This window comes from Oncorhynchus masou, chromosome 27 (assembly GCF_036934945.1).
Source record: "Oncorhynchus masou masou isolate Uvic2021 chromosome 27, UVic_Omas_1.1, whole genome shotgun sequence".
Taxonomy (NCBI): domain Eukaryota; kingdom Metazoa; phylum Chordata; class Actinopteri; order Salmoniformes; family Salmonidae; genus Oncorhynchus; species Oncorhynchus masou.
The window spans coordinates 27,987,686-28,131,864 of record NC_088238.1 but is presented as its reverse complement, the minus strand read 5'-3'; the positions used below and the strand labels follow the sequence as shown (position 1 = coordinate 28,131,864).

General features: G+C 44.5%; 4 protein-coding genes across 8 annotated transcripts; all 4 read left to right on the top strand.

Moving 5' to 3' along the window:
- The first annotated feature begins 34,373 nt into the window (after positions 1 to 34,373).
- On the top strand, positions 34,374 to 42,337 carry LOC135515945 (uncharacterized). Its single transcript, XM_064939827.1, has 3 exons — positions 34,374 to 39,651; positions 39,834 to 39,899; positions 40,643 to 42,337. Exons 1-3 carry the CDS (start codon positions 34,455 to 34,457, stop codon positions 40,816 to 40,818), a joined length of 5,439 nt encoding a protein of 1,812 aa, XP_064795899.1. The 5' UTR covers positions 34,374 to 34,454; the 3' UTR covers positions 40,819 to 42,337.
- Positions 42,338 to 43,046: 709 nt separating this feature from the next.
- LOC135515944 (DENN domain-containing protein 5B-like) lies at positions 43,047 to 113,890 on the top strand. 4 transcript variants are annotated; one of them, XM_064939824.1, is made up of 21 exons: positions 43,047 to 43,395; positions 81,317 to 81,426; positions 85,697 to 86,375; positions 90,954 to 91,141; positions 93,305 to 93,874; positions 96,043 to 96,274; positions 97,843 to 97,993; positions 98,272 to 98,362; positions 101,041 to 101,172; positions 101,376 to 101,528; positions 102,668 to 102,749; positions 103,014 to 103,095; positions 103,260 to 103,388; positions 105,093 to 105,214; positions 106,015 to 106,160; positions 106,952 to 106,993; positions 107,740 to 108,046; positions 108,147 to 108,229; positions 109,825 to 109,951; positions 110,525 to 110,699; positions 110,905 to 113,890. In XM_064939824.1, the coding sequence occupies exons 1-21, from the start codon at positions 43,287 to 43,289 to the stop codon at positions 111,086 to 111,088; spliced, it is 3,894 nt and encodes a 1,297-aa protein (XP_064795896.1). In that variant the 5' UTR covers positions 43,047 to 43,286; the 3' UTR covers positions 111,089 to 113,890. The 4 variants fall into 4 exon arrangements, with proteins under 4 accessions (XP_064795896.1, XP_064795895.1, XP_064795898.1 ...); XM_064939823.1 differs by having other exon boundaries at positions 98,269 to 98,362; XM_064939826.1 differs by lacking the exon at positions 106,952 to 106,993.
- Positions 113,891 to 114,635: 745 nt separating this feature from the next.
- LOC135515943 (SIN3-HDAC complex-associated factor-like) lies at positions 114,636 to 125,645 on the top strand. 2 transcript variants are annotated; one of them, XM_064939822.1, is made up of 6 exons: positions 114,636 to 114,763; positions 122,652 to 122,779; positions 123,367 to 123,466; positions 123,719 to 123,836; positions 124,066 to 124,216; positions 124,703 to 125,645. In XM_064939822.1, exons 2-6 carry the CDS (start codon positions 122,652 to 122,654, stop codon positions 124,890 to 124,892), a joined length of 687 nt encoding a protein of 228 aa, XP_064795894.1. In that variant the 5' UTR covers positions 114,636 to 114,763; the 3' UTR covers positions 124,893 to 125,645. The 2 variants fall into 2 exon arrangements, with proteins under 2 accessions (XP_064795894.1, XP_064795893.1); XM_064939821.1 differs by having other exon boundaries at positions 123,719 to 123,902.
- Positions 125,646 to 133,287: 7,642 nt separating this feature from the next.
- LOC135515324 (caprin-2-like) lies at positions 133,288 to 139,431 on the top strand. The gene is made up of 20 exons (XM_064939005.1): positions 133,288 to 133,516; positions 133,645 to 133,707; positions 133,806 to 133,892; positions 134,471 to 134,706; positions 134,854 to 134,936; positions 135,085 to 135,222; positions 135,338 to 135,378; positions 135,519 to 135,752; positions 135,903 to 135,941; positions 136,022 to 136,150; positions 136,346 to 136,430; positions 136,523 to 136,575; positions 136,704 to 136,832; positions 136,946 to 137,065; positions 137,167 to 137,313; positions 137,441 to 137,591; positions 137,868 to 138,044; positions 138,289 to 138,329; positions 138,449 to 138,515; positions 138,621 to 139,431. Exons 1-20 carry the CDS (start codon positions 133,295 to 133,297, stop codon positions 139,199 to 139,201), a joined length of 2,823 nt encoding a protein of 940 aa, XP_064795077.1. The 5' UTR covers positions 133,288 to 133,294; the 3' UTR covers positions 139,202 to 139,431.
- Positions 139,432 to 144,179: the final 4,748 nt, after the last annotated feature.

Genomic DNA, 144,179 nt, shown 5'->3' with positions numbered 1-144,179 from the left:
ACGAGCTCGGCGACGAAGATCAAACCGTCGCTCTATGCGAATAGCGAGAGCTATTAAGGAGTCCAGACTGGAAGGAACCTCCCGGGAGAGGATCTCATCCTTAACCTCGACGTGGAGACCCTCCAGAAAACGAGCGAGCAAAGCCGGCTCGTTCCAGTCACTAGAGGCAGCGAGAGTGCGAAACTCAATAGAATAATCCGTTATGGATCTATTCCACTGACATAGGGAAGACAGGGCCCTGGAAGCCTCCTCGCCAAAAACAGAACGGTCAAAAACCCGTATCATCTCCTCCTTAAAGTCCTGATACTGGTTAATACACTCAGCCCTCGCCTCCCAGACTGCCGTGCCCCACTCACGCGCCCGTCCGGTAAGGAGAGAAATGACGTAGGCGATGCGGGCTGCGCTCCTGGAGTAAGTGTTGGGCTGGAGAGAGAACACCACATCACACTGAGTGAGGAATGAGCGGCACTCAGTGGGCTCCCCAGAGTAACACGGCGGGTTGTTGATCCTGGGCTCCGGAGACTCGGAAACCCTGGAAGTGGGCGGTGGATCGAGGTGGAGTTGGTGAACCCGTCTTGTGAGGTCGGAGACTTGGACGGCCAGGGTCTCAACGGCATGTTGAGCAGCAGACAATTCCTCCTCGTGTCTGCCTAGCATCGCTCCCTGGATCTCGACGGCGGAGTGAAAAGGGTCCGGAGCCGCTGGGTCCATTCTTGGTCTGATTCTTCTGTTATGAACTTGAGTGAAGACCCAAACGCGGTTTTAACAGAAAACAGAGTTCTTTAATAAAAAACAGGAATGGCATAAATCCTCTTCCAACGTAGTCAATGGAACAAAAGAACGTAGTATAATGCAGGTTGCACCTGCCATGCAGACTCCGACAGGACAGGACAAGGTGGAAGCAAACGAGACGACAGCTTGCTTCTGGCATCAAAAAACACAAACAAGAATCAGACACTGAAAGTAGCAGGAACAGAGAAAGAAATAGAGACCTAATCAGAGGGGGAAGAGAGAACAGGTGGGGAAAGAGAGAATGAGCTAGTTAGGAGAAATGTAGAACAGCTGAGGGATGAGAGACAGAGAAGGTAACCTAAAAAGACCAGCAGAGAGAGAGAATGAAGAGAAAGGACAGGAACAGACATAACAAGACATGACAGTACCCCCCCCCCCCACTCACCGAGCGCCTCCTGGCGCACTCGAGGAGGAAACCTGGCGGCAACGGAGGAAATCATCGATCAGCGAACGGTCCAGCACGTCCCGAGAGGGAACCCAACTCCTCTCCTCAGGACCGTACCCCTCCCAATCCACTAGGTACTGATGACCACGGCCCCGAGGGCGCATGTCCAAAATCTTACGAACCCTGTAGATGGGTGCGCCCTCGACAAGGATGGGGGGGAGGGACGAGCGGGGCGCGAAGAACGGGCTTAACACAGGAGACATGGAAGACCGGGTGAACGCGACGAAGATAGCGCGGGAGAAGAAGTCGCACTGCGACAGGATTAATGACCTGGGAAATACGGAACGGACCAATGAACCGCGGGGCCAACTTGCGAGAAGCTGTCTTAAGGGGAAGGTTCTGAGTGGAGAGCCATACTCTCTGACCGCAACAATATCTAGGACTCTTGGTCCTACGCTTATTAGCGGCCCTCACAGTCTGCGCCTATTACGGCAAAGTGCCGACCTGACCCCCTTCCAGGTGCGCTCGCAACGCTGGACAAAAGCCTGAGCGGAGGGACGCAGGACTCGGCGAGCTGAGATGAGAACAGCGGAGGCTGGTACCCGAGGCTACACTGAAAAGGGGATAGACCGGTAGCAGACGAGGGAAGCGAGTTGTGGGCGTACTCTGCCCAGGGGAGCTGTTCTGACCAAGACGCAGGGTTACGAAAAGAAAGACTGCGTAAAATGCGACCAACAGTCTGATTGGCCCGTTCGGCTTGACCGTTAGACTGGGGATGAAAGCCGGACGAGAGACTGACGGAAGCCCCAATCAAACGGCAAAACTCCCTCCAAAATTGAGACGTGAACTGCGGGCCTCTGTCGGAAACGACGTCAGACGGAAGGCCATGAATTCGGAAAACATTCTCGATAATGATCTGAGCCGTCTCCTTAGCAGAAGGGAGCTTATCGAGAGGAATGAAATGAGCCGCCTTAGAGAATCTATCGACAACCGTAAGAATAACTGTCTTCCCCGCTGATGAAGGCAGTCCGGTGATAAAATCTAAAGCGATGTGAGACCACGGTCGAGAGGGAATGGGAAGCGGTCTGAGACGGCCGGCAGGAGGAGAGTTCCCAGATTTAGTCTGCGCGCAGACCGAACAAGCGGCGACAAATCGACGCGCGTCACGTTCCCGAGTGGGCCACCAGAAACGCTGGCGAATGGAAGCGAGCGTACCCCGAACGCCGGGGTGGCCGGCTAACTTGGCAGAGTGGGCCCACTGAAGAACGGCCGGACGAGTAGGAACGGGAACGAACAGAAGGTTCCTAGGGCAAGCTCGCGGCGACGGAGTGTGAGCGAGTGCTTGCTTTACCTGCCTCTCAATTCCCCAGACAGTCAACCCGACAACACGCCCCTCAGGGAGAATCCCATCGGGGTCGGTGGAGACCTCAGAAGAACTGAAGAGACGAGATAAAGCATCAGGTTTGGTGTTTTTGAGCCCGGACGATAAGAAATAACAAACTCGAAACGAGCGAAAAACAGAGCCCAACGAGCCTGACGCGCATTAAGTCGTTTGGCTGAACGGATGTACTCAAGGTTCCTATGGTCAGTCCAAACGACAAAAGGAACGGTCGCCCCCTCCAACCACTGTCGCCATTCGCCTAGGGCTAAGCGGATGGCGAGCAGTTCGCGATTACCAACATCATAGTTACGTTCTGACGGCGATAAGCGATGAGAAAAAACGCGCAAGGATGGACCTTGCCGTCAGAGAGAGAGCGCTGAGAAAGAATGGCTCCCACGCCCCACCTCTGACGCGTCAACCTCAACAACAAACTGTCTAGAGATGTCAGGTGTAACAAGAATAGGTGCGGATGTAAAACGATTCTTAAGAAGATCAAAAGCTCCCTGGGCGGAAACGGACCACTTAAAGCACGTCTTAACAGAAGTAAGGGCTGTGAGAGGAGCTGCCACCTGACCGAAATTACGGATGAAACGACGGTAGAAATTAGCGAAGCCCAGAAAGCGCTGCAGCTCGACGCGTGACTTAGGAACGGGCCAATCAATGACAGCCTGGACCTTAGCGGGATCCATCTTAATGCCCTCAGCGGAAATAACGGAACCGAGAAAAGGAACAGAGGCGGCATGAAAAGTGCACTTCTCAGCCTTCACATAAAGACAGTTCTCCAAAAGGCGCTGGAGGACGCGTCGCACGTGCTGAACATGAATCGAGAGAGACGGTGAAAAAATCAGGATATCATCCATGTAAACAAAAACAAAAATGTTCAGCATGTCTCTCAGGACGTCGTTAACTAGTGCCTGAAAGACAGCTGGAGCGTTAACGAGGCCGAAAGGAAGAACCCGGTATTCAAAGTGCCCTAACGGAGTGTTAAACGCCGTCTTCCACTCGTCCCCCTCCCTGATGCGCACGAGATGGTAGGCGTTACGAAGGTCCAATTTGGTGAAAAACCTGGCTCCCTGCAGGATCTCGAAGGCTGAAGACATAAGAGGAAGCGGATAACGATTCTTAACTGTTATGTCATTCAGCCCTCGATAATCCACGCATGGGCGCAGGGACCCGTCCTTCTTCTGAACAAAAAAGAACCCCGCGCCGGCGGGGGAGGAGGAGGAGACTATGGTACCGGCGTCGAGCGAAACCGACAAATAATCCTCGAGAGCCTTACGTTCGGGAGCCGACAGAGAGTATAATCTACCCCGGGGGGGAGTAGTTCCCGGAAGGAGATCAATACTACAGTCATACGACCGGTGTGGAGGGAGAGAAGTGGCCTTGGAACGACTGAACACCGTGCGCAGATCGTGATACTCCTCCGGCACCCCTGTCAAATCGCCAGGCTCCTCCTGTGAAGAAGACAGAGGAAACAGGAGGGATAGCAGACATTAAACAGGTTACATGACAAGAAACATTCCAGGATAGGATAGTATTACTAGACCAATTAATAGAAGGGTTATGGCGCACTAGCCAGGGATGACCCAAAACAACAGGTGTAAAAGGTGAACGAAAAATTAAAAAAGAAATGGTTTCGCTATGATTACCAGAGACAGTGAGGGTTAAAGGCAGCGTCTCACGCTGAATCTTGGGGAGAGAACTACCATCTAAAGCGAACAAGGCCCTGGGCTCCCCTAACTGTCTGAGAGGAATGTCATGTTCCCGAGCCCAGGTCTCGTCCATAAAACAGCCCTCCGCCCCAGAGTCTATCAAGGCACTGCAGGAAGCAGATGAACCGGGCCAGCGGAGATGGACCGGAAAGGTAGTGCGTGATCCAGAAGGAGAGGCCTGAGTAGTTGCGCTCACCAGTAGCCCTCCTCTTACTGATGAGCTCTGGCCCTTTACTGGACATGAGGTGACAAAATGACCAGCGGAGCCGCAGTAGAGACAGAGGCGATTGGTGATTCTCCGTTCCCTCTCCTTGGCCGAGATGCGAATACCCCCAGCTGCATAGGCTCAGCATCCGAGCCGGCGGGGAGGGTGGCAGTGATGCGGCAGGTGGCAGTGATGTGGAGAGGGGAGCAACGGAGAACGTGAGCTCCTTTCCACGAGCTCGGCGACGAAGATCAAACCGTCGCTCTATGCGAATAGCGAGAGCTATTAAGGAGTCCAGACTGGAAGGAACCTCCCGGGAGAGGATCTCATCCTTAACCTCGACGTGGAGACCCTCCAGAAAACGAGCGAGCAAAGCCGGCTCGTTCCAGTCACTAGAGGCAGCGAGAGTGCGAAACTCAATAGAATAATCCGTTATGGATCTATTCCCCTGACATAGGGAAGACAGGGCCCTGGAAGCCTCCTCGCCAAAAACAGAACGGTCAAAAACCCGTATCATCTCCTCCTTAAAGTCCTGATACTGGTTAATACACTCAGCCCTCGCCTCCCAGACTGCCGTGCCCCACTCACGCGCCCGTCCGGTAAGGAGAGAAATGACGTAGGCGATGCGGGCTGCGCTCCTGGAGTAAGTGTTGGGCTGGAGAGAGAACACCACATCACACTGAGTGAGGAATGAGCGGCACTCAGTGGGCTCCCCAGAGTAACACGGCGGGTTGTTGATCCTGGGCTCCGGAGACTCGGAAACCCTGGAAGTGGGCGGTGGATCGAGGTGGAGTTGGTGAACCCGTCTTGTGAGGTCGGAGACTTGGACGGCCAGGGTCTCAACGGCATGTTGAGCAGCAGACAATTCCTCCTCGTGTCTGCCTAGCATCGCTCCCTGGATCTCGACGGCGGAGTGAAAAGGGTCCGGAGCCGCTGGGTCCATTCTTGGTCTGATTCTTCTGTTATGAACTTGAGTGAAGACCCAAACGCGGATTTTAACAGAAAACAGAGTTCTTTAATAAAAAACAGGAATGGCATAAATCCTCTTCCAACGTAGTCAATGGAACAAAAGAACGTAGTATAATGCAGGTTGCACCTGCCATGCAGACTCCGACAGGACAGGACAAGGTGGAAGCAAACGAGACGACAGCTTGCTTCTGGCATCAAAAAACACAAACAAGAATCAGACACTGAAAGTAGCAGGAACAGAGAAAGAAATAGAGACCTAATCAGAGGGGGAAGAGAGAACAGGTGGGGAAAGAGAGAATGAGCTAGTTAGGAGAAATGTAGAACAGCTGAGGGATGAGAGACAGAGAAGGTAACCTAAAAAGACCAGCAGAGAGAGAGAATGAAGAGAAAGGACAGGAACAGACATAACAAGACATGACATCTAGATTTTGTTTCGATGACTGTAAGCAAACTGGAAAGACTGAAGAGACTATAAATGTAGGTTCAATATCATTTCTACAGTATTGATTTGGCTTTTAGTCATTTTAAATGTCAAATGAGTTTTTCCCTGAATGTTTATTATTCTTTTTTTACATTCAAACCTCCTGCGGTACGGTTGGAAGGGGCTCACGGGATGGATCTGGGCCACAGGCTGTAGATTTGACACGCTGGTCTGGGCTGATACACACTGATCTCTCTCTCTCACACACACACACGCACACACGCACACACACACACCCAGAGTAAAGTAGGTAGGCCCAGAGTAGGGGTGGTAAGGGGAGTGGGGACTGTCATGGAAATACTTCTTAAAAATATCTCTTAGACACCGGAGCTTGTGAATTCAAAATACAGTGGGGCAAAAACGTATTTAGTCGGCCACCAATTGTGCAAGTTCTCCCACTTAAAAAGATGAGAATTTGCCATAATTTGCAAATAAATTCATTAAAACTCCTACAATGTGATTTTCTGGATTTTTTTTCTCATTTTGTCTGTTATAGTTGAAGTGTACCTATGATGAAAATTACAGGCCTCATCTTTTTAAGTGGGAGAACTTGCACAATTGGTGGCTGACAAAATACTTTTTTGCCCCACTGTACATAAGCCGAGTGGTCCATGGAGCAACTGCCGGTCCCAGACTCTGAGATCTCTTTATATACAGTTATAACTTGACACATCATACATAGTCACTCCACTCTACGTAAATCACCACCATCTTTTGGCATTCTGCCACTATTGTTTCCTAATCTTACTTCTAGTCTGTCTACGCCCAACTTTACTTGGTTTCCCTTCCTCTTATTGACACATACTCTAAGGCGTAGATTTTATTGGTGGCGTGACCATAGCAAATGGTACAAAAATAATAGACATACACACATAATGCAGGTGTACGTCTGAGGAAAATTATACGATTATGTAGTGGCTTCCCTTAAGCCCATAATCAAATCAACCGTATTTATATAGCCCTTCTTCCATCAGCTGATATCTCAAAGTGCTGTACAGAAACCCTGCCTAGAACATGGCCAAGATGTTAAAATGTTCATAAATGACCAGCATGGTCAAATAATAATAATCACAGTAGTTGTCGAGGGTGCAACAGGTCAGCACCTCAGGAGTAAATGTCAGTTGGCTTTTCATAGCCGATCATCGATAGTATCTCTACCTCTCCTGCTGTCTCTAGAGAGTTGAAAACAGCAGGTCTGGGACAGGTAGCACGTCCGGTGAACAGGTCAGGGTTCCATAGCCGCAGGTAGAACAGTTGAAACTGGAGCAGCAGCATGGCCAGGTGGACTGGGGACAGCAAAGAGTCATCATACCAGGTAGTCCTGAGGCATGAGCCTAGGGCACAGGTCCTCCGAGAGAGAGAAAGAGAGAATTAGAGAGAGCATACTTAAATTCACACAGGACACTGGATAAGACAGGAGAAATACTCCAGATATAACAGACTGAACCTAGCCCCCCGACACATAAACTACTGCAGCATAAATACTGGAGGCTGAGACAGGAGGGGTCAGGAGACACTGTGGCCGGGAACGTTTTTCATCCAAAAATGAAATTGCGCCCCTAGAGTTTCAACAGGTTAACATTATACCGATTATGGTTGTTACGAATCCCTTTTGGCCCGACAGTCTAGGGGGATGGTAATGAGACTCGTAACATAACTCATGCAAATTATTATTGTGACAAAGGAAAAGTGTGAACGAAATAAGCACGACAACTGAAATCTACCGTCAAACTCTAGGTTTATTTATAAAACACACGGTAATGGGGGAGCAGGAAAAGGGGCTGGGCTGGACCCAAGGAAAGAAACAATAAGTATTCAAAAACACCCCTAAGCTAGACTAGCCTACTTTAACAACAGCTAACTAACTAACCAAAAATACAGTGGGTGGTCCGCCCAGTTCTAACTAGTGTATTTAACAAAGTTCACCTACGGGTAGTGTATGCCCATGGGCGACTTGTCTTGGTTTCCCCCTTTTCCACCAGCAATCAAACACAAACACCATAACCAAAAACAATACTCACAGGTGATGACAAAGTGCTATGAGGTGCTTAAACAAAAGAGAGGTTACGACACAAAGCGAGAGTGAAACACAGAGACCTACAGACATGGCATTTACAGAGAGATTGAGCTGAGCTGGGCTGGGCTCTAGAACAAACAAATGGGGTTTTTAAACCATGGGGAAGGAACTGTGATAGGTCAGGAAATAGGAGGAGGTGTGTCTTCTGATTGATGATTGGTTGTTGACTGATTGGGGAGTGATGATTTTCACCTGTGAGGGGAGAAAGAGAGAAAAGAAACACACACACAGGATACACACACACAGGATAACTGTATCCGTAACAATGGTAAAAGTGATAAGTGGTGGAATTCTGAACATTATAGCAAACGTTTAAGAAACTTATGACTGAGTTTTGTTAGGATTGGATATTCTTCCAACTAGAAGACACGACTGATTACATGTTATTCTTATAGCAGTTGCTGTAGGGACCATAATTTGTCATTATGTATACCTATATCAATGGCAGGAGGCAAGGTATTTGAGACTGAATCTTTACATAGGGCTGTTATTTAAATATTACAAATCCGTGATCTTGCTATAAGAAGAGAGTCTGTTGTCAGGAAATAACCCATGTGTTAGTGTGTATGTCCTCGGGAAAAAAACAGCACATAAGAGGCCAGATGGAAGGGCATGGGCTGAATTCTGGAGACTGAGTGTACACAAAGATACACCAGGCTGGAGGTATACCATACAGCACCTGCAATGGTAAAGATCGCTATGGCTCTCTTCGGTGGGTGAATAATTCTCACAAAAAGTAAGGTCCAGCTGAATAATGGGTGAGCTTGAAAACACCATGACAGAGGAACCAAGTTAGAGAGAAAGACTAGATTCCACTGTAGACATACTGGGTTTGGTTTGGGAGCTACTTGTTTTATTTGTTAATGCATCATGATGTGAAAAAGGATAGATGTTAGGGTATTTGTACTCTAGACAACATTTTGAAGGCATTGATGTGACAGCATATACAGTGTTAAATTACTTCAAAAAGAGAAATTATTGATTAAGGATATGCATATGCTTATCAGTTGAAATGGAGCAGATGGAAACAAAATTGTAAAAAATAAAATAAAAATGACATGATTTGGGAACACCTCTCAGAACCTGGGGCCGAAAGAGGAAGACTGGGTAAAAGCAAGAGGAAGCTTATTAGAGCTTTTATTTTTGTGGAGTCCAGCAGAAAAGCATCCTGGAGGCATAGAGTCAGGTGAAGAGAGAGTGGGAATTGTCATGGTCTCAGATTTCGGTATTCGTGAATATATTTATGCATAACACATAACATTGTCAATACTGTTATGTTTTGTACTTTGCTTTCCAAGTCGTATGTTTAGGAACCTGAACCAGGACGAGAGGTTCCACGTCTGATGATCCAAAGGGACCAGAGGGGCCTTGTCCAGGTGATACCAGGAGATCTGGTCTACATTCGAGTGTTCCGGAGAAAGTGGGATCAGCCAAGGAGAGAAGGACCCTACGAAGTGGCCAGAGCAACAAGAACGACCGTCCAAGTGAAAGGAAGTCAGACGTGGTACCATCTGAACCACTGCACCAGAATCCCATCAGAAACAAGGAGACAACCGCACAGCGATAAGAACACGAGGATGCTGATTCAACAGGCGGGAGCCCGGAAGGAGCAAGAGCAGCAGAGGAGATTGAGACGCCGGGGAGGAGCTAAGGAACCAGCTGACCAAGTGGAAGCCAGGATACGACAAATGCACTGTCTGCTGCACCCAGAAAAGGACGAAGGAGAGACAACACTGGAGAAAAAGCCTGCAAACAATCAATATTCTCTCCTGTGGGGCCTGAGAGTCCAGGGTTGGGGGAGAATAACATGCCTGCTACTCCTAATGACATACCTGTTGAGGCAGACCTCCCTGACAGAAGCACTCCACAGTGGGACCCCGAAATACCACCTACAGAATGGGAACAACTCTTCCCTGAAATCAATGCCTATCCAGATGGAATCCCAGTCCAGTCAGAGGAGGGAACTCCAGGGGAAGGCGGAGAAGAAAGAGTCTCGCAGGCTGAAGAAGAGGAGGATTTCCCCACAATTGACTTTTCAGCTCTTGAATGATCCCCGTAACAGACAATTGAAGTTAGAACAATAAAAGAATAATGACATTGCCATTACAAAAGCAACAGTAAACACTGGTACAGGAACAACAGACTCACGCACAATTAAGCAGTATGGTGAAAACAGGAAGAGAAGAGAGGAACCCGCTGAACAATCTAAGAAGACTGACAAGGTTAGCATTCCTGTTCCACCTCAAATCATAACAGAAACAGGAGAACAGAAGTCAATCTCAATCAAGAGGATCAAACATCTGCCTGAGACTGCATTCTGTGGATGGACACATCATCAGACAAAGGGAGAAGTCATCTGGGACCCAAAAGGATGTGACCTGACGGTAACCAAAAAAAAAAGAAGATGAGTGGTTGCTTACCTTGAATAAGATCGAACATGTTAAAGGTGAAGAATTTATAGTTGAAATAGCAAGAACAAGGTTAACTGAAGGAAGTAGTGTAACTGTTATTAGAATTGGTCCTACGCCAATTCCTGAACAGGAGGAGCCTGTGACAACCAGAACAACGACAACAACAGTGGCAGCTGTTACAAAGACTACGGTAGTCACCACTAGGCTAATGTCTACTGCTCTTACCAAGCAGTCCACTGTACCCACAAAGAAACCTGAAGCCTCAGGGTCAGGAGGGTTTTTTACTGACATTTGGAACTTTCTAGCAAACTCTAACAATCTACCTCGAGAAAAGGACATTGCGATTCCAACTGAGACTGTAACTCCAACTGATACTTTAACCCTAGAACTGTACAAGGACAAATCATTGAAGATATTAGTAAAAAATGAATGGTATAAATGGGCTCAATATACAGCATTAAAATTAAAACTGACAAATTGCTTATTATGTGCACCCTCTCTGCTGACAGAATTAGTGGTGGTACCTAATCCTTATGATTATAGGGACTGGGCTGACTTTAATAAGAACTTTTGTCATTTGAGTAGATCAGAAAGGCCTTATTGTCCAGCTGAATGTTTGTCATATTTGGGTAATCCGTCCTATCAAAGATATTACAACAAGCTGGCTGGGGAAAATGGTGTCAAGAATTGGATATATGGGTAGAACCACAAACGTTAGAGGCCCCATATAAATATCAAATAGATTAATTGCACCGTATGAAGAACAGACTATGGTAGTGGCAGATTTCTTCTGGGTATGTGGAGGGCAAAGGTTAAGGGCAACATTACCAAATGGATGGACAGGCCTTTGTACAAGAGTTGGGTTGATTCAACAGATAAGTGTCACTGAATGGGATCCTGGTGAGTCTAAGCAAAATACAAAAAATAGAGTAAGGAGGGAATATAAATCTGACCCCAAGGTCTATTTAGATGCAATAGGACAACCTAGAGGAGTTCCTAATGAGTACAAAGCAAGAGATGAGATTAAGTCAGGATTTGAATCAATATTCCTGTGGATAACACCTAATAAGAACTTAAAGTGGATTAATTCTATTTACTATAACCAACAAAGATTCATTAATTATACTGACTCTGCATTGACAGCTTTGGGAGAACAGGTAGAGGCAACCAGTAGAATGACATGGCAGAATAGACAAGCTCTCAATTGGCTCTTAGCAGAAAAATGAGGTGTTTGTGTCATGTTTGGAGATGAATGTGGCACCTTTATTCCCAATAACACTGCACCTAATGGATCTTTCTTTATTGCTATGGCAAAATTTAAAGGATTAAGAGCAGAAGTAAAGGCTAATGCTGGGGTTGATGCCCATGTTTGGGATTGGTTGGACCTGACTTTGGGAAAGTGGGGTGCTATGGTTATTAGAATGGCTATCATGCTGGGAGGGGGCTTACTGGCACTGGGTATTGTGTTTTGTTGTGTTTTGTCATTGGTAAAATCTTTAGTGGTTCAGACAACAATCAAACAAATGTCGGCACAAAAAGTTAATCCGTCTGAGGTAATTAATCCTGTACCTGGAAGCCCTGGCCATTATACCAATAAGTATGGAATGCCTTGCAATGCTGTCGGAGGACCTCCAGACTGTTCCTTTGGTAATCCTAATTGTCTATATGGGGTTACTCCAGGGGGTGGTTATGCTTGCCATGGGTTGTGTGACATATTCATATTCATTTCATCTTCTATTTGTATGTATATAGTTTATGTTCATTTTGCCTTCATCCTTCTTGGTGTTCTTTAAAGTGTTTTCATGTGAGACTGTTCAGTCTCAGAGGGGGAATTATGTTGGAGCAAACCATTGAAGAAAGCTCAGCATTGCATGTAGATAGGTTTGGCTGCTAGGCTGAAGTAGCAAGGACATGCACATTAAGAGAAGATGATATCCAGGCCATATGACACCCAGACCATACTCTATTTTTGTAGGAATACATTAACCAAGACCATACGTGCATTCATGACAGCTGAACGTGCTGTGGTCAGCAGGGTACAGGAAGAAAGATGTAGGCAAGATAACTGATGACTAACACGTAAAACATAGGCATGCAGTACATACATTATTTTTAGAACATGGAAAGAGTTCTGCCATCGTTGTAACCAAAAGCAGATACTAAGGGGGAGTAACTTTATTTACATATGTGATGTACCCCAATACTATGTATGTATAAAAGCAGAGCCAGTGTTAAGAAGTGGCGGCTATTCCGCGGATCAGCACGGCTTTTAATAACTTGTATTAAAGTCTACATTGAATTCAAAAAGTTCTTCTGAGAGTATTATATTTCTATAGACAGTATTATATTTCTGTAACAATTATCTACGACACCTGTCACCAAGAAGTTAAGTCATGTACCAGTCTCCATTTTTTACCATCGACTTTGAGAACAGGCAGCAAAGGTGTATTGCAAAGGCTTGGCATCTCTATCAATACACCTGCCCTGAGCAATCCTTCAATTGTTGAACGTATCCCTTCTTCAGCTTCAGGCTTCATACGATATTGGGCTTTCCAAGGAAGTTTAGCATCAGGTTTTAACTTTGATGTTAACAGGATTTGCTGAGTTCACCAACCCAACATCTGTATCATGTTGTGACTCTGGCGGATCCTGGCTGACTGGCGGCTCTGGCGGATCCTGGCTGACTGGCAGATCCTGGCTGACTGGCAACTCTGGCGGCTCTGGACAGACGGGAGACTCTGGTGGCTCTGGACAGACGGGAGACTCTGGCGGCTCTGGACAGATGGGAGACTCTGGCGGCTCTGGACAGACGGGAGACTCTGGCGGCTCTGGACAGATGGGAGACTCTGGCGGCTCTGGACAGATGGCTGCGCTGGCGGATCCTGGCTGACTGGCAACTCTGGCGGCTTTGGACAGACGGGAGACTCTGGCGGCTCTGGACAGACGGGAGACTCTGGCGGCTCTGGACAGACGGGAGACTCTGGCGGCTCTGGACAGACGGGAGACTCTGGCGGCTCTGGACAGACGGGAGACTCTGGCGGCTCTGGACAGACGGGAGACTCTGGCGGCTCTGGACAGACGGGAGACTCTGGCGGCTCTGGACAGACGGGAGACTCCGGCGGCTCTGGACAGATGGGAGACTCCGGCGGCGCCGGACAGGCGGGAGACTCCGGCTGCGCTGGAGAGGAGTAAGGCTCTAGCAGCGTTGGACAGGCGAGGTGCACTGTAGGCCTGGTGCGTGGTGCCGGCACTGGTGGTACTGGGCCGAGGACACGCACCTCAGGGCGAGTGCGGGGAGCTTCCACCGGAGGGCTGATGCGTGGAGGTGCTACTGGATAGACCGGACCGTGCAGGCACACTGGAGCTCTTGAGCATCGAGCCTGCCCAACCTTCCCTGGTTGAATGCTCCCGGTCGCCCTGCCAGTGCGGCAAGGTGGAATAGCCCGCATTGGGCTGTGCAGGCGAACCGGGGACACCATGCGCAAGGCTGGTGCCATGTACGCCGGCCCAAGGAGACGCACTAGAGACCAGATGCGTAGAGCCGGCTTCATGGCACTTGGCTCGATGCCCACTCTCGCCCCCTGGTAAGCACAGGAAGTTGGCGCAGGTCTCCTACCTGGCTTTGCCATACTCCCTGTGTGCCCCCCTCCCAATAATTTTTTGGGGCTGACTCTCGGGCTTCCATCCACGCCGCCGTGCTGCCTCCTCATACCAGCGCCTCTCCGCCTTCGCTGCCTCCAGCTCTTCTTTGGGGCGGCGATGTTCTCCTGGCTGTGCCCAGGGGCCTTTACCGTCCAATTCGTCCTCCAATGTCCATTCCTCTTTGCGCTGCTCCTGCTGCCGCTTCTCCTGCTGCACCTTGGGGCGGCTACACTCCCTTGGTTAGCCCAGGTTCCTCTCCCGTCGTGGATTTCCTCCCATGTCCAAGAGTCCTGTGTCTTTGGCCGCTGTTGCTGCTGTCCATTACCACGCCGCTTGGTCCTGTTGTGGTGGGTGATTCTGTAACGGCTTTCTTCCTGGGAAGGAGAGGAGGACCAAAATGCAGCGTAGTTATTTATAAACATCTTTAATGAAAGATGAAGACGTGAACACTATACAAAATAAGAAAACGAGGAAAAACTGAAACAGTCCAAACTGGTGCAAAACACAGAGACAGGAACAATCACCCACAAGATACCTAAAAAAATATGGCTGCCTAAATATGGTTCCCAATCAGAGACAACGATAAACACCTGCCTCTGATTGAGAACCACTCCAGGCAACCATAGACTTACCTAGAACACTCAACTGAACACAACCCCATAGACTACAAAACCCCTAGACAAAACAAGACACATAAATTACCCATGTCACACCCTGGCCTAACCAACATAATAAAGAAAATACAGAATTCTAAGATCAGGGCGTGACACTAGTGATACATTACATCAAGATGGCAAGATGCAGTAGATGGTATAGCGTACAGTATATACATATGAGATGAGTAATGCAGGATATGAAAACATTATATGAAGTGGCATTGTTTAAAGTGGCTAGTGATACATTACTTCAGGATGGCAAGATGCAGTAGATGGTATAGCGTACAGTATATACATATGAGATGTGTAATGCAGGGTATGAAAACATTATATGAAGTATGGGAGAATGATGTACATATATGGAGGAACATAATACTGTAACACAAGAGAAAGATACACTTCTAGAGTGCATTTGCCATTCTGGTAAAATGCATTGTCTATTGTATAGGACAGGAGACCAGAGGAGGCCATGAGAGTATGGAACAGCTGAGCACGCTAAAAACAGAGGAGACATATAGTCTGCTGACCCTAGATAACACACAAACAGAAGAACACATTAAGCTGAGTGCAAGGATAAAGCAAGGGTCTTGTCACCATTGTAATCTGACGGAAAGCAGATATGGGCGTTATTGGGCTGAACAAGCAGGATGCACAGATTGGGATGTAACTTCGTTTGCATGTGGGATGGACTCATATGTTGTATGTGTATAAATCAGAGCGAGTGCTCTGAAAAGGGGGTGTGTTCCGCGGACCACTCCGGCTTGCAATACGTTGTATTAAAAGTCTATTATTGAATTGACAGGTTCTTGTAAGCGTTATATTTGAACCGATTTTCCACGACAGAAGTGGCATTGTTTAAAGTGGCTAGTGATACATTACTTCAAGATGGCAAGATGCAGTAGATGGTATAGCGTACAGTATATACATATGAGATGAGTAATGTAGGGTATGAGAACATTATATAAAGTGGCATTGTTTAAAGTGGCTAGTGATTGTTAATGTAATTTCATAATTCCAATTTGTTTTCATTAATTGAATTCTCTTAATCTATTCTATGAGAATTTGTAAGATTCTCATTTGCATAAAATAGACAGAGACCAGTCTAATCAAAAATGAGATAATAGTATTTATTCTCGGAGCGCGTTCCCATGAAACCAAGAACAACAGTTTATATACAAAATATGACGTTATAGGTTATTTATTCTCCTTCCTCCTATCGACAAGGACAGAACGGGTTCAATAGTTTATTCCAACCCACTAGCTCGCTCACTCCAGACACACACTTATCTAGATTAACTTCTGGAATCTTCACCTTCATCCATCACTATTTAGAAGACAGTTCCTGATAATGGAAAACCCAGGAAAATCCTCTCTGCCTTATCTAAACATCCCAGAGCTAAGTTAGGTTAACAACCCTTTTTGCTTACTTAAAAACCCACTTTGCTTACTTAAAAACCCACAATTCCAGTCCTCTCCAACCTGGCTGGAATGGTATTTATTTTATTTAATTACCCCCTGTTTCATGCTCCACATGAAACAGTGGACCATTTCAGTTTGTCCGTGATGTGTACACCAAGGAACTTAAAACTCTCCACCCTCTCCACTACTGTCAGGTCGATGTGGATAGGGGGGTGCTCCTTCTGCTGTTTCCTGAAGTCCACGATCATCTCCTTTGTTTTGTTGACATTAAGCGTGAGGTTATTTTCCTGACACCACACTCCAAGGGCCGTCATCTCCTCCCTGTAGGCTGTCTCATCCAGCTGTCATAAATGTACTTATGGCCTTGGCTAATGCACTCATGTTCGTTTAGCTTAATTGAATCTTGGGAATGTTACCCTACTCAGAAATAGCAAATGTACTGGGTGTCACCTTCTCGTCCTCTGGCCAATGTACTTATGTCCTTGCTACTTCAGCCTAGCAGCTGCACCTATTTATATTTATTACATTAGCTCCCACATGGGGAGAACCGGTTGAAAGTTTCTGTCGGCTAAATGATCGACATCGGTTGAGCATTCCTACAGCATTTCCCTCCAGAAGCCATGAGAAAGTTGTCCAGCTGTAATGCACACATAATGCAGGTGTATTGTGTGAGGGTCATTATAATATTATTTAGGGCCTTCCTTTGAACCCATAATAGTTCTGTTTACTACTCTAAGATTTCACAATACATGTATTGGATAATTACCATAGAACAAGATAGAGGTTGGGAAGGTGATCTCGAAGGCAAGTTTTCGACGATCCTTCACGAAACAATGGAGGAGGTTGACCACTGCACTTCCTGCTGGAGAAGACCGCTGATCAGGCAGTCTCTGTCTCACACACACACTTAAGCCCTTCCCTCCTACATATTTGTAACAGGGAGAGAGAGTGAAGTAAGCGCCTTGCACTGTCCTGCTCTGTGGCTTCTCTCTGTCTCGATCCTTCTCCAACTTCCAAGGAACACTGGTTTCTTTTGTACATTTTCTGATTGGTATTAAACCTCATGGAAATGTTGAATGAACTGGCAGTGTGGTGTGTTGCTATTCATTTGTATGAAGAGACATTTTTTATTTATTTAACTTGTTCAAGTTAGTTAACAACAAATGCTTAATTACAATGATGGCCAACCAAAATGCAAAAGACCTCCTGCGGGGACTGGGGCTGGGATTATTATTATTATTTTTAAAAATGTAAAATAAATAACTTATAAATATAGGACAAAACACACATCACAACAAGAGAGACAGCACGACACTACATAAAGAGAGACAGAAGACAACAACATAGCAAGACAGAAACACATGACAACACAGCATGGTAGCAACACATCATGACAACACAGCATGGTAGCAACACATCATGACAACAACATGGTAGCAGCACAAAACATGGTACAAACATTATTGGGCTCAGACAACAGCACAAAGGGCAATAAGGTAGAGACAACAATACATCAAGCAAAGCAGCCACAACTGTCGTTCAAAAGCCGTTCATGTAAATATGTGTGATTGATACAGACTGATGGGTTGCAGTGTTGTAGAAAAAAAAATAGTTATTGTCGTCGAAAAAACTGTTAAGCATTCACCCGGGGTTTATTCAGTCATGACCTGCGCAGGGAAACCTTTTCTGGACACCTCTATTTTAGCTTATATCGGCAGGGAACATCTGGTTTGGATCAGTATTCTCTTTTCTGCAGAGTCTTCTTGGTAAGCTTATCTATTATATATTGTCACGTTTCATACTCCCCTTCCTCAAATCCTGATTTGACTGGTTCTAGTTCAACTTGGATAATAGCTAGCACACAGTACAGTTGTTACATTTACATTACATTTAAGTCATTTAGCAGACGCTCTTATCCAGAGCGACTTACAAATTGGTGAATTCACCTTCTGACATCAGTGGAACAGCCACTTTACAATAGTGCATCTAAATCATTTAAGGGGGGAGAAGGATTGCTTTATCCTATCCTAGGTATTCCTTGAAGAGGTGGGGTTTCAGGTGTCTCCGGAAGGTGGTGATTGACTCAGTTGTCTAACACAATTGTCATTACGCTTATTTATTTTCCTTCTGTGAGCATATCTTACATTGATCAACTCCAGAAATCGATGTATATGTAGATAGTGTAGGACCACACTCGCGTGTCTAGAGACAAATATGTGTATTAGTTTCCCTTTCGACAATGTCCTGCGGAGTCAACATGTTGTTGTCAATGGATGGAATTTCACTATTGAATATGCTTTCTAAATATCTGTAGAGTCAAGAAAAGGTCACGTTTTCGATCTATAGATAATCATTCCTTCCATATTACTAAGCATTGGTGCAGTAATACATGACACAACGAAACAACTGGCTATTTGTTTGAGCTTGCTCAGCGGTCAAATTATAGCAGGAAGAAAAAAAGTATAAATTATAGCTAGAACAAAACCTAAAAGCGCAGAGAAATTAGAACGTATTTATGATCATTAATAATTTGTCCTGTAATATTGGTTTTAGTTTTTTGTTATTTGCTTCAATGAAAATAAGGGTTAGAAGATATTGTTAATCAGTTGAAGGAACGGAGAAAACTCTGGGGGCGTGGAACTTGAATCTACTCGAACCAGCCACGCTCGCTCACCAGATGCACATTTGGAGAAGTTCAAACAGAAGAAAGGAGTGTTTTTGGTAGTAATGCGCCATAACGTTGGATACCAACCGCTGATAAATCCCACAGACGAATAGTGTAGTTGTTGATTGCTAAATCTCGATTGGGAATATGCATGTTTACCGTTGATCTCCGGTATGTGTGAGGAGAGGAGCGGCGCAGGCTTTCTGTAAGTATCCTGTGTCTATATTCTCTTAGGAAAATCCAATGGTTGACAATGAACAACAATGCTGTCTATGTTGATCAGTCGTTTATATTTGTGAAACAAAAGCATCTGATTTAACGTTACGCAAAGTTATTAATTCTCCAGGAGTTATCCAAGTAATATGGAGGACCGTTTAAATGTGTTTGCTCGTCACTTTGTAACACATCTTATGGCAGCAATCGGCAGTAGAAACAATAACGATGTGAATCCCTAACACTGTTTCTGTAAAAAGCTGAGGGTTGGGGCTGGAGAAATGTAACCACTCTAAAATTGATATATAGCGCTATGGACTGACCATCCATCATATAAAAAGTATAGTTTTAACCAGGGGCGAAAATATGATATCAACTTTGGAGGGGACAATTACATTACTTTTCTCAAGAGCAAGTGCTGTAACACATAGCCTACTTTGTAATATGTTACATGTATATTGAGGAACCATAATTACTACTACTGGATAATTGATAGGTACAGTAGTTAACTGAAGGGTTGTCCCAACTTGTTCAAATGTTTAAATCATTATAATAATAATAATACTAATAATAGTTATAGCAGTGTTCCTTATCAGTCCAATATGTATGCAGGTATTTGTATTTACGATACACAATACCAAGAAAGGCCAGTAGGTGGCAATGGTACTGTACACTGTATGAGTGCAGTTTCCGTAAATACAATGAACATGGTGTTATCTCCTCTAAAACACTTCATTGAGAACCATCACAAAGTCTCCGTGTTGACTTGACCTTTTTATTTAACTTTTTCTGATACATTCATATAGTCATTAAATATGTGCCACTGGCCTGACTATTACAATATCTTTACAAGAACAAAATACTCAAAATCATTACAATTCTAAAAGCGAAATAACTACTTCAAAAAATAACCCAAACAAATTATCCTTCAAAAATACTTATTTATTGTTTAGTCAGTGTCTCAACTCTTCAAACAGCAGCTATGGACAAGAATGTCACCCAAAGTATGCAATTTTAAATAACAAACAAATAATTAGTGTACTGTCATGTACTAAAAACTGAAAACTACAAAAAAAGAACATATACTATACACCAGGGGTTCTCAAACAGGGGTCCCTGGTGTAATTGCAAGGGGTCCGTTAAATAAAAAAGTGTAAAAACCGTATTCAGCACAAGGATTCCAGTAACTTTACAGATAATAGAGGGGGTGGAGGTCCCTGAGGACCACTCAAAAACTTTGCCCGCCTTGCCTCAAAATACACAGGGGATCCAGTACCCAAAAAAGGTTGAGAACCACTGCTATACACACTACTGAACAAAATAACCTAACATATGTTTGCAGGTTTCAATGGATCCAACAAATTGCTGGCAGATATTTTCCCTCGGGACGATCCTGCCTTTATGTACATTAGACAACTACGCCGTTCAGTCTCTCTTGGCCCCTGCAGGCCCCTAGCCAAGTCTTTAACCTGTGGAGTGCACTGAAACTCCTCTCAGCCTCACATGAAGGCACTGGCACCACAAACAAAATTCTGATCAGCACCTCAACTTGGTCAACCAACCCCTGCACCCCCACTGAAAGCCTTCTGATGCCTCTCCACTGCTGCTTCAGTGGTATTTGTTGCGAAAGAGAGGCAACTGCACTGAAAGATAATCTATGTTTAGCTCAGGGTACTGATCTAGAGACTCATCCAACTCCCCCGTGAGAAGCGCTCTTTCCAACTTTTGCAGGACATTTAGACTGTCCTGGTCAAAGCGGCCGCCAAACTGAACCTCCACACCATCCAACATTTAAAAAATGCTGCCCTATAGTGATCCACTGCTTTGCCAGCAAAACATATTGAGTGTGTCTCAGGGGATTTAATCAATGTTGTTGCTTTCTCATACAGTGCAAGTTAGCTTTTGTCATTTCTGCTGTTCACCACACGTGCTGGATAACTGGACACTGATTAGATTTAGCTGGTGTGCTGTTACAGTTCCACAGTGGCGGTGGATTTGGCTGTTTTGATGTGCTGTGAATTTTACAATGGCTTTTCTCCAGTTCCTAAATCCTGCACTAATGAAGGCAGCATCTGCTCTTTGGCCAACAGATGGCTGGCATGAAAACCCTTGACAACAGTGAAAACACAACACCCTTTTATTGATGGATTATAAGGTAGCCAGGGGAAATCGCGAAACCATCTCTCTTGAAATGTCAACACTCTGTTGGCAAGAGTTTGCAGTCCCCTAAATTGTGGACGTGGCTGATATGGTTTTGTGCCATCACTGAGGTAACTGGACAATGCTGTGCCACTGTCCCCTATACTGGTGCTGTTGGCATCAAGGTTGACACCTGGTCCTGCCGTGGCTGTGACACTGTCCTCTGAAGTTACACCACCCTCACTGACTCAGTCTGTCTCCTAGAAAATAAATAAGGTGTTTGCCGTACTCCTAACTACCAGTACCAAAACTACACAATTCATCACAACAGCAACACCATTGCCTTAAACTGGTGACTGAACTAAGATTTGTTTAAGTTGAGAGTGGGGGTATCCATGGCATTTTCCAATTATGTCCCTATTTTACAAGTCTAAAAAAGAGAACCTTTCATAATATTGCCAAAAAAAATACTTACCTGAGACTCCCTGTCCCTGCCCATCTGTTCCCAGCTTTGCTCTCTGTGTGCCATCTGTTGCCTGCTCTGCCTAATGACATCATTGTGAAACATATCCATTAGCATTTCACTTATTTCTTATGCCGGGGCGGCAGAGTAGCCTAGTGATTAGAGCGTTGGACTAGTAAGCGAAAGGTTGCACGTTCGAATCCCCGAGCTGACAAGGTACAAATCTGTTGTTCTGCCCCTGAACAGGCAGTTAACCCACTGTTCCTAGGCCGTCATTGAAAACAAGAATTTGTTCTTAACTGACTTGCCTAGTAAAATAAAAAAAAATAAAGGTAAAATAAACTAGTCTTTGAGATATTAGGCTACTAGCATTCTTACTTTGCATTTTGGTGTACTGAAAAATACACAGATGTCTGTCTTTTATCTGCCATTTTTCTACCTGGCTGGCTACACACACACAAACACAGTGTGCAGGTTATTTACAGTAGGGGATGGACTTCTATTATTTTCTATATGGGCTTCAGCTAGCAAATGTGAAACGGATTGCAGTGACAAGGGTTGACAGCTGTATGAGTTCACCATTTACACAACGTATGCTGCAACCTTTTGTAATTTTAATTTAGTTTGTTTTATATTGGCTTCCAACATTAGCTGAATTTGCAGAGCTAGCGAGCACAAATTCAGTTTCTGTGGTGTTTGCTATAATCTTTGCTATCGTCAGTTTACTCCAAGATCGGCACACATGTGCTTCAAAGTCCCCTACCAACAATTTAGCTTTTGCAACGAGACCATTAAATATATTTAAGACAATGGAAGAAGAGTGTAGTTCTGTTCATTTTAAGGAAGGAAGCAAAATTATGTGGATATATTGAAGCAACATCTCAAGACATCAGTCATGAATTTAAAGCTTGGTCGCAAATGGGTCTTCTAAATGGACAATGACCCAAAGCATACTTCTAAAGTTGTGGCAAAAGGGCTTAAGAACAACAAAGTCAAGATATTGGAGTGGCCATCAAAAAGCCCTGAGCTCAATCCCATAGAAAACTGGTGGGCAGAACTGAAAAAGTGTGTGTGAGCAAGGAGGCCTACACTCCTGACTCAGTTACACCAGCTCTGTCAGGAGGAACGGGCCAAAATTCACCCAACTTATTGTGGGAAGCTTGTAGAAGGCTACCCAAAATGTTTGACCCAAGTTAAACATTTTAAAAGGCAATGCTACCAAATACTAATTGAGTGTATGTAAACTTCTGATCCACTGGGAATGTGATGAAAGGAATAAAAGCTTAAATAAAATCACTCTACTATTATTCTAACATTTCACATTCTTAAAATATATTAATGATCCTAACTGACCTAAAACAGGGAATTTTTACTAGGATTAACATGTCAGAAATTGTGAAAACCTGAGTTTAAATGTATTTGACTAAGGTGTATGTAAACTTCAGACTTCAACTGTATATATTGAGTTAATAAATCCGCAAACAAACATGATCTCTTTTTGCTTTCTTGTGCCGTGATTGGCTCAGTGTTCTGTCACTCATGGGGACACTATATATATATATTTATTTATTTATTTATAATATATGGGGTAGGCAAGTCAGTTAAGAACAAATTCTTATTTACAATGACGGCCTACCCCGGCCAAACCTGGACGATGCTGGGCTAATTGTGCACCACCCTATGGGACTCCCAATCACAGCCGGAAGTGATGCAGCATGGATTTGAACCAGGGACTCCAGTGATGCCTCTTGCACTGACATGCAGTAACTTAGACCGCTGTGACACTCGGGAGCCCCAACACAACTTTCGAAATACAGCTGTATGATGCATTTAGCATAATATGATGCCAAATCAAACTTCATTTGCCACATGTGCTGAATACAACAAGTGTAGACTTTACCGTGAAATGCTTACTTACAAGCCCTTAACCAGTTCAAGAAGAAGAAAATATTTATGAATTGTTCAGCAGTCTAATGGCTTGGGTTAGAAGCAGTTGAGGAGCCTTTTAGTCCTAGACTTGGTGCTCCGGTAATGCTTGCCGTGCGGAAGCAGAGAAAACAGTCTATAACTTGGGTGACTGGAGTCTCTGACAATTGTATGGGCTTTCCTCTGACACCGGCTATTATATAGGTCCTGGATGGCAAGAAGCTTGGCCCCAGTGATGTACTGATGTACTGGGCCGTTCGCACAACCCTCTGTAGCGCCTTATGGTCAGATGCCAAGCAGTTTTGAGAATCTGGGGGCCCATGCCAAATCTTTTCAGTCTCCTGAGGGGGGAAAAGGTTTTGTCGTGCCCTCTTCACGACTGTTTTGGTATGTTTGGACTAGAGGTCGACCGATTTATGATTTTTCAACGCCGATACTGATACCGATTATTGAAGGACCGAAAAAAGCCGATGCCGATTTAAAAAATTTATATTTTTTTGTTTTTTTTGTAATAGTGACAATTACAACAATACTGAATGAACAGTAACTTAATATAAAATCAATTTAGCCTCAAATAAATAATGAAACATGTTCAATTTGGTTTAAATAATGCAAAAACAAAGTGTTGGAGAAGAAAGAAAAAATGCTATATGTGCCATGTAAAAAAAGCTAACGTTTAAGTTCCTTGCTCAGAACATGAGAACATACGAAAGCTGGTAGTTCCTTTTAACATGAGTCTTCAATATTCCCAGGTAAGAAGTTTTAGGTTGTAGTTATTATAGGAATTATAGGACATTTTCCCTCTATACCATTTGTATTTCATATACCTTTGACTATTGGATGTTCTTATAGGTACTTTAGAATTGCAAGTGTAACGGTATAGCTTCCGTCCCTCTCCTCGCCCCTACCTGGGCTTGAACCAGGAACACATCAACAACACATCAACAACTCGAAACAGCCTTACCCATGCAGAGCAAGGGGAACAACCACTCCAATGCTAAGAGCGAGTGATGTTTGAAACGCTATTAGCGCGCACCCCACTAACTAGCTAGCCATTCACATCGGTTACACCAGCCTCATCTCGGGAGTTGATGGGCATGAAGTCATAAACAGCGCAATACTTGAAGCACAGCAAAGGACTGCTGGCAAAACACACAAAAGTGCTGTTTGAATGAATGCTCACGAGCTTGCTGGTGCCTATCATTGCTCAATCAGACTGCTCTATCAAATCATAGACTTAGTTATAACATAATAACACACAGAAATACGAGCCTTAGGTCATTAATATGGTTGAATCCGGAAACTATCATCTCAAAAAGAAGACGTTTATTCTTTCAGTGAAATACGGAACCGTTCTGTATTTTATCTAACGGTTGCATCCATAAGTCTAAATATTCCTGTTACATTGCACAACCTTGTTATGTCATAATAAATTCTGGCAAGTTAGGCGGCCCAAACTGTTCCATATACCCTGACTCTGCGTGCAATGAACGCAAGAGGAGTGACACAATTTTACCTGGTTAATATTGCCTGCTAACCTGGATTTCTTTTAGCCAAATATGCAGGTTTAAAAATATATACTTCTGTGTAAGAAAAGCATTGATGTTTATGGTTAGGTACGCATTGGAGCAAGGACAGTCCTTTTTTGCGAATATGCATCGTATCAATTATATGCAACGCAGGACACGCTAGATAAACTAGTAATATCATCAACCATGTGTAGTTGACTAGTGATTCTGATTGATTGTTTTTTATAAGACAAGCTTAATGCTAGCTAGCAACTTACCTTGGCTTCTTATTGCATTCGCGTAACAGGCAGTCTCCTCGTAGGGTGCAATGTAATCAGGTGTTTAGAGCGTTGGACTAGTTAATGTCGTGGAGAATCGTTTCAAAATATAACACTTACAAGAACTTGTGAATTCAATATAGGCTTTTAATACAAACATATCAGAAGCCTAGATGGTCCGCGGAACACACACCTTTCTAGAGCACTGACTCTGTATTTATACACATACAACATATGAGTCCATCCCACATGCAAATGAAGTTACTTCCCTCAAGTCCATCTGCCACCATTATCTTTCAATCTGTGCTTCCTGCTTGTTCACGCCCAATAACGCCCATATCTGCTTTTAGTTAAGTTATAATGGTGGCAGGACCTCCTTAATGTCCCCAAAATAATACATGCCCATCTTACCCTTATGTTTAGCTTGGTGTGTTCTTTGGTATGTCTGTCCTTATTAGGACTCTTAGACTATGTGTCTCTTCTAACATTCCTTCGGCATCTTCATGTCCTAAAAATAATATATGTACTATGTCTATAGTCCATCAGTTAGTCATTTGGCTGACACCCTCCTTTGTGTGTCCCTCTGACCTCGGTATGTCCAGCTGTCCTATGCACTCATGGCCTTGCTTTGGTTTCCTGTCCTCTACAATAGACAATGCATTTTACCTTAAACATTTATGCATTTTATGGCTTTGGCCATTATGTCTGTTATTTCTTGGTTTCATGTTTTTACCAGAATGGCAAATGCACTCTAAGTGTGTCCTCTTCCTCTTGTGGTCTAATGTGCACCTTTGCTCTACAGTATTATGTTTGTCCCTATATGTACCGCTTGCTCCCACATTAACTGTAAGGTTGCAAGATTGAATCCCTGAGCTGACAAGGTAAAAATCTGTCGTTCTGCCCCTGAACAAGGCAGTTAACGCACTGTTCCTAGGCCATCATTGAAAATAAGAATGTGTTCTTTAACTGACTTGCCTGTTTAAATAAAGATTAAATAAAGGTGTAAAAAAATGGCCAAATCGGTGTCCAAAAATACAGATTTCCGATTGTTATTATAACTTTAAATCGGCCCTAATTAATCGGCCATTCCGATTAATCGATCGACCTCTAGTTTGGACCATGATAGTTTGTTGGTGATGTGGACACCAAGGACCTTGAAACTATCAATTCGCTCCTCTACAGCCCATGTTCGGGGCCTGTTTGGCCCACCTGTTCCTGTAGTCCATGATCAGCTCCTTTGTCTTGCTCACATTGAGGGAGAGGTTGTTGTCCTGGCACCACACTGCCAGGTCTCTGACCTCCTCCCTATAGTCCGTCTCATCGTTGTCGGTGATCAGGGGTAAAGTACACACCCCTGAGGGGCCCCAGTGTTAAGGATCAGCGTGGCAGACATATTGTTACCTACTCTTACCATCGATGAACAGCATTCTCACATAGTTGTTCCTTTTGTCCAGGTGAGAAAGGGTGATGTGGATTGCATCATCTGTGGATTTGTTGGGGCGGTATGCGAATTGGAGTGGGTCTAGGGTGTCCAGCAGGATGCTGTTGATGTGAGCCATGACCAGCTTTTCAAAGCACTTCATGGCTACTGATGTGAGTGCCACGGGGCTGTAATCATTGAGGCAGGTTACCTTCGCTTGCTTGGGCACAGGGACTATGGTGGTCTGCTTGAAATATGCTGGTATTACAGACTTGGTCAGGGAGAGGTTGAAAATGTCAGTGAAGACACTTGACAGTTCGTCCGCCCATGCTTTGAGTACACGTCCTGATAATCTGTCTGGCCCCGCGGCTTTGTGAATGTTGACCTGTTTAAAAGTTTTTTTCACATTGGATACGGAGTCATCCAGAACAGCTGGTGCTCTCGTGCATGCTTCAGTGTTGCTTGCCTCGAAGCGAGCATAAAAGGCATTTGGCTCATCTGGTAGGCTCATGTCACTGGGCAGCTCGCGTCTGGGTTTCCCTTTGTAGTCCGTAATAGTTTTTCAAGCCCTGCCACATCCAGCGAGCGTCAGTAGGATTCAATCTTAATCCTGTATTGACGCTTTGCTTGTTTGATGGTTCGTCTGAGGACATAGTGTGATTTTTTTTTTTTTTGTGTCTTGATTATTCTCCCGCTCCTCTAGGCTTTAGCTCGATGCGGATGTTGCTGTAATCCATGGCTTCTGGTTGGGATATGTACGTACAGTCACTGTGGGGACTAAGTCATCTATGCACTTATTGATGAAGCCAATAACTGATGTGGTGTATTCCTCAATGCCATTGGATGAATCCCGGGATATATTCCAGTCTGTGCTAGCAAAACAGTCCTGTAGTGTAGCATCCGCATCTGACCACTTCAGTATTGAGCGAGGCACTAGTACTTCCTGCTTTAATTTTGGCTTGTAAGCAGGAATCAGGAGGATATAATGGTGGTCAGATTTTCCAAATGGAGCTTTGTATGTATCTCTGTGTGTGGAGTAAAGGTGGTCTAGGATTTTTTTCCCTGGTTGTACATGTGACATGCTGGTAAAAATTTGGTAAAACTGATTTAAGTTTCCCTGCATTAAGTCCCCGGCCACTAGGAGCGCCGCTTCTGTGTGAGCATTTTCTTCTTTGCATATGGCCTTTATAGAGTTTGTTGAGAGCGGTCTTAGTGCCAGCTTCGCATTGTGGTAAATAGACTGCTACGAATAATATAGATGAGAATAGTGTGGTCGACAACTTATCATAAGGTACTCTACCTCGGGCGAGCAATACCTCGAGACTTCTTTAATATTCGACATCGCGCACCAGCTGTTATTGACAAAAACACTCACACCCCCACCCCTCGTCTTACCAGAGGTCACGTCTCTGTTCTGCCGGTGCATGGAAAATCCCGCCAGCTCTATATTGTCAGTTTCTTCGTTCAGCCACGTCTTGATGAAACACAGGATGTTACAGTTTTTAATGTCCCGTTGGTAGGATAGTCTTAATAATAGGTCATCAATGTTATTTTCTAACGATTGCACTTTAGCAAGGAGAATGTAAGGCATTGGGAGTTTACTCGCTCGCCTCTGGCTTCTTAGAAGGGTTCCCGAGGTGTGTCCTCTTTTCCTGCGTCTTTTCTTCACGCCAAAGGTGTGGATCTGGGTCTGTTCCAGTTAAAGCAGGATATCCTTCTCGTCGGACTTGTTAAAGGAAAACGTTTCTTCCAGTACTTGGTTATTTTCGGGCATATTATACAGTAGCAGCAACATTGTGTACACAATAAGTTAAAAGAATAAGTTCCACAAAACGCCCCAAATAATTACAAAATTGTACAATTGGTTGGGAGAATGTAAAACATCAGCCATGTTCTTCGGCTCCATCTTGTCATTTATGTAAAAAAAAAAGCATCCTATTGGCTGCATGGCATGGTGGAACAATATGATGGAATATGCAGAATGGTTTGCCTGTCAGTCTCAAGGTTCTCCTCTCCAGAGCAGATGGCATTTATACCTAGACAGGAAACCCAGTTTCTACATCCTACATCCTACATCCTAAACCCCCTGTGACTCCACACCACTGGATTACCTCATCCCTCATCAGTCAGTCCATCTCACAGTTCCAATCAGTGTTTCCTGCTTATGACTACTAATGTTATTGTCCTCTAAATGTTTTTCTTTACTGTAACACCAGTGTTACACTAGTGTATACATCCTGATGTTATACTAGGGAAATTGTGTTTCCATAGTTAGGGCTGATAGTGAGTACTTCAACAAGAATCAACAACCTCTAAATAATTAAGACAGTTGCTTTTGTGGGAGTAAATGAGACACATAGATAACACATAGATGTATAGGACAGCTGAACATTAAAAACAGACCACACGAAGAGAAGGCGACACATACAGTGCCTTGCGAAAGTATTCGGCCCCCTTGAACTTTGCGACCTTTTGCCACATTTCAGGCTTCAAACATAAAGATATAAAACTGTATTTTTTTGTGAAGAATCAACAACAAGTGGGACACAATCATGAAGTGGAACGACATTTATTGGATATTTCAAACTTTTTTAACAAATCAAAAACTGAAAAAATGGGCGTGCAAACTTATTCAGCCCCTTTACTTTCAGTGCAGCAAACTCTCTCCAGAAGTTCAGTGAGGATCTCTGAATGATCCAATGTTGACCTAAATGACTAATGATGATAAATACAATCCACCTGTGTGTAATCAAGTCTCCGTATAAATGCACCTGCACTGTGATAGTCTCAGAGGTCCGTTAAAAGCTCAGAGAGCATCATGAAGAACAAGCAACACACCAGGCAGGTCCGAGATACTGTTGTGAAGAAGTTTAAAGCCGGATTTGGATACAAAAATATTTCCCAAGCTTTAAACATCCCAAGGAGCACTGTGCAAGCGATAATATTGAAATGGAAGGAGTATCAGACCACTGCAAATCTACCAAGACCTGGCCGTCCCTCTAAACTTTCAGCTCATACAAGGAGAAGACTGATCAGAGAGGCCCATGATCACTCTGGATGAACTGCAGAGATCTACAGCTGAGGTGGGAGACTCTGTCCATAGGACAACAATCAGTCGTATATTGCACAAATCTGGCCATTTTGGAAGAGTGGCAAGAAGAAAGCAATTTCTTAAAGATATCCATAAAAAGTGTCGTTTAAAGTTTGCCACAAGCCACCTGGGAGACACACCAAACATGTGGAAGAAGGTGCTCTGGTCAGATGAAACCAAAATTGAACATTTTGGCAACAATGCAAAACGTTATGTTTGGCGTAAAAGCAACACAGCGCATCACCCTGAACACACCATACCCACTGTCAAACATGGTGGTGGCAGCATCATTGTTTGGGCCTGCTTTTCTTCAGCAGGGACAGGGAAGATGGTTAAAATTGATGGGAAGATGGATGGAGCCAAATACAGGACCATTCTGGAGGAAAACCTGGTGGAGTCTGCAAAAGACCTGAGACTGGGACGGAGATTTGTCTTCCAACAAGACAATGATCCAAAACATAAAGCAAAATCTACAATGGAATGGTTCAAAAATAAACATATCCAGGTGTTAGAATGGCCAAGTCAAAGTCCAGACCTGAATCCAATCGAGAATCTGTGGAAAGAACTGAAAACTGCTGTTCACAAATGCTCTCCATCCAACCTCACTGAGCTCGAGCTGTTTTGCAAGGAGGTATGGGAAAAAATGTCAGTCTCTCGATGTGCAAAACTGATAGAGACATACCCCAAGCGACTTACAGCTGTAATCGCAGCAAAAGGTGGTGCTACAAAGTATTAACTTAAGGGGGCTGAATAATTTTGCACGCCCAATTTTTCAGTTTTTGATTTGTTAAAAGAGTTTGAAATATCCAATAAATGTCGTTCCACTTCATGCTTGTGTCCCACTTGTTGTTAATTCTTCACAAAAAAATACAGTTTTATATCTTTATGTTTGAAGCCTGAAATGTGGAAAAAGGTCGCAAAGTTTAAGGGGGCCGAATACTTTCGCAAGGCACTGTAGGCGCCTAGGACAACTGGACACACTAAAGATAGAGGAGACACGTAGTCTGCTGATCCTAATAAGGACACACATACCAAAGAACGCATTGAACTAAATACAGGGCCAAAGCATAGGCCTACAGTATAGATGGATGTATATTATTTTTAGGACAAGCAAGGTCTTGCCACTATTATAATCTAACTGAAAGCAGATATGGGCGTTATTGGGCGTGAACAAGCAGGAAGCCTGAACTAAAAAGATAATGATGTCAGGAGAATTAGGGGAAGTATGTTTATTTGCATATGGGTTGGACCCATATGCTATATGTGGATAAATACAGGAGCCGGGGCTCTGGGAAGCGGTGTGTGTTCCGCGGACCATTCCGGCAAAGTCTATTTGATTTCACAAGTTCTTGTAAGCGTTATATTTGAACCGATTTTCCACAACACTTTGTGAGAAGGTGTTCACCTTCGAAGGTGCACACCCATGTTCTCATTTAGCCATTGTTATGTAAATGCTGGCTGGAAAGTACCAGTGGCCTAACCTTGGCTCTAAGTCGGAGCAGGTTCACTGGAGGCATGGCCCAGCGAGACACGGGTGCCATCTTGTGTAGACGGATAGAGAAAAGTCAGAGCCTTTTGGATAAAACAACACTGGGGTAAAACCTCAATGGAAATGCGCCATTGTCCTTTTTTCAGGCCTATCGCCAGGCTATCAGACTGTTGAGCAGCCATCACTAACCGTCTACCAAGTGATGCTCACTCACACAAAACACACACGCTATCAAACACACACTAACACACACACGACCAATGCTGTTGTCCCATTTTATAGATACATTAAACCACTGGACACTTCCCGTTTCACCTTGTGTATTTAAATACTGTTATTCTTGATAAGAGAATTATGTTTTCCAGGTACATAAGCCAATTTAATTATATTACTCTCAGTCTGCAGACCAGAATGTGTAAGATCCTGGTCGAATGAAACAGACGGAGGCCCAGCTAAATAGTCAAAAAGGTTTATTCACGGAATGTTCCAAAGTCAAGAATACAAAACAATTAATTTTATACTGATTTCTCACGCCCACACATACGCACACACATTCACACAAACATACGCGCACACATACACACAAACATACGCACGCACATGTCCTGCTACGCACACACTGTCTGTCTCACTACCCAGCCGACAGAGATAGTGACTTTGTCCTTGAGACGTACTCCCCGTTCGCTCCCAAATTTCTAGTCAGTTCGGCACCAAGCTCAGACAGTCTGTGTTTAAAATACCATAAAGACATATTGTTTTACCCTAATTCTGACTAGGACTACACATTTATTGATTATGATTTTATACATTTTAATCAATTCCATACAATTATATGTTTCAGGGCGGAATATTCTAATCATTCAATTAACAGGCAATTCTCACCTATCAATTCTCGATATGGCTCATTCTAACATCTCTACCACTTTACATCACATTTTAGTTACACTGTTTATACTGTTAGGTTCTGAACAAACAGACTACAAACTCAAATGGAAGACTAGAAAAAGCTCAAAGCAAGTTTAATCACCCACTGGGTCAAACAGCTGCAAAAGACAAGGTATGATTACACAAGAGCAAGTATTTATACCCTCCTACTAGGCGGAGTCAACTCCTTGCACATCTAGACAGCCAATACATCTCTGTTGCTAGTCAGGAACTTAATTGGTTCTTCTCCCTGGTGTCGTCATGGCCCTGCCTGATGCTAGAACCTTTGTGGGCGTGGAAGGATATATGTGTGTGGGAAAAGACCGTTTCTTCTCACTTCATCTGTTTACTTGACCTCGGGCCGAGTTCCTCGCTCCTCCCTGTCCTGTCTTTATCAGTGACTAAAACCAGATTGTTTTCCTTTGCCGTTCTCCTTAGGAGCGTTCATATTCAACAATAGTTTACGTTCTGTAACAAATGGTATCTGCACTCGTCTCACTCATTAACGTTCCATACACCATGTTCCTATTACCCCCTTCATTGACCCCAACCTTCCTTATACATCCAAAGTAATCAATAAGATATGGTAACATCAATAAGTATATTTTAAGCTAGAATCAAACAATACACAGTTATTTATATGCTGGGGTAGCAGGTAGTCGAGTGTTGGGCCAGAAACTGAAAGGTCGCTGGTTTGAATCACCGAGCCAACTGGGTGAAAAATCTGTCCCTTGAGCAAGGCAGTTAACCCTAATTTCTGTTAACCCTAAGTCTTTCTGGATAAGAGTGTCTGCTAAAAGGCAAATATAATGTATTCTTGCCATAGCTCGCTCTAATATTGAATTCTTATTATATCTTGTGTAAATTCATCCGGTGTATATATACATATAGATTACATTTAGACTGCTGTTACAGTCCTGTTTGGGTTGTTAATTGGATTCATTACGACATGATTTTATGTTGTCGTTTTTTAAATACTTGTTTGACATTTTACTGCATTCTCAGGAGCTAGTAACAAGCATTTCGCTGCACCCGCTATAACAATCTAAACTGTGTACGTGACCAATAAACTTTGATTAGAATTTATTATTTTTTTCTGTGCAGTCCAGAGGGTTATACTACAAAGCAAGAAAAAATGAGTTAGTCAGCTAACTTGCCTAAATATTATTTAACTTTCTTTTTTAGAAAGCTACGCTTGAAATGGGCATGGTCGACAAACGAAAAACCATATCTAAGTTTAGCTTTTTTTATTTTTTATTTTAATTTTTTATTTTAAATGAACCAGAAAATCAATAGTTGTATCTGGTTGCTTATTGAAGTTAGCTGGCTTAATTAATCGTAACTGTAGTATTCCACTCTGGTCCAACCTGAGATTGGGCTCCCGAGTGGCGAAGTGGTCTAAGACACTGCATCTCAGTGCAGTACCTGGTTCGAGTCCGGGCTGCATCACATCCGGCCGTGATTGGGAGTAGCATAAGGCGGCGCACAATTGGCCCAGTGTCATCGGGATTTGGCCTGGGTAGACTCATTGTAAATAAGAATTTGTCCTTAACTGACTTGCCTAGTTAAATAAAGGTCAAATAAAAAAACAATGGGCCAGTAGCTTAAAACCTGGTGTGACTCGAGAGAAGTTGTCTACATAGCTAGGAATGAAGCCTCTGTTGTTATGTTAACTGTTTAACATTCACCTCAAAGTTGCATCTCTGCATCACCTCAAGGTTGGAGACAGTTGTTGTGTGGTCAATTGTCATAATATTGATTTCTCAGGTTTCATCCTGAGAAAGGGCATTGGATATCAACAATGCCATATTATACACCAAATAGATGTGGAGGGTCAACTTGACCTGAGGTGGAACTCTCCTCCTGCCCAGGCTGCAATTTGTGGGCACAGGCTCCTCCTAATATGAGTGTGTACAATGTTGATGGTGTCAGTTGGTTGTGAATTGTGCTCAGCTCTCTAAATTTCAACCCATAATGTCTGAACTGGCAGTCACATGTCCTAGACATGTTTCAGAGATGCAGTGTATGTTAGAAAAATCAACACCTTGGTTGATGGATAACCATTGCAGAGTTTTCACAACTGTTTCTCTCTCTCTCTTTTTTCTTCTCTAGAATTAAACTCTTCAATTCAACTTTTGAGGATGGTGCCCCATAATGCTTGAAATGCTACTCAGCTCAATGTGATGGGACAGATAGAGCTGACACAACATGTATAACGCTTGTGAAAATGCCAGATCAAGAGAATGGAGCGACGGTGACGGATACAGCTGCCATAGTATGGCTCACTGGGAAAGTGATCCCCCAGCTGGAGAAAGACAGTACCTCACCCAACAGGAAAGGGAACACCAGTGGCTGAACCGTGAGGATGAAGCTGCCATACGGGCCCACTACAACTCCCATCGGCAAAACTCTCAAATGGACTTCCGTGGACATCCGACACAAGAGACCCAGCCGCCGCCTCTGTATCATCAGGACCATTACAGAAGTCAGAACATTAGGCCCAATCTCTATGGACCCTTGAGAGAACAGGCACCTCCTAATGTAACCGTACACTGCAGTGGAGCGATAACAGGAACGTGGGCTAACCATGAACCCCACTTCCCCAGCAATTACTTTTTACCCCCACTCAATGTCGAAAGAGGGCATGAGGATATTTCCCATCACCATAACACCGACCAGGATTATCTGGTTGGTCGTGGAGTGAATCATAACAATCTCCATTACTTGGAAAGCAAATGGCAGATGTTCGATCCCACCCATTCCAATGGCCATGCTAGAGGACATTGCAATGTACATTCAAGGGGACATTCTACTGAATGCTCAAGGGGATGTTCTACGGGTGGTTCCCGTGGAAATTCTAGGGGTGGTTCTAGTGTATGTTCTTGGGGTGGTTCCTGTGGTCGGTCTAGTGGACGTTCGAGGGGTGGTTCCAGGGGTCGGTATAGTGGACGTTCGAGGGGTGGGTCTAGTGGACGTTCTAGGGCCCATTCCAAAGCAGCCAGCCATGGTGTACTAGGATCTAGTGTTCCTTCCCAAGCTATAACACAAAAAACAGATAATCTTCATGGCAATGTTGCTCTGGTTTCTCACACCCAGACCTCTGCCACCACTGACCAGCAATATGCTCCCTCTCCTCCCAAACCTCTCACTGAGACACTTCAGGAAAAACCTCCTCATAAACATAAGATCTCACTCAATGAAATACAGGACTGGCTCCACAGTGTTTTAAGATCTAAAAATGGACCCGTAAATGGGAACAACTCAACACAAGACCCCTCCCAGGCACAACAATTCAGCACAGAGAAGATTGATATTTTACAAGCAGGCAAAAGGCACCTACATAGTAACACCAAAGACAACCAGGCGAGGCCCCCTGAGAGGTTTATTCCTGAGGACTCCACTATACGGCTGGAGATTAAGTCCACCCCCAGGTGCATGACCCTGACGGCAGTCGCCACCACTCCGCCCCCCGTGGCTATTGTCCCTCCAATGGGTCCACAGCAGTCCCCAGAGCCAATGGAGACAGAGAATACAGGCAATGAGCTGCCATTTAAGATTTTACGGGCCTGGTCCATCAACGAACAACAAGTGGAAAGCCTGTGGGAAAGAGCTAAAGATGATGCAAGTTCTCTATCTGTCCGAAATGAGCCGGTTCAAGTTGAGAGTTTTATGGAGTATGATAAGCCTGTAGATGCATCTGCAACAAGTTCACTGGCATCTACTGGAGAGGACAATGATGAGGTCCTTCAGGTCATCACACAGACGGACAAGAGTTCACCTTCACCATTTGTCCACACCATCCCTCAGGCAACGGACATTGTACGCACCGGAGGTACCCAAGCAATCGTGGAAGTTAGCTCCAACGGCGCAGATGAGAGATCTCTTGTTTTGTCCACAATTGCTGAAGTTCAGTTCAAGTTACGTACGCTGCAGCAACTGGTTAGTTATCGGGAGAATGAAGCAACAATCACAGAGGCAAAGGATGGTTGTCTGGAAGCCATATTGGAGCAGTATTGGGGCGGGGAAGCCTCTAACCTGGTAGAAGCTTTAAAAGATAAAAGGGATAAGGAAATCATGCAAGATGTGTCTGCCTGGGCCGCAGAGGATGAGGAAGCAGTGGTTCTCTTTGCAGTCAGTGGTATATCACTGGGGGAAGTGGTCGAGAAGTTTCCCATTCAAGCGCATGTTGACAGCTCTTCCCAAGTGGGTTACAGGTCATCCTGGTTAAATGTCAACGAGAAGCTGAATGACATTGACAAAGAATCTGGAAGAGCTTGGTCTCTCTGGTTCATACCAGATAAAGCAGAGGAGAGTTCCAAAGTTGTTGGGGGAGTCAAAATGGATGACACCTTCCACAGCAAGATGGAGACTGTGGAATTTCCTGCACGACAACCTGTTGAAACAACAGACTCAGACCTCACAACAAACATAGAACTCATGATGGTTGCAGACTCCTCAACAGACACAGACCTCCCAACAGATGCAGACTCTGAGACCGAACCCCTTTCCCCGATGATTTTGACCGTCCTCACACCAGAGGATGCTGTGAAACTGCTTGCTGAAACAGAGGCATCAGGCGCAGACCTCACAACAGACTCAAACTGCCCAACAAATGCAGACCTCAAAACGGTCACAGACCTCACAACCGACTTGGACACAGACCCCCTTTCCCCAATGCATTTGACCGTTCTGACATCTGAGGATGCCATGAGACTGTTTTGCCAGATCGAAAATGGCTCTGACCTCCAACTCGGGTCACATGAACCATGCTCTGAAGACAAAAACAAGACAAAGACAAAGCAACCAGAGAATATAGAAAGTGGCAGCTTCGATAAGTCCTGCTACTGTCCTTGTGTTATTGAAACGGACAATGGGTTTGAAAGTGGCCTATGCACCAGTTGTCAAAGGGAGAAAGGACTGCAGCAAGGTACAAGATGCTTAACAATCGCTCAATGCTTTACCCTGTCAGATACAAGCGACATCCATGTGTCATACATTTCAGATCAGGTGACAGAAGAGGTCCCTAAGGACTCTGGGGGGAAGGCGACTGTGGACAATCAATGCAGGGACAAGAAGCAGATACAATCAACTGAAGAAGAGGGTGATGACAATCAATCCTCTGACAATGAGACAGAGGGAGAAATGGAGCAATGTACAGGCGTCATACCGATCACTGACTTTTTTTTCTGGTCAGATACAATTGAGGATTCAGATCAGGAGACAGAGGAGAACCCTAATGAACAACATGCTCAGATTGAGGCTCATGCTTCTAATGTTAAAAGGACAGAGCCTGAAACTGATGCCAAAGCACCCTGTGAGTCAGCCCAAGAACATACTACCCAAAGCAAAGTCAGTCCTGGTTCTGAGGATAGGGAAATGCCGCAAGAGAAGGACCAAGACTGTAGGACGAGTACATTACCAATTCCCAAGTTTGAAAACCCTTCTAAGTTAAGAGCTAACATCATAGCAGACAAGTGGTGTTCACCTGTAGAGGACTGTGGTTCACCTGCAGAGAAGTATGACAAAGTTGCTGACTTTGTCACTCAATACAAAACCTGCAACTCAAAGAAAAAAGTAAAAGAAAAAATGGAAAAGGAGGAAACCCTCCATCCAACATCATTTGACAGACAAAAGCCCAAGAAACGCCATGGGAGAACAGAGAGAGGACAGTCACCATCCCAACCCCCTAAGAGCTCTGGGGTGAAAGCAACTTTGAATCATCAACGCAGGGACAAGAAGCCACATGCGTCACACAAGAGGAGACATTTGACTGAGAGCGATGAAAGTCGATGCAAAGACAAGAAGAGGGGATCATCAACTGAGAAAGAGCGTGAGGGCAGTCAATCCAGGGACAATAAGCCACCGAAGAGGAGACATTCAACTGAGAAAGAGAGTGAGGACAATCAAAGGAGAGACAAGAAGGGGAAACTTTCAATGGAAAAACTGGGTGAGGCCAGTCAATCTAGGGACAAGACGTCACAGAAGAGGAAAAATTCAACTAAAACTAAAAGCAGGAACACCAAAGAAATAAAGTGCCAGTTGGTGGAAAGCGAGAGCGACAGAGGCAGTAAGAACTCACCGCCGTGCCCTGGGGTGAAAACCCTCCATGTCCTGGGATCCTCATCTCCCACTGTTCCTCTCAAACTCTCCCTAAACATCTGCAAAAAGCCTTCCACAAATGGCTCACCCTCAAAACATAGTGAGGAAGTCCCCAAAAGGCCAAAGACTAAAACCCCATACAAAACTAGCAGACACCACTCCCCTGCAATGTCAGTGTCTCCTGTTGTCAAAGAGAGGCAGAGGAACGGTGTGAAACACAAGCAACAAATTCAACCCATGAAAGTCAGATTGAAAAAGCTGTCCTTACCCAAACATCTTGTCAGGAAAGGTTCCCCACCAAGGCAGAAGAGGGTGGAGGATAGAGGAGACCCTCTGAGTTTAGGGGTAATGGTCTCTAAGAATACTGACCTGTGCAAGAAACTAAAACGTAAGGCAGACAGCGACTTGACATCCCAACAGATGTTGTCAAAGATTCCGAAGGTGTTGAATAGGAATGAGACAAGAAAGTTGTCAAAAAGCGAGCGTGAGCGCGACTCGCTGCCCCGCAAGCCAAAGCTGCCAAGAATTCTGAAGCTTCTAAGAACTCCAGAGGTTTCAAAGGATGGGAATGAGAGAGAGAACAGAGAAGAGACATCTCCCAGTGCTTCACCTGAATCACAAATGCTGAACAAACCTGCAAGAGTGGCACACAAGCCCAAACCTTGTATCAAGCCTGCCAGTCCCAATGGTTATAGCCCAGGTAGTCATGCTTGCTCTAATCCGGCTAGGATATCACAGCAACATGGCAATGGACATTTTGGGGCAAAAGTTACTGTGAGGCAGCAGGTGTTCTCAGATTGGAAGAGCAGCTTTGTCCCGACTCCAACCCCCCAGACTCGTAGACGATCAGGGTGTCCTCCAGAGGCCAGTCCCAGGTGCAACTCGGAGACCAGGATCATTCGACCCATTCTAAAACGTGTCGATTCTCTGCCAAAACCCAAGCGGAATGTCAGCTTTCCTTTGAATCCAATGAACGTGCACTACTTCAATCCCAGTGAATATGAAAATCACGTAATGTTCAACAGGTCTTACACAGATCCGGAAGATGCACAGCCTTCTGACGATGAAGAGGAAGATGCTTCTGTGAACTGCCAGAATCTGAAGGAACAGTCCCCTCTTAGGGAAGAGAAGCGGCAAGATATAGGGGAGCTGAAGCCTGGACCAAGCGCTGCATGTGAAAAGAGCTTCAAAAGGAAGCGGGAAATGCAGGAGCCTGCTGCCATTTTGATGAAGAAGAGCAATGTTCAGGCAAAGCATTTGACAAAGTCTCTCCATCATGAACCTCCAAAAGACTCCAGACACTCGGGTAAGGACACCAATCACAAGCCACTGGCAAAAGAAAATGGCATGTATTCCCTCAAAGTTTTTGTGTAATATGTATAGCTAGCATTGGAATTGAAAACAACCACACAGAATAACACACTACAAGTCAGTAGTTAGATGCATTTGATTGGATTTCCAGTTATTGACAAGTTCTTCTGGTTACAGCAACAAAAACTGGAGTTGGTTACAAGTGGTCAGAGAAGCAGAGGAAGAGGCCAAATGAAACTGAAGGTACGTCACAGGCTATGCCAGCCTCACATGGTAGGCTACTTTTACAATTGCACCAATCATTTCCCAGTATTTCAAACAGAGTTGAATATGTATTTTTACTTTTAGAAAAGTGTCAGACGTAGACCGTTTCATGTTGTGTTCTGATTGGGAATCATCTAGATGAAAGGGTATTATGTTATTTATATGAGCTGGGTAGTGAACTCAAATGTATTATGCAATTGTACACAGGCCTGTGAGCCTGGTTCAATATGACCTAAGTAAAATTGGGAGTTAAAGTGATAAGGGTGGACAGACAGGTGTATTTTGAAACTCTCACAGAATGGGACTTAATTCATTACCATATGTAATTGATAAGGGTAATTCCATTTTATTTCAATCACATTTTGACCACACCCCTTTTGATTTGAACAGAACATCCCGTACATATTTGCCCATGGTAAAAGATGTGAGAAAGTGACTTTTTGGACCAGAATGCCAAAACATTCAGGAGAACTTGTTGGGTAACTGAAACCCATGTAAGTGTGACTTGTGTTGACTGGGTTGGAATATGTTCTAGCCACGTTTTTAAATATATGCTGAGGCAGTGTTCCCAGGATCCTGTGTACATTGAACAGACTTTTGAACTGAAAAGTTGCCTTACTGATCCTTCATCTCCACTTGGAAAGCCACTTGCTGGGGGACGGCTACTTCCTACAGTGCTAATGTGAATATTTATCACCTGCTTTCTTATGCTTGCCTCTTAGGTACCTCTCTGAATGCAAGCCTCCCTCACGGTCACCATCCAGGATCCTCTCAGAATGTAAGCCCCCATCGTGGTTACCATTCATCCTCCAGCCAAGGGAGAAGGGTTGAGCCAACGGCTAGTCACCATAGTTCTCCTGTGGGCGACTGGAACGAGCGGTGGTCAGGAGATTTGTAAGCATATCAGTCGGCCCTGACAGGATACACGAGACGGGAACAGTAGTTGATGGCAACTGGCAAAGACAATACTTTTACCTCAAACCTGACATTATTCATATGCTGTTCTTTTAAAAAAAAACTTGAAACATTAGAGACTGCCATATTTAGGCTACATTATGCAGTTTACTTTTCTACATGTTTTTATCTGTTTTTAAATGAATAGACATAGACATCTGATTTCTCTCCCTATAATAGGTTCGGTTAGCTGTGGTTGAAACAGTCAGAAGTATGTTTTATACAGTATACCATGTGTTACTGTTACTCTTGACACCTAAGGGTGATTGGTGTTCGGTTTCTCGTACTCTTATAGTATTGTTTGCCTACATTTGTTAGAGCGTCATAGTGATTGAATCATCATAGTGATGGTATTGTACATTGTATTAAGTTTGTTTAGTCTTTTTTGTATTGACTATTTGTTTTATTGCAGCCAGAACCAAAGCTTAAGGGGAGAAACCAGAGCTTATTGTTTTATGAGATTCTGCTGTCTCATACACAAAGAAATGTCAATTGTAACATGTTTTTTTTAACACTGGTGATCAAATGAATCATAGATATCCGTCGTCAAATGATTTTTGGAGCCATTGTCACTTTGTTTGATGTAGTTCCTTGTGCTGGGTTTATAGTGGCGCCACCAGAGGGAAGCAAAGTACAATGTTAATGTTCCTTTCATTTCAGTCACTCGCTTGTGCAAGGCTTCTCCCTTCTCCTATGTGTTGAGACTTGAGAGACTCGCATAGGTGAATGGATCAGAACAGATAAGAATCTTCAGTCATATTTTCTGTTTCTACACAACACTTATTGTGCATTTATTGAAGAAAGCCAAGCGGAAACCGCTGCCTACAAGGACCAAGGGTGGTGGAGGCCTGTTGAGAATGTATAGAATATATAAGGCATGAGGGTGTGTGGTATATGGCCGCATTGTGTTATGCCTAAGGACAGCTCTTAGCTGTGGTATATAAAATACAAATCCTTTATTTAACTAGGCAAGTCATTTAAGAACAAATTCTTATTTACAATGACAGCCTACACCGACCAAACCTGGGCCAATTGTGCACCGCCCTATGGGACTCCCAATCACGGCCAGTTGTGATACAGCATGGATTCGAACCAGGGTGTCTGTAGTGACACCTCCAGCACTGAGATGCAGTGCCTTAGACCGCTGCGCCATTCAGGAGCCACAAAATTGGCCATATACCACAAACCCCCGAGGTGCCTTATTGCAATTATAAACTCGTTACCTAAGTAATTAGAGCAGTACAAATAACTGTTTTGTCATACCTGTGATATATGGTCTGATATAACAGCCCATCAACATTCAGCCCATCAACAGCCCATCAACATTCAGCCCATCAACAGCCCATCAACATTCAGCCCATCAACAGCCCATCAACATTCAGCCCATCAACAGCCCATCAACATTCAGGGCTCAATCCACCCAGTTTATAATAAAATATCTCTTCACGAGTTGAAAAGTCCTACACTTACATACTTGATGTCAGCTTGCTTTTGTTTCTGTTTTCCTCGACCCCAGTTTTTTTACTTAATAGGCTACAGGATTCTGTACATGGCTGACCTTGCCTGGGGGATCGTAGGGTTCAAATCCAGCCAGTATTCAGCCAATGTTATGGTAGCCTTTCTCTTCTTTTCTCCTCCCTGTTCTCCCCTTTCATTTCTCACACTCTGTGACAGGAAGACAGGTTCTCAGCAAGGGGTCAAAATATCACACTGTCCTCTTGACTGGCTGTAAATGAGCTGTGTGTGTTTTGATGTCAGCTGCACAGGTGTCAGAGGAGAGGCACTGGGCTGTGGAGGAAAGGGCCCTTCCCAGCACAGTGCTAAAACTCTCATGGTCATTAACCTCACCTCGCCAGTCATTAACCTGAGGAAGTCCATTGTGTTTGTTGCATGGGATAGGAATATTGGGGAAATAACAGGCTTAATACGGTATGTTAGGCCCATCTCATGAGATAATGTCCATTTTATAAATAATTGAATTAACCTTAATCAATTCTGAGAAAATTAAACATAGACTGCAGAATATTGATTAACATGTAGACAACATACAGTGCACATTATCCACCTATTGTATGCATCAGATTTGATTTGAATGTCCCGCCCTGTCACGCGTCGAGCCTCCACCCTCGCGAGGCATGGAAGCAAGCACTCACACACTCCGAGCTCGCTCATCCCATTCGGTTCGATCAGTATTGTCTGTGCGACCGAGAACCAGCAAGTGTTCTCTTCGATATTTCAATCAATTTAAATATATATTTGACGAAGAGTAAACTAATTTAATCTTGCGTCGGAGCACTATTATTCTGCCATTTACAAAGATTTTGGGATAGTTTTAAAACCAGATGAATTATCGCTATGTAAATGTCTCGGTTGGAGTACTAGGAACGGGAGGACGCTGATCTGTGTTCCAAGATGAGTGGGACCAACGCGGCGTCTGGAGCGGCGCCCTGCCGCTTCGCTCACTACTTTGTGATATGCGGAATAGACACCGAAACTGGGCTGGAACCGGACGAATTAGCCGGTAAGATTACTTACTTATTTAAATGAATCTTTTCCCTATGAGGTAACTATACAAAAACAACATTTTTTTTCTTTAAAATTACTATTTCAATTTAAACTAATACACATGGATCTTATTGACATTATCAGTGCATATAATTTATTTGGAACAAAGTTTACAGTCTCTGAAGGTCATAAATGATGTGCTGTGTTTTAAAAACAACATTAGGACAATGGCTACAGTTGCAGCCTGACTTCACCTTGTTTACATTATTGTAGTCTCTGGTAAACTGGGTTAAAGGTATTGAGGACATTTCTTCACTTGTTTGTCAGACCTGTCCTTGCTGATTGTGTGGACTAAAGAGAGTGAGAAAGCAATGGCTATAATGTCATTATTTCAACGATAAAACGCCAACACTTCTCATGAGGCTGGTGTTTCGGTGCAGAACATTTATGATGTTTTTGTTTACAAAGGCTGCTACTAAGGATAATCATTGTTATTTGAATAATAAAATAGTTAACACCCCCATTAACCCGTCCTCAGTCAAGAAGAGCTGAAATTCTACATCTGCACATGTTCAAGGCTCAATCCGCTTTGGACTCAGATCCTTTCTCTGTTTAGTGAGGCTGTGTGTTTGTTCAGTGCAAGTGCAAGCTCTAAGTACTCCCTGTTAACCATGCAGGTCCAGTATTGATTTCAGGGTCGCCCCCTTCAGTTTTGCATCAGTGACTGAACAAAGTGCACAGCCCCCTAAGCACAAAGTAGAGACCCTCCATCGATCCTCAGCCAGCTCCCACTGGGCTGCGTTCAGGGGCCAACTGGGCTGCATTCAGAGTCGCCACATTGCAGTGCTCTGGTGTTGCAGCATGTTTTTAATTTGTTTGCAGCCTGTTCATATTGAATTACCCGGCAGATTCCGACTCTTATTCTCCTGTTGAATATAAACCTTTCCTCTGTGACATAATACTTCTATAGGAAAGGGAGCTTTCTTTGACATTGAGAGCTTTGCACATGTGGTTCTGTTGGATGAGTAGACAATGTTCCCGGGTGGTCGCGTCATACTGTTGTTGCATATGCATACTTGACGGTCTGTGTGTGTGTGTTCATGGAACAGCCTCACCTGAAGTGAGTGAGCTGTGATTGCTTCTGATTTGAATCCTTTGTCCTTCGGGAAACCGCTCTTCTAGTACTTTCCAAGCACAAGACTCTAGAATGGGAGGATTCAGGATTCCTTTAGTTGCGTGTTTAATCAGACACATTTAGCCTCTCTATGGGGGCAGGATGTTAGGACAGTCAAAGAGTGCTGTCGGGGGGTTATTTTGTGGCTAATGGTTTGATTCTGTGAGGATTAGTTTATGACACTGTGGGATGTTCCTGTCTCGTCTCTATAAATGTGTGTGTGTTGTCTCTGTGATTAAGTTCATGTTTCTCTTTATCTGCTTGTGGTTAGGTCTGCATCGGAGCCATTTGTTGCCAGTGTGTGTTTTGCTCTCAGGCTGTGGCGCGTCGTTGATCCTCAGATGTGACACTGCTGAGCATCCACCACACTGAGCCCATATGCCTCCCTGTCTGCTGCCCTCACACTGATCACCCCAACCCTCTGAGCATCTGCCTGTGTGTCTGTGTGAAACTGGGGCACAAGTTAACAGTCGGAAGAGTTGAGCCATCAGCTGTTAGGAAAGGAGAGGAAAGGACTGGGTGAGAGAAAGAGATGGCGTGTCGGAGTGATTTGGTAGAAGAGTGGACAGAGTGATGATGCCAGTGTTGCTGTGGATTTAGATCATTCAGAGACTGTATCTCTGGTGTGATGATTAACAAAGCATTGTGGGACAGAGTTTTAGATTCTTTAGGGGATTTGCCAAATCTGTCTCCAGACATTAGTTGAGACACCATCTGTCAACTTTACTGTTCTTAATCCTACATACTACTACTACTAGGCGAAGTCTCTCAGGAAGTACTATACCTGTACTTGGGCATTATGGTACAGTATGTCTACGGGTTTCTGTGATTAGGTTGTGTGTTTGAGGAGTATGGTAGTCTGCTACAACATTTTCTCCGTTGATCTTCTAGTCGTTGATCGTGTGCTGTTGTGGTGGTCCGTTAACGTAGCGCTGTTTATCCACAGACGCGGCGGGAAAAGGTCTAGTAGAATCCATTACAGGAGCCATTTGTAGACCGTTATCTCCTCCCCCTCTCCCTCGCCTCTTTCCCCCTCCTCAGCATCCCAATCTGTCCCCAGGGCTTTGTCATCTGCCCCAGTGAACAACTGAACATCCCACACTGACATTAATATGCAATTCAGATCAGGCTGCTCGGTCGCCCATCACTCTCCTCCCCCACGACACTCCTCAGATGGCCGTGATGGATATCATTGACATCAACATGTCACCACTCGCTATGGGCTTGTTCTTTCTTATCTGTCGCTATAGCAGCCCACGCCTGACTTGTATCCTGTTTTACAGTGGCTGGTTAGGTCTGGGCTGGTTTCGGTCTGATCCACATTAGGCTCAGGCTCGGCCTTTCTTATATTGGGCTATGAATGTGGCTATGATTCCCCTCCTTCCATCCCCCTCCCAGTCCCTTTGTGTGGCAGTAGGCCAGCTTCCCCGGGCCCATTGTTCTAGGCACCCGGGCCAGACTTCCTCTGGATTTGAATGCATGCATGGCTGCTGTGTGTGTGTGTGTGTGTGTGTGTGTGTGTGTGTGTGTGGGGGGTGTAACTTTCCCAGTGGATGCCATCTATTTCCCTAGGTGTGTGTAGTATTTTTACATTCAGTGAGCATGGTAGTACCACACTTTTCGTTGGCTTTGACCTCCATGCTTGTCCTTCAGAGATGAAACATTTCCAAAGTGGAGGAGAGTTGAAGTGGGTGTCACTCCAATTAAAGAGATAGTTTGGGATTTTGGCTATGAAGCCCTTTATCTACTATCCCATAGTCAGATTAACTCATGGATACTATTGTTGTGTCTCTGTGGTATGAAGAAAGTTAAGAGGTACTTTTGCGATCCAATGATAACTAGCGTTAGCACAATGACTGGAAGTCTATGGGAACAGCTAGCATGTTACAAGTACATCTGATTCTCGGGAGGTAGATAAAAGGCTCCATTGCCAAAATCCCAAAGTATCGCTTTAATGGAGGCACTATAATAGAAGTCTCACTCACTGACTTGTCAGGGTCTTGAAGTGGTTTATATATATCCTGGCTGGTGACTAGAGCGACAGAAATAGTTCCACTCTTACAGAGGCCCGCCACCAATGTGTTGTTCATTGCCTGTATTCTAGGACCAGGTGCATTGTGGTCCCGGGGGGGGGGGGCTGAAAAGTGAGAAGGGGTGTGTGCTATTCTGGGAGGCAGGGTTGGCACCAGCTGTAGAGGGAAAGCTATTAGGTCCGTGCTCCTTCCTTGTGAGCCTCCCCTCTCCTCACCCCTTCCTCACCTCGCACCCCTCACTCTAACCCCCCACTGATGGGAAAGACATCCAGGAAAGCATCCATAAATATGAAATGAAGTAGTCTTACCGACAAACATCACAAACACACTTAAGATACAGCCTGTACCAGTAAACAACAGATTAACAACAGATGTTTAGGTTTGGCTTACAGTAAGCAATCCTGCAATGATGCTATGTACTCCGTCAGGTGAGAATGTTAATTTGTAGTCGATCCGGTATCTTTGGAAGGGGTGAGGAAAGGGGAGAGTCTCTCCATCGGCTCCAGGGTCCCAAACGTCATCTTTCTCCCCTATCTTTTATCCCTGTCCATTCATCCTTCCTCCCCGTCTCCCTCATACCTCAGACTCCTCACACCTGTCTGTTATCCTAACTCTCCTACATTAACCTTTCTCCCAGTCACACTCAATTGCACATGGACAAGTGTCTTCCCACTTCTATTCACTGCGTATTATCCTGTTATTACCTATAGGATGATGTATGCCATATTTGACACTGATGGATTAAGATGATGGCAGGTAGCCTAGTGGTTAGAGCGTTGGGCCAGTAAACGAAAGGTTGCTGGATCGAATCTCTGAGCTGACAAGGTAAAAATCTGTCGTTCTGCCCCTGAACAAGGCAGTGGTTACCGCCATTGTTCCCCGGAAAGGCCGTCATTGTTCTTAACTGACTTACCAAGTTAAATAAAAGTTCTAAAAAAAAAAGGAAAAAAAGTGAAATCTTAAGTAATTCAACCCCATTCATAAACTGTGTTGCCTAATACATGCACATATTTACTAGTGTCTGTCTCTAGAACTCTATACGTGTCCCTGGAGAGCAGGGGTGTACAAGTGTAATAGTGTTTCTGGTGTAATGACCTACACGTTGATAACGGAATGTAGGCCTGTAGGGACTAGCTAAACTGGGCTGAGGTGGGACAGGGAGTGTCAGAAAGCCCGGTGAAGGAGCCTCACAAAGGGATTTGATGGGCTTTACTGCTGGCCTTGGCCATCTGTCCTCCAGGGGCCAGTCTGGAAGTCAGCACAATGCAGCCCTTGGATAATGCTAATACAACACTGACATATGCTAATGATGACACAGGCCAGTGCTGACGCTTGCCCTTGTTGACATATGCTAATGGCCATGTAGGAATCTGATAACATAAACCCATAGGCTAACACTTATGCTAATTCATATTAATAGGTCAACATTGTGGCGAACACCTTCTGTTCTCTGGTCATGTGACCAAGGGGGTTTCTCTAGACAAAGGAGAGGGGAAGCTAAATGTCCTCCATAGCTTTTAATGGTCACACATTGAATTATTTCTTCTTCCCACTCTCTCGTATGAGTTTCTTTCTCTCTTTCTTTCTCTATCTCTCTCTTTCTCTCTCTCCCTCCTACTCCCCCCCCCCTCTCTCTGTCTCTCTCTCTTTCCACTGTGTAGTGATTTCCTCCATCTCTCTATGCCATCGTCTCCTGTGTGTAGTAGTGTGATCTGTAGTCAGGCCAGTGAGCTAGGCAGTAGGTAGAGCTGTCTATCGGTAGGCTGTGTTAAGCCTGTTAGTTTAATCCATTCAGACAGCTCCTCCAGGCTACACTGAGCAGTGCTCCACGCTTCAACACTAATAACATTTATGCCAAAAAGCAGTGACAATGTCCAGACGCTGAAGTCGACGCGGACTGGAATTCAATGGAGAAAAAAACAATTTGTTTGTTTGGTATTACACAGGCTACTCTGTCCTTACAGCATAGTCTAGCAAGAAGCTCATTAGATCCATGTCAGGGACACTGTCACCATCGTTACCGCCATCAATCACTGTCGACCTGTCAAGTGTTTTAAGTTAAAGGTCAGAGGTTAAAAGGTGTAACTGACCCACCTGATCTTGATGGATACCCAGGCTCAGGGAGGAGTGGGCGATAGGTGGGGCTGCTGTTGCTGGGAGCCTGTTGCCACGGTAGCACCATCGGTCCCCCAAACCCCCCTCCAATCACACAAATACCCCACCACCAGTCTCAAAATGAGCAGTTGATCACTGAGGACTGTGCACCCCATTTCACACCACTCCCCATTTGACCCTTGACCCGGTCTCCCACATGCTCCCTCTCTCCCTGGGCTCAGCAACAGCAGACGTGGGAGAATGGGGTGTAGTGGGTGAGGGACGAAGAAATGAAAGGAAAAGGATACCTAGTCAGTTGCACAACTGAATGCCTTCAACCAAAATGTCTTCAATCAATCAATAAAATGTATTTATAAAGCCCTTTTTAAATCAGCCAATGTCACAGAGTGCTGTACAGAAACCCAGCCTAACTGGCACAGGGAGTTGTTGTTTTGGTAAGGCCAGCTTAACGTTATTTATACTGGTGGCCTAGGAGCCTTGTTTAGATAGTGGTGTTCAGTGTTAGTAGGCTATTGATGAAATCACATTTCTGTGGCTATAAGGTTCTAGCAGATTCTCTTACAGCTTTTGTAGATTGATTGTTCTGAAGTGACACTGACTGTGTTGCTGCTTTTCTGTCGAGGTTTCTTGCGCTTTGTCTTTTTCTTCTACACTAAAATGACTCTCAATCCAGAATGGGTACTAGGTAAAAAAAATGTGAATGGTGATCGGAAGGTAATGTGTGTTTTGTCCTCGGTTATTTTTGAAGTGCCACCTTTTGTCAGTTACGGGTCATGTTTACTGTTTAATACCTCTGAGGTTTGTGGTGTTCCATATAACGCAGCTCTTTGTATGAGCATGTCTTCATCCTGTGGTAAAAACTACGTTTCTACATCTCTGGAAGTTAAACAACATACAGTGCCAGTGAAAAGCTTGGACACACTTATTTTTTTATATTTTCTACATTGTAGAATAATAGTAAAGTCATCAAAACTATTAAATAACAGATATGGAATCATGTAGTAACCAAAATCAACATATCCTTCGCCTTGATGATAGCTTTGCACACTCTTGGCGTTATCTCAACCAGATTCATGAGGTAGTCACCTGGAACGCATTTCAATTAACAGGTGTGCCTTCTTAAAAGTTAATTAGTGGAATTTCGTTCCTTCTTATTGTGTTTGAGCCAATCAGTTGTGTTGTGACAAGGTGGGGGGTATACAGAAGAGAGCCCGATTTGGTAAAAGACCAAGTCCATATTATGGAAAGAACAACTCAAATAAGCAAAGAGAAATGACAGCCATCATTACTTTGACTGACCTTCATGTCTTAATCTGGAAAATTTCAAGAACTTTTAAAGTTTATTCAAGTGCAGTCACACAAACCATCAAGCGCTATGATGAAACTGGATCTCTTGAGGACCGTCACAGGAAAGGAAGACCCTCTGCTGCAGTGGATAAGTTAATTTGAGTTACCAGCCTCAGAAATTGCAGCCCAAATAAATGCTTCACAGAGTTCAAGTAACAGACACATCTCAACATCAACTGTTCAGAGGAGACTGGGTGAATCAATCCTTCATGGTCAAATTGCTGAAAAGAAACCACTACTAAAGGACACCAATAATAAGATGAGACTTGCTTGGGCAGAGAAACATAAGCAATGGATATTAGACCTTTGGAAATCTGTCCTTTGAGCTGATAAGTCCAAATTTGTGATTTTTGGTTCCAACCGCCGCGCCTTTATGAGACGCAGAGTAGGTGAATGGATGATCTCCGCATGTTTGGTTCCCACCGTGAAGCATGAAGGTGTAGATGTGATGGTGCTTTGCTGGTGACACTGTCTGTGATTTATTTAGAATTCAAGGCACACTTAACCAGCATGGCCACCACAGCATTTTGCAGCGATACTCCATTCCATCTGGTTTGCGCTTCGTAGGACAATCATCTGTTTTTCAACAGGACAATGACCCAAAACACACCTCCAGGCTGTGTAAGGGCTATTTGACCCTGACCTCAACCCAATTGAGATGGTGTAAGGGACATTTTAATGTTTGTACTATTCTTATAACTAATAATATTCTTAACTAATTTTTGTGTTCTCTTCATGTGCTGTTCTGTAAACCGATGTCTGTGTTCATGCAAATGGTTGACTGTACAAATCACACCTATCAGCAGCTGCAATTTGGCAGTACACCCAGACATTGTTTTGAGAACGAACGAAAGATATCTCAGTTTCAAGGTCTCAGCTTAGAGAGAAAGAAGCCTCGTGAGGTGTTGGTCTGTCACATCTGTTGGTCTGTTCTGTTCTGTTTGTCTGTTATGAAACAGTATTGGTCGGATGAATTAATTATGCTAAATAATGCAAAGACGACTGTTGGAAGTGCCCCAAAGAGTTTTCTGACAGACGTGTGTACTATGGTGCATTGTGCAGCGTGTACTATGGTGCATTGTGCAGCGTGTACTATGGTGCATTGTGTTGCTTGGAACCTCTCCAGCGCGCTGACAAATAGACAATGATTCATTTAAGATTGACTTTGAGTGTTCCTGTGTTAGGATTTCCATGACAATGGTTTGGATTGAGTGCTCAGTATATGTGGGAACTCCTTCAAGACTGTTGGAAAAGCATTCCTCGGCTACCTGGGGCAGCAGGTAGCCTACTGGTTAGGGCGCTGGACCAGTAACTGAAAGGTTGCTAGATCAAATCCCCGAGCCGACAAGGTAAAAATCTGTTGTTCTGCCCCTGATCAAGGCAGTTAACCCACTGTTCCAAGGCTGTCATTATAAATAAGAATGTGTTCTTAACTGACTTGCCTAGTTACATAAAGGTTAAATAATTGTATATTTTTTTAAGCTGGTTGAGAGAATGCCAAGAGTGTGCAAAGCTGTCATCAAGGCAAATGATGCCTATTTGAAGAAATATAAAATATATTATGATTTGTTTAACACTGCTTTTGGTTCTACAATGTAGAAAATAGTAAAAAAAATAAAGAAAAATCCTTGAATGACTGGTACTGTATGTTAGTGACATTTCCATATGCTGACCGCCTCACAATCTGACATTTCACTCTGTGTTTCCATCAGTTATTATTATGCCGCTATCTGTGTCGAAACAGTACTGGCAGAGAAGCCTATTGACTAGGAACAAATGATCTGCCATAATAGAAGTGAGAGCCTCTGTCAATCACTGTCAATCACTGTCACCAACTATTGTAGCTTTACACTTTGAGGAGAAGAGACTAGTGGAATAACTATGCCTCAATAATCTTCATCTGACATTCAAATGACTGGAGTGTTGTGTGATACTCTTCTCTTGTTGGACAAGACATGGATGTTCTTAAAAGCCACTATGGCTGTGATTGTTCTAGGAATATGTCCCCTTTTGGAAGGGATTGAAGCAGGACTTGAATAAACACTGTAGAGTGCCATTGTTATATTGTCAATCTCAAGAGCACTTGAAGACTTCCTGTGGTTTTCTACAATGAGTCAGTCTGTACACTCTGCTCAACTATGAGAATCCTGGATGTATGTTACATACAAGTCAATGTCAGTTAAGCCACAATATATGACAATCAGTGGTAGCCTATCCTAGCCTGACTCCTCGTGCTAAATCCTCCATCTGTTCTGTCGCTCGCGACAGACTTTAGTCTGAATCTGGCGTGTTTAAAGTTGTTTGGGTGACGTGGTTTATGGTGAAAACAAATTGGTCAACGATTGGATCGTCTATAACCAATCAAAGTATCAAATCCAATTTTGTACTTCGAAAACGCCGCTTCACCCCATGTGTTCCGGGCTGTCTCACAACTGGCTGTGATCGGGAGTACCATAGGGTAAATAGATATGCCATAGGGAGAGATTAATAGATATGCCATAGGGAGAAAGAATGAGAGGGATACAGACGGTGAAGGGAGGTGGGGACTCAGGGAGACAGGCAAGAGAAAGTCATCTCTTGGGAGAATCAAATGAGGAAGAACTGAGAAGAGGTGGAGAGAATTTATGAAGGGCAAGAGAGGGATAGAAATGCAGAAGAAGAAAGATGCTTCTGGATGAAAGCGAGGGGGAAAGTCCCTGTCAGATGAAGAGCTGTGTGTGATTTAATGCACGGATGAGAATAATACTACACCGCCCAGCGTCCCTAGCAACACGGGTCACCCCGTCAGCAGAACAGCACCCGGCCTCCTCATAATAACGTTGCACTGTTATATCAGGGGCGCCGGCTGTAAATCTCCTTATGTAACTAACACCCGATAGCCATCACCACGGCAGCCATCCAGGGCCGTCTCCCATGATAGATTACAGCCCAGGGTAGTGGTAGGCTACAGCGGTGCTGGTGGTGCCTTGCGACAGGCCCATCGCAAGTGTAAGGCCATGCTACTGGACAGTCAGGGATTATTCATGTTGCGCAAATCAGAACATTTAAGAGCTGAAATGTGTTTCTTACATAATTTCTGTGTGCCAGCCAGACAAGTTGATGAATGAGAAGAGAAGCATGTTTTTATAGACATTGCTAGAGTGTGTTATGTTCACAGACATGCAATATCTGTGGGCTTAGTGTGGCAGATGTGGTTTTCAGAGCCCTTTTCTCATCTGTGAATCTGTCCAACAAGCATTTTTATGTCATGTGTTAAAAGGGAAAATGCTATTGCAACCTCTTTGCAATAAGGAATTGAGACCAAAAGCTCAAGAGGAAGTTTCAAGTGTTTAATACCAAGGATACAGTCAGCTGAGTGCATACATATAGAACGTTCACAAAGCATCTTATACTCTTCCCTCCTTTTGGTCACCCACCCTCTTGTAGGTGTCACCTCCCCAGCTATAGATTTTATGACCCCAATGAGTTTCCCTCCTTTAGCCTGTGGAATGTCCATGCTTCTCTCTTTGTTTAGCCAGATGTCAGAATCACACCTCGTCCATCTTCTGTTCTGGGCCTGACCCTGCTATTTGATCCTAGGCAATTTCCTCTTATCTGATTAGGTCAGCCTTTCTAAATTAGTATACACACAGTTTCATGGCCTGAACTCCATTCATACTTACAGTAATCATTCACTCAACTACAGTTTAACTCGATAAACGTTACATTTTATTAGAATCCGTCAAATGTCAACATGTATGAATCTCTATTTTAATATCGGTTTTAAATGTACTTAGATAGGTGATGGATGTTTAGATACATTTGAGAGAATTTGTGAATATATTTGAAGGGCTCCAGTCTTGATGGAGACTAAAGCCGAGTCACATTGGCTGTCAAGTCCAGAAGTCCAGTAGGAAAACGACAACCTCCAACAAACAAGCAGGCCCTCGGAACATTCCAGAACATCTATTCGCCATGACAACCCCCAGAATATGAATCTAATTGGTTGACAGTATGGTCTGCTAGGGATTACTTGGAAGGCTTTCTCTGTTGTGGCTGCTGGGATTCGATCTTTCAACATGTGTGCCTTCGACAGAGTGTGGGTGTGTTTATGTCTGTCTGGTGATGCTTAGCTGGCCGGTCATGTTGACTTTGTTCTTTGACCGAGCTCCAACTCATCCAGCGACCTGTGCCCTGTGATGAACCCGCTGGGTAAACAATATGTGATCGCAATCAGATAGGACACATTGATCTCTCTCTGTTTCTCTTTCCCTCTCTCTGTCTCGCTCTCTCTGTGTCTTGCACAGGACATTGACACGCGCGTGCACACACACGGTCCCCAGGCTGTCCCGACAAGTCTCATGTTGACAGCCTCTGCTGCTCTCTCTAAGGGCTCCTCAGTGGCCTACAGATACACCCCCATGATAAAGACATGTAATAAGTAGCTCCGGGGGGCGGTGTCACGACAGTCATAAAGACTGTGGGTAATCATTGGCTAGGACTGTCTCTTCCCCGTCACATGCTGATGATTCATACAGAGCGGCGATTATGGAAAAGGATGGCGCAGAGAGGGACAATGGGCTGGCAATGCAGGACTAGCGCTAACAAAGAACCCTGTCTGTTCTAGCCATTCTGTTTCTATGTAAAACATACATTATACCTCTGCTGTCTGCTCCATGGAAATATAATTAATGATCTGCTGACAGTAGTGATGTGGTGGATTGTCCTTGTGTAGGCTACCTGTACAATGAAGTGGCAAGCACTGAGCATTCCAAATTTGTGAATGTCTACAATGAATGAAATTCAATCAGATGGTCTCTTTTATTGGTGTTTGTATTGTCTGATGATGAGGATAAATAGTAGGACTCTTGGTGTTTAGTGAAAAGGCTCAGACGGATGTTCTGTTCAGTGTGTCAGATTAGGACTGCACCACTGTTAACATAAACTGAATATCTCAGAGAGAGATGGGGAGGGATGGGGGGGAGGGAGAGAAAGAGAGAGGGAGATGGGGAGGGAGAGAAAGAGAGAGGGAGATGGGGAGGGAGAGAAAGAGAGGGAGATGGGGAGGGAGAGAAAGAGAGAGGGGGGGAGAGAGAAAGAGAGAGGGAGATGGGGAGGGAGAGAAAGAGAGAGGGGAGGGAGAGAAAGAGAGAGGGGATGGGGAGAGAGAAAGAGAGAGGGAGAGAGAGGGGGGAGAGAAAAGAGAGATGGGAGGGAGAGAAGGGGGAGGGAGAGAAAGAGATGGGGGGAGGGAAGAAAAGAGAGGGGGAGAGAGCGAGGGAGGGGGTATGGGGGGGAGAGAGATAGATGGGGGGGGAGATGGATGGGGAGAGAGAGAATGGGAGGGAGGGAGGGAGGGAGCGATGGGGAGATGGAAAGTGAGAGAATGAGGCGGGTAGAGTGCACAAGAGGGCAAGGGCAGAGCATGAGATTAAAAGAGCATCCAGGCTTGTGATGAAAAATAACATTGAGGAATAGCTTTTTGATTTTTGTCTTCGTGCAAGCCCCAGTCTTGGTTTGATATATCCTGTAGTGAACCGTCAGTCAGTAGCAGTGTCTGGCAGCACAGATTAACCTCAGTCACCGGGTTCTATTTTTACTCACATTGGTCTTGTCTCAAATGGCACCCTATTCCCTAAATATTGTACCACTTTTGACCAGGGCCCATATGACTTTGGTCAACAGTAGTGCACTTTATTGGAAATAGTGCCATTTGGTATGTAGACATTCACACTGCTGGAGTACTGTGATTCTATGCTGCTAATGCTCTTTTCTGTAACACACACTCAGCAAAAGAAAAAAGCTCCTACACCGTGACAGTGTAGATTAGTTTGGTGTTAAGGAGTTGGACTGGAGTTTCTAATGAGAGCGCTTCCATTGAGAAGAGGAAAGTAGGAGGGAGGGGTTGGATGTGGTCAGTTTCTTTTCTCCTGCTTCTTAGGAATGTGTTTAATCTTGTAATAGACCTAAGTCCATGAATTGTGAGACTTTAGAATGATTCGGTATTTTCCTATCTGACAAATGTACTGGACAAAATCTGACGGAGACCTTCTCAGTTGAGTCATTCTGCGTTCAGTTCAGTTGAAATATCTCGCTGCTCTTGGTTCTCCGAACCATCTGCTCTCCATTGAGAGGGAATTGGCTGGAGTCTGTAATACTCTGCTGTTAAAATGAGAATGGATTGGAGTGTCGAGATTGTGAATGAACAGTAGTAGCTACTTTATATGTGGATGGGCGTAATCTCCCTCCAGCTGTTAAACATTTATCAGGGCAAACGCCAATGTCATTATGTGTTGGAGGAAACACAAAGCGTAAATCTCTGTTCTCTGAAAGCCTCATTTCCCCACCCAGGGAAATAAGCTCTTTTGTTGTATCTAACTCTGCTCTTCTTTGCTTAATTTGTGTCCGTCTGTTGGCCGCACTGACCGAGCTTGTTACAAAAGGCACTATGTGCTAGGTACCCTGGTTGCATCTGTGCTGATCAAGACCGTGAACATCAGACTGACTACCTAGAGGCAGTCTGTCCATGTTCTCTGTAGTGTTAGGTTCTTAATTATCAGAGTAAATAACTCACGGACACTAGAGAAGCTCAACCAAGTTGAAGGGTGGACACAGCTGTAAGTCAGACACAGACATGGCTTCCCCCGTGGGGGTATTCGTACCCCACTTCGGATGGAGTCTCCTCCTTATCTCTAAACATTGCATCATTCTTGCTAGGCAGGGAGCTAAGTGATATGATCCTTCAACGGTTTCTCCCCTTATCAGTACTGCTACATGTGACCGTGTTCCCTGCACTCAACACATTCCAAGCTTAGTTGCACCCGCTATATACAGTGCCTTGCGAAAGTATTCGGCCCCCTTGAACTTTGCGAACTTTTGCCACATTTCAGGCTTCAAACATAAAGATATAAAACTGTATTTTTTTGTGAAGAATCAACAACAAGTGGGACACAATCATGAAGTGGAATGACATTTATTGGATATTTCAAACTTGTTTGAAAAAAAAATTATTCAGCCCCTTTACTTTCAGTGCAGCAAACTCTCTCCAGAAGTTCAGTGATGATCTCTGAATGATCCAATGTTGACCTAAATGACTAATGATGATAAATACAATCCACCTGTGTGTAATCAACTCTCCGTATAAATGCACCTGCACTGTGATAGTCTCAGAGGTCCGTTAAAAGCGCAGAGAGCATCATGAAGAACAAGGAACACACCAGGCAGGTCCGAGATACTGTTGTGAAGAAGTTTAAAGCCGGATTTGGATACAAAAAGATTTCCCAAGCTTTAAACATCCCAAGGAGCACTGTGCAAGCGATAATATTGAAATGGAAGGAGTATCAGACCACTGCAAATCTACCAAGACCTGGCCATCTCTCTAAACTTTCAGCTCATACAAGGAGAAGACTGATCAGAGATGCAGCCAAGAGGCCCATGATCACTCTGGATGAACTGCAGAGATCTACAGCTGAGGTGGGAGACTCTGTCCATAGGACAACAATCAGTCGTATATTGCACAAATCTGGCCTTTATGGAAGAGTGGCAAGAAGAAAGCCATTTCTTAAAGATATCCATAAAAAGTGTCGTTTAAAGTTTGCCACAAGCCACCTGGGAGACACACCAAACATGTGGAAGAAGGTGCTCTGGTCAGATGAAACCAAAATTGAACTTTTTGGCAACAATGCAAAACGTTATGTTTGAGACGACTGAAAAGTCTTCCAACAAGACAGCCCATCACCCTGGAACACACCATAGAATGGCCACTGTCAAACATGGTGGTGGCAGCATGACCTTTTCTTCAGCAGGGAAAGGGAAGATGGTTAAAATTGATGGGAAGATGGATGGAGCCAAATACAGGACCATTCTGGAAGAAAACCTGATGGAGTCTGCAAAAGACCTGAGACTGGGATCCGAGATTTGTCTTCCAACAAGACAATGATCCAAAACATAAAGCAAAATCTACAATAGAATGGTTCAAAAATAAACATATCCAGGTGTTAGAATGGCCAAGTCAAAGTCCAGACCTGAATCCAATCGAGAATCTGTGGAAAGAACTGAAAACTGCTGTTCACAAATGCTCTCCATCCAACCTCACTGAGCTCGAGCTGTTTTGCATTGAAGGAGGAATGGGAAAAATGTCAGTCTCTCAGGATGTGCAAAACTGATAGACATACCAATGCTGCAGACACCTTGGGGAAAGCGACTTACAGCTGTAATCGCAGAAAAAAGGTGGCGCTACAAAGTATTAACTTAAGGGAGCTGAATAATTTTGCACGCCCAATTTTTCAGTTTTTGATTTGTTAAAAAAGTTTGAAATATCCAATAAATGTCGTTCCACTTCATGATTGTGTCCCACTTGTTGTTGATTCTTCACAAAAAAATACAGTTTTATATCTTTATGTTTGAAGCCTGAAATGTGTCAAAAGGTCGCAAAGTTCAAGGGGGCCGAATACTTTCGCAAGGCACTGTACCTACCTTCTTACCACCCTTAACTTCTGGTGTAAACCTTCTAAACCTTAGCACTCCATCAGTGACGTGAATACGTATATTTTTATGTGTGTTTCAGTTCGTCTTTGTGATGGCCTTGTTTTTATGTGTTATATGCTGTAGGTTACATGAAGATGAATGTTACAGTAGACCATAGCAAAGGGCTGTACTGAACTATTCAGAGTGAACATAGATTATTCCCATACGTTAAGGTTAGGGTTTGGGGTGGTGCTGTCTGTTATCCTTTGATAGTATTCAATGTAGTGCTTGTGTAACATGGATCAAGTCAACCCTTGACCCTCAATGGATCAGCAACACTAACCACGACTCCAAATGACTTTTCCCCCAGTTCAGGAGCAACCGTTCTCTTCATGGAAACCTTGTTATAGGGTGCATCTTTTGACCAATGGGCAAAATTGTGTAAATAATCCTCTAAGAAAACCAATGGCCCACACTTTGTCTCCTATCATAATCCATTCAAAAGTTACTGGAGTTGTTACCCTTGTAGGATGGCCAGTAGTGCTGAGCGATTAACCAACATAAGAAAACAAAATGTGGGGGTGGGTTATTAAACAACCATTTGACCGACGTCTGTTCAATTAATTGAATCCCATTTAGTTCAGGTTTTTCAGGGCCCATCGCGTCATTTCTCTAGGGAGAAATCAAATCATTCACGAGAGAGTGGGATGCTGAGCTGAAGGGAATTGTAGTTTTCATTTAAGCAAATATACTCAGTCAAGTTCAGCGCAGAAACGTGCTATTAACTACTATGACCATAATCCATTGCGCCTGTTTTTTTCTGTCTCTGACAGAGATGGATACACTTGTACGCCTGCTACATTAGGTTAAATTCACACAGACCGCATGAGAGAGGAAAAGTACACAACACAACGACGAGGGAGAGGGATAGAGACAGTTCGTGAAAGTATGCCTTAGCTACTTTGAAAAACTAGCAAAATTATGGTTGGGCAGCTCTGCAGCATGCTTATGCAGGCTAGCCTAGCTAAATAGGATGACTAGACAGTGAAGTATGGGGAGTAGAGAGAATGTTGGCTGGCTGGCTGGCTGGCTGGCTGGCTGCTGCCTGAGCAGAGATGAGATGATGATGAAATAAAAAATAATCAAGTTATTAAATAAAAACAAAATATTTAATTAATTCTTAGTACTTTCCTATCTTTCGATTTCTGTCTACCCGATGTGGACCTGACAGAGGCAATGGAATATTTTCAATGTTTTGGCAGTTGATTGTAATGTATTGCAATTGAACTATTTTTAGCATTGGAATTTCCATAAATTTGTCATTATTTAATAATGCATTTTAATGTTGTTTTTTTAATTATTGAAGCAGAAATCAAAAAACATGCTTCTTTTTCAATGATCGTACCAAAAACGAATTGACTTTAAAAATCACTAATCAATGGAGGCTAGATGAAAAAGTGGTAAAAAATTCTGAATCCACAGGACATAAAACAATATAGAGGGAAGATGGAGACGTGTAGTATTTTAATATTTTAAAATACAAGTATCATATTAATTCTAAAGATTTTTCACAAAAGATACCTTAACTCTGTGAAATTGTTACTGAGCATATACCAATAATTTTATTTTCAAAGCCTTTTACATTTAATTCAGCTTGTCATGTTAACTTAGCATTTTGCGACCCTTGGAAACAACTTTGAAGACGACGACCACTAAATGTAAAATCCTCAAAAGTTGTTTACGAGAAACCAGCACTGCTATATCAACAGAGCTTTGGTGCTTATTATCGGATGTATTAGGTTACAGAATAATCATATTTGTCTTGGTGAAATTTATTTTATGACATAACGTGCATTGGTGACAAAAATGTACTTTTTCACAACCTGCTTGTAATGGAGACAGATGGACTGTTGTATGAGATCTGATGGGGCCTTGGTGAATGCAGAGCTCCACGCCATGGTGATTGATGAAAGCTGTCAGTGGCGTTATGATGAGGGAAGTCCAGCTGTATTATCTTACAGCTCTATCTGGTGTGAAGGATGGTGATGGTGGCTTGTTGTGCTGGCTCATGGAGGATGGGGATGGTGGCTTGTTGTGCTGGCTCGTGGAGGATGGGGATGGTGGCTTGTTGTGCTGTCTCGTGGAGGATGGGGATGGTGGCTTGTTGTGCTGGCTCGTGGAGGATGGGGATGGTGGCTTGTTGTGCTGGCTCGTGGAGGATGGGGATGGTGGCTTGTTGTGCTGGCTCGTGGAGGATGGGGATGGTGGCTTGTTGTGCTGGCTCGTGGAGGATGGGGATGGTGGCTTGTTGTGCTGGCTCGTGGAGGATGGGGATGGTGGCTTGTTGTGCTGGCTCGTGGAGGATGGGGATGGTGGCTTGTTGTGCTGGCTCGTGGAGGATGGGGATGGTGGCTTGTTGTGCTGGCTCGTGGAGGATGGGATGGTGGCTTGTTGTGCTGGCTCGTGGAGGATGGGGATGGTGGCTTGTTGTGCTGGCTCGTGGAGGATGGGGATGGTGGCTTGTTGTGCTGGCTCGTGGAGGATGGGGATGGTGGCTTGTTGTGCTGGCTCGTGGAGGATGGGGATGGTGGTTTGTTGTGCTGGCTCGTGGAGGATGGGGATGGTGGCTTGTGCTGGCTCGTGGAGGATGATGTGCTGAATTACAACTGGTTCCGGTTCTGATTTCTGAAAGCCTTAATCCATCCACCATTATTTTAATCTCTTTTCTCATAAATTTTCTCTTTTTCTTCTCTCAGCTTTCCTTCACATCTTATCCATCTGTAGTCAAGTTGTACGGTGGATGTTGTCTTTATATTCCACTGTTGAGGCCTCAGTCTATGAGAGCTGCTCTATGTAAATTGGCATGCTATTTCAGCTTGTTGCAGGATGCTGCAATCCGTGCCAACAGATGAACACACAGATTGTTAATTTGCATGTTGCCTTAGAGAGAGAGACACACACACAGTTGCTCAGGTGTCGTTAGGGCTCAGTGATCTGTTTCCTCTCTGGCCATCTGTAGCAGTAAGCATCACCAGATAGTTGTGCACTGTTGACATTAAACAAGGGATTCTTTTGTCTGTTTGTATAAACATTTAGGGGTGAACAAATGATTTACCTAAGTTGTCGCTGGATAAGAATTCAGCCAATTGTGTTTTTTTTGTTTGTTGATTTGCGTTGTTTGTAACTTATTTTATTATTTTACTTTGTACATAATGTTGCCGCTACCGTCTCTTATGACCGAAAATAACCTCAAGACATCAGGACTGCGATTCCTCACCACGGACTAGCAGAATCCTTTTTTTCTGACGAGTCCGACGCGAAAGGAGGCACTTCTTCCTCGGGAAAGGCCCCGATCCCTGTGATCTGTGTGATCAGGCCCCGATCCCCGTGATCTGTGTGATCAGGCCCCGATCCCCGTGATCTGTGTGATCAGGCCCCGATCCCCGTGATCTGTGTGATCAGGCCCCGATCCCCGTGATCTGTGTGATCAGGCCCCGATCCCCGTGATCTGTGTGATCAGGCCCCGATCCCCGTGATCTGTGTGATCAGGCCGTGATCTGTGTGATCAGGCCCCGATCCCCGTGATCTGTGTGATCAGGCCGTGATCTGTGTGATCAGGCCCCGATCCCCGTGATCTGTGTGATCAGGCCCCGATCCCCGTGATCTGTGTGATCAGGCCCCGATCCCCGTGATCTGTGTGATCAGGCCCCGATCCCCGTGATCTGTGTGATCAGGCCCCGATCCCTGTGATTTGCATTCTGAGAATTTGTTTGGCAATTGAATAAACCCCCACTTCCCTCGTTCTGCTGGCAAACGTGCAATCTTAGGAGAATAAAATCGGCGAGTTATGCGGAAGATTAATCTACCAACGGGACATTAAAAACTGTAACATCTTATGCTTCAAGGAGTCGTGGCTGAACGACGACAACATCAACATACAGCTGGACAGTTATAGGATGTACCGGCAGGATAGAACAGCGGCGTCTGGTAAGACAAGGGGCAGCAGTCTATGTAGCTTGTGCATGATATCTAAGGAAGTCTCAAGCTATTACTCACCTGAGGTAGAGTATCTCATGATAAGCTATAGACCACACAACCTACCGAGTGAGTTTTCATCTCTATTCTTTGTAGCTGTTTACATACCACCACAGTCAGAGGCTGGCACTAAGACAGCATTGAATGAGCTGTATTCCGCCATTAGCAAAGAAGAAAACGCTCACCCAGAGGCGGCGCTCTTAGTACTTCAGGGCCTTTAATGCTTAAACTATAATCCGTTTTACCAAATTTCTATCAGCATGGTAAATGTGCAACCAGAGGAAAAAGAACTCTGGACCACCTATACTCCACACACAGATCCGCCAACAAAGCTCTCCCTCGCCCTCCATTTGGCAAATCTGACCATAATTCTATCTTCCTGATTCCTGCTCACAAGCAAAAATCGTCGGATGTGGCAGGTCTTGCAAACCTTTACAGACTACAAAGGGAATCACAGCCGAGAGCTGCCCAGTGACACGAGCCTACAAGACGAGCTAAACTACCTCTATGCTCGCTTCGAGGCAAATAACAGTGGAGCAGGTTGAGAGTTCCTTGGTGTCCACATCACCAACAAACTAACATGGTCCAAGCACACCAAGATAGTCGTGAAGAGGGCACGACAAAACATATTCCACCTCAGGAGACTGAAAAGATTTGGCATGTGTCCTCAGAAAGTTCTTTAGCTGCACCATCGAGAGCATCCCGACTGGTTGCAGCACTGCCTGGTATGGCAACTGCTCGGCCTCTGACCGCAAGGCACTACAGAGGGTAGTGCGAACGGCCCAGTACATCACTGGGGTCAAGCTTCCTGCCATACAGGACCTCTATACCAGGGAACGCCCTAAAAATTGCCAAAGACTCCAGCCACCCTAGTCAGACTGTTCTCTCTGTATTAAGTAAGCATTTCCCGGTAAGGTCTACTACACCTGTTGTATTCGGCGCATGTGACAAATACAATTTGATTTGATTTTACCCTACCCACCACCCACACACTTGTTTCTCTCTCTCTCTGTCGCTCTCTCTCCATCTCTACACTTTTCCCCTTCACTTTTCATTCTTCCATTTGAAGGCCACAGTATGAGGCCTAGGGCTGGAAGGCCTTATGCAACTGTCCATATTCACCCTCCCTCCTTCATCAAGGGCATTTCAATCACACTCTCTCTCTCTCCTTTCTCACTCATACCACATCTACCATTTTTCACTCTCTGTAATAAAAGTGGCCCTTCTCTCTCACTCTCTCTCTCCTTTGTTGTGAAATTACCTTAGCATTGTCTTTTGGTTGTCAATCAACTCATGTGTCCACTCCTCTCAACATACAGGTACCCCTCTCCGAGGTGGCCATGGTGCTTCTATTCTAATTAAAATGCGTTTATAGGGTTGAAACGAGATGATATAGCCTCACTTCAACCAGGGCCATTAGTCTCTTCGCAGAGCGTCGGGATGCGTAACAGGTTGCCATGGTAACCAACAGCTTTTAAGCAAAACATATTATGCCGTAGGGGTGGATGGGTTGTTTGGTAGAGAGAGACCCCACCCCCTCCACCACTACAGTCCCATTCTCACTCTGCCTAGGCCTAATTATATTTAGGTCATTTATGTTGGCTGTCAGTTGATTGCCTTTTGGAAGCATCGAGGCAGCAACATATTTGACACTTTATGCGCACACAGCCACTCAAAGAAAACACATATTTGTCAATGCACAAGTATAGTAATTTTAAGAAATTGTTTCCTTTCTTCAGAGCCCTCACTGACACTACGGACAGCTCTTCGAGACGAATGGATCAAACACTGGCATTCGATGTGCCTGTTTGTGTGATCTCAGCTCTTGTTGGGCTGATAGGGGCTCTTAAAAAGCTACAGAAGGCTCTTACATGGTCGTGCTGCATGGATGTGTGTACAGCAATGTGGGGAGGAACTAGTCTACAGAAGGCTCCGTAATACTACCATAATTAGTCTGAGGGCCAACCAAGCCAAAGCCTCATCTGTGGATATCAAAGGAGACTGAGAGAGAGTTTCAGATGTTTAGTTCCTCTCGCTCTTCTACGCTCTCCCCGCGCTCTCTCGGTCTTCCTCCCCCCTCTCTCTTTTTCTCCCCCACCTCTAACTGATGACAGTTCCCTCTCCTCAAGTGCCGAGGGCCAATCTGCCTCTGAGGAATTGAAATGTGCTGCCAGCGACAGTTTTACCACCGTTATATTTGTTATTTGATTTAAATAAAGTGACCATGAACAATCTACCATGTGATTACTGGTGTAGAAATATAACGATCCTTTACACCTGATTCAAACCCTCCCGTCTGCCATTATACTGTATATCCTGTTTTTTGACAGCAAGACTGTTTATTTTGCAGGAACGGCATTGCTAGGCTTTTCGTGGCCAAGATAATGACGAAGATAAACTGAAGGGAAGGGAAATGTTTATATGGAATGTGGCTGGCTGTTTGTGGCTGGTTATTTTGGGGTGGTGGAAACGTCAGGCAGGCTGGCAGAGTTTGCCCCTGGAGGTTTGAGTGCTGGCACTTCTCCCTAGTGTACACTACACTGAACTCTACAGCTGTTTTCTCACTTCCTTCTTTATCTCCCTCTTTCACTCACTCTCCTTTGTTCTCCCTACGTCTATCCCTCTCTTTGACATTTTCATCCACACACTCCCTCATTCGGGTCTCCTTTTGCTCTGTGCTCGTCCTCTAAGGCTCTTTCGCTCCCTCTTTCTTTTTTCCCCCTTCACATTCCATCTGCCATTTCACTTGCTTGCTCTCTGTATTTCTCAGTCCAACAATTCCGCCCTCCCTCTTCTGTGTTCTCTCCTCCTGGCAGGCTCTCTCCTTTCACCTCGCTCTGTCTTTCGACAGGAGGCTGGGTCAGTCAGGCTGTACTCTACTGCAGCTGGCTTCTACCCCTGTGGAAATAAACATTTGGATGAACCTACATGAACATTTTATATAAACCCGACATGAACCTACTGAACCTAGATGACTCTTCTAGAGGAACACCTGGCCACCTGAATACACTCTGCTTGGTGGACACTTGAGTCAGTTCAGGCCAGTCATCATCGTCATCGTTTTCATCACCTTGTTATTGCACTGCTACCATGAAAACAGCCGTCACTACTGCCCTCATTCAATTGCTTAATTATATGTTGCTCCTGCCCTCATAACATAATTAGGACAGGTAGCTAATCGCCACCCTACTACAGTTTCTCCACAGGTCAGTCTGTTTCCCCCTTTCATCAGGTCCCACTTCCAGGATGGGTAGACGTTTTCTGTCCATCTCCTGCTTCATGTTCACTCCCCAGTGCACCACTGACAAACACAGGACTGCCTGCCTGTGTGTGTGTCTCAGACTCCAGTGATGTTGCCCCGCAGTACTAAACCCCTCCTGGAGTGTCTTTTACTTTTGTTTATATCCGTTTATCACTCCTGAAACAGCCTGTACTGCCCCTTGCACGGTGTTACAGCCGCCAGCATGCACGCACACCCCCTGCACAGCATGCTGGGAAATCCTAATCCCAGTTGCATATACCTGCCATCTGGGGCATGATGCAAGAGTCACATGCCTGTCATTATGCAAAATAGTCTCGTAACTTTGTTTATAAGGGAAGAATCATTGTCTGAAACTGTGTGCTGCCACCACCATGAATTACAATGGTGGAGCTATGGAGTATCAACGTCAAGGTTTCTCTGTTCTGTATCTCCCTTTACAGTAGCGCTGGAATTGCCAGGGGCCTCACGATACAATATTATCACATTAACTTAGGTGCCAATTCTATATGTATTGCGATTCAATACTGTGATTTTTGTGTTAAACATATTGCTCACCATGTCTGTTGCAGGGAGCCTTGAGGAAACAGGTTTTGATCAGTCATGGAAATAAGTGCTGAAAATTGAATTGGGAATGAGGGAGACCTAGTCAGATGGGCAATTGAATGCCTTAAATGAGTCTTCCGCATTTAACCCAACTCCTCTGAATCAGAGAGGTGCGGGGGTGCTGCTGTAATCAACATCCACGTCTTCGGCGCCCAGGGAACAGTGGGTTAACTGCCTTGCTCAAGACCCTATTTAAAAAGGAGAACAAGCTAGTTTTGGTGCAGCTACAGTAAACTAGCGCAAAATAATATTGTGCTATTGTCAAAACAATATGATATATCGTTAAAAATAATATACAGATTTGTAACTATCGATTTTTAAATAAAAAAAAATTCTCCAACACTTTAAAGCTCCATCTCTCTCCCTCCCCTCCCCTCTCTCTCCTAAACAAATGGGGCTGATGAAGCCGTTGTGTCACGGAAAAAAAATGTTGGACAGGTTCCACTGTGGTGAACCCAGCTTAGCAGGGATAAAAGATCTGTTGCGGATGCCTTTTCCCCCTCCTAAATCCCACATCACAAACACGTGTGCCATATTTTCCCCTCTGTTTTGTTCAGAGCCATCAGTTATTACAGGGTGTAGAAATGCGTCTTGTGTTGATGAATGGGTTGTTCTTTCCTTTGTTTTGTGATGATTGTTATACCTATAGTCTAAACGGTGTTTATTAAGCTGTACCTGTACTCACTCCCTTCCTCAGCTACACCTCCACATTAAGCATAGGGATCAGCAACACCTTCTAATTGACCTGTCATAGGATCATGTTACAGTGAGTCACTAAGCTGGGATAACTCAACCTGGCTCAAGGAAGGACCCCTGGGAGGGTGGTGCATGTGCCTGAATAAAAATGAGTCATCTACACACCAGCTCCTTTCCTCCTTCCTTTCTTTTCCCTCGCGTTCTCCTCACCCTCCTTTCACATTTCTCTTTCCCTCTGTTTTACCCCTGTCCTCCATCCCTGCCTCTCTACTCCCCCCCCCCCCCATGGAGAGAGGGGACAAAACAGTGGCTGAGAGAATGACAGAGGGTTGACGGCACCGTACTCAGATCAATAGAGGGCTGAATAGGGCCATCAGAGCCAGGCTAATCTGGGCTGTGACACATGACCATTGTGACAACACACACACGCTGCCACTGACAAACAAGCAAGCAGAAAGCAGATGTACACCCACACCAACGTATTCATGCACACACTGATCTTCCGTCTCACTCTCCCACACACACATCCAGCCCAACACATCAAGACCCCTCGTTTAGATCATTCATGATAATTAAGAGACTACAAGGTGGTGACTCTGCCCTCTACCCGTTTATCTTGTTGCCAGGAAACAGATGTGGTGCTGCTCTATTGCTGGTTTCACTGTAGCACTGACAGTCTTGGTTGAGTGGGTTCAGCACTGTAGCGCTGCCAGTCTTGGTTGGGTGGGTTCAGCACTGTAGCACTGACAGTCTTGGTTGGGTGGGTTCAGCACTGTAGCACAGCCAGTCTTGGTTGGGTTGGTTCAGCACTGTAGCACAGCCAGTCTTGGTTGGGTGGGGTTCAGCACTGTAGCACTGACAGTCTTGGTTGGGTGGGGTTCAGCACTGTAGCACTGACAGTCTTGGTTGGGTGGGTCCAGGACTGTAGCACAGCCAGTCTTGGTTGGGTGGGGTTCAGCACTGTAGCACTGACAGTTTATCTTGTTGCCAGGAAACAGATGTGGTGCTGCTCTATTGCTGGTTTCACTGTAGCACTGACAGTCTTGGTTGAGTGGGTTCAGCACTGTAGCGCTGCCAGTCTTGGTTGGGTGGGTTCAGCACTGTAGCACTGACAGTCTTGGTTGGGTGGGTTCAGCACTGTAGCACAGCCAGTCTTGGTTGGGTGGGTTCAGCACTGTAGCACAGCCAGTCTTGGTTGGGTGGGTTCAGCACTGTAGCACAGCCAGTCTTGGTTGGGTGGGTTCAGCACTGTAGCACAGCCAGTCTTGGTTGGGTGGGGTTCAGCACTGTAGCACTGACAGTCTTGGTTGGGTGGGGTTCAGCACTGTAGCGCTGCCAGTCTTGGTTGGGTGGGGTTCAGCACTGTAGCGCTGCCAGTCTTGGTTGGGTGGGTTCAGCACTGTAGCACAGCCAGTCTTGGTTGGGTGGGTTCAGCACTGTAGCACTGACAGTCTTGGTTGGGTGGGTCCAGCACTGTAGCACTGACAGTCTTGGTTGGGTGGGGTTCAGCACTGTAGCGCTGCCAGTCTTGGTTGGGTGGGGTTCAGCACTGTAGCACTGACAGTCTTGGTTGGGTGGGGTTCAGCACTGTAGCACTGACAGTCTTGGTTGGGTGTGTCCAGCACTGTGGTTGGAGATTATGGGGGAAGAGTTGTATGTGCATTGTACATGATCATCTATGAGAAAGTGTGGCTTCATTCGCCTATCTTTGTATCTCTGTGTGTGTGTGTGTGTGTGTGTGTGTGTGTGTGTGTGTATCCTGACTAGGCCCAGTGCCCAGCCTGAACAGGTGCTGGTCTGGTGCATACTGGAATGTGTTCAGAAGCCCAATGGGCCAATGGGAACAGGGCCAGCACTGCAGGAGGTAGCACAGCTAACTTTTAACACTGAGCTACTGTTCCTAGCTGGGGAAGGAAAATGTTCGCCAAATCATGAAATGTTACTAGCTGTAATAATACCATTTTATTAGTCTTGCAATTGTATTAGTCTTAAATCATGACTTAAAGCTGAACTTTTTTTTATTTTACAACATGTACATGTCTCATATTTTCCTCTGAATTCTTTGTTCCTACTCTGTCATTTCACCGGCTTCATTCACTGAGGATAGTGGCATAATGTATTCAGGAGACACTCCGATATGGAGATGCTTTTTGAAGTTAAAGTCTAGAAGCCAATGGGATTGTCTACTGCAGGATGTCCCATCTATCCATTCATAGTGCTAGCTCCCGTCTCTGTCAGGGCTGGGTGACGATCGGGACAGACTGTTGTCAACCACCCACAAAGCAACCCTGTCTGCTATGATCCCACAGAGCTGATTCAACCCAATGACACACGCATGAATGCATATACAGACATTGCCGTACACACACAGAGACAGACACACACGCGCACACTATGGCTACAGCCACACACACACACACACACACACACACACACACACACACACACACTGGCTACAGCCACATCTAACAGACGCCAACTCTGTCATGGCAATAAAGCCTCTCAGTCATTCTCTGTGGCTGCCATCCCCAGCTCCATATATTGTCTACTATAGTCTCCCTCAGTATAGCACATATGAACACCCTGCAGCCCAGCCTGCTGAACACAACGCATGCATTATACATCACCGTCTGGAGCTACACTGTGTGTGTGTGTCTGCATAGTGATGGGTGTGAATGAGACTTTCTGATTGTATAGATGAGCTGATTGCTGCTGTAATTGGCCAGTGTTTTGGGTGCTGATGCTGAAGGGGGAGATGGGGTCTCCCTCGTAATGAGGGAGAATATGTGTGTGTGCGCGTGTGTGTGGCTTTAGTTGTTTATGGATGGAAATAATTACAGCAAATTATAATGTGTGTCATGGAGGGACAATGTGAGAGGTAAAGGTTGGGAGAAAGAGGAGGGAAGGAATAGAGTGGGAGAGAGCGAGAGGTAGGAGAGGTAGGGTGTTGGGGAAGAGGTAGGAAGGAATGAGAGGGTGTTGGAGAGAGGTAGGGAAAGGAATGAAGGAATGAGGAAAGAGAAGGAATGAAGGTGTTTGAGAGGGGAGAGAGAGGTAGGAAAGAAGAAGGAATGAGAGGGTGTTTGAGAGGTAGGAGAGAGAATGAGAGGTTAGGAAAGAGAAGGAATGAGAGGGTGTTGGAGAGAGGGAGGTAGGAAAGAGAAGGAATGAGAGGGTGTTGGAGAGCGAGAGGTAGGAAAGAGAAGGAATGAGAGGGTGTTGGAGAGAGGGAGGTAGGAAAGAGAAGGAATGAGAGGGTGTTGGAGAGAGAGAGAGGTAGGAAAGAGAAGGAATGAGAGGGTGTTGGAGAGAGAGAGAGGTAGGAAAGAGAAGAATGAATGAGAGGGTGTTGGAGAGAGAGGTAGGAAAGAGAAGGAATGAGAGGGTGTTGGAGAGAGAGAGAGAGAGGTAGGAAAGAGAAGGAATGAGAGGGTGTTGGAGAGAGAGAGGGGTAATAAAGAGAAGGAATGAGAGGGTGTTGGAGAGAGAGAGAGAGAGAGGTAGGAAAGAGAAGGAATGAGAGGGTGATGGAGAGAGAATGGCTTTTGCCGCCTTTGATAGGCCATGAAATGAATGAGCACATTGGATAGAGTTCCATGACTTCATACCTGTCAATGGATTTCAGCTCATCACAATTATCGGTAGATAGATGTGAAAATGACACTTTCAGAAGTGCCTGAATAAGGGAGGCTACTTGTCTTGTTTTAAAGGTGTTGTGAGAGTGTTTGAGATGGTAACCTGTGTGCGCTCCTCTGCACTACTCCATCCAAATCCTTGATCTGTGGTCGGCTCACGTTCTGTCTGTCAGATGTTCGGGTCTGACTAGGGCTGTTTCGGTGACCGTATTACCGCCGCACCAGCAGTCATGACCACAGACAAATTCCCTGTGACCGTTGGTCACGGTAATCCCAATCCAAAACTGTGCACATGAATGGAGCTGATGGATAGCCTACCAAACTGGCTAACGGCCCTCGTTAATGGCCCGGTACCAAGCGCTCTAGTGTCCCTATAATCACTCTCTAAACACTTCATGATTGAATTTGAATATTCTGAATGAGGACAAATGGTGATGGGAGTTAGAGGTCCTGTTTCAAAAGGCAAAGAGCGAGCAGCTGTTAGGGTGTAGAGGCCCCGTGTGTGTGTGTGTGTGTGAGTGAGAGAGCGAAACACACAGGATGGAGGGAGAGACTGCAACTTCTGTTAACTCGCGCTAGACTAACTTCTTGCTCGTTATTTATCATCCCATCTGATTACAGAGTACCTGACTGATTCAAACCGAGAGAAGCTATCTAACTAGGCTAATTGAGGCGAGCCATAATGACTTCTCACCATCCTACAGTTATCCTACACATAACAACCACTCCATTCAGATTATAGTGTAAATAGCAGCCGACCTGTTGGCTTTTGGGCGTTGTAGCCTTTCTTTCTCATTTCACTTTTAATTCTGTCCTTTTAATTCCATTTTCCATTGATAAACTATCTACTAACCTTATTGCTACACACGCAGAGCAGCAATGGAATTGTCTCTCTCTCGCCGCTGGAAGTGCAACCATCAGAGCCTTACCATCAGAGCCTTACCATCAGAGCCTTACCATCAGAGCCTTACCATCAGAGCCTTACCATCAGATAGAAGCTATCACTTTATTAGTGACTTATTAGTCACATGCAATACTTATGTTTTTCTAAGTGATTTCTAAGACATTCCCAGGTTTATAGGCCTATCACGACTAAATAAATAATAGGTGTTTATTGTGATGGTCAATGCTATATTAAATGGATTTATTTTGTCTTTTTAAAATGTAGATGTTCAAAAGGCACCTTAAACACGTTGATGTTAATTAACGGTCAGAGGTGGGGTTTACTCCGGAAGGTGGTGATTGAGCCCTAGTTTGTTCCACCATTCAGGACTGCAGTTTTGATCACTGTCTGTCACTGGCCAAAATATCAAATATAGGGCCTGATCAGAGCCTGGACACACACACACACACACACACAGCACCATGGTCTTGTAGCGGACACTTCACTGGAAGCCACAGAGCGGAGGAGCAGAACTTGGGAAGGTTGAACACCAGGGAGTAGATGAGTTTGGTTTTGGCACAGGCATTGACTGATCAGAGCTCAAATGGATGTAGGATTTCAATGTATTATATCCCATGTCTCTTTTTTTGTGCTCCTGAATTATACATCCACGCATCTCTGCTACACATTAAAGTGTAGTAGATTATCATGATTGTGTTTTATAATACATGCACAGCTCCCACTGCGCTATGCAGAGACAAAGCACAGGCTGTCCTCGGGAATGTTGTGGAACATCCACTGTCTTTATGCGCCCCCTTTGACCTCCCACCTCTGAACTTGATGAATCTCAGTTTTTTCCCTTTCTTACCTATCACGCTGACAGTCCTCCACTTTTCCGTGGGGGAACACCATTTGATGAATCTCAGCTGGTTGCTTTTTCCTTTCTTATCGCTCTGACTGGTGCTGTGATGTAATGGTCTCCCATCCAAAATGTCCCAGGTTTATGGACCATAGTGAGTTCACTGCCCAGCCCTGGATCAGAGCAGTTGATGAGCTGCCTGACATTAAAGAGATGGACAGCTATAGACTGCCAACCACTACAGTATAATAACCAGTAAGAGACTGGGGGGTGGGGGGAGATGGGAGGGGGTGTTATCTTACGGTCTATATCAAGCAGATGTGAATTGTGATTGGATTGTATTGATGCTCATGCAAGGTTACTCATCGTGCGAGGTTAGCTTGCTAAACTAGCTTCACTTCATGTCCCAAGCGTCAATTTCTCAATGAGCAATAGGAGCACAGAAAGAGAGAGAAATGTACCTTTCAGTGACTCCATGTGGCATGAAGTTATAGCGGAAAACAAGGTGGCTCAACGTAAACAACAACAGGGAAAAACACTGGTGAGCAGGTGTGTGATTCAATCTGCACTGTGTCCTTTGTGTCTGAGAGAGTGGAAGAACAAAGGAGAGCGTGAGAGAGAAAGAACAAGAAGTTGTGTGTGAGAGAGAACAAGAGACAGAGAGGGAGGAGAGAGGGAGGGAATGACAGAGAGAGAGAATGAAAGAAGGGGAGATATAGAGTTCAATATAGAAACCCAAATCAAAATCAAAGTTTATTGGTTGCGTACACAATTTTGCAGATGTTATCGCAGGTGCTCATTTTATGCCTCTCCAACAGTGCAGCAATATCTAGCAATACAATAACTATACACACAAAATCCAAAAGTATAAAAAGAACAAGAAATTAAGACATCACACACAAGCTGTGGCCTCCTCTGATTTTTTTTTTTTAAATAAAAATTATTTTTTGGGGAATGAGCAGACCATTTGGCAGTGTGCTGGGAGGGTTTTCCTCACAGAGGTAATGCAGCCTTGGCGTTGTACTATGTACTATGCATCTGCTGCTCTTCACTTTTAATGGGACTGCTCTGGTGGGGCTATTTGCTTTCCCTGTTCTAGGGGTTGACATGGCAACCATACACTGTCTGGACTACGGGAGATGAGAGGGGATGTCCTTGCTCTCCTCCCTCTGACTTTGAAGAGGAAAATGAAGAGTGGAATTCAACTGTGAAAACATGTAGTTGATGTGAAGTTGAATAAGTGTTGCTGCTATTTTGAAATAAAATAAGCTCTTCGTTTCCAGGAGTAAGTGTACGTGCGAGTGATGGCAGGTTGAGTGTGATTATGGGATTGTCTGTGTTATTGCTGCAGTCACAGACAGACAGGCTTTCTCCTCAGTTTATTCATTTGTGTTTGTCTGCGTGTGTGACTATTGTCAGTGTAGTGGACGACTGAGCTGTTATCTGGTGTGTGAGTCTAAATGAATCTGCATGTGGTGTTTAATCCTTTTAACTGTGGTCACGGATCCACTTCTCACGTGAAGCAACAGGGGACACACACTGTCCAGATGAAGAAAAAAAAAATTGGTCGACCAAAAGCCGTCTGTTCTTTTGACCAATCGATTGATTGACATGTTTAAACGTGTATTTTTTTCATATATACACACCCTATGTGTTTTTTATTAAAATCAACTATTTGCAAACCTTAACCTGACCCAACTATTCTCCTCCGGCTCCTAATGGCTGGTAATAGGCTACACAAAGAGTTGGCAACATTTCTCATGTGGAATGCTAATTTATCTTACCATTTCTACCTATCTGCATGCCTGTTATGGTTTTCATATGCACATTTTTATGAAACGGTTTAATTTAATTTATAATAATGTCTTTATCTCAAAATCATTGTCATGTGGTTTTATTTTAAAAAATCAATCTAAATGAAAATGATACAAACCTAAAAAGTAACTTATATTGCCATTGCCAACTATGTGAAAATAGCCTACCTAAAGCCAACAAATAAAAACATTGCAGCCTGCAGGTAGAAAATATCCGGATGAAAAATGAATATAAATGCTATAAATCGCACACTGAGTGGTTATCGAAAGGGAGAGAACTCGGAAGATGTTTAAAATACATTGAGGAACTATTGTAAATCTCAATGGATGTAAAACAGACTTAGTTTGCTTGCCGTTTGAGGTGAAGAAAACACTACTCTGAGAAGCTCCACAGGTCGTTAGTGGTGGTGCGTTAAGCCAATCAGATCCAATCAGATCCCGAAATGAGCACATCTCTATGCCTACTTCTATGTACAATCAGGCCAGGTAGCCTATAGGCCTACTTCTATGTACAATCAGGCCAGGTAGCCTATAGGCCTACTTCTATGTACAATCAGGCCAGGTAGCCTATAGGCCTACTTCTATGTACAATCAGGCCAGGTAGCCTATAGGCCTACTTCTATGTGTGTGCATCATTACTCAACATTGATAGGAGCGCTCCAAACAAGACAATGACTAAATAATCAAGTCGTAAATGGAATGAAATAAACTGTAACCAAAGTAACAAACGTTGTAGATTAGAAATGACATGTACATTTGATAAATGTACGACTGGTGATATATGTAGTGGGGGAATTGACATACACTGACAATCAAATGTGAACAATTCACACAAGGAAGTTGTGGAACGGTGAATGTGCACACATTGGCAGGAGAGAGCGCATTATGGAGAGAGAAGTGCATTGTGCATCTGGGCGCAGGGTCAATCTGACGTCTGCATTGGCCATGCAGAATTTAGGCTGATTATGGCCTCAGCAGAAGTCAGGGCATTCATACTTCTTGCGCTTTGCAGAGCTGTTGTCAAGGACGTGAGTTTGTGTTGATACAGGATGTACCCCCCCCACCTACCGTCAACAAATCATGTCCACGTGGAGCAATACAGAGCCCTCCACATTGTTACAACATTTTGGAGGCGCATGGCGATGAGCTTGATTTGCCCTCTGCATGCCTCTATCGGCTCCGCATTTACGTCACACCCTCCATGTGGCGCCTCCTACCACATTTTTGGATCAAACATATTGGCTTTTTCTAGGCCTCCGCAATGGATTAGTTCACTGAGATGGGAGCATATATTTGTTACTGCTCGGCTTAATCTCTGTCGAACAACAGCCTAACGACAAAACAGTCAACTAATTGGGATTGGTTTTCATTGAGCCTGGTCTCCCAGTAGAATCCCAATAGGACCCCGTAACCCATTCCAGCCCGAGGGGTAATCCGCTTAATACTGCTGCACATTGATCCTCATATCATTTCTATTCATTACAATCACTCACAACTAGCTTTTTATTGGGGACAACAGATCAATTTTGTCTGCGCACGTTTCTGTGAGTGTGTATCCATGTGAGCGAGCATCTCTGCGAATATGTGTGTACGTTTCTGTGAGTGTGTATCCATGTGAGCATGCATCTCTGTCTGCGTATATGTGTGTACGTTTCTGTGAGTGTGTATCCATGTGAGCGTGCATCTCTGTCTGCGAATATGTGTGTACGTTTCTGTGAGTGTGTATCCATGAGCCCTGCCCCATGTAACACCACACAGTGTGGTGCTGACTGACACACACAGTGGCCTGGCAGACACACACACCTGAAGGTCACCATTAGTTACAGACAGTTTTTGTGAGTGTGTATCCATGTGTGTGTGCATCTCTGTCTGTGAATATGTGTGTGTTTCTGTGAGTGTGTTTCCATGTGCCCTGTGTGTGTGTGTGTGTTTCTCACAGTGTGTGTGTGTGTGTGTTTCACACACAGTGGCCTGTGTAGTGTGTGTGTGTGTGTGTTTCTCACCTGTGTGTGTTTCTCACAGTGTTGTTACAGACAGTTTCTTTGTGTTTTTGTGTGTGTGTGTTTCTCACAGTGTGTAGTGTGTGTGTGTGTGTGTGTGTGTGTGTGTGTGTGTTTCTCACTGTGTGTGTGTGTGTGTGTGTGTGTGTGTGTGTTTCTCACTGTGTGTGTGTTTCTCACTGTGTGTGTGTTTCTCACTGTGTGTGTGTTTCTCACAGTGTGTAGTGTGTGTGTGTGTGTGTGTTTCTCACAGTGTGTGTGTGCGCGTGCCCATGAGGACTCTTATCTTCTCTTATCCCAGTTCATCAGCATCATTCTATATAAATCATCTTCCAGTTCAGTTACAACAGACATATCAAAACAACAGATTTGAAGCTGTATACAAAGCAGACTAGTCTGTAAATATAGACGGAGATAAAGAATGTGTCTGCAGCAGAGAAGGACAAGGACATAGAGGGAGGGAGAGAGTGCATAGATTGCAGCCTACAAATATGATAAATGCTATGGCATTATATTACCTAGATATAGAGGTATTCAGTTGGCGTGTGCCTGCCTGTATGCATACATGCTGTAGTGTGTGTGTGTGATCTCCATGTCAGGGTTGGAGTAATGATAGTGACCGCTGTAATGACTTGACAGAGCCCTGTGCTGCTGTCATAAAGCTGTACAACAGGGAGGAGTATGGTTCAGAAAGTGCTAACCTCAGGGTCTGTCATTACACAGCCCCCGCACACATACACCTGGCCAGTGGACACAATGTGCTGCTGTATTGCTGTGCTATAATCAAAGTCTGGCAGAGAGAGCGAGAGACGCTGTGTCATAATGACCCCATATTGACCCTTCAGTCTCCTGGGCTTGTGTGTTTGTAGAGCTCGGTTTTCATGGCCGATCCCTTCAGTGAGAGACAACACACACCGGTGGCTCCACTCTGGTCATTGACCTGTTTAGTCATGAGAGACAGTCAGAGGTCTGTGGCTTAGTCAGTCAGTCGTCTGGGAGAGGTTTAATGACATAGCACGGGCCTTTAATCTGCAGACCAAGGGCTCTGAATGACTGCGCTTGGAATAGGAGAGACTGGGCTGTGCAGTGTGCATGCCTGATTTAGGCATGTTTGTGTGAGAGAATGTTTGATAGTGTGAGATTCAAGATGGTGCCGTTTCTGGCTTGTGAGTGTGTGCACTGAGTATACCAAACAGGAACACCTTCCTAATATTGAGTTGCACCCCTCTCTTTGTCCTCAGAACAGCCTGAATTCACCGGGGCATGGACTCTACAAGGTGTCAAAGGCATTCCACATGGATGCTGGCCCATGTTGACTCTAATGCTTCCCACAGTTGTGTCAAGTTGGCTGGATGTTCTTTGGGTGGTGGACCATTCTTGATACACACGGGAAACTGTTGAGCATGAAATATTAAGCAGCATTGCAGTTCTTGACACAAACCGGTGCGCCTGGCACCTACTACCATACCCTGTTCAAAGTCACTTAAATATTTTGTCTTGCCCACTCACCCTCTGAATGGCACACATACACAATCCATGTCTCAGTTGTCTCAAAGGTTAACAAAGGATTTTTAAGCCATTAAATTCACTACATCTACACTGATGGAAGTGAATTTAACAAGTGACATCAATAAAGGATCATATCTTTCGCCTGGATTCACCTGGTCAGTCTGTCATGGTATGTTCAGGAAATCTACAGGAAACAAAATGTATCGTGGTGCTTGGCTGAAGCTGTGAGCTCTGCTACACCACAGGTCCGGGGTTTGGGCAGGCTGCTTCTGCTTTGACTTTGCCAGGGAATGTCATCCTAATGACATGGTCCAGCCTGCAGCCAGACAGCCTGCTGCTCACTAACTAACGATAAGCCATAAGCCACTGCACCCTCTGCGCCATCATGTCACACTGTCACTGCAACATGCTAATACATTTACTCTGTCTGTCCCCAGTACTCTCACACGCCTGCCTCTCCAGTGTGTCTCTTCTCCTTCACTACCACTGATACATATAATAGATAGATACATTATCAATCTATTGCTTATACCTATCAAATGTTGTCGGATCAGTGGTCGTGAAGGAAAGGAAGCGGTTTGAGACTATTGGGACTTGCCATGTTTTTTTCCCATGTTGCTAAGTTCTGTTTTGATGTGTCAGACTTACGTTTCATGTTCATGCTTGTCTCATTCATCATGCTTTAATCATTGATTCATTTTGCTTTTGTGTGCTACGTTTGCGTTTGTTTTGACATGGGCTGTTTTTTTGTTTGTTTCCTCTGTCCCTTTTCTGCATGTGCCTCCCATAGCTTTGTACCAATGGCTAGAGGCTGACCGATACAGCAAGGTAAACTCCACCAACTGAATCCCAGGGACCCTGATACTAAGCATAGTGTCCCCTCTCTCCCTTCAGATACTAACTTGCATAGTGTCCCCTCTCTCCCTTCAGAACTCCACCAACTGAATCCCATGTAGGGGTGTACAACTCTCTCTCCCTTCAGATACTAACTTGCATAGTGTCCCCTCTCTCCCTTCAGATACTAACTTGCATAGTGTCCCCTCTCTCCCTTCAAATACTAACTTGCATATAGTGTCCCCTCTCTCCCCTCAGATACTAACTTGCATAGTGTCTCCTCTTCCTTCATCTCGCCCTCATCCTTTTTCAGACCCTCCTTCTCCCCATGTCTATCTTTCCATATATCTCGCTCTCTCTTCCGGTCGACCCTTCCCCGGTCATTTGAATGTGGGTCAGATTCTCAGAGCTTGTTATTCTGAATCAGTCACTCTCCTCTGAAGTGGGCTATTTTTACCTTCATCCTTCTCCTCTTTCTCTTATGAAAGAGTTTTACCAGGCTATTTCTCTCTTCTCTCACTGTTGTTTTTGAGAGTGGGGGTTTGGTTTTCTCCTCTCTCTCTTTCTCTCTCCCTTATTTCACGTGTGTGTCCTAGTTTAACTTTGAGAGACAGAGTGAGTAAGTGAGATGGAGAGAATGAGTAAGAGAGAGAGAGAGAGTGTCATTAGAGAGGAAAGAGGCTTAGGCCCTCTCCTCTCTGTCCTGTCCACTCCTGTTTGTCTCAGCTAAGGGCATTGAGAGTTTAGTCATCCTTCATTTGCCAGTTCAGATCACTGCACCTCCACACAGACACAGAAACCAGGAGCTAACCCACTGGCACTGCAACCCACAAGTCACCTAGGCAAGAGATGGCAGGATAGTGTGTGTGTGCGTGTTTCGAGAGCAAAGGAGATGCAGAGTGCTTAACAGCAGATGAACGTCTTGGCGTGTTTACATGCTAAAGACATGCCATCCATTTAGCATAGGATATCTGGAAAGTCTAGTGTTGGAAATTCAACGATTAACACACAGACACAGACAGACACACACACACACACACAGAGAGAGAGAGAGACATCCCTCTGGAGGACTGAGGTTATCCAGCTGTAACCTTTGTTTTTTCTCTAGTCTCTACATGACAGAGTGGGAGAGTGTTCACCAACACTGCCAAAATGTCAACTTCCCAAGGCATTATTCATCTCTTATCGCGCGCGCGCGCACACACACACACACACACACACTGATACAATAACACTAATGCCTAAAGCGTTAGCCAAAGCCCTAGCTCACGTCAGCCATCAGTATCCGTCAAAGCAGTGCAGGTTAAGGCTTGTCTAACATCTCTACTCTTCCATCTCCTTACATTAACTCAGCAGTGTGTCCCCATCTCGCCTCATTCCTCCCCCACGCAGCCCTCACACTCCGGAGACGAACCGTTTGTGTGTGTGTATGTCATTTCCTTGTTTACTAGTATAGGAGAAGAAGATTGCAATGGTAAACTGTCCACGAGATTGTCCCGCTACGACAGCAAACTAAATCAACAACATGTACAGTTTGTGTTGTAAACACTGTAACCTTCCAATCGTTCTTACTGATGGTGATAGACTATTCATCTTACGATCTCTGCAAAACACATGACATTGATCTGAGATAGTTGCATTCGCCATGGAGACCACTCATTGTGTCACATTTAAAACAATCACTCTGCTCCTCCCTCCGTTCTCCTCATCCTTCCACGACCCTCTGACCTCGCTCGTATCATCAAAAGGCGCGGAAAAGGTCATCATGATCGATACGACCCGGCCCATCTCACGGTTCTTTTCACTTGTCTGAAATCAGTGGGGGTTGGTCTCCCTTTTGTTGCTGTAGTATTGGAGACCTAGTCACCCACAGTTAAGTAAATAATGTGCCTGGATTAGTAAATAATGTGCCTGGATTAGCGCTAAGATTTAATGGCCGACTGAGACTTCTTTGTAAACAGAGTTGATTGGAAGCAACAGTCAACAGTTGGACAATCATGATTATGGCTTGTTAGTTTTGGTATTGTCTCTTTGTTGGGGTTCAATGTCTGTAGTAACTAGGTCATCTGATTCCATGCTAGGAAGCTTCAGAGAAGGCACACAGTACTGAAGGAAATGGATAAGACTCGATTGCACAAATCTTATTACTGCTTAGCTAAACTAAGCTAATGACACGGTCCCAGCTGCTCCTTGCTCAGTGGACCTGATGTTGCAGTCAGTGCAGCTGTCTGACACATGAGCCAACATGTCCTGCTTATACTCCATTAGACACACTGCTGCCCCATTAAAGCATTGAAGCACTGAAGCTTTTAGCAGCCTAGCATAAAGGCTGGGGATTAATGATGTAGATGTGTTGTTCACTACACCTTTCTGTTTTACACATGATGCTGGCAAAGTGAGGGGAACCAGAACAAGAAAGGCCGGCATGGGGAAATATTTATTGTTGTGCTACGAAGCTTTCCACTTCCCCTTCCCACACACATCTGTTGACAACATTCTGAGATATCCCAGAATGCTGTGCAACATATAGCTGTGCTCATTCTTGTTTTCTTCCTCCTTGTGTTCCCTTATGATGATCTTTGATCCCCTCTTATGCACACACACTTTGACACACACCAATATCTTTTAGTTAGTCAACTTGGTTGTCCAGAGACTTGACCTCTCTATCTCTCTCTTTCTCTCTCCCTCTCTAGGGGAGAACTTTGAGCAGAGCCCCCTGAAGCGGACGTTCAAGTCTAAAGTCCTGGCCCACTACCCTGAGAATGTGGAGTGGAACCCTTTCGACCAGGATGCTGTCAACATGGTGGGTGAACCATCGCTGAGCTCTGAGCAAAACTGAGTGTTGGATGGATGGATGGATGGATGGATGGAGGAACCATATTTGAGAAATAAGGGCAGGTTTGGGGGGTAGCTGATTACTTATAATCAGTTACATGTAATCTGATTACGGAAAAACTGTAACTATAATCAGTTATGTAACTGGCCCAAAAAATGTAATCAGATTAGATACTTTTGAAAAACTAGATTACTTATTGGATTACTTTTTAATTCAGAAAGGATGTTTGTGAAAAAATACATCGATACTTTTCAGTTTTCTCAGTGACGTTCAATTCAGCATTGAAAAACAGGACGTGTTTTAGTTTGTTCCACATGAGCAAGTCTGACCACAAGTCAGAGACCACTATCATGACACACTACATGTGTTTGATGGATCATTTTTGTCTTTATCTAATGCCTCTTAAGGGGAAACTAATCCAAAAGTGATAGTAATCAGATTACATTACTGAGTTTGGGTAATCCAAAAGTTACTTTACTTATTACAATTTTGGACAGGTAACTAGTAACCGTAATGGATTACATTTAGAAAGTAACCTACTTAACCCTGAATGAGGGGAGTAGAAGGACAATAAACAGGCTCTATTCTATCTAATGAGTGGGCAGCAGGGAACCAAACTGGGTTGGAGGAAGGAATGGATGGAGGGACCTTATTGCGGAACAGGTGGAGGATAAACAGGAGCTATTGACTAACTATACCCCAACTAGGCATTGAAAGGCCTTTTTAGATTGTTTACAGGGGAAAGGAAGGGCATGCTAGGATTATTCCAACCAATGCTTTAGGAAATAACAACGCTCACACACACACACACCATTGGAGTAGAGAGGCCCATGATTAAGACACAATGCGGTGCCTTCTCTCGAGGGTATCCTGGGTAATGGGGCGAAGGCACCAAATCCCTTCTGTCTCTATGGATTTACCCAGGGGGGGTTGCAGGCTGCGCTATATGGACTGTGGCTGCTTTGCTGCCAAAGTTCCCGCTGACTTTAAAATATATATATATTTTATTTGAATTTACCCCTTTTTCTCCCCAATTTCGTGGTATCCAATTTTTAGCTACTATCTTGTCTCATGCCGCAACTCCCGTACGGGCTCATATGGGCTCATGCGTCCTCCGATACACAACCCAACCAAGCCGCACTGCTTCTTAACACAGCGCGCATCCAACCCGAAAGCCAGCCACACCAATGTGTTGGAGGAAACACCGTGCACCTGGCAACCTTGGTTAGCGTGCACTGCGCCCGGCCCGCCACAGGAGTCGTTGGTGCGAGATGAGACAAGGATATCGCTACCCGCTAAACCCTCCCTAACCCGGACGACGCTAGGCCAATTGTGCATCGCATGGCACAGCTGGTGCTGCAGTACAGCGCACTTAACCACTGCGCCACCCGGGAGGCGCAGTTTAAATTGAGTTGTTTCGTGTTGACGGGATGAAGGGAAGCGTGCCAGGGTGAAAGTAACTTTCGTGGAGGGAATATCTGATAAGACAAAGCTTTATATCTGCATTCATGAGAAAAAAGGGAAAAATTAAGATGCTGATGATGAAATTGTATTTGTGCTTTATTGGATTTTATAAACTGGGTGGTTTGAGCCCTGAATTATGATTTGGCTAAAAGCCATGATATATCAGACCGTGTACCACGGGCATGACAAAACATGTATTTTTACTGCTCTAATTACATTGGTAACCAGTTTATAATAACAATAAGTCTCCTCGGGGGTATGTGATATATGGCCAATATACCACTACTCGGGGGGGGGGGGGTAGTAATGTGTGTGAGTTTGCCTAGCCCAGCATATTGAGCCCCAGTAGAGGTAGCTGACCTCGATACCTGTCCCTCAAGTCCCTATAGAGGAGGTTCAGGAAGCGCTGGGTGTCGGCTGACCGTTGCTTCTCGTGATGCAAGGTCACTATTTTTCCGTTGGTGCTGGCCATGACGTCACACATTGGCGTCAGAACCGCTGAATTATTAACACCGGGTTCTCCACTTACGTCGGCATGGAAACGACGGCCCATTGTGCGGTGTGTTCCAGGACTGAAATGGAACAAGCATGTCCAGGTCTGAAGTGCACCTATGAAGGCTTCGATGGCAGAACCATTATGAATCTCAGCCTTCTCCCTGCTTGCCTCAACCGAACCCCCTTTATTCATATCTATAGTATCTCCATCCCGCTCACCATCCATATCCCCTTTCCCACTCTCCCTTCATTCCCCTCCTCTCTCATCTCTACTCTCTCTACCCATAGGGTGACCTTAGTGTGATCATGCTTCCTGTCCCTTTGGGCCTCGCAACAAATCCCTTCTGATGATTGCTTTTCATATCCCAATCCTTTTCTCATAAATCCCCCCTCGATTATTCTTTATTTATTTATCTCTCCCTTTATCTCTCCCTCTATTTATTTATCTCTCCGTCTCTCCGTCGGTCCGTCCGTCGCTCTGTATGTCTGATGTTGGCACTAATTTGATTTTCTTGTTAATCGGGCCCTGAGTCAGGTGTGTGTGTGTGTGTGTGAATAAGGAGAGCTGTGTGTGTGAGAGAGTGCCCAAGGATATGCATGAGTGTGTGAGAATAAGGAGAGGTGTGTGTGTGTGAGAGAGAGTGCCCAAGGATATGCATGATGAGTGTGTGTGTGAGAATAAGGAGAGCTGTGTGTGTGTGTGTGTGTGTGTGTGTGTGTGAGAGTGCCCAAGGATATGAGTGTGTGTGTGAGAATAAGGAGAGGTGTGTGTGTGTGTGAGAGAGTGCCCAAGGATATGCATGATGAGTGTGTGTGTGAGAATAAGGAGAGCTGTGTGTGTGTGAGAGAGTGCCCAAGGATATGCATGAGTGTATGTGTGAAAATAAGGAGAGCTGTGTGTGTGCGAGAGAGTGGCCAAGGATATGCATGTGTGTGTGTTTGTGTGAGAGAGTATGAATGTGTTTCAGTTTGTTGAGCTTATTGCTTCATAATCAACAGTGCGTCACTCACCCAGAACCACCACAATTCCTGTGTTCGTGCCGGAATAAGGGGATAGTTTAACACCATGGGAACATTACCTGGGATTATCCAAGAATACTATGAAATGTTCTGCTAGGAATTCCGAAATGTCTATCGGAAGTAATTTTGAGCCTAACAGAGCTGAGGCCCAGGTTGATGGCCCCAGACACAGTTACGGTTGACAAGAGGGTGGGATGACATTTTAAGCCTGGAGCCTTTACTGTAAACAGTCAACAGTTTCTGCTCCCTTTGTTAGAACAGGAAGAGTGTTTTGAGGGAGACTTCAATGGAAGTGTGTCAATGGGATTAGATGAAGCCGCTGTGCTACGGAGTCACTTGTATGCAACATGTCAGAGAGTGTTGAGTTGTTGATACTGTATAATGTGTTTCAGAGCAGTGTTGGTTTAGGGAAATGTTCTCCAACAAGAATGCAGAGTTGTACTAGATGATTGCCTGTTGATATTGATGTTTCCACCCGTTTCAACCTTCAGTAGGTCGAAAATGTGCAGGTTAATGGGACCAACTCCGTCGCTCATTAGCACAGATGGGCCCAATTGTTGCAAAAGGATATTAGAATCCCTTTGTCATCTTTAACATAGGTTTCAACTCCCTCCCTTCCATGGAGGAATATTTTCTCCTTGATCCGTATGGTTTCATGATATTTCTTGGGCGAGAAGGATTTGATTTGGAAGCGCATAGAATCTCATTTCTGGGGAGAAAATGCAGCATTTCGGATGTTTTTCATTTGCCTCTCGGTTTCCACACAGAACAGACAGATTGAGGTAGTGTGGGAGTGATTATCTTGTCAGTAGTGATCAGTTGAAACCATGATTCACTCACCACTCTTATAATCCATTCCGAACAGAACATTGGCCAACTACAGGGCTGTGCCTGTTTGCTTGTTTATCTGTGTTAGCGACATGGGTTAGTGTGTGTGTGTGTATGTGTTATGATGCAGTTTTGTATTCAGCTCAGCTCTGCAAATCAACATAATGATAATCAACCATATTTTATTTCATGCTGGCTGCTGTGTTGCTGACTGGGCTGCTATCAAAGCAGATTATGCTGACTTGATTAGAGATGCGACACACATGCACATGAATGTAGATTTACACACACCAACACAGTCTGGTACACACATAGTCTGGTACGTGCAGTCTCAGTAGTTTCATATGTAAGGCCTCTGTATTGGTTCTGTCAACCATCTCAGTTATTAATACCACATTAATAATCATCAGTATTGTCTTTCTCTCCGTAGCTCTGTATGCCCAAAGGCCTGTCTTTCAGGACACAGGCAGACGGCCGCGAGCCCCAGTTCCACTCCTTCCTGATCACGCGGGAGGACGGCTCTCGCACCTACGGCTTCGTCCACACCTTCTACGAGGAGGTGACGTCGCCTCAGATCTGCTCGGCCATGCAGACCCTCTACCAGATGCACCAGGCTGAGAACCCTTCCTCCGCCACCCCCTCCTCCTCTTCCTCCTCCAGCATGGACTCTCTGGCTAGCAGCCTCGACGAAGCAGATTCTCCATCTTCCTCTTCGTGCCGGTCGGCGGCGTGCGGCGGCTACGACGCGTCGCGGGACACCCTCTACGTCTCCAAGGCGTTGTGTCTGATCACGCCCATGCCCTTCATGCACGGCTGCCGCCGTTTCCTGTCCCAGATGCACCGGGCCGTCACGGCCGCCTCGCCCCCGCCCCTCCCCCTGGAGAGCTACGTGCACAACATCCTGTACGAGGTGCCCCTGCCCCCCCCAGGGCGCTCGCTGAAGTTCCACGGGGTGTACGAGCCCATTGTGTGTCAGCGTCCTGGGCCCGGGGAGCTGCCTCTGGCTGACTTCCCTCTGGGTCAGACCTTCACTCTGCTGGGGGTAGAGAACCTGGTGCAGCTGTTCAACTGTACCCTGCTGGAGATGCAGATTCTGCTCTACTCACAGGGTAAGAGATGCTTATTATACATATACACACACACACACACACTCCTCTCTGCCTCTACATTCCTTGGCAGCAGGTTGTTGAGTGGGGGTTGCTTCTCCAGCCAGGTGGTATGGTGATGACTGATACCAGGTTGGGGGATGGTTCGGATAAGTCATTCCTCCCTATTCCTCAACACATCCCCTCAGCTGGAGCCAATGGAACATGACTGGCTGTGTCATTACTGGGGTGTCATCTGTGGTCCTGACTCCCTGGCCCAAATGAGTTTAGGATTAGACTACTGTAATCTGGGTCTGGTAGAGTGCCGTTCCTCTCCCTGGGACTGGAGCTCTGTAAGTTGACTGACTGGACAGCAGCAGGATTAGGAAGCATGGTCAGTCAACGGACCAACAGCCAGACTGTAGACGTCAGGCCAAGACCGACTGTATCTGCCATAGACTTCACTGTAGTAGTAGACTAAACTACAGGATGCCATTATCTGATTGGCTGAAGACTGTTGCAGAGAAAGAGACATTGAGAGAGCTTCGTGTCTGTTGAATGTTTGATTGCGTGGTTCTGGTCCATTGGCGTCCTTTGTAATGGAAAGTAGTCTTGCCTAATGAATTAATGGGTTGCGAGTTTCCATTAAGTGGCTCTTGATTTGATTTGGAATTGATGGAGTTTAATGTCGCTAATGTAATTATCTGTAATGCATGGGAGTTCATTAGTTGAGTTGATGGCAGTCAAACAAAGGGACTCCACTGTTACTTGCACCATGCCATTTCTGTCTGCTTGAGAGACAACGACAGAGACAGGCTTCTCCCTCCTCCTACCTCTCCTCTCATCCTCATCCAGCCCTCCGCTCCCATCCATCCCCACTCATCTGTCGTCTATCCTTTGATGAGAAATGATCTCCCATGTTTAATTTATTAAACCAACTGTCAGACGGAAACAGAGTGACTAACCTCTCATTCCGAATGAAAAAACATTCCCGTAACGTTTTAATCTTCCTCATTTTTCACCGGGAAGCGTTGGCAGCATCCCATTTAGCTCCTACCCTGCGACACGGCTGCTAAACGGCATTCTAATTCCTCTATAATAAAAACAATGTGCTTGATTAGCCTGGAGGCGCTTTCATGATAGGGTTGATGCACGTTCTCAAAGATTATATAACGAATACAAAATATACAGGTCCATTGTCTTCTTCTATACATTATATCTGGTTTTAGTCGACACTGAAAGCACTTTTCCATCCTGAAAATTAGGTGACCAGAAAAAAAATGCTTAGGCGGCCCGCCCAAGGATTTCAATAGCAGAAAAATCGCTGCATTCATCCAGAGAGACTTAGTCAGTCAGCGCACACAATAAGGTGGTTGCTCAAACGCATACTGTTTGTATGACAATGAGGGGACTTTCCACCACTTCTCCTTCTCCCCTCTCTCTGTGCTGGGAGTGCACCTGGTTTCTGTTTAGCATTATTGGCTTGTCTCTTCCCTTCTGAGACTGTGTCTGATAGGGACCAGTCCCAATGACTGACAGTTTCACTATGAGTTGCCTCGTGTCATATGTTCAGCGTTGAAACACAGATGCCGATCTTTGTCTCTTCCGTTTGCATTTTCCACTTGGCCTCAGCAGCATTGTGATCAACATTTGTATTTATTTATTTTAACTAGGCAAGTCAGTTAAGAACAAATTCTTATTTTTCAATGACGGCCTGGGAACAGTGGGTTGTTCAGGGGCAGAATGACCGATTTGTACCTTGTCAGCTCGGGGATTTGAACAGCCTTTCGGTTACTAGTCCAACACTCTAACCACTAGGCTACCCTGCCGACCGACAGATGTTGACAATGCAATGCATTCCCCTATTTATCAAGCAATAATATACAATATTTTACACGTAAACCTCCATTGGAAAGCAGCATTGGAAGGTCTTGTGAAAGTTTAACGGCCCTGCAAAATAGAGTTGAACGCTCTCGCATCATCTCTGCCTGAAATCACCCTCCACCGTAGTTCAGCTGAGGTCAACATCGGATGAGAGAATAATATTATTCAGTTTTTTTCCACTCTTATCCCCCCCCCCCCCCCCCCCCCCCCACCCCTATGAGCTTTTGCAGGGTGCTTTGATGTGTTTCGTGTTGAGGAAAACTGGAGTCTGACATCTGACGGGTTGAATATTAAATTAGGAAGAGCTGGTGTCAAATCATCAGGGCTTATGTATTAATGAGGTCTGTCGAGACGCAGTGTAATCGTATTGAATAAGAGGATAAACTTCACATCATACGATCATAACCGTGGATGAGAGGGGAAGGAAAGCGGGGAGAGAGTTGCTGAGACGTGAGTGAAGTACCATGAATCATCCTTTTAACAAGAATCGCTCTTTCGGTCTCTGCATCACAGAGCAGGCTGTGTCAAGTTAAAAACCCTCGACACGCAGAGGCTTGTGAGAGTATATTTGGTAATAAACTGGGTTATCCTCATTTTTTGGGGGCTCTTATCTCCCTTGTTGTGGCCTTAATTTCACACAGGGAATGCCAAAAGGCATGCCAAAAGGCATGTTCAAGCAATTGACCCCTTGGTTGTTGGCAGCACTTTGAAGTAGTTACCGGTAAAATGATTGCCAGCGTTTCTTTGGTAGACTAGAAGCCGAAGGGCAAATGCTATACAAATACATGGGTGTTAGTGTGCTGTCTAGTTCCTTTTTGTATGCATTGCTTTTGTAAAGCCATGTAAAAGTTCCAAGTTATCTGCAGCTCTTCTAGGTTTCCCCTCATACAGAATTGAGTATTGCAGTGTGAGGGGTTTGGCTTGTGTACGTATGGTCAGTGTGTTATTGTACGAGTGTGTGGGTGTGCAGTGCACCACAGCTGAGCTAGCAAGTTTACTCACCAACTCTCACACTCTCTTTTTAGTTCTGTCTTTCTCTCGGTTTCTCCCACTCTTTCTCACTCCGTCTCGCTCTTTCGCTACCACACTTTCTCTGTGTGTTGGTCTTCATCTCATTTCTCTGTCTCCCTTTTCTTATCTGAGATCCAATCGTATACAATGCGTGACTGTGATTCTCAAACCCCACCTTCACAGGGTTTCAGAAGGACTCTCGTTCCATTTTCTGCGTGTCCTGTGGCGTAAGACTTTTATCGGGGTTGTGTGCGTCTTCTAGTTTTCTCATAAATATCCTATAAGTTGGAGCCCCGACAGATGCCCCTCCCCCCACACACACACACCTTTTCACACCCTTCCTCCATCACTACGAGTCATCTCCACGGGAGGCAGGATGGCAGGTGGGGTGAGTTATGCCCCTCTTCAGTCTTAGATGTATAACATCTATTACAGTTGCGCCTGCAAGCACCCCTGTCCTGTTCCTAATGACTTGTTTGAAGCCAGGCCTCAAAATTGAGAATTTGAGGCACCAAAAGTGGCTAATGGACACAGGTGCTCCTGCAGTGTGCGCGTGCACACACACACACACACACACACACACACTGATTGATGGCCAGGTCTGGTGTGCTCTCTCCACGGCGTTAGTGTTAGCGTGTTATTAGTATGATTAGTCGCACATGAGACCGAGAGGATGAGATGCTAAAGTAGAGCTGTTGTCACCTCTCTGAAAGAGCATCTGGCGCCTTACAGCTGCTCTGTGTAATACACAGTAACCGACCAATGGTCTCGGGGACAGAGAGAAGATGTAGCCAGTCTGGATCCATGCTCTGTATTGGAATATACTGTCTGTGCAGTGTAATGTTCAATGCACCTAGCTGTCTGTCCCAGACCTGAGTCCTTATATGTGTGTTGGGGGGGGGGGGAATTAGTGTCTGTCCATGTGTCTGTAGGAGAGCGTCCATCTGTGTGTGATACGCATGCGATGGTCTGTGTGTATTTATATCTGAGTGGCAAGGTGGTCACTTGCAGACGGACTTTGAGGAAAGGTAGATGCAGCAACATGCCCACACACACACAGAGACTCTCAGACACACGCAATATAAACATGCCAGGTCCCCTAGTTCTCTTGTAGAATGTAAATTGGCTAGGTCTTTGTTTAATGCTTTGTCGACCTTGAAAAGTGTAACGCATTTTGAATGAAAGTACACAGAACCGCTGTGCCTGAGCAGTGGTGAGTGTGAAAGCGAGTGAGGGGTGGAGGGAGAGGGGTTGAGTGGATAAATTGGTGTAGCGTGCTGCTGTTTTATGATGGAGGTCAGTCAGGCTTATGGTCTCATCATTTTATTCGTATCTGATGATGGAACTCTTAAACTCAATAGCAAAGCCAGGCTGAGATCACTGGTCCTAATCTTTAATCAGGAACAGGAGACACTGGAGACACACACACACACACACACACACACACACACACACACACACACACACACACACACACAGAGAGAGAGAGAATGGTGATTTAAATTGAATCCATCAAAACAGAATTCCACCCGTATTGCCCCCAGATTCAATTTTGATTGGTTGATTTAAAGTGCTTCTCTGCTTCTTCTTCTTTCTAACATCTCCCTTTTTATTACCCCCCCAATCACTCACTCCACCCCTCCTTTTAAACCACCTCACCCCCTCCCAACTTAACCCCCTACCTTCCCTCACCCTACCTCTCTCCAGACTACCAGCGGTTGATGACAGTTGCGGAGGGCATCACCACCCTGCTCTTCCCGTTCCAGTGGCAGCATGTCTACGTGCCCATCCTACCCGCCTCACTGCTGCACTTCCTGGATGCCCCCGTGCCCTACCTCATGGGCCTGCAGTCCAGGGAGGGCACCGACCGCTCCAAACTAGAGCTGCCACAGGAGGTATGAGCTACTGTGTGTGTCAGTGTGTGTATGCAACTGCGAATGGGTCTGTTTTTTTTTTTTGTAAGTGTGTGTCTCCACACAATAGGCAGTTACAGTAAGGGCTCATTGTTGCTGAATGCACACTGTCCAAGGCCATCCAACCCTGACTCTGCACAATGAGCCTCCCACCCACACAGGCAGACAACCTGGCTTCTATTCAGACTGAGCGGGAAGTGGAAAAATGCCGCTTTCAGACTCTTATTGTGGAGGAATGTCTATTAGAAGTTAATTTTAGTTTGTTGGAAAGCACTTAAACCTCTCCGAGATACTTCTATTGGTTTTGTCACTCACAGCCCAACGTGTTTGCATAGACCCCTATTACTCCTGTGTGGAAGGAACTCAAACGGCTATTTCTCTAGAACGGCTTAGTGGATTTTGGGATCGTGTGTGTCTATATCCTCTCCCTCCTCCCAGCTTGAGCGGCCTCCTCCTCCGACAGTGAAAGCGACGGAACCCTCGGTGCACAGCGTGTGTGTGTGGGGACGAGATAAGACTCCTAATGGTCTGGAACGTCCCAAAGAGATCCACAGCTTCAGGGCTCTCCCTCCCTCCCACTTCCACCGCTCATTAATCTGTCCCATTCCGTATGCATGGTAATTATCCGAGTCAGTGCGGCATCCGACGATGTTCCCTGGTGCTGCTCCTGCCTCCTCACAATCCAATTGTCTGGCCCCCCCCTCCCCCCCTGTGTTCCTCCGGATCCTCCCCCTAAAGATCACACGGTGCCAAATGTTTTAATTTCGGAATGTCTCTATTTTCTGATTGATTATTTGAAGTGAGGAGGATGAAACGGAGGGATGAATGAGGAGCTGAAAGCAAACTGAAAGAAGGGAAGGATCATAGAGAGAGGATGTGAATGAATGAATGACTTGCCTTTTTTAACCCTGGCTCTGTAGAAAGAATTAATCTCATTTCCATTTCAAATGGCAGAATAATAATTTGTCTCCTAATCATATTAGTCATGTTTGCATAGAAAATACCAAACAAGTACATGCACATACTCATGAACGCCAACAGATTCATGTAATTTTGTCCCTCTTGATCCTCCATCCTTTCTATTGAATGCAAAAGAGGAACCAATGGCTTTTAACCGAAACTAGGCCAAACATTGTGTGCCTGTACAATCACCCAGCGGGGTGCGTGCTCCTTTTTCCGCAGCTCCTAAATCAGGCGGATGGCCTGCAGTCTTCTCCGCTACCTAAATAAACCTCCGTTAGGCCAATCCACATCAGGTCAGATCTGTGCACAGGCAGCAGATGCAGGCCTCACAGAGCCATGCACATGAGTCAAACCTGGACCCAGAAATACATGGAGAAAAATGTTGAGTTTTGAAATTCACATCTGGAGCCTAGCAATGCTGTTATTAAACTATAGTCAATTGGTAGTAAACCCAGCGTTTCAGATGCCAGACAGTAAATGCTAATGTCATGTATTCAGGTGTACAGTAACTCCTAGTCATCCTCTCACAGGGACAGTAGAGCCTGGAAGTATACACTATAAGTGTGTGTGTGTGTGTGTGTGTGTGTGTGTGTGTGTGTGTGTGTGTGTGTGTGTGTGTGTACGTACAGTATCATTGTTCCCCTGTCCCAGGGCTGAGTGTCTCAGATGGAGGAGTGCTGTAGAGGCAGTGTAATACATTAGACTGGGGCTTGGGGAGTGAAGGCTGTAAGCCCCGTTTCTACCACTGTAAGCTGTCATTGTGGTTGGTTTTTGAGTGTGTTGCTTTGTAAGTGTCTGTTAGAGTAAGACACTAGGGATGGTAGGTGTGTTTGAATTTGCGTGTGTGACTCTGTGGTTTTATGTGAATTGTGGCTGTGATTGGTGTGCAAGCGTGTGTATTTGTTTCTGTCTGGCACACTACCCTTGAGCACAGGGTTTTTGTCGTAATGCTGGTGGTTTGTCACAGTTAACTTAATTATATCAGATTTGGGTTTATTACTGACATTAATCTCTTTATCGTGTCCATCACATACTGACCCAGTTACCTAATACTCAATCTGTGCATGTCCATTCCCCAACCCCAACACACCCCTCTCTGAGTTTCTATTCATTGAGCAATAGCTATGTTATCATTGTTGTATAATCTTTCACCTTATTCCAAACCTCCCTCTCTCCTAACAGGCTAACCTGTGCTTCGTGGACATTGATAACCACTGCATCGAGCTGCCCGAGGACTTCCCCCAGTTCCCTAACAAGCCAGAGTTCATCCAGGAGCTCAGTGAAGTCCTCCTCCGCTACGGAATATCCCCAGTGGGGGGCGCTTCTCCAACCTCTGTCCCCACCACCACCCCTGGGTCCGTCTCTACCCGTCACCCTGGTCTGAAGAGTCAACAGTCCCTGAGGGAGCTAGAGGACGATGGGAGGAATGGGAACCTAGGCGGGGAGCAGTTAGCTGTGTTGGAGCTTCTCCAAGGGAACGCTACTCTGGAAAGACTCCAGGCTCTGGCTAAGAGAACGGGGGTCCGTGTGGAAGCCCTGAGGGGGGTAGGGGGTGAGGGAGAGGGCCAGGGGGGGAGGACGGCAGTCGAAGAGGAGGAGCTGAGGAACGCTAAGCTGAATGTACAGCTGAGGGAGGTGTTCGCTAGCAGGTTTACCACAATGTTCGCGGACTATGAGGCCTTCGTCATCCAAAGCGCTCCGGACCTGGAGTCCTGGCTCACCAACCGAGAGCAGATGCACAACTTTGATAAGGTGATGGTTTGACACACAGAGACATGTACACACACACACACACACACACACACACACACGGTTTATCTTGATGTAACCGGCTGTTTTTTGAGGCCTGTGTTGTGTGATAGTGGAAGTCCACTGTGGCATTACCATGTTTGTGAGATGCTGGATTCAATTCTTTCCTGAAACCCATCCACCTTGAAAATATTCCAGTTGATAAATAAGTAAGACGAACAAGGCCGGAGCTGTTAAGACTTGGTATTGGCAATAACAATGTTTGCATTTATAAAATCACTGGGGAAATACAGCAAGCAGACAGAAAACAGAGTTGGTTGCTGTGTGTTTATGCTACGTGCTGTGCACCCAGAGTTGGGCAGTATTTCTGTTATTTGTATTTGAAATATGTATTTCAATTACTTCTGAGTATTTAGTTAATTGTATTGCACTGGGCTGAACTACACGCAGTGCCTCCGGAAAGTATTCAGACCCCTTGACTTTTTCCATATTGTTACGTTACAGCCTTATTCTAAAATGGATTAAATCAATACACACCCTCAGCAATCTACACACAATACCCCATAATTATAATGCACAAAAAGTTTTGGGAAATTTTAGCAAATGCATTAAACATGAAAAACGGATACCTTATTTACATAAGTATTCAGACCTTTGCTTAGAGACTCAATGTATCATTTTTGAGATGTTTCTACAACTTGATTGGAGTTCACATGTGGTAAATTAAATTGATTGGAAATGATTTTGAAAGGCACCCACCTTTCTATATAAGGTCTGACAGTTGACAATGCATGTCAGAGCTTCGTGTCGAAGCACAGATCTGGGGAAGGGTACTACAACAATTCTGTAGCATTGAAAGTCCCCAAAAACAAAGCTGGCCGTCCAGCCAAACTGAGCAATCGGGGGAGAAGGGCCTTGGTCAGGGAGGTGACCAAGAACCCGATGGTCACTCTGACGAAGCTCTAGAGTTCCTCTGTGGAGATGGGAGAACCTTCCAGAAGGACAACCATCTTTGCAGCACTCCACCAATCAGGGCTTTATGGTAGAGTGGTCAGACGGAAGCCACTCCTCAGTAAAAGGCACATCATCCCGCTTCAAGTTTTTGAACTCTTTGGCCTGAATGCCAAGCGTTACGTCTGGAGGAAACCTGGCACCATACCTACGGTGAAGCATGGTGGTGGCAGCATCATGCTGTGGGGATTGCCAACCTGACAGAGCTTGAAAGGATCTTCAGAGAAGAATGGGAGAAACGCCCCAAATACAGGTGTGCCAAGGTTGTAGCATCATACCCAAGAAGACTCGAGGCTGTAATCGCTGCCAAAGGTGCTTCAACAAAATACTGAGTAAAGTGTCTGAATACTTATGTAAATGTCATATTTCAGTTAAAATATATATATTAGCAAAAATGTCTAAAAACCTGTTTTTATTTTGTCATTATAGGGTATTGTGTGTAGACTTATGGGGGGGGAATGATTTAATCAATTTGAGAATAAGGCTGTATCCTAACAGTCTGAATACTTTCTGAAGGCACTGTATTTTGTAACAAGATACTTAGAGAGCTGTAATTTGTATTTTCAAAGTACAAAATACTTTTCTATACCTTTTATTTATAGCTGTTCACGATTTTGTGGCCACCTTTGATGTCACTATGATGTGATAAGCGCGCCTTCTATATTAACTCAATATAAATGTTTATGAAAAAATGAACTATTAAAATGCATGCTGAGTAGTATTTTAAGGATCTCCACCCCAAAGCAAGGCCAATAAATATACCCAGTGTGCTTTGCAGTTCATTTTGGTTCATTTTTACATTTTGGTCATTTAGCAGACTCTCTTATCCGGAGTGACTTATAGTCAGTGCATTCAACTAAGGTAGATAAACAACAACATAACACAGTTATAGTAAGTCAATGTATTTCAAAATACATGTTTTTTTAATCAAATACTTTTCAAAAGACAAGAATTTTGTAGTTTATTTTGATACATTCATCTTTATGGTATTTTGTAAATGTATTTTGTAGTTTCTGTCCATCCCTGTGTGCACCTATATCATTTTGTAATTACATTTGTTGCTTTCCCTACCTACTAGTATTTGTCTTCATATCTTTCCCTGCAAGTGCATGCATGTTAATGTATCTGTGTCTGTACTAACAGATCTCCCCTCTCTCCAGGCATCCTTCCTGTCTGACCAGCCGGAGCCCTACCTGCCCTTCCTGTCCCACTTCATCGAGACCCAGATGTTCGCCACCTTCATCGACAACAAGATCATGTCCCAATGGGAGGAGAAGGAGCCGCTGCTCCGCGTGTTCGACGGACGCATCGATAAAGCTCGTCTATACAACGTTAGAGCCCCAAGTCTGCGATCCTCCAACTACCAGAGGTGCACCGTCCTCAAGGAGTCAGGTGAGTGAGAAGAGAGCAGGGAGTGGAGTGGGGGGGGGGAGAGAGATCGACAGAGAGGGATAGGTGGAATTGAAGGGCAAATCTAGAGTCGTTTAAAATGAGTCTTTGGTAGGTAACAGAGAAATAAGGAGAGGGACTAATTGAAAGTTTGGACTTGAATTAGAATGTCCTCTCCTGCGCCGTCTGTCTGATCAGCATGCTGTGGATGACTGCTGTCTCTATCAGTCTGTCTGCCTGGCTGGCTGGCATACCAACGATGCTTTAAGAGGTCACACAGGACTCCTTTTAAATCATCTCTTTACACATCCATCCTATTACTTTCCATCTCATCATCCTCTTCTCCTTCTTGACCTCTTTCATGTGTTCATTGGAAACAGCAGACTTCTCTCCACTCAGCAGGTACTCCCCTTGGCCTATTCTGCCTTTTTGTCTTTGTCTCAAATAAAGCCTCACCCCACAAAGCTCATTCTTCTACGCTCTATTTCTTTCTTTCATTCTCTCTCTCTCGCGCGCATACACACACACACACACACACACACACACACACACACACACACACACACACACACACACACACACAGTGCTTCCCCCAAAACACTCCCACCGCCCCTACCCCACTGAGTCAGTCCTGAGTCTGGCTTCCTCACTTCCTTTTGCCTACGCAGCAGAGACTTAACGAGGGCAAGTCAAATGGGTACTAATTAAGATGTAAAAAAAGACCTGACCAGACACTCTCACAGACAATGAATAGGGTGTGTGTGTGTGTGTGTGTGTGTGTGTGCATGCTCACGTCCGTGGTACAGGTATAGGTGGAGTCAATTGGCAGGGTCTGACCTGGCAGATTTTAATGGGACGAGTTCTGTAAAAGCCTAATTGTTCAGGGGGAGCTCTTTCAGAGGTGGTGGCGCGTGCAGTTCCCCAATTATACACACAAAATAAACTCTTCTATTCTACTTAATTTCCCTCAGTGACTCTGTTGCTCCTCTCTCTCCTGTCTGACAAACAATGACTGAGGTTGGAAGATACATTCGGAGGGTTTTGTTAGACAACAACAAAAATATCTCATACGAGCCATGTACAGAATTACCTCGCCAACAGATGCGCTGTTTATCACCGTGAGCAGAGGTTAATTGACGGATGCCTTGTTGGTTTGGGTTGAGTCGTATTGCGTCTGTTTTCTCTACCTTGTGTCCATTAAAGGAAATGGTTAGAGAAGGAGGTAGGTTTGGAGAGCAAACAGAAAGACCGAAAGACAGACCAAGAAAGAAAGACCGAGCAGTGAGATGAAGAGAGCGGGGTGTTTATAGATAATGAGGGAGAGTGAAGGAGGAAAGGGCCGCAGTACAGCATATCCTGTTGTGAATTGAACAAACACTATGCTTTGATGACCTGCCAAGCTTTGTTTAGAGGAGCACAAGAGTGGGAGCTTGTGCGGGTGTCTCTCTTCATTCAAAGTCAACTCAAAAGGTTTAGTCCTAGCATTGTACTAAATGTATTCTCAAGTAGTGGTTATACCAAAAGAAGGCCTTACTCAAATCCCCCCTTCTTGATTTGATCTCCCTGCCCAGCCCAGGCCATCGAACAGCGGCTGATGAAGATCGACCACACAGCCATCCACCCCCACCTGTTGGATATGAAGATTGGACAGGGCAAATATGAACAGGGCTTCTTCCCCAAGCTGCAGTCTGACGTGCTCTCAGTCGGACCCACCAATAACAAGTGAGTATATGATGCCATTACCGAAGAGCCAACCAATGACGGCCATTGTTTCTTGGAAAAAATGGTAATGGTAACGGTTTGAACACGTTACAGTTGTGTTATGGTGATGTAGTCCAAGTTAACAAGTGTTTATTACCAATTTTCCATCTGTATCATGTAGTTTTTTTTGTTTTAGTTTTTTGTTGATGAATTTTTTAAATGTTTTTATTTTTTATTATGTAGTTGAGTAGAGTCTATATAAATGTTTATGTGGTTAACAGTGTTATGTCTGTCAGCAGGTGGTCCAATCGTACTGCTACGGCTCAGCGTAGGAAAGACCGTCACAGACAACAAACAGAACACCTGACTCTAGATAACGACCTCAAAGAGGTACGGACACGACACACCGTCCTCCCTCTTCATCCTCTCCTCTTCCTCTTGTTCCATAGCATGCCTTTATGTTCCTTTTTTATTTGATTTCTTTTGAGTTTTTTATTTTCGTCTTGGCTTGGTTCCGTTTTCAAAGCCTGTCCGTCCTTATCTTAACTGATGTCATGTTTGTTTCTGTAGCTTGTTTTCTCTTTAACTTCTCTTTGTTTTTTAGTTTCTATTATTTGAATGTCCTGTGCATTCATGTGCCTGGTGCTTCTTTTACTTTCTTTTCTCGTTCCTGTCTTTTCTGTGGGTCCTGTGCGTTGGGGTTGGGCCGTACCACCTCTCAGCAGGTAGAGGGGTGTCTAGTCCTGCAGAACTCCATGGCGTTTTGGGAGTGGGACAAGGCGTCTCCCCCGCCCCTCAAACCACCAAAAAAGTCTGCCTCTGAGTGCTGCCTGGTATGTGGAGGAGTGACGGACCCTCCCACTAACTCCCAAAAACTACCTCTACCCCCAAGATGACCCCCACTCCACTTCTCCACTCCAGTCCTGCTTCACACATACACACAATCCCTGCTTACTCACACACAGTGGCTCTGTTTGATAGATCCCCCGTGCACCTGTCACATTGGTTGAAGTCGACAGCACTGAAAGAGTAAGTCATGGCTCTCAGAGGATCTTTTTTCCCCTCATCTCTCCTCTTCCTACCCGTTTATAGTTCTGTATCTCTGTGGGGAGGAGAGAGATGAGAAGGGAATTACTGAATCGTAACGATACAAAATCAGATAAGATGGCAGAATCATTTCAGATTCAGGCCAATTTAAGTCAACTAGAGTGAACTCACCAGAGTGTGTCACTGAAATGGGCTCAGCGCCTCAACTCTCTGTGGAGAAGTAAACAGAAAATGTAATTTTTACTTTGCCTTGTTTTCTATGAGCACATAACCCCCCGCCACATCCCAACGTTTGCTAAAAGGTATTCAAGACTGTTCAAAACCACAATGTCTGCCCTCAATTCTACCCTTACACAACCTCTTACAGTTCGACCCAACTGAGAAATGTCCCTCCATCCACCTGTAATGGCTAATATTAGTCGTGGCCAAAAGTTTTGAGAATGACACAAATATACATTTTCACAAAGTCTGCTGTCTCAGTTTGTATGATGGCAATTTGCATATACTCCAGAATGTTATGAAGAGTGATCAGATGAATTGCAAAGTCCCTCTTTGCCATGCAAATGAACTGAATCCCCCAAAAACATTTCCACTGCATTTCAGCCTTGCCACAAAAGGACCAGCTGACATCATGTCAGTGATTCCCCCTTTAACACAGGTGTGAGTGTTGACAAGGACGAGGCTGGAGATCACTCTGTCATGCTGATTGAGTTCGAATAACAGACTGGAAGCTTCAAAAGGAGGGTGGTGCTTGGAATCATTGTTCTTCCTCTGTCATCCATGGTTACCTGGAAGGAAACACCTGCCGTCATCATTTCTTTGCACAAAAAGGGCTTCACATGCAAGGATACTGCTGCCAGTAAGATTGCACCTAAATCAACCATTTATCAGATCATCAAGAATTTCAAGGAGAGCGGTTCATTGTTGTGAAGAAGTCTTCACGGCGCACAAGAAAGTCCAGCAAGCGCAAGGACCGTCTCCTAAAGTTGATTCAGCTGTGGGATCGGGCCACCACCAGTACAGAGCTTGCTCAGGAATGGCAGCAGGCAGGTGTGAGTGCATCTGCACGCACAGTGAGGCGAAGACTTTTGGAGGATGGCCTGGTGTCAAGAAGGGCAGCAAAGAAGCCACTTCTCTCTAGGAAAAACATCAGGGACAGACTGATATACCGCAAAAGGTACAGGGATTGGACTGCTGAGGACTGGGGTAAAGTCATTTTCTCTGATGAATCCCCTTTCCGATTGTTTGGGGCATCCGGAAGATGGCTTGTCTGGAAAACAACAAGGTGAGCACTACCATCAGTCCTGTGTCATGCCAACAGTAAAGCATCCTGAGACCATTCATGTGTGGGGTTGCTTCTCAGCCAAGGGAGTGGGCTCACTCACAATTTGCATAAGAACACAGCCATAAATGAAGAATGGGACCAACACATCCTCAGAGAGCAACTTCTCCCAACCATCCAGGAACAGTTTGGTGACAAACAATGCCTTTTCCAGCATGATGGAGCACCTTGCCATAAGGCAAAAGTGATAACTAAGTGGCTCGGGGAACAAAACATTGATATTTTGGGACCATGGCCAAGAAACTCCCCAGACCTTAATCCCATTGAGAACTTGTGGTCAATCCTCAAGAAGCGGGTGGACAAACAAAAACCCACAAATTCTGACAAACTTCAAGCATTGATTATGCAAGAATGGGCGGCCATCATTCAGGATGTGGCCCAGAAGTTAATTGACAGCATGCCAGGGCGGATTGCAGAAGTCTTGAAAAAGAAGGGTCAGCACTGCAAATATTGACTCTTAGCATCAACTTCATGCAATTGTCAATAAAACCTTTGACACTTGTGAAATTATTGTAATTATACTTCAGTAATCTATAGTAACATCTGCCAAAAATATCTAAAGACACTGAGGCAGCAAACTTTGTGGAAATTAATATTTGTGTCATTCTCAAAACTTTTAGCCATGACTGTGGAGTTTTACAGACACAGCTGACTGTTGCTCCATCTCTGTTTCCATCAGAAGTACATGCAGGAGGCTCGGAGCCTGGGGAAGAACCTCCGTCAGCCCAAGCTGTCTGACCTCTCACCTGCCGTCATCGCTCAGACCAACTGGAAGTTTGTAGAGGGACTACTCAAGGAGTGTCGCATGAAGGTGAGTCTGTACATGTGAAATATATTGTGGTATTGGTCAAGTTGTGGTTGCAGTTGCTATGTGTCTCCAATGTATATTGGTCCAATTTTGTGTTGCTTGGTGTAGTTATGATGGGAATGGTTTCTGTCTACAAACCGGTTGATTGTATTCTATGTGTAGGGGTCATGTTGTGTTAGTCAAGTTTCTGTGTCTCCTGTCTCCAGACTAAGCGTATGTTGGTGGAGAAGATGGGCAGGGAGGCAGTGGAGCTGGGTCATGGGGAGGCCAACATCACAGGTCTGGAGGAGAACACTCTCATCGCCTCCCTCTGTGACCTGCTGGAGAGGATCTGGAGCCACGGCCTACAAGTCAAACAGGTCTGTAGAGACACACAAACACACACACGTGCATACACATGCACTGAAGAGAAACACACACATACATGCACACACACTCTCTAATCAGGTTTTATCGTAATGATGACATTGCGTTTACAATGTAAACCCTCCTCATGCTCAGTGCTCTACTTGGAAGAACCTGCTATTGGCTATAGGTCAGAGGTCAGTCTACCAACACTTTGGTTAATCCGGTCTTATAGTAATAACCATATGACCCTATTTCATTAGGCTTATTGACTGGTAATCCTCTATCTATAGTCTAGTATTATTAGTAAATGTATTAGCTATTGGAAGTGCATTGTTTCCTGTATTAGGGAGGGTATTGGCTATTAACTTCTTACGGTTCATTGGGACGCTATCGGCCCACCTGGCCATCTTCATCTGGTTGCAATCACAAGGGACCCAGCTACATAACAAATGGTCATTTTGTTCGATGAAGTCCTTCTTTATATCCCAGAAAAGTCTGTTTCATTGGCGTGCTAGACTCAGTAATCCACTGGTTTCCCTCGTTAAAAATGCATACAAATGAATCCTGTAAATTACCAATAAACTTCTTCCAAACATATCAACGATCATAATCAATCCCCAGGTACCCTAATATGTATATAAACAATTATATTTAAGAATACCGGAGACCATTACCGGAGATAAATAATGAAGTACACGCACTTACCGGAATACGAAACAAACACTACAGCCAAAATGGGAGCCACTTACTAAAACTATAAATTCTAACTCATTTTTCAAAAAACAAGCCTGGAACTCTTTCTAAAGACTGTTGACATCTCGTGACATCTAGTGGAAGCCCTAGGAACTGCAATCCTTTTATATTCCCAATGACAGCCATAGTAGAAGAAATTCTGGATGGATTGTCCCCTGGTTTTTGCCTGCCATATCAGTTCTGTTATACTGACAGACATTATTGTAACAGTTTTGGAAACTTTAGAGTATTTTCTGTCTAATACTACCAATTATATGAATATCCTAGCTTCTGGGCCTGAGTAACAGGCAGTTTACTTTGGGCACCTCATTCATCCAAACTTCCGAATACTGCCCCCTAGCCCAAAGAAGTTAAGTGTGTGGGTTGAACTCTAACCTCTGGACTGTGACCCCTGTAGGGGAAGTCAGCTCTGTGGTCCCACCTTCTGCACTACCAGGCCAGAGAGGAGAAACTGGAGCAGCAGCAGGCAGAGTCACCAGGTAAGAACACCCACATACACATATATAAACACACACACACACACCTTAATATACAACATTGACATAAAACACATGTCACTCCTACCCTCAATCCATTCAGTCACACACTATCCATACCCAATAATCCACTGAAATACTACATTTTCAAATGAATCTACAGACCTTTCACACTCCAGTGGCATTTGATATATTTATTTTAAATTGGAGCGCTGCCAAAGCTGAGATGTGTGTGTGTGTGTGTGTGCTTCTTTCTCCCTCCCACAGTGTCAAATGGTCCAGAGAGACGAAAGTCTGAGTCGTCAATAGGGATGCCATCACTGCGAGCGTCCGTCATACAGGATATGAGGTATGAATTACCTACCACGATACCTGTACATTACGATGTGTCATAGGTTGTTGGTAATATCTCACAAATTAATCCATGTGAGTCAACAATTTGTTTTGTTATTTGCTGTTATATTTCTAACATCCTCACCTTCTCTATCACATCTCCACGCCTCCCTTTCTCAGGCACATCCAGAGTATGGGGGAGATAAAGACTGATGTGGGCAGAGCGAGGGCCTGGATCCGTCTTTCTCTGGAGAAGAAGCTACTCTCCCAACACCTCAAACAGCTTATGTCCCGCCAAGCCTTAACCAAGTACGCAAGCAAACACACATACAGTTGAAGTCGGAAGTGTACATACACTTAGGTTGGAGTCATTAAAACTAGTTTTTCAACCACTTCACAAATTTCTTGTTAACAAACTATAGTTTTGGCAAGTCGGTAAGGACTCCTACTTTGTGCATGGCACAAGTCATTTTTCCAACATTTGTTTACAGAGAGATTATTTCACTTATAATTCACTGTATCACAATTCCAGTGGGTCAGAAGTTTACATACACTAAGTTGACTGTGCATTTAAACAGCTTGGATAATTCCATAAAATGTCATGGCTTTAGAAGTTTATGATAGGCTAATTGACATAATTTGAGTCAATTGGAGGTGTACCTGTGGATGTATTTCAAGGCCTACCTTCAAACCCAGTGCCTCTTTGCTTGACATCATGGGAAAATCAAAAGAAATCAGCCAAGACTTCAGAAAATAATTTGTTGACCTCCACAAGTCTGGTTCATCCTTGGGAGCAATTTCAAAACGCCTGAAGGTACCACGTTCATCTGTACAAACAATAGTACGCAACTATAAACACCATGGGACCACGCTGCCGTCATACTGCTCAGGAAGCAGACGTGTTCTATCTCCTAGAGATGAACGTACTTTGGTGCGAAAAGTGCAAATCATACCATGTGAAGATGCTGGAGGAAACAGGTACGAAAGTATCTATATACAGAGTAAAACGAGTCCTAAATCGACATAACCTGAAAGGCCACTCAGCAAGGAAGACGCCACTGCTCCAAAACCGCCTTTAAAAAGCCAGACTACGGTTTGCAACTGCACATGGGGACAAAGATCGTACTTCATGCAGAAATGTCCTCTGGCCTGATGAAACAAAAATATAAATGTTTGGCCATAATGACCATTGTTATGTTTGGAGGAAAAGGGGTGGCTTGCAAGCTGAAGAACACCATCCCAACCGTGAAGCACGGGGGTTGTAGCATCATATTGTGGGGGTGCTTTGCTGCAGGAGGGACTGGTGGACTTCACAAAATAGATGGTATCATGAGGAAGAAAAATGATGTGGATATAATGAAGCCACATCTCAAGACAGTCAGGAAGTTAAAGCTTGGTCACAAATGGGTCTTCCAAATGGGCAATGACCCCAAACATACTTCCAAAGTTGTGGCAAAATGGCTTAAGGACAACAAAGTCAAGGTATTGGAGTGGCCATCACAAAGCCCTGACCTCAATCCCATAGAACATTTGTAGGCAGAACTGAAAAAGCGTGTGCGAGCAAGGAGGCCTACACTCCTGACTCAGTTACACCAGCTCTGTCAGGAGGAATGGGCCGGAATTCACCCAACTTATTGTGGGAAGCTTGTGGAAGGCTACCCGGAACATTTGACCCAAGTTAAACAATTTAACAGCAATGCTACCAAATACTAATTGAGTGTATCTAAACTTCTGACCCACTGGGAATGTAAATAAAAGCTGAAAGAAATTATTCTCTCTACTGTTATTCTGACATTTCACATTCCTAAAATAAAGTGGTGTTCCAAACTGACCTAAAACAGAGACTTTTTACTTGGATTAAATGTCAGGAATTGTAAAAAAAAAACTGAGTTAATGTATTTGGCTAATGTGTATGTAAACTTCTGACTTCAACTGTACACACACACATTATTCACATTGACAGTGTCGAAGCCATGGTTAATGTGTATTAAGTGTGTGTTGTGGTGTTTCCAGGAAGTTGTATAAGCGCTACGCCTTCCTGCGCTGTGAGGAGGAGAAGGAGCAGTTCCTGTTTCACCTGCTCTCCCTCAACACTGTCGACTACTTTTGTTTCACCAGTGTCTTCACCACCATCAGTGAGTAGGACTTCAACATAACCACAATTCAACATCAACATGACCATAATATAACCACTAATTTACCTCATCCTATACAGAACACAGTCACATCATAAGATGGTTGACTAATTCTATTTCACCGGTGCTATTACCTCGATCAGTCTGCACACTAGCTAAAACAACTTAAAGTGGTTGACTTCTAGTTAACTTACCGCAAGTCACCCACAGCAAATCTTTCCACTCTGCCACTGTGGAGAGGATGGATGGTAGGTTTTGGAGAGTCTTAACTGGTGTGCTTGCCTTGCCCTATCACTGTTTTCCATGGAGGTTAATATAGATGGATAGGAATATAACTTGGATCAATGGCAGAGACGGTGTTAACCTGAATAAAGCATGAGGCTATGAGCTTGTAATCAAAGATTGAAAGCAGGGTTACATTATTCACATAGCAGTTTGCACTGAACCAGCACCAGAGTAGTTTCTCTCTTTTACTCTCTCTCTCACACACACACACACACACACACACACACACACACACACACACACACACACACACACACACACACACACACACACACACACACACCACCAATAGCCTGGGTTAGCTTTCTCTGGAACCCTTGCCTGCCGTTAGGCAAAACTGGGATCATTTTATATAGTAAAATTCATAAATGTATTATTACTCTAAAGCAGTGCAATCCACTGAAATCTCCCTGATTTAGTTTGCCCTTGTTATATTTAACTATAAAACTATGAATACATTTATTCTTTCTGTGTTTCACTGAGAGGGACTGTACTACTTTTTTTTGTCCCTGTAGTGATCCCATACCGCGCCGTCATCATCCCCATCAAGAAGCTGAGCAACGCCATGACGACCTCTAACCCGTGGGTGTGTGTGTCGGGTGAGCTGGGTGACTCGGGCGTCAGACAGATCACCAAGAACATCCTGGAGATGACCTTCGATGTGAGTCTGAACTATGATCCAACAGCTAGGGCCCCTACTCCTCCTCTCATGTCTCTGTGACGTTCTGCAGCAAGGTTATATCAGCATCGATTGACCATCACTGAGTCATTGTTTGCTGCCCACTGGAGTGAAGTGGGGGGCTGTTCCCTTTTTGTGGCATGAACTCACGCATGGTCTCATAAGGCAGAAGACTCTGTCTAACTCGCTCTCTACCATTCCATACTTACTACTAATCCCCTCATCTCCTCATTCACTCGTTCGTTTATCCATCCATTCATCTTTGTGTGACTAATTGCTCTGATACCTTCCACTCAAAGCCGGGGTTGATGAGTTAGAAGTTGGGTTCATGTAGCTGATTCCACTTAATATTCCACTAGATATTGGAAGTATGCTTGAATAGTAGTTAACACTGTGAGATGCTGCCAGGCACAATGAGCGAATGGACCCAGACTTCCCGTTTGTCCTCTTTCCTACCTGCTTCCTCTCAGGAAGTGCATGATTCTACCTACTGAGCCTTTTCATAGTCTCTACCGTTCTGAGTGGTGCCGTGTTCACTAGTGGTGGGTGGTAGCTCTTTGTGGCTTTGTGAGTGTTTTGGGGGATGGCTAACTGTTCAGTATAGCTCTGTGGACCATCTCTCTAGAGAAGCTTTGCTACTATGGTGGTGGTTTGGGTATGTGCCTGGTTTGTAGCCTGGTGAAGGGTAGTCTACCAAAAACCAGCATCCCAAGTCCATCCATTCCCACTCGTGCTGTCCATCATGTCCTAACACATGTCTTCATCTCCCCCAGTCTGCTTTCAGGCCACACACTCACATCGAAGCCATGTTCAAGGTTAGAAACGTCATCTCCCTCTCCTTCCCTCCCTCCTTCTCTCCACCGGACCCATTTGTATCATCCCAGGCTCAATGTTCACTGTGTACCATAGACTCCAGGGTCGTATTCATTGGGAACCAAACGGAAGAAAACTGACTGAAACGGGGGAGGGGCTACCTGAAGTTGTCCAATAACAAACACTCCTATTTCTGTTATCCGTTGCAAAACATTTTGCTACGGTGTGCCCTAATGAATACGACCCGCTCTCTCTATCTCTGGGTTGAGGGCTTCGTCAACGATGGGTTGGTCTGTGTACCATCTGTTGGTCATATGGTATTCATGGTGTTCTAAATTTATGAAGGGGTATGTGTTTGTTCTTGAATGCCACTTTTTGTAGTTTAGCATTACATGAACATTTCCTTGACATGGTGCTGATGTTATGCATATCACTCAATGCACCAAGCTCACCTTCAACTAAAAGGTCTGGAAAGGGGACGCAACTTTCCCCTAAGTGGCATTCAAGGGCATATTGTAGGAATACTCACCTGTCATTGGCTGTGCATTGGTCTAATGTCAACTTTTTTAGTTGATCAATTGGATAGATGAGTAGGACTAGATTTTATCGAGGACGACACTGCATAGTTATAGAATTAGCAGTCATACTGTTGTTAACAAATTATTTCTGAATTATCATTGTGAGTTAACATAAAAAAACATGTAATGACATCTTGATGCTGATTCTTCTCTCTTGTCTCTCTCTATAGTGTCAAAACCTGGGTAAGCTGACTACAGTCCAGTTGGGTCATGATAACTCTGGGCTGCTGGCTAAGTGGTTGGTGGACTGTGTCATGGTCCGCAACGAGATCACAGGACACACCTACAAGTTCCCGTGTGGGCGGTGGCTTGGCAAAGGCGTGGACGACGGCAGTCTGGAGCGCGTTCTGATTGGTGAGCTGGCTTTGCCCAACGCCGATGAGGATTTTGGGAGAGGGTGTCGCACGCCTGACATGCAGCATTCGCCGGGTCAGACCAGACGCGTCAGCATCACCTCGATGGGAGGACGCGGATACAGTGAGTAACACCCCAACATGACATAACATAACCAATACCTGATTTACTGTTGACAACTATAGATATTCACTTTTTGTCTCTTCTCGCTCTTCCGTTACAGAGCCCACCTCAGCTCAAATCCAGGAGGCCATCGGCGAGGCAGTGAACAGCATCTGCAAGCACTTCCACAAGCCTGAGAAAGAGGTGTGTGTGTGTGTGTGTGTGTGTGTGTGTGTGTGGTAGAGAAAGTGCGAAACCGACTGAGATTTTTTTTTTTTATAACAAGCACCTGCTCCATGTTCTCCATTAAATCTGTTAATTTGAGTTCAGACAGTGAAGGATCAGTATAATAGGTTTTTGACTGCTGCAGCACTCATCATCTGGCAGGTTAATAGTCTCTCTGAGGTGCTCTGTCTGGGAAGGATGACAGGACAGAGAGCAGATGCTGTTTCTCTTTCATTATAAACATGATGAACTCATTCTAGTGCTTAACAATCCCCTCAACCCCCTGTCTGCACACTCTCTTTAAATATACTCTTATTCTCTTTGTAGAATTACTCTCTCTGTGCTCACCTCCGGCTTCTCTCTCTCTCTCTCTCTCTTTCTCTCTCTCTCTCTCATATATTTATATATACCGTGTTTTAACAATGTACAAATGGTTAAGGTATACAAGGGAAAATGAATTAGCATAAATATGGGTTGTATTTACAATGGTGTTTGTTCTTCACTGGTTGCCCTTTTCTCGTGGCAACAGGTCACAAATCTTGCTGCTATGATGGCTCTCTCTCTCTGAGGTGGCAGCGTTCATTATGTGAGTCTGTTTTATGGCTCTGGTATAATGGTGTTTCTATTGAGGATGTTCATGCAGTAATAGGAAATGGGTAAATGGCTGGCGTGGAGCCCAGGCCACTAATAGACCCCTATTGAAGCAGCAATAGGATAGAAAGAGACCACACACACCCCAGCCACAAGCTGTTATCTCCCTTACAGTCAGACAGACGGTATCAGAGCATGAGGTCTGATACCAACAGGCTCAGAGACAGTTTCTCTCTATGAGACAGCAGACCGCTGAACACTTGAAGTGGACTGACCACCTGCTCTGTTTCTCTGCACTTAATCAATCATCACAACTGCTGCTACCAGACTCTTATTATACTGTTACATTTATACAGTGGCCCCCCCATATGCCCCTTCTCCAATACACATGGAAATATTGTACTAAAAATGGTGCCTTCCTGTATCATTCTTATGCTAAAATGTTTATTCTATTCTACTTTATGTTTACTTTATGTTCGTATTCTTATCTTTTACTATTTCTTATTGTTGTCAAGAAGGACCCTGCAAGTAAGCATTTCATTGGACAATGTACACCATGCGTATCCCGTATATCTGACTAATAAAATTTGAAACTTGAAACCAGTCTAAACCCCTGGAGAGAGCCGTTAACTCAGCATCTACGTTAGTTTAACTGGAGGAATAGTATAGCATTAGCCGCAGCTAATAATGGGCCTTCAGAGGGAAAAGGCCTTTATAGTGCTGTATAAATGCTCTACACTGTCACAGGCTGGTTAACTCTGTGAGGGGGAATATGACAACAGTGTTTCTTAACCTGTTGAGGAGAATAAAGGGAATGTTGTGTTGATTTTAAGTGAACATTTCACTGTTTCTAGTTGGTGCTTCAAATGGGTAGTGTTGCATCATGTTTGTTGTTGAGAATCAACAATTGGTACCTTTTTTTAGTCTCAAAGGTTAATGAAATGATACTACAGGTCTCTATCTGAAACGCTCCTTCTCTCCAGAGGGGCAGTCTGACCATCCTGCTGTGTGGTGAGGTCGGTCTGGTCGGGGCTCTGGAGCTGTTCTTTCACAACGGCTTCAAGTCCGCCCGCCTCTTCCAGAAGACCGTCTTTGTCTGGGACTTTGTGGGTGAGTGGCCTACCTCCACACCGCTGCCTCCATCTAGTGGAATGACCTAGAAATACCACACATTTCTCCCTCCGTATGATGCATTGAGATGGATTGAGGGGCTATTCTTCTTCTATGAAGGTGCTAAACGTGCACCCGCTGTCCATCTTTATGGTAGGATTCTAGATCTTTGTGATAGGCTTCCATCTAGTGGTGAAAACTAGGATATTGCATACTGAACTTCCCCAATGGAAATAAAGTAGTCCATTAAAAAGTCCCTTTGATACTCAAAGTAACCCTGCGGGTAGCTGCTTCAGCTGTCGTATGAAACTGCTGCTTCATCCTCTTAATATTCATAACACAGCTTTTGACTGATATGATAAAGGATATGAGGAGAGGATGGTTTCCATAGAGCACTTTACTTGCACAGATCAAAGGTTCAAATACAACGGAGGGAGAAAGAATGAACCCCTGTAGACTAGACATACTCTTTTAGCTCTACAGTAGACCTTACCTCCATGTCCCCTCTCCTCTTCCTGTTCTCCTCCTCTGCTCCCACCTCCCTAACATATCTCCTCCTCTCCCCCTTTACAGAGAAGGCGGTGGCTTACATGGAGTCAGCAGACCAGATGGGGGACATGCAGGAGACTGCTGAGCCCCTGGGCCTGACCTGTGTCTCTCTCTGTCACTATGTCAGTGCCATCAACTCCTCGCCCAGGAACATTGGCAAGGACGGCAAGTTCCAGCTGCTTGTCTGCCTGGGGGCCAGGTGAGGGCGCCACTCACACACAGTGAAACAGAGGTGGGGCTGAAGAACTGTGCTGTAGTTGTTATTGGCACAAAGCATCCAGAGGGCTGTATTTGGGAATCAACATCACACTTCTAAAAAGTCTCATTGGTGACATGGAACCAACTGTTTAGCAAACATACTCCTAATGATCTTCTCTCTCTCTCGCTCCTATCTATCTATCTAGAGACCGTCTGCTGATTCAGTGGCTCCCTCTGTTGGTGGAGTGTCCAGTGATCCAGCGGATGTACGAGGAATCTGCTCTGCTGCGGGACCGGACCACGGTCAACGCTCTCATCGCTGTCCTGCAGACCCTCCACGACTTCCCCGTCACCCTGGAGGCCTCGCTTGTCAAGGGCATCGACCTTTAACCCCTACCGCACAACCTGCTGGGAAACCACCCAGCCCGTGACTACATTACCCATAAACCCTTGCTCTGTTCCCTTTTGCCCTTTCACTGTTGTTGTTGAGGCATGCTTCAGCTGATTCACTCTGGGAAAAGTCACGTCATAGGGAGGAAGTAGGAAGTGAGGACTATGTAAAGAGATGAGATGGTTCGCTACCAAAGCAATCGATTCCACTGCTGCAGAGCAGAAGCTTGGGCTTTGGATCATTGAGTGATGATGCAGTATTATTATTACATAGCTTGTGGTTTTGAAAAATATCCTTTTTGATATTTAGTAAGAAGGGACTGTTTTTAAAGAAAACCCATGGATCTTTCACTATGTGCTAGATGTGTGTAGCCCACTGTAGGTAGCTCTTCAATGGACACTTAGCCTGTGTGATGGAGATCCTATCTCTCTGTCTGCTGGATCCTGTTCCAATTCAGCTAGCGTTAGCAAGCATGCCTGTGGGTCATAGTCAGCCAGGAAAAGGAAACCAAAACAGAAGGTGGCTGTTTGCCCCTGCTGCCGCTCCATAGTCTCTGCACTGGGAATATCTGTGGGTGAAACCTCATCATTTGGATGAAGATGACAACAAAGGAAAGGAGAACTGGATTCATCTGCTTTCAGCACTACACTGAGTTGTGTGTAACGCAGATTTTTGATTGGATGTTGGCTCATTTCTCTGTTGGACTGGATTCACCTACTGTGTTGGACTGAACATTTGTTCTGCTTTGAGATTGGCTAGCAGATCTTGGTGGACACAACCACTGCACTGGATTGGATAGGTCTTTCCTAGGAGGACAGCGACTTTTCTAGGGTTGCGTGGACATTTCAACCAAATTACCGGCATTGACCTGACCCTATTTCAAACTGTGTGTGTGCGTGTGTATGTACAGAGTCCAAAACCATTAAGAACACCTTCCTAATATTGAGATTTGGGGCACCTCCCCCTTTTGCCCTCAGAACAGCCTGGATTCATCGGGGCATGGACTATACAAGGCGTGAAATGTTCCACAGGGATGCTGGCACATGTTGACTACAATGCTTCCCACAGTTGTCAAGTTGGCTGGATGTCCTTTGGGTGGTGGACCATTCTTGATACACATGGGAAACTGTTGAGCGTGGAAAAACCCAGCACTATTGCAGTTCTTGACACGAACCAGAGCGCCTGGCACCTGCTACCATACCTTCAAAGAACTGTAAATATTTTGTCTCGCACATTCACCCTCTGAATGGCACACGTGTATATAATCCATATCTCAATTGTCTCAAGGCTTAAAAATCATTGTTTAACCTGTTTCCTCCCCTTTATCTACACTGATTGAAGTGGATTTAACAAGTGACATCAATAAGGGATCATAGCTTTCACCTGGATTCACCTGGTAAGTCTGTCATGGAAAGAGCAGGTGTTGATAATGTTTTGTCCACTCAGTGAATGTCTTCTGTTATTTTTATATTATGAATTGTCATGGTCAATGAATTCAATTTCATCCTGGTTTCTGTCATGCACAGTTTGTGTGTTTGTGTGTTTGTGTGTGTGTGTGTGTGTGTGTGTGTGTGTGGTCTGTCAGATCTGTGTGATTGTTGATCTCAAATGGACATTTTAGGACAGTTTCCTAATCTTGACAAGCATCACTCTGTGTGGTATTATTGAAATGTTCCAGCCTCTTATTTAATGTGATACATGTGAAATACACTGGAATATAAAACAATTGCAATAAGAACCTAACCATATGACCCCTAATGATGTATTTATCATAAATGCCTCAAACCTTCCTATGATAAGTGGTTATTTTCTGGTGAGTGTTAACTCCTTCTGGGACTATTTCTAGCTGGTTGTATTTTTCAATCTAAAATAGATCTCTTGCCACTTTTTTCAATCAACCTTGATGAACATGTTCCTATATTTCTGTAACAACGAGTGTAAATATGACGTTTATGCATGTGTACTAAAAAAGGGTGATCAAAATACCAGACAATGGATTTGAACCCAATCAAAAGGGAAAACAACTGACAGATTCCTAATCACAATTTTAACTCCATGTTTCAACCACAGTACTTATGGTTCATTTTTTTTCTTCCAGTATTAACCCAGAAAAGGACAGAGCATTTGTTTTTAATGTTCTGATTTGATGTATTTATTCTTAGAAACTGTGGTAGTGATCAAGAAACTTTGAGACACTGTTTGCGACCGGGGCAAAGAGCCGCCTGTGAAATATTTGGAAATTTCATTCTGTATGTTGATCCTTGTGACTTTCCTTCTGTAACATTCACAGTTTGGTCCTGCGACTAGGTTCCTACGGTTTTATGTATCACGGATTCCAACAATAACAAACCTATCTACCTGTATGTATAAGAAGCCACAAACATAGGAGGATGATCGACCATATGTATAGGTGTTTTTAGTGCATTGCTGTGAGAAAAGTGTCTGTCTAGTGGAGAGAGAATTAGGGGTCCCTCTTTGCATCTCCTAAAGTGCTACTTCATGCGGTGTACTCTGCTACTCGGCTGTATACTCTCTCTGCTACACACACTGCTACAGCGAGACTCATTCAGTAGTCCTGTACTTTACTTCTTTGTTACATAAACCTGTGTCCCCCCCCCCCGTGGAATATCCGTCCTAATGCTACTACTGAACCTTTCCCACGAGTGCAAATTTAAACTGCATGTCCGGTGGGAGGAGATCATGTAATGAATGGAGTCCTATGTCCATATAAGAGTCAATGATCACTGTTCTGTTCTGATATTTATGATGCGCTTCATTAAACATTTGCTCAATATGTTAAACTGTATACTGTGTGTGTGTGCGTGCCCAGCCCTCAGGTAAAAATACATGTCCATTGTGATACTGAATCACCTCTATGGTTGGAGATGACATATGATCCTCATGAGAATTCAATGGTAAACAATATAACATTTTACTCATTGAGTAACTTCTGATTCCTGTTCCACTACCAAAACAATTATTTTTTAAATATATTCTGTTATTTTACGAATATTTTCTACATTTTCCTTTTTTTGTTTATTGCATTTTTACTATTTATTTCAAAATACGCATTATTTACTGTTTGTTTTTCTTCAAAATAATAGTCTAACGATCTACTGTGCTCCACGTACCACACGTAGCCTACCTAGAGACATGCTGCCCCTATATTTTTTAGTAGTCACGCCTCCTTTCTTCGATTCACAGCGCACAGATTTCAACTGGACACCCCCCCCCCCTCCCCCATTTCCCGCGTAATTCCCCTCCTTGTATGGGCAAAACAATGCAGACGCAGTCCAAACGTCAGTTTCGTATGTAAATTAGTTTGATTGAGGAAAATCAGAAAATGGTGGAGTTGCCAAACGCGCATGCGTAAACATTTATAATAATCCTGGGAGAATCACAAATGTGCGCTCCTCGCGTCCTCTCTTGCTCTCCTCAAAACCCATTGGATGAGAAAGCCAGAGGTCTCGTCCCTCCGACATTTTCTTCCAATGGGTTTTAAAAAGGAGGTGAGCTGAGAGGACGCGAGCAAATACATTTGAGATTCTCCCCCAGACACGCAAGTAAAACGGAAACATCCGAACAGTGTATTCATTGTTACATGCGTTTAAATAGCCTACTAACGACGTCTTTTATTATCTTTACAACTCATTCATCATTGACTGTAACTCAAGGTAAGGACGTTACTTTGCCAAACAGACAACCAATTCTATTTAAAACAATCTTCACACTATGTGCTGAAGTTATTCGAGGATGTAGGCTATTTAACGTGGTTAAATATCGGTAAGCCATGAAAACCTTCTCTTAATATCCTAAATTGTTTTGAAATTTTTGAGTTAACTAATGTTTTAAATCAGTGTTTGGCAGCCAATGACAAGCACTGGGAATTGTATTCGTGTTAATATGCGCGCTCCTTTCTTCTGCTTGGCATTTGGTGTCCGGTGACAAGGAATGTGAGCGTTCCTTGATCAGGACTAGAGTCCAACAAATGTTTGTTTCTGTGCAACTCAACCATTGTAACCCGCACTGTTTTAATTAGCTAGATGTATTGTTTTTTTCCAAATAACTTATTGATGTTATGTAGGCTGGTTTCGTTTTCAAAATACCCCATACTGCCGCATCAACAAAACCTTACATGCAAACGGTGTAGGCTAGAATAATTGACTACGAGTTAACAATTTCGTTGTGATTTTATCTAATGACAATTCCAATCTGAGTGAAAGACTGGGTGTCGTGTGTGTGAGTGACATGTGGGTGTGTGGCTCTGCGCCAAACATGCCACTGGGTCTCCTTTCAATATTGTTCAACACTGGAACTTGTTTGCATGCATGGACTGTTCAGGTCTTATATCCTTTATTTCACACTTGTATTAATACAATTCCTAAATGTAAGTAGCAAACAGCTTCTCTGAAAATGTGCGTGTTTACAGTCCGGCCATGGGTTTGGAACCTTCCCATTGACGCATAATTATTCGGGAAACAGAGACTTAGTCATGCAGAAAGATGCGGTGTTAAGTGACACTTTGTATCAAGTAGTTTCACGAACTCTTTGAAGCAGCATTCGTACTCGTAAGCTGGTCAAATTGTTTTTAATATGGATGCTGCATGGGAACCAGAGGGAACCATGCTTTCTCCGTGGGTGGTGATGATCGATGTACATTCTCGACGCATGCAGGGCTTCTAAACAAACAAACAAATATTGAATAAACCAGTCGACAATGCAGTGGTTGTTACGTTTGCTCTAATTATTGATGAAAAAAAACGATTCAAAGCAGATATTTTGATCGTAGTAAATTTCGCAAGCATACCACGGGTTCAGTGTACAGTCGGCACCATGCAGCCCGCCTGCATCCTTCGAAGCATGTTGCCATTTTCGAGTTAGGCAATAGGCCCTACGTCAGAGCTGGTATTATACAATCGTTGGTGCCGTTCAAGATTTACGACCAGTCCCACTGACCATATTTATGGCTTTTACGGTGTGATATTTGTTTCTAAGTAGGCTATTCAATTCACCGTGTTTAGCTTCACATTTTTGCATGATGAAACGGTCTCAATCACGATGTATCAACTCTCTTTTATCGATTTTCACATCATAATCGGCTCTGTGACCACTGTCATTTGAGCATCACATGGATGCTGCCACATGCCCGCATCCCTGCCATAGGGGGTCAGGACCACATGGCTTTTCGTTGCATCAGCACTGCGGTTGCGTAACAGCGTCGCTGTACATGGCCAGGCTGTCCTGTTCTGGTCTCATTGACGTGATGACGGATATCCTAGTTCTCTCTGTCTGGGACTCTAGGTAATGCTAGCATTAAGGGGGCTCGTCTCTACAGAATTGTGTGACGCAGGCCTATGACTGTGTATTATGTTCATAGTAATGCATGAACAGGTTAAAGCTTAACTTTTTTGATAATATTAGATTCTCAGGGGACCGCCAAAAATGAGGGACAGACTCCCACATTTTGGACCCACTGTACTAACCTCTGAGTGCTTCCTCTCTCTGTCTTTGTGTTCTCTTACATGCATTGCACATGCCTCAGCCTCACCACTGAGTGCCACATCACTTTCTCTCAGTAGCCTACTTACTCTCTTTATAGCAAAGTTATGAGGACTTAGTAGTAGGGTTGCAAAGGCTCAAACTTTCCAGAAAATATCCAATGGAAGTTAAGCCAGGGAATTTTGCAAAAATGTATCCAAAAATGTAGTTTATAACAGTCAATTTTTGTTGTGGGATACACAAGTCAATTCTAGGTCTTGTGGCATATTCTGGTTAAAGGATCCCCAATTGCAACCCTCTGCATGCACAGTGCATTCTTCCATCACATGTACAGCTGATTCTCAAGATCTTGCACACAATGATATGCTATTGAGCCCACACTATTGCACTGTCTGAGCCAAGGACTACATGCTTTCTGGTAAGTTTTGATTACGATACTGGGTGGGGTGAATATATTTTGACATTATTTTTTTTCTTAACTAGCAAAGTGTGTGTTGATCATTTATAACTTCACAATTTCTGCTAGTTAGATTTTTCTACCATGTGGGTTTTAGCTTGCTTGAGCCTGAAACCATGAGTGTTAATTCACCGGTTTCCATGCATGTTTCATTTTAAATCGCTTATCTTACAAAGGAGTTGTTTAATCTAACTGCTTAACTATTTGTCTGTACATGGAATTATATTTGAGTTTATTAAAACTTATTTGTCTTTTTACAGAAATGCCACAGGCACTGATGTGTGGAGACATTTTACTGCAGCTAATATAGAAGGAAAGCTGTGTACATTTGCAAATGCTGTGTGAAATCATATGTGAAGAATGCAAGAAAGATGCAGAATCATCTGGCCAAGTGCATAAAGTTCCCTCAGCGCTCACAACAAGCAACCTCTGACAAAGTCCCTCTACTTCTATTCGAGATGAAAATGATGAATCTGACAGACGCCTTAACGATAGCAACAGCTCATGGTCCTCCTGGAATCAGAAGTTTGTTTGACTCAATGGAGGAACGTAGTCAGAGAAATGCTGATGAATGTCTTGCTCGAGCTATGTATGCAACTAGTTCACCTCTGATGCTCACAGACAATGTGTATTGGAAGATATTTTTGAATGTTCTTCGCCCAGTATACACCCCTCCAACCAGACATGCTTGATCTACTCATTGGCTGGTTGCAGAGTTCAAGTGAAGGTCAAGCAAATCATAGAGAAAGTGGACTGTATAGTAAACACCTCTGTGTGGTCGAATGCTGGTGGGCAAGGAATAATTGACTACATCTCCACCCAACCAGCATTTTACAAGCGCACAGACACCAGTCTTTAAATTGCAGATGAGCTGAAGGCAGTCATCAATGACCTTGGACCACAGAAGGTATTTGCACTGGTGACGGACAATGCTGCGAACATGAAGGCTGCTTGGTCTAAAGTGGAGGACTCCTACACTCACATCACACCCATTGGCTGTGCTGCTCCTGCATTGAATCTGCTCCTCAAGGACATCATGGCACTGAAGACAATGTATACACTCTACACGAGAGGCAAGGAAATGGTTAGGTATGTGAAGGGTCATATAGCTGCAATCTACCTCTCCAAGCAAAGTGAGAAGAATAAGAGCACCACATTGAAGCTGCCTAGCAACACCTGTTGGGGTGGTGTTGTCATCATGTTTGACAGTCTCCTGGAGGAGAAGGAGTCTCCAAGAAATGGCTATATCAGTCTGCCAATATGCACAGCCCCATCAAGAGGATCCTCCTGGATGATGTGTTTTGGGAGAGAGTGGTAAGCAGCAAACCTCCTGAAACCTATAGCAGTAGCTATTGCACGGATTGAGGGAGACAATGCCATCCTGTCTGATGTTCAGACTCTGCTTGCAGATGTAACAGAAGAAATTAAGCGTGAAGACTTCTGCCTGAAGCCCATACATGCCGCAGCGTGTATGCTGGCAAGAGCATCCTGTCTGGTGCAGAGATCAACAAGGCTTATGGTGTCATCGCTACTGTGTTTTGGCACCTTGGTCTGGATGAGGGCAAGGTTCTTGGCATTCTGGCGAAGTACACTTCCAAGCAAGGGCTTTGAGACGGAGATGCAATATGGCAGTCTTGCCAACATCTCATCAGCCACCTGGTGGAAGGGACTGTGGCTCTGGGGCTCTTTCCCCTGTTGCCTCCAACTCCAAATCCCACCAACCTCAGCTGCCTCAGCGAGCAACTGGTCCTTGTTTTTAGAACACACACACACCAAAGCACGCAGCAGGCTGACCAATACAAGGGTTGAAAATTTGTTGTCCATCTGGGAAAATTTGAGGCATTTTTTGAGCCTGACAATGAGCCATCCTCAAGGTTGGAAAGGGACAGTGAAGTTGAGGCCTCAGTCTATTCAAGAGGTGGACGTCCAGGGAGAAGACATGGAAGCCTGAGAGGAAGACAACCAAAGCTTTAGTTTCTAGACTCATTTTAAAAATATTTTTGGGAGATGTGATGGATCATGGGGATCATTCAACATTCCCCTTTGTTCAGTGCGATCATCCCATGTGAAGAGTCAACTCATCTGAATCAAGTTCAATTTGTAACTGAACAATTTTATTTCTATTGGAAGGATTTAATCATTTGCAATGATGTCTACATATGAGAAGGTTTGTTTGTCTCCATATGGTAAATGGATCCAGTGCATAAAACATCGTCATTTAAATGGTATTAATATTCATTTGTATATATTCCCACGGAAAGTTTCCACCACTGAATATTCCCAAAAAATGTGCAACCCTACTTAGTTTGTGTGTGTGTGTATATATATATATTACTGCTCAAACTGCTCAAAAAAATAAAGGAAACACTAAAATAACACATCCTAGATCTGAATGAAATATTCTTATTAAATACTTTTTTCTTTACCTAGTTGAATGTGCTGACAACAAAATCACACAAATTATCAATGTAAATCAAATGTTTCAACCCATGGAGGTCTGGATTTGGAGTCACACTCAAAATTAAAGTGGAGAACCACACTACAGGCGGATCCAACTTTGATGTAATGTCCTTAAAACAAGTCAAAATGAGGCTCAGTAGTGTGTGTGGCCTCCACGTGCCTGTATGACCTCCCTACAACGCCTGGGCATGCTCCTGATGAGGTGGCGGATGGTCTCCTGAGGGATCTCCTCCCAGACCTGGACTAAAGCATCCGCCAACTCCTGGAGAGTCTGTGGTGCAACGTGGAGTTGGTGGCTGGAGCGAGACATGATGTCCCAGATGTGCTCAATTGGATTCAGGTCTGGGGAACGGGCGGGCCAGTCCATAGCATCAATGCCTTCCTCTTGCAGGAACTGCTGACACACTCCAGCCACATGAGGTCTTGCATTAGGAGGAACCCAGGGCCAACCGCACCAGCATATGGTCTCACAAGGGGTCTGAGGATCTCATCTCAGTACCTAATGGCAGTTAGGCTACCTCTGGCGAGCACATGGAGGGCTGTGCAGCTCACCAAAGAAATGCCACCCCATGCCATGACTGACCCACCGCCAAACCAGTCATGCTGGAGGATGTTGCAGGCAGCAGAATGTTCTCCACGGCGTCTCCAGACTCACATCTGTCACGTGCTCAGTGTGAACCTGCTTTCATCTGTATAGAGCACAGGGTGCCAGTGGCGAATTTGGCAATCTTGGTGTTCTGGCAAATGCCAAACGTCCTGCACGGTGTTGGGCTGTAAGCACACACCCCCCCCCCCCCCCACCTGTGGACGTCGGGCCCTCATACCACCCTCATGGAGTCTGTTTCTGACCGTTTGAGCAGACATGCACATTTGTTGCCTGCTGGAGGTCATTTTGCAGGGCTCTGGCAGTGCTCCAACTGCTCCTCCTTGCACAAAGGTGGATGTAGCGGTCCTGCTGCTGGGTTGTTGCCCTCCTCCACGTCTCCTGATGTACTGGCCTGTCTCCTGGTAGCGCCTCCATGCTCTGGACACTACGCTGACAGACACAGCAAACCTTCTTGCCACAGCTCGCATTGATGTGTCATCCTGGATGAGCTGCACTACCTGAGCCACTTGTGTGGGTTGTAGACTCCGTCTCATGCTACCACTAGAGTGAAAGCACCGCCAGCATTCAAAAGTGACCAAAACATCAGCCAGGAAGCGTAGGAACTGAGAAGTGGTCTGTGGTCCCCACCTGCAGAATCACTCCTTTATTGGGGGTGTCTTGCTAATTGCCTATAATTTCCACCTGTTGTCTATTCCATTTGCACAACAACATGTGAAATGTATTGTCAATCAGTGTTGCTTCCTAAGTGGACAGTTTTGATTTCACAAGTGTGATTTAAAGTGTTCCCTTTATTTTTTTGAGCAGTGTATATTCCACAGTAAGTTTACATACACTTAGGTTGGAGTCATTAACTTGTATTTCAACCACTCCACAAATGTATTGTTAACAAACTATAGTTTTGGCAAGTCAGTTAGGACATCAACTTTGCATGACACAAGTAATTTTAACAATTGTTTACACACATTTTTTCACTTATAATTCACTATCACAATTCCACTGGGTCAGAAGTTCACATACACTAAGTTGACTGTGCCTTTTTAAACAGCTTGGAAAATTCCAGAAAATGATGTCATAGCTTTAGAAGCTTCTGATATGCTAATTGACATAATTTGAATCAATTGCAGGTGTACCTGTGTATGTATTTCAAGGCCTACCTTCAAACCCAGTGCCTCTTCGCAAGTATAAACACCATGGGACCACACAGCCGTCATACTGCTCAGGAAGGAGACACGTTCTGTCTCCTAGAGATGAACGTACTTTGGTGCGAAAAGTGCAAATCAATCCCAGAACAACAGCAAAGGACCTTGTGAAGATGCTGGAGGAAACAGGTACAAAAGTATCTATATCCACAGTAAAACGAGTCCTATATCGACATAACCAGAAAGGCCGCTCCGCAAGGAAGAAGCCACTGCTCAAAAACCGCCATAAAGAAACCAGACTCCGGTTTGCACATGGGGACAAATACCGTACTTTTTGGAGAAATGTCCTCTGGTCGGATGAAACAAAAATGGAACTGTTTTGTGACTGTTTTGGAACTGTGGATATATTGAAGCAACATCTGAAGACATCAGTCAGGAAGCTAAAGCTTGGTTGCAAAGGGTTCTTCCAAATGGACAATGATCCCAAGCATACTTCCAAAGTTGTGGCGGAATTTTTTCTTTTTTTTTTCTTTTGATTTTTACCATGATGTCAAGCAAAGAGCCACTGAGTTTGAAGGTCGGCCTTGAAATGCATACACAGGTACACCTCAGGCTAATTGACATCATTTATCGGAAGCTTCTAAAGCCATGACATTTTCCAAGCTGTTTTAAGGCACAGTGAACTTAGTGTATGTGAACTTCTGACCCACTGGAATTGCGATTACAGTGAAATAATCTGTATCACAAAATTACTTGTCATGCACCATGTAGATGTCCTAACAGACTTGCCAAAACTATAGTTGGTTAACAAAAAATTTGGAGTGGTTGAAAAAGAACTTTTTAATGACTCCAATCTGGGCGTAGTTAAACTTCTGACTTGAAGTGTGTGTGCAATAGATCTATATATCAGCTGATTTAGAAGTTCTAGTCAGAACCCTTCAACAACCATAATAGAAGTCTCTGCCAGCATCTAGCCTCCTGACTGACATGTAAGAAACTACTTGCCACTTGTGTAGTCATTCTTCAAGAGTTGCTTTTGTTTGTTTGTTTGGACAGGAGTCGCAGGTTTTTAAACTGTCCTTTTTTCAAATTCGAAAAAATAACAGTCCTTGTATGTAGTTACAGCCGTGTGTGAATTATGAAGACTTCTTCCATGCTGTTGTGAACTGAACTCTCATGAGATGGTTCTAGGACTGTTAACTCTTATGAACAGTGGACCTTTGAATAAAAACACTCAACCTACCTGTATAGTGTTGAATCAGTGAGTAAGCTATCCTCCACAAAATAGACAGGTGTGTCATCACAATCCTGGCCAGATTACATATCATATCCACAGATTATTACAAACATATCTATTTAAGTTATAATTTGCTTAATTTCCCCCTTCCTGTGTGTTCCAGATGTTTGGCTTCCACAAGCCCAAGATGTACCGGAGCCTAGACGGTTGCTGTATCTGTCGGGCCAAGTCCTCCAGCTCCCGCTTCACCGACAGCAAGCGCTATGAGAGGGACTTTCACAGCTGCTTTGGGTGAGTGGACCACTCCTCTATACCCTGGCTCAGACCCTGGGCAGGTCCAGCTGTCAGCCTCCCTCTGCAGCTTAACTCTGGGGGTAGAGAGGTCTGAGGCCTTCAGACTTTCTGTCAGATTTGGACAATACAGAAATTGTAATTGTTTTAGGATTCTTGTCAGTGTTCATTCTCATGACTATTAAGTCACTGTAATGCAATTAGATGTTCATTCTGTTTTGGAAACAGTTTTGTTTTAACTCCCAGTGCAATAACTTAAACTCCTTGGGTAAAATAATTATTTATCAAACTAGGACACATTTCCCTTTTCATCTCATTAAATAAGTATTTTGTATGAAACCAGAATTGAAAGAGTTTTACGTTCTCACCTTGGTACTTTGCCTCTCCGCTATTGGCCGGGCCAGTATGCGTCGGTTCATTGCTATGGTAACCGGTGACGTAAGTCAACAGGAGAAGCGTTCTAGCAGAAAAGCTCTGACCGACTCGCACTGACTGGCGCAGGGATCATAATAACAATACGCTGAGCTTCAAGACTGTCATCATTCATTCATTCATTCATTCATTCTCCCCTATAATTTTCCCTCCAGGCTGAGTGAGGTGCGTTTTGGGGAGATCTGTAATGCCTGTGTTCTCCTGGTGAAAAGGTGGAAGAAACTCCCAGCTGGCTCCATAAAGAACTGGAATCATGTAAGGCCTCTCAGAATCCATCCATACTCTCTGTCCTACTCCCATCCACTCTCAGTATTCCATATAAGTCTTAAACAACACTATTACTGGGAGTGACTGACGCAACACCTGCAGGCATATAATAACCGCTTTTCCTTAGATACAGTACATTGTTTATTTGCTGCCCTATAGGCCATTCTATACATTGATGCAGTTACCTTGGAAGCAGACATCCACCCATCTGTCACTCAACCCTTCTCTCCTGTGTCACAGGTTGTTGATGCTAAAGGTTCCGGGTCGAGCTGGAAGATGACAGTGAGGTCCAAGAAGATGAAGAGGCGAGCCAGGCCAAGTCGGATCAGCCGAGTGCAGAAGGAGCTCAAGAGACGCAGTAAGCAGATGATACTCTGTGCTCGGCTATGCTGCCTTGTGCAGTGTAAACTTTGGGGTTTCAAAAGTAAATGGATCTCAACTCTTCTCTCCATTATTTGTCCTGCCTAAAGGGCTGTGAAACAAGAGACCTTGATTGATATTTCATATTACAGATGTGTACCTGTACCGTGCCTGCTATGTTATGAATAAGTTGAGATGAGTTTCTGATTGTTCCCTGCCCCCCACAGACTCTGACGCCCACAGCACCACCTCCAGTGCCTCCCCTGCCCATTCTCCCAGCTACAGCAACCAATCAGACGAGGGCTCGGACATGGAACTCTCACCTGGTGCCACCCACTCGCCAGTCTTCTCTTTCCTGGACCTCACCTACTGGAAAAGGTAATGGCTAGGATGGTGGAATCGGTCATTTATCAGGCCCCAAACGGACAGAAACTTATTTTTTTATTTTACCTTTATTTTACTAGGCAAGTCAGTTAAGAACAAATTCTTATTTTCAATGACGGCCTAGGAACAGTGGGTTAACTGCCTGTTCAGGGGCAGAACGACAGATTTGTACCTTGTCAGCTCGGGGATTCGAACTTGCAACCTTTCGGTTACTAGTCCAACGCTCTAACCACTAGGCTACCTGAACTTTTCCAATGAGAAACCATTTTTCTGTTGCAAAATGCCTTGCTACGGTGTACCCAAATGAATGCAACCCATGTTATACTCGACCAGTTTTGGTTCAGATGCTGTATTTCCTCCTTTTAATGCACAATTAACTCCATAGCCCCATTTAATCCTCCTTCATGGCACATTTGTTTGATTTAGTTTACTCTCTCACTATAGTGCTTTGCTGTCTTGACTGTCCTCTTTGGGTTTTAGGCAGAAGGTGTGCTGTGGCATCATCTACAAGGGACGCTTCGGAGAGGTACTCTTAGACCCCCACCTCTATAAGCCCTGCTGCCAGAAGAAACAACAGCATGAGCCAGAGGAGGAAGCACAGGCGAACAGAGCGAACGTGATGAGCCCTACGCCACCGAACATCCCACTCACTCCCCCAGGTCAAAGATGAGGGGCGGAGGAACAGTGGGGATTTGATGTCATAATGTCTCAGAGAAATCACATGACACTCTACAGAAGTCAGGTGGAGACCGTTGGGATTTTATGACGTTCTGGAGCGCTCTCAAGACAGTCTTCTGGGATTGCTTTCTATTCAAGGGCAGCTGGACTACTTCTAAAATGTTGCGTTCTGTACCAGGAGGGCAAGGTTTGTTATTTTATATCTGTTAACAATGGACTCTTGCCCCCCCCCCCTTTTCTCTCTGAGTGTTATGAGATTGTGAATATTCACAATTTGTTTTCAATATAAAATGCTGGATCCGCTAAAGCTGTATGAGAAATGGAGACCTCTGCAACTGTACCTTTTTGTAGTAGGATAGAGCCATATCCATTAGGATAGAGAACAGCCTTCCACACTCTGCCTTCTCCTGTCCTGTACCCCATACATACACTGGGTCTGGTCACTTTCTGAAAGGATTTATTCTCTTATTTCACTTGTCCTTCCCTTAATCAACATGGTCATTGATCGGACTCCTAATAAAGGGAAAAGCTGTAGAAATTTGGCAAAATCAATTTGTCAGAGGTGTGGGAAGCAATTCAGCTATTTTTTAATCTTACCAGAGCCTTATTCTTCGAGGTTTCTTTGTTAAAGGGACACGTCTACACAACCAATGTCATATCCAGTCTTGATTGTGCACCAGGTGTACGCTCTGATATATTGATACTATATTCTTTCCAGTGCACATTTTTAACATTTGATATTGTTCTGTGTCTTTGGATGTACATACAAAGCACATTCAAACATTTTGAGGGAGCCTATAGTGTGCCCTATAGCGCTCTCGATCGCCAGTCCTCACCTGAACCAATATAAGCTAAAAAACCCACAAACTGACCTTGGAGCAGCACTTTGAGCACTTCCTATCAGTCTCCAGACCAGTTCCATTGAGTTTCCAAGCCCCTTAGAGCATATCTGACGGTGTAGTGGACACTTATTTATTCCTGTTTAGTTCTTTGAACACACACACAGGGTTCTGGGAAGGGGCTATGGTGCTAAATGGAACTAGGCCTATGGACCCTCTTATGATGTCAAGAAAAGACTGGCGAGTGGGCCAACCAAAAAGCTTCACTGGTTTTCTCCTATTGAGAATTTTGATGCCCTTTAACTGTGCTTTAAGTTTGCCTTTCCAGAACTTTGAGTCCTGCACGATTCGGTTGTACATCTCCGTCTACATCTTTTGCATGATGTTGGTGGTGAAATAATAACACTATTTTCGTCTGCCACTTGGCCTCTGGCGCAAATACTGTACAGTTCTGAATATTTTTGTGTATATAAGGGGGAGGGGGGGGGGGCTACAATGTAATGAATAGATCGCAAAATGTTGTTCGTAGTATTGTTATATATGGATCTTGAGGGTGGTTCTATACATTTGTCAGTGCATGGTGTTAACCGAGAAAGCCCCTCCAACATCCCTCATGTAGGCTACTTTTGTCCTCACTTTTATTTCAAGAAATGTGTTTTCAAGTTCTGTACCTCCTGCCCTATCCACTACTGTTCATGTAATTTAAATATTCTTAAACCATGGTAATATTTTCTGAAACAGACATTTAATTTCTAAGCCTTTTATTCTCCATGTCAGTGAAAGACTAGAGCCTGTATCAACATTTCATACTGGGGGGTATTGTAGAGCTCTGTCCATGTATTTGTTCTGTTAGTATCTAGACGTGAGAGCTCACATGCCAAATTAACGCTGACTCATTATTGTGTGAACTCATGTTCAATTTACTGTATTTTATTCTCTGCACCTGGTTAATATTAGCACTGAGTGTACAAAACACTTCCTCTTCCCATGACAGACAGACCAGGTGAAAACTATGATCTCTTATTGTCACCTGTTTAATTAAGTACACTTTAATCAATGTAGATGAAGGGGAAACAGGTTAAATAAGGATTTTTAATCCTCGAGACAATTGAAATATAGATTGGGTATGTGTGCCATTCAGGGGGTGAATGGGCGAGACAAAAGATTAGTTTCTTTGAATGGGGTATGGTAGTAGGTGCCAGGTGCTCTGGTTTGTGTCAAGAACTGCAACGCTTCTGGGGTTTTCATGCTCAACAGTTTCCCGTGTGTATCAAGAATAGTCCACCAACCCCGAAGGACATCCAGCCAATTTGACACAACTATGGGAACTATTGGAGTCAACATGGGCCGGCATCCCTGTGGAAAGCTTTTGACACCTTGTAGTCCATGCCCTGACTAATTAAGGCTGTTCTGAGGGCAAAAGGAGGTGCAACTCAATATTATGAAGATGTTCCTGATGTTTTGTACTCTGTATGATGGCAGCTATTTCAACATACAGATGGTTTGAACAAAGCTTTACTACAGAACCCTATTTGTAATGTATTTATGAATAAAGGCATCAGACATGGACTATATATAAAAAATGATGATCCTTTTAGATTCCTCTAATCTTCAGGTTTGATTGAATGTTAGGGAAAGTGGTCATTGCTCTGTTAATTTATTTGTATCATTTTTTGGGGGTTATTGTTGACTATTTTATAACTTTCTCCTGTAACTGCCATAACCTTAGTTCTATTAAAGTAGAGTGGGCCAATAGTATTCAATTCACATTATGTAAAATGTTGCCATATACTGTGATATGGATTGTATCAAAACTATACTATTATTCATAGATTTTGTTTGTAACCAAACTAGGTGTAATTCTCCTGAGATCTCTTATACAGCTGTAAAATGTGCTTATTTTACGTGGTAATGCTACTCGCATGTGGTAGATATGCACTGTTATTTGTCTTGGAAAGTCCCAATTATTTCTCAAAACACATTTTGTATTTTTATACACATTTGATTTTAAACTTGTTCATTAAATGTAGTTTGTCTAGTTTGGGTATCAGTCCCATTTTTCTCAATCTCTGGAATATGCCTAATTGTTTTGAAATAAATGTATCTTTACACAAAAGCCGTGAACCTTCTTGACGCTTTGTCCCTTTTAATCCAATGATACAATAGCATGGCTAAAAAGTACAACTTTAACTATAATGAAATTGAAAGAGGACGAGTACAATGATTGTACTTCGACTATACTGTCTGAACCAGCCATCATGAAGACGTTCTATATTAGCCATAGAATATTACTATCATACTGTATTATAAAGGTGTGTGTGTCATCAGGAGTAATCAAAAACCCAATAACGACCACCTAGAAAGAGGCAGGGCCATTCCTAGTATAAATGGTGCACACCTGCATTCATTAGGCCTCTTTCCACCAACCAAACTGGTTCAACAGAGTCCAAAAGATGCTTGTATAGAAATGTAGTAATGGCTGTGGTGTGTAGCCCAAATGTTTATATTGTTTGTATTTAACTACAATGTTGTTTTTAACTAAACGTTTTAATTGGAGGCCATATTTAAAGCCTCAATCATTGCTATAGCCTGAGTGATGAACACTGATTGTTGCTGATTTTGTAGCAACCATGTAGAATCTTAAAATTCAAGTATATTTCCTTTATTGCCCACGAGAAGATGCCCTGTTTTGACATGGTTTGTGTTTTTATAGTAAAACCATCTGTCATCATCCTCAAACAAACCATGTTTTTTCAGATCATATACATTTTTGAATAATGATGTATTGTGTGAAGTAGGCTCGTCTCTAGCCGTTTAGTTAACGGTAATCAAATGTCATATGCATTTAAGGGATATTTTTGTTAAATTTTTTATGATTCACCAGCCTTGTCTAGGTTGTTGACCAGCTCTTTTCTACGGTGCCTCCACAGATGTTTCTGGCCAGCCCCTGAGTGGTAGTTTCAAAAGGTTTATGCAAATCATTCTACGTGTTCTGGAAAATTCAGAGGCATATTTGGATGATGTGGTAGTATTGAGTGAAATTGTCCAAGCAACGGTGAAGTACCTAGGAAAGGTGGGGGATACTCTTGGTTTTACAGGCTGATCAAGATGTTCGACTTGAGGGCCACCATAAAATATTTTAACACTAAACCTACTTAATATGCATGTATTTGACAATGTCTGTAACGTATGTATGTCGCTGTGGGTGTCTTTATTTTTCGTTATTTGAACTGCAGTAGCCTAAGTCTGTCAACGTAATGTGTAGTTTTATGGAACTATATCTGTGGTAATCTTAAATTGGTGTCTAATTAAATCTGTAAAAATTAAGATAGTGTACTGTTATTTTGAACCTTGTGGGGGGTGGTGTGCTACACAGGGTTATTTTGATCACCTAAAGGAAGGGGAGAGAGTTTGGGTCCCCCCCTGGAAGTCAGGCCTCCTAGATATGGTGCCTTCATAAAGTATTCACACCCCTTTACTTGTTCCACATTCTTATTACAGCCTAATTTTTTAAAATTGAGTCACTGGCCGACACGTAATACCCCATGTCAAAGTGGAATTATGTTTTAGAAATGTAACAAATGAAAAGCTAAAATGTCTTGCATCTAAGTAGTGAACCCCTTGCATGGTAAGCCCAAATAAGTTCAGTAGTAAAGATGTGCTTAAGTTACACTAAACAAACATAAGCGCAACATGTAAAGTGTTCCCATGTTTCATGACACCAATTCAGCCAACAATTGTGCAAGTTCTCCCACTTAAAAAGATGAGAGAGGCCTGTAATTTTCATCATACTTCAACTATGACAAAATGAGAAAAAAAATCCTGAAAATCACATTGTAGGATTTTTAATGAATTTATTTGCAAATTATGGATAAACTTTTGTTATTGACCAAATACTTATTTTCCACCATAATTTGCAAATAAATTCATTAAAAATCCTACAATGTGAAAATAGTTGTATTTTCAGGCCTCTCTCATTTTTTTTCTTCTCTGAATTTTGTCATAGTTGCCTCATTTTGTCATAGTTGAAGTGTACCTATGATGAAAATTACAGGCCTCTCTCATCTTTTTAAGTGGGAGAACTTGCACCATTGGTGGCTGACTAAATACTTTTTTGCCCCACTGTAATTTAATGTTAATTTCTCTACCATAAGCTGCCTCCAATGTCGTTTCAGAGAATTTGGCAGTACTTCTAGGCCTCACAACTGCAGAACACATGTAACCACGCCAGCGCAGTACCTCCACATCTGGCTTCTTTTTCTGTCGGAGGGTGCTGAGGAATATTTTTGTCTGTAATAAATCCCTTTTATGGGGCAAGACTCATTCTGATTCCCTGGGCCTGGCTGCCAAGTAGGTGGGTCTGTGCCCTCCAAGGCCCACTCATGGCTGCACTCCTGCCCAGTCATATGAAATCCATAGATTAGGGCCTGAACTGTTTATGACTACCTTATCTCTGTACCCCACACATACAATTATCTGTGAAGTCCCTCAGTCGAGCAGTATATTTCTAACACAGATTCAACCACAAAGACCAGAAAGGTTTTCCAATGTCTCACAATGAAGGGCACATATTGGGCGGCAGGGTAGCCTGGTGGTTAGAGCATTGGACTAGTAACCGGAAGGTTGCAAGTTCAAATCCCCGAGCTGACAAGGTACAAATCTGTCGTTCTGACCCTGAACAGGCAGTTAACCCACTGTTCCTAGGCCGTCATTGAAAATAAGAATTTGTTCTTAACTGACTTGCCTAGTTAAATAAATAAAAATTGGTAGATAGGCACAAATAAAACAAGCATCCATTGAATATCCCTTTGATAATGGTGAAGTTATTAATTACACGTTGGATGATATATCAATACCCAGTCACTACAAAGATACAGATGTCCTTCCTACCTCAGTTGCAGAAGAAGGAAACTGTTCAGGGATTTCACCATGAGGCCAACGGTGATATTAAAACAGTTAAATGGCTGAGTTCGCAAACTAACCTACATGACAGAGTGAAAAGGAAAACCAGGCCAAATATACGACTTGCTTACCAAAACAACGTTGATGTTCCCATGGCTTAGTTACAGTTTTGACTTAAATCTGCTTGAAAATCTATGGCAAGATTAAAAAATGGCTGTCTAGTAATGATCAACAACCAACTTGACAGAGCTTAAAGAATTTTTTTAAATAATAATGTAAAAATATTGTACAAATGAAAAGCTTAGACTTACCCCCGAAAGACAGCTGTAATCACTTCCAAAGGTGATTCAAACAATGTATTGTCTTGGGGGTTTGAATACTTATAGATATTTCTGTATTTCATTTTCAATAAATTTGCTAAAATTTCCAAAAAAATGTGTTGGGTGAGATTTGTATTTTTATGTCATCCATTTTGAATTCCGACAAACACAACATATGGAATAAGTCAAGGGGGATGAATACAGTCAGAAGGCAATGTATGAACACTTCATAAGACATGAAAACAATGTTCAGAATTACAGGAAATTGGGCAAAGCATCCTATTAACTTTTTATTGGAATCAAAATCCTCTTGTAGCCTCACTCTGGATTTGAACTAATGCTATTTGTTTAATTACAGCATTTCATTGTTGTCCTTCATTTTCTTAATTTCATGTTTTTTTTAAACTAGGCAAGTCAGTAAAGAATAAATTCGTATTTTCAATGACGGCCTAGGAACAGCGGGATAACTGCCTTGTTCTGTGGCAGAATGACAGATTTTTACCTTGTCGGCTAGGGGATTCGATCTTGCAACCTTTCGGTGACTAGTCCCTCTGTGACAATGTATTTTGTATTAATTGAATTGCAATTCTTATTTTGAACCGATTTCTAGGCTTTTTCTCCCGCTTCGGAAACTGTCCCAATAATGTCTATGGTCCCAACACTGAGTAAAATACAATAACGTGTATTTGGCTGTGCTAGTAAGTTCTCAGTTATAATTGTTCTAGTTTCATTACTCAATTACGATATTTAACAAACTAAACATTAAAATTGTAAAAATCCAAACCGGTCCTATAATCAGTTTATACGATTAATCGCCCAGTCCTAAATTGGGGTGTTGGATGTGGATGCGCGTGCAAATCAGGTGCTATATGATGTCACGTCGATTTTCTGCACCCCAGCGGTCCCAATAAGGGAATTCGATTAATGCCACGGAACTTCCCCGGTGAACCGGGTTTGATTATTTTCGTTTTGGAACCAGACTGCCTCCCAGGCGTGAGCCAGGTCCCCTATTTTGGCCGACAGCGAAGTGGGCTCTAATTAAAATGGGTAGGTTAAGCAGGTGGAGAAGGACTAATGAGTAGTAGGACTAGGTTTTCACATGCAAATGTGATTGTTTTTGTTGTTGCACAAAAGCGTTTGATAAAAAGGCTTTATCTGCATTTCCAATAAAAACAAACTTGAAAATTCGAATATATATTTTGTAAAAAATAGATGATGCATGTTTCTGAACGATGTATGCTGCCTTGTTGACAACATGACCGAGCGGAACAGATTACTGTTCAATTTGAGTCTGTTGCCCCTCCCCGCTTTTGCATATTCAAGTCACGGGCCATAGCAATTACGCCTAATCGAACTCCCTCAATGTTTGGGTATGGAAAGGTAGGCCTATATAAAGGCATGAGTTCGCACACGTTTCCCTCTGTAAACGTACATCACTGTTTGTACGGGTTAGAGAGGTCTACCAGTACTTTATCTGGTGTTTGGATAGCCTGGATTCGGGATTTGCAGCAACAGCATTTTCAACACAACCAGCCACGAGGTTAGTCAGCTGTTTTCTGAACGTGGCACTTTAAACAAGGATGACGACGTGGGTTTTCAATTTCTAATGTTTACACATTTTTTAAGAACTGCATACTAGTTGTATAATGATGGCTTAAGAAATTGCAGTATTCGAGTTGCTCTACAGTCTTTGGGATGTGTTTGGGGCATCTGTGCTCTGTAGAGAGTAGGCTTTTGAAGAAGAGATGCGGGGCACGTCGGGGTCTGAAGGATGTGATACTGATAAGATGGAAGCTTTTTAGAAGATTCCATAGAACGTGCACGCCTTATGTTTCCCAAACAAATTGTAAAAAAAAAAAACGCAACTTTAAGCATGAGATGAATCCCGTCGGCGACACAAAATGCGCACACATTCGGTATGTGTTTGGGAATCCATTTAAAATAATAACCATTGTTTTAACGATTTGTTAGTAACGTTGTCGCGTGCTATGTGATTTCTATCTGCTGTTTCACGATTCTCATTAAAATCCATCAACGCCATACGTAATCACACCGGCTGTGCAATAGACAAAAATGCACTATCACGGGTTTGGCAATCACCCAGTGACGGTTGAGGCTAGCGCGTTACTGGAACATTGGCACATTTACGGAAACTGGAAAGTAGGAAAGGATAATTGAGGGGAACATCCAACATAAATTGGCCCATTTTTAAAGGAACATCTGATAGTGATGGTGCAAGAAGATCACGTTTCATGGTCAACATTTACATCCAATCGACACCAGTCATGACATTACCTGTTCTGTGTTGAACCCCCTCCAGTGAGAAACTGAACATGGTGCAGCTTTCTCCATCCCCAGCCCAAGATGTCTCGCCTTCACCTGAGTGCTCTGAGAAGGGGAGGCAGGGGAGCCCCAAGATTGGCTCCCCTGGTGGACTGAGTCCTCTCCAGCTGGCCCTGGCAGCCTCCACCACCATTTACCAGGGCTACGAGAGTTACATCGAGGACGGCCTCATCTGCCTCAAGCACAAGATCCGCAACCTGGAGAAAAAGAAGGTAGGATGGATGACTTGACAAGATTAGGGGTTTGGTGGGTGTTTGAGTAGATGGCGACATGGCCATTCCTTTCAGGGTTTCCTGCATGCTACTATAAATGAAGACATTGTAAGTGTTTGTATCCACAGATTAAATTGGAAGACTACAGGAAGCGTTTGAAACACGGGGAATCACTCAATCAAGACCAGATAGTAAGAACAGGATTTCCAACTGTGGTAATAAAAGCAGTACACTTCTTTCAACCAGACGATTGAGATGTTGCCTTTTGAACTCTTTCAATGTGTGTCAGGATGCAGTGGAGAAGTATGACGAAGTGATCCACAACCTGCAGTTTGCCCAGGAGCTGCACAAGACCCTTGGTGGCCTAACACAGGAAGTAAGGATCTCTGTTTGCCACTGCTTATCGTAGTGCTGCTGTGTGTATGAATGGGGATGGGCAGAGCAGCACATGCATTCCTTTTGGTAGACCAGGCATAGTATCTCATGCGTAGTCAGAATAGCGCTTCTCCGTTCATTTCAAGTGTCTGATAATAGGTCAATGATGGTAGAAAGGGTGTGACGTATTGGATTGGAATCCAGCCTCGTCAATGGATTGGAGGCTTTAGCCCATTGCACAGTTGGGGATTAGCACACCTTTGTTCCATTCTCCTGCTTGAATGCCTTGATTGCTTTCATGGTTAAGTTTGACATTCCTTCTGTGTATAAGTGCATGGTCAGATACAGTGTCAGTAATGTAGAACTGTTAGCTGGTCAACAGATCACTTGTTTCTCCAGATTCATGATGAATCATCTTGTATTTTTGCAAGACAACATAATGGACTTTAACTTACACCCATTCAGACATCTGAAATCCACAATAGCAAGTTGACTGGCCTAGGTCTAGTGATCAGGCCTAGGTGTAGGAGTATTATTGGGATTGATCCATAGAATCCATCTAACCACCCCCCCCTTTAGCTGCTAAAGGCCCAGAAGAAGGCGTTGAGGAAGGAGCAGATGGTCAAGCAGGAGGTTGAGAGGAGAAGGCTGTGCATAGTGCTGCAGGTTAAGTTCCTCCTGCAGACCCTGCTGCAGCACGAGCACATCAGGAAGGACCTCCTCTCTGCCCGCAACCCCCAGCTCAAGGTTGCAGAGCTACATAGCCTGCTTGAGCTTGCTGAACTACTGGGGGTGAAGAGGGACAACAATGTGAGGTACTGGGGAAATAGATGTGTGCACCATACACCCCACACACGCATTCTGTTGGACTTGAGGGACAACTGCATAAGTTACTATGAAACACACTCTCACACGTCTGTGTTGATTGAAGACTAGTCTGATCCCCTTCTACTGTGTCCCAGTTTGGAGGATCAGATGGACAGAGCAGCCCTGGTCTACCTGGACCTGCTGGAGGGGAAAAATAAAGCTGTAGCCGGAACCACCTGTGAGTTTAAACACTACCTGTCCTGTACCCATTTAAACACCTGCACAGACACTACATTTACTATTACTGGTATCCTCAACTTTCTCTGCCATTTTGCTGAACTACTTTAGCTGCCATGTTTAAAATGCATGCATTTGAATGTTTGCAGACAAGGTCCTGAAGGCTAAGTTGGCGACGCTGATGGATTGTGGGTACTTTGATTGTCTACCGCCACCACCGAGCAAGAGTCCCAAGGAAGTGGAGGTTCCCATGACAAAGACGGTGTCTGAAACAGCCAGCCTCTCTAGTAAGTCTACAACAGTGCAACTATTCTTATTCAAAAGCTACTTCTCAGACTGGGTATAGAACAATGAATGTATACACCATTTTGTCATTTAGCTGGATGTTATTTTGCCTTGCAGCCCTAATGATGTCAAACAAAAAAGACGTGCCTAGCAGAGAGGTAAGAACCACTAACATTCATTTCCTGCAAGTTGTGTGCCACTGCTTTATCAACGTTCAACCAGCGTTCTCCTTAAGCTATTTACCTGAATGCACTGTGGATATCGTACTGTTGTGCTGATAGTCTGTGGGTGATGCCAGTTTCTTAACAGACACTACCTGCCTGACACAGACCCCAATGGGTGTCGAGACGCTCCCGTTACTCCGAACTGGAAGGCTGAGTTCCAGGCTATGAAAGAACAGGAGCCACCGGACTCATGGGATATGGAGTCCGACTCCACTCAGCCTGTAATCCAGAAACCATGGAGAGGGGCGGCTGTGTTAATCTCCAAAGTTCCAGTTACCTCCAAGAAACAAAATGCCGAACCCAAACAGGTGAGCTATTCTCTTATACCTGAACTCTCAGGGCAGTTGGAACTTGAGACGAGTTGTGCCCTCTAATAATGGTCAAGGTTAACACTGGGATTGGGCTAGCTGATCTTAGTTCAGATCAATCATACAACTCAATGACTCTTGTTTCCCCAGAGAAGAGTGAAGTCCAAAAGTGAGCGGGACGCCACAGCTGTGAGTAGACTCTTATCCTTGCATCTCTTACATTCGATGGACCTGTCCCTATTCCTCCATCATATTGTAATTTCCATCAGGCACTTCGTATGGACACTCCTGTGGAGGTGTTCAACTCCCAGTCTTCCTTGCCCAAGGACCCCATCCTGCGCAAACAGCAGCTGGAGGACCTGATGACCAAGATCAGAGGCTCCTTCAGCTTCATGCAGGTACAGTACTGCCCAAAGATCACTTCCAGGTGAAAAGCCATCGATCATTTCCAATGTTCCACCTGGGTCGGGTTTACCACGTCACGCTGCGACGAAAACAAAAATAAACGTTAAGGCCATGTAGTCCCTCCCTGTTTAAGTCTGTCTTTTGTTGGATGCCTAATAAATACAATCCTGGATTAATCCCGTCTCCAGGATTCTCTTCTGGATGGAGAAGGATCACCCACTAACGGCCATCCTAGACTGGGCCGGCATACCTCTGGATCCCCCTCTCCACTCGGTAGCCTACCACAACAAAGTTGTTATTTAAGTGGCTGACTTCTAGCAGAACAGAGAATATTCAACATATGTTTTACCTCTTATTCTCAACAGTACAGAGAGATTCGAGGAGAAGCCCAGTGGACCTTCTCCCCAAAACACTGCATGTAAGATGTGGAGAAGTGTGTGAGATGGCACCATATTCTAGTGCAAAAATTTTGACCAGGGCTCTGTTATTTAAGCTTTTGACTGTTGGAGAAAGTATTTTAAGATGCATCTTTTTGTCCTCTCTCAGTCCACTCCATTGCTTTCTAAACTCCTCCCTGTTGATGACGAACCCAGTCTGACCAATGGAGACGGGGGTTGTCTAGAGAGCTGTGACCTGGACCTGACTACAGAGGACCTGGCTCACGTCATAGCCATTGTAAGAACTCTCCTATCTGTTAAATGAGACCCATTGAAACAATTACATTTTCTTCTTTTAGATCCACAATTGTTAGGAAGCTTTTTATAAAGCACAATGGTTGTCCTCTCCAGGATCCATGTCTGCTGCTGTCTGAGAGTGAGACTGCCTGCCTCTCTCCTCCAGCTCCTCCTCCCCTCTACCGTAGGGAGTCCTCCATCTCCATCACCCTGGACGAGAAGACATCTGCTCGGGTAAAACGACTCATTCCCTGAACATGTAGGATTGGCAAGCCAAAAGTGCATACTATTCTGATTTTAAGTCTCCCCTGACAGTGTTCCCTCTCTGTACCCAGACTCCCATCTCTGAATCCGGTAAGCAATCTCCCTGTAACGGGGTGGTGCCTCCTTGTACCCCCACCCAAGGGCAGCCCTTTTCAACCCCTCCCAGCAGACGTACACTCACCATGGCGCCCCCTGTTCCCTTCCAGACCATGCATTCGGTAAGTCTACCCTACCATACTTTTAACGTGGTCATAGAATGGGCAAGAGGCTTTAGTCTGAATACACTCCCAGTTAGTCTTTGAGAGACATTTTAGTATGAGCCTTGTGTCTGTTTTGTCGTTGAAGGTCTTCAAGGTGAACGCCCCCTTACTTCCGACTGTAGACTTTAAATCCGATATTATCCCCTATTCGGACTCCAACGGCCTGTGCTATGTCACCACCAGCACCCAGACCCCACCGGAGTTTGCTCCGTCGGAGGACGAACAACTACAGTCGGGTATGCCAGAGTTGTGTTCATTAGGGCAGGAAATAAAAAATGTTTTGCAATGGAAAACTCCAATTAGTTCATTGGGCAAGTCCAGGGGTGTATTCGATACGCAGGAAACAAGTTTCTATTGGACAAATTCAGTTGGGTACCTCCCCGTTGTCATCCGGTTTGGTTCTTATTGATGAACGGTTTCCATTGCAAGACTTAATGAATAAACCCCTTGTTTGTCTGTTTTCTTCCAAATGAATACGACCAAGTCTACTCTTATCTCTCTCCCTTGGGCAGTGAACCAGTCTGAATGTCTGGTAGGTAGTGGTGGGCAGATCTTCCTGTCCCCTGGCCAATCGGGTGGCACCATGGGCCGTTCTGACCAATCATACTACAGAGGATCTGTTAGAGGTATTGCACGTGGTGGCAAGGGGCTGGCACACTCCTACTTTCGCTCTTCTGGTGGGCACAGAGGTATTTATCCTCTTCTCTCATCCCTCAATCCTATGTTTCATCCTTTCCCTCTATCCTATCTTGTTCTGCTTATGCACGTCTCCTACTGATTCAGATTGAGCTTCTAAACCTTAATGGATTGGATCAAGTGAACTCCATTCCCTTGCCTCACAAGTTTCCACATGACATTATCATAATATTACAAGGTTTTGAGTTAGCCTTCACAATCCAATTTTCATCTGTCCCCCTGGTCTGTTCTCCCCAGGAGGAAGCTTCATCCCCCAGGCTCACCTGTACGGAGCTCGGGTAAGACGCTGCTTCCCAAATCTGTGGACAATCTGATATTGTATGTACATTAGTATAGATTGCTGATGTGATAGGTTTAGAGGTTTTGACTTGTGTAATGGTGTGTTCTTCACCATTAGGACATTGGCTACCAACACAGCTACAGGCGCGGTGGTGGCAATACAGGACAAAGGCACAATAATAGTGGCAAGTTCACTTCATTATTCTGGCTTGATACAAAACACAATCTCTGATTGGTTGGGTATTTTGGGGGGCTTAGTTAACTGGCTTTTGATTGGTCCTCCGCAACAGGTTGGAGTGACTCTTCCCAGGTGAGCAGCCCAGACCGGGAGGGCAACTACTCCCTGGTGGACTCCGCCCACGGTGACTCGCTGCAGGGTGTTGGCATGGACCTCACCACCCAGGTGACCCCTCATGCCCCCCACACCCTGATGCACGTACCCATGTACCCGCTCCACCAGCATCCCCAGCCCCTCCGTGTGGCCTTCACAGCAGCCCGCACAGCCAACTACACCCCGGGCACCCTGGACCAGCCCATTGCCTTTGACCAGCTCCACAGCAACCTGGGGGAAATGTTCAACACCAACGTGGGTCGTTTCACCTGCCCAGCCAATGGCACCTACGTCTTCCTCTTCCACATCCTCAAGCTGGCGGTCAACGTGCCGCTCTACGTCAACCTCATGCGCAACGACGAGGTGATGGTGTCTGCGTACGCCAACGACGGGGCTCCGGACCACGAGACGGCCAGCAACCACTCCATCCTGCAGCTGTACCAGGGAGACCAGGTGTGGCTGCGGCTGCACCGCGGCTCCATCTATGGCAGCAGCTGGAAGTACAGCACATTCTCTGGCTTCCTGCTCTACCAGGACTGAGCTATTGGCCTCATGAGCCAACATGGAGGATACAGGTGGAGGAGAGACTATTGCTTTGCACTAAAAAGGGGAAACTGACATTTTCCATTTCATGTGGCAGACTGCATATCCACCCAGTGCTGGGTTCATTGCCTACCCCAGTCCTGGAGTGTATGGGGTGTGTTCATTGTTCAAACCTTTCAGGATCACCCTTTTGTTTACCCTGAAAATTGCAACCACTAACTACATCCGGGGCAGAGGGGAAGACTTCCTGCTGGCTTGACCTTTCATGACCCATAATGTGAGAATTTTCCCATTAATGTTTAGTTTTTGGTTGTGGTGCTTAGAGACCGACACTCCATTTTCTGACTAAAACTGTTCGATTGTGAATAGTTCTTACACACAAACTCAGAAAGCTGCCTCTACTATACACTGCTGCTTCTGTATTGGGTGTCACAATTTTAGTTCTAGTAGCAGGACCGCTTTAGATACAAAGTGTCAGGTCTCTAAGACCTTAAATGAAATGTTATGAATTGGTGGTTTTTTGTTTGTCTGAATGACTGAGTAAATTCATTGAATGGCTAATGTATGGTTGGCGAAATATGAATTATAATGGACTGTACTTGACAATGCTAAGCACTTTAAATGCATTCTGTGCTGCCTTGCTGTGTGGGGTGATCTGGGTAAAATGGTTGGGTGGGGGGTTATGGTGTCTGATTCTGAACACTAAAGGCCGTATTGCCTATGGAGATGTGATCCCTCAATGTGCCTGAATAAAATAAATGTTTCAGCAGTTGAACAGGGTTGTCTTCTGTTTTTGCATGGCACTACCTCTTTCTTGACTTGTAGTGGTTGGTCCATCCATTGTCAGCAGTAGGCTATGCCTACTAAAACCTGTAGTCTTCCATAACAAGCCCTGGGTATCAAATCTAAAATCACTACTTAATGGGAAGGCAGTTTATGCTGAGGGTGATTGACAGGCTTTAAGAGGTGTACAACGTGAGATCAAAAGACCGATACTGGTGGACAAGGAGGCATACAAGCAAAGGGTGGAGGGGACCCTCTCCTCAGGAAACTCAAGGGTGGCCTGGCCAAGGGATTAAATCCATGGCTAGTGCCCCCCCCCCATAAAGGCGGGGCAAACCAGTGCTGACCGTGGGAGACATGAGGGCCAGAACATAGCTAATGAACTAAACGTTTTCTTAAGATTTGAATCGGACAACTTTTTCAGTGGTAAAACAAATGGAAGAGTTAAATGTTTAAGAGGTTTGTTAAACAGGCTGTTTCGAAGTTCAGGGGATGTAACGCACACAAAAGCCCAGGCCCAGACAAAAGTGTGCTGTGCTGAACAATTGGCTGGTGATACAGATATTTTCCAATCCTCGCTCGACCAGCAACACGTGCCAGTATTGTGGAAAACCTCTGTGCTGAATGACTACCACCCTGTCGCCTTGACATTCTTAGTACTGAAAAGCCTTAAATTGTGAAGTCATATTCTCAGCGTCACCCAGAAGCTCCTCGACCCATTTCAGTTTGCCTATAAGCCCAGCAGAGGAGTTGACGCCATTCTTACTCTCCTCAATATGGTCTACAGACATCTAGAGGGTGCAAAATCCCATGTTATTTGACCTTTAACTAGGCAAGTCAGTTAAGAACACATTATTTTCAATGACGGCCTAGGAACAGTGGGTTAACTGCCTTGTTCGGCGGCAAAATTACAGATTTTTACCTTGTCAGCTCGGGGATTCAATCTAGCAACCTTTCGGTTACTAGTCCAACGCTCTAACCACGAGGCTACCTGCCGCTCCCATGTTGTCACGCCCTGACCTTAGTATTCTTTATTTTCTTTATTATTTTGGTTAGGTCAGGGTGTGACATGGGTGATGTATGTGTTTTTGTACTGTCTAGGGGTTTTGTATGTTTATGGGGTTGTTTACCATCTAGGTGTTTATGGCTATGGTTGCCTAGATTGGTTCTCAATTAGAGGCAGCTGTTATTCATTGTCTCTGATTGGGAACCATATTTAGGCAGCCATCTTCTTTGGGTATTTTGTGGGTTATTGTCTATGTGTTAGTTGCCTGTGTCAGCACAATATTTAGCTTCACATTCGTTTTGTTGTTTTTGTAGTTTGTGTTTCTTCTTCGTCATTGAAGTAACATGTATTCATATCACGCTGCGCCTTGGTCTCCTCCATTCAACGAACGTGACAGAATAACCCACCGTAAAAGGGCCAAGAAGAGTGATAAGGAGGAACAGCGCTTTGGGGAAGAATGGACCCGGAAGAAGGATGAGTGGGTAACAACCTGAGAGGTGGTCGATCGATCCAGAGAGAGTGTCAGTGCCCGCCTGGGATTTGATGGAACAGTGCGAGGAGCAATACAGGAGAATGGAGGAACGGCGACGATATAAGGGTACACGGCTAGCACGGAAGCCCGAGAGGCAGCCCCAATATTTTTTTGGGGGGGGCAAACGAGGAGATTGGCTAAGTCAGGCAGGAGACCTGAGCCAACTCCTCGTGCTTACCGTTGGAGAGCGTGTAACTGGTCAGGCACCGTGTTATGCAGAGATGCACACAGTGTCTCCAGTGCGCATTTCTAGCCTGGTGCGCTATATTCCAGCTCCTCGCATTGGCCGGGCGAGAATGAGCATCCAGCCAGGAAGGAGGGTGTCGGCTCAGCACTCCTGGTCTCCAGTACACCTCCGTGGACCAGGATATCCTGCGTCGGCTCTACATACTGTGAGTCTGCACAGCCCTCTGCGTCCTGTGCCAGCAGGGCAAGTATAACCATCCAGCCAGGAAGGGTTGTGTCAGCTCTACACTACTGACCTCCAGTACGTCTCCACAGCCCAGTACCACCAGTGCCAACACCACGCACCACGCTTCCTGTGCATCTCCAGAGCCCTGTACACCCTGTTCATCCTCCCCGCACTCACCCTGAGGTGCGTGTCTCCAGCCCGGTACCACCAGTGCCGGCACCACGCACCAGGCCACCAGTGCGCCTCCAGGGTCCAGTACGCCCTGTTCCTCCTCTCCTACACTCGCCATGAGGTGCGTGTCCCCAGCCCGGCACGACAGTACCCAGTCCAGAGCGTCCGGCGACAGGACCCAGTCCAGAGCGTCCGGCGACAGGACCCAGTCCAGAGCGTCCGGCGACAGGACCCAGTCCAGAGCGTCCGGCGACAGGACCCAATCCAGTGCCCGGATCCGCCAGAGTCTCCCTCCATCCCGGATCCGCCAGAGTCTCCCTCCAATCTCGACCATCAGTCCAGTGGTGTCCTCTAGTCTGTGGTCGGCGGTGAGGGTTCCCACTCCAGAGACATTGTGTGACGAGTCAGAAGTGGAGCGGGTTCCACATCCCGAGCCAGAACCGCCACCTCGGAGTCATGCCCACCCGGACCCTCCCATATAGGTTTAGGTGTGCGGCCAGGAGTCCGCATCATTGGGGGGGGGGGTGTACTGTCAAGCCCTGACCTTAGTATTCTTTATTTTCTTTATTATTTTGGTTAGGTCAGGGTGTGACATGGGTGATGTATATGTTTCTGTACTGTCTAGGGGTTTTGTATGTTTATGGGGTTGTTTACCATCTAGGTGTTTATGTATGTCTATGGTTGCCTAGATTGGTTCTCAATTAGAGGCAGCTGTTATTCGTTGTCTCTGATTGGGAACCATATTTAGGCAGCCATCTTCTTTGGGCCATCTTCTTTTCAGCACTATATTTAGCTTCACATTCGTTTTGTTGTTTCTTCGTCGTCATTAAAGTAACATGTATTCATATCACGCTGTGCCTTAGTCTCCTCCATTCAACGAACGTGACACATGTCAGAGTTTTGTTTGACTTTTCTTCTGCCTTCAACACAATCCAGTGTTACGTTCTGTCAGAGATTCATTTGGGACTTCTCCTTAGATGAGGGGCTGGTTTTGTGGCTGTTGGACTTTTTATTTCACCTTTATTTAACCAGGTAGGCTAGTTGAGAACAAGTTCTCATTTGCAACTGCGACCTGGCCAAGATAAAGCAAAGCAGTTCGACACATACAGTGCCTTGTGAAAGTATTCGGCCCCCTTGAACTTTGCGACCTTTTGCCACATTTCAGGCTTTAAAGATATAAAACTGTATTTTTTTGTGAAGAATCAACAACAAGTGGGACACAATCATGAAGTGGAACGACATTTATTGGATTTTTCAAACTTTTTTAACAAATCAAAAACTGAAAAATTGGGCGTGCAAAATTATTCAGCCCCCTTAAGTTAATACTTTGTAGCGCCACCTTTTGTTGCGATTACAGCTGTAAGTTGCTTGGGGTATGTCTCTATCAGTTTTGCACATTGAGAGACTGAATTTTTTTCCCCATTCCTCCTTGCAAAACAGCTCGAGCTCAGTGAGGTTGGATGGAGAGCATTTGTGAACAGCAGTTTTCAGTTCTTTCCACAGATTCTCGGTTGGATTCAGGTCTGGACTTTGACTTGGCCATTCTAACACCTGGATATGTTTTTTTTTAACCATTCCATTGTAGATTTTGCTTTATGTTTTGGATCATTGTCTTGTTGGAAGATAAATCTCCGTCCCAGTCTCAGGTCTTTTGCAGACTCCATCAGGTTTTCTTCCAGAATGGTCCTGTATTTGGCTCCATCCATCTTCCCATCAATTTTAACCATCTTCCCTGTCCCTGCTGAAGAAAAGCAGGCCCAAACCATGATGCTGCCACCACCATGTTTGACAGTGGAGATGGTGTGTTCAGGGTGATGAGCTGTGTTGCTTTTACGCCAAACATAACGTTTTGCATTGTTGCCACAAATTTCAATTTTGGTTTCATCTGACCAGAGCACCTTCTTCCACATGTTCGGTGTATCTCCCAGGTGGCTTGTGGCAAACTTTAAATGACACTTTTTATGGATATCTTTAAGAAATGGCTTTCTTCTTGCCACTCTTCCATAAAGGCCAGATTTGTGCAATATACGACTGATTGTTGTCCTATGGACAGTCTCCCACCTCAGCTGTA

Excerpts from the sequence above, each read along its gene's own strand:
- LOC135515945 (XM_064939827.1), top strand. The coding sequence starts at position 34,455 with ATGTATAACGCTTGTGAAAATGCCAGATCAAGAGAATGGAGCGACGGT. Across the intron at positions 39,652-39,833 it reads AAAAGACTCCAGACACTCGG|CAACAAAAACTGGAGTTGGT; the intron begins GTAAGGACACCA and ends TTCTGGTTACAG. Across the intron at positions 39,900-40,642 it reads GAGGCCAAATGAAACTGAAG|GTACCTCTCTGAATGCAAGC; the intron begins GTACGTCACAGG and ends CTTGCCTCTTAG.
- LOC135515944 (XM_064939823.1), top strand. The coding sequence starts at position 43,287 with ATGAGTGGGACCAACGCGGCGTCTGGAGCGGCGCCCTGCCGCTTCGCT. Across the intron at positions 91,142-93,304 it reads AACTAGAGCTGCCACAGGAG|GCTAACCTGTGCTTCGTGGA; the intron begins GTATGAGCTACT and ends CTCTCCTAACAG. Across the intron at positions 97,994-98,268 it reads GTCGGACCCACCAATAACAA|CAGGTGGTCCAATCGTACTG; the intron begins GTGAGTATATGA and ends TATGTCTGTCAG.
- LOC135515943 (XM_064939821.1), top strand. The coding sequence starts at position 122,652 with ATGTTTGGCTTCCACAAGCCCAAGATGTACCGGAGCCTAGACGGTTGC. Across the intron at positions 122,780-123,366 it reads GACTTTCACAGCTGCTTTGG|GCTGAGTGAGGTGCGTTTTG; the intron begins GTGAGTGGACCA and ends TTTTCCCTCCAG. Across the intron at positions 124,217-124,702 it reads GACCTCACCTACTGGAAAAG|GCAGAAGGTGTGCTGTGGCA; the intron begins GTAATGGCTAGG and ends TTTGGGTTTTAG.
- LOC135515324 (XM_064939005.1), top strand. The coding sequence starts at position 133,295 with ATGGTGCAGCTTTCTCCATCCCCAGCCCAAGATGTCTCGCCTTCACCT. Across the intron at positions 135,753-135,902 it reads AAAATGCCGAACCCAAACAG|AGAAGAGTGAAGTCCAAAAG; the intron begins GTGAGCTATTCT and ends TTGTTTCCCCAG. Across the intron at positions 135,942-136,021 it reads GTGAGCGGGACGCCACAGCT|GCACTTCGTATGGACACTCC; the intron begins GTGAGTAGACTC and ends AATTTCCATCAG.